This window comes from Macaca fascicularis, chromosome 6, assembly GCF_037993035.2.
Source record: "Macaca fascicularis isolate 582-1 chromosome 6, T2T-MFA8v1.1".
NCBI classification, from domain to species: domain Eukaryota; kingdom Metazoa; phylum Chordata; class Mammalia; order Primates; family Cercopithecidae; genus Macaca; species Macaca fascicularis.
In genome coordinates this window covers 6,709,030-6,853,208 of record NC_088380.1, presented here as the reverse complement: position 1 = coordinate 6,853,208, position 144,179 = coordinate 6,709,030, and the positions used below count along the sequence as shown (strand labels likewise).

Here is a 144,179-nt window from a genome sequence, read left to right as displayed (position 1 = left end):
TTCGTTTATGACCTTCTCTGCATTAATTACTCTAGCTATCAGTTCTTCCACTTTTTTTTCAAGATTTTTAGTTTCTTTGCGCTGGGTACGTAATTCCTCCTTTAGCTCTGAGAAATTTGATGGACTGAAGCCTTCTTCTCTCATCTCGTCAAAGTCATTCTCCGTCCAGCTTCGATCCATTGCTGGCGATGAGCTGCGCTCCTTTGCTGGGGGAGATGCACTCTTATTTTTTGAATTTCCAGCTTTTCTGCCCTGCTTTTTCCCCATCTTTGTGGTTTTATCTGCCTCTGGTCTTTGATGATGGTGATGTACTGATGGGGTTTTGGCGTCGGTGTCCTTCCTGTTTGATAGCTTTCCTTCTAACAGTCAGGACCCTCAGCTGTAGGTCTGTTGGAGATTGCTTGAGGTCCACTCCAGACCCTGTTTGCCTGGGTATCAGCAGCAGAGGCTGCAGAAGATAGAATATTGCTGAACAGCGAGTGTACCTGTCTGATTCTTGCTTTGGAAGCTTCCTCTTAGGGGTGTGCTCCACCCTGTGAGGTGTGGGGTGTCAGACTGCCCCTAGTGGGGGATGTCTCCCAGTTAGGCTACTCAGGGGTCAGGGACCCACTTGAGCAGGCAGTCTGTCCCTTCTCAGATCTCAACCTCCGTGTTGGGAGATCCACTGCTCTCTTCAAAGCTGTCAGGCAGAGTCCTTTGCATCTGCAGAGGTTTCTGCTGCTTTTGTTGTTGTTTAGCTGTGCCCTGTCCCCAGAGGTGGAGTCTACAGAGACAGGCAGGTTCCCTTGAGCTGCTGTGAGCTCCACCCAGTTCGAGCTTCCCAGCAGCTTTGTTTACCTACTTAAGCCTCAGCAATGGGGGGCGCCCCTCCCCCAGCCTCGCTGCTGCCTTGCGGTTAGATTGCAGACTGCTGTGCTAGCAATGAGGGAGGTTCCATGGGTGTGGGACACTCCCGGCCAGGTGTGGGATACAATCCCCTGATGTGCCCGTTTGCCTAAAGCGCAGTATTGGGGTGGGAGTTACCCGATTTTCCAGGTGTTGTGTGTCTCAGTTCCCCTGGCTAGGAAAAGGGACTCCCTTTCTCCCTTGCGCTTCCCAGGTGAGGTGATGCCTCGCCCTGCTGCAGCTCTCGCTGGTCAGGCTGCAGCAGCTGACCAGCACCGATTGTCCGGCACTCCCTAGTGAGATGAACCCAGTACCTCAGTTGAAAATGCAGAAATCACTGGTCTTCTTTGTCGCTGGCGCTGGGAGTTGGAGACTGGAGCTGTTCCTATTTGGCCATCTTGCTCCGCCCCCCTTTGTTTTGCTTCTAAGAAAGCAATTACCTTTATTCCTCTCCCAACATAACAATCGTGGTAACAGAATGTGATTGCTGGTTTACTGATGTATTTAATGTAAGTAAAAAAAGGAAAAAGAGAAAAAACCCAAATATAACTATTTACATTGTATTAGATACTATAAACAATGTAGAGATGATTTAAAATATGAGGGAGGATTGCATAGGTTATGTCAAATACTATGCCATTTTATTTTTGAGTCAGGGTCTTGCTCTGTCACCCAGGCTGGAGTGCAGTGTTGTAATCTTGGCTCACTGCAACATCCGCCTCTGGGTTCAAGCTATCTTCCCACCTCAGCCTCCAGAGTAGCTGGGACCACAGACATGCACCACCATGCCTGACTGATTTTTGTATTGTTTGTAGAGATGAGGTTTTGCCATGTTGCCCAGGCTGGTCTCATACTCCTGAGCTCAAGTGATCCTCCCACCTCGGACTCCCAAAGTGCTGGGATTACAGGTATGAGTCACTGCACTCAGCCTATGCCATTTTATATGACACTTGAGCATTCTTAGATTTTGGAATCTGTAGGGGTTGGGGGTGGTTCTGGAACCAATTCCCCATGGATACCGAGGGATGACGGTACTTCATCTTGGTGCTCATTTGGAGAAAATGCTGTGGTGTGGCCACAAAGGCTGGTTGCTTCCCTATGTCTATTCTCCTCTTCTTCCACAGTAACAGACCCCAGTTTTGTTTGAGGCATAAATAAATGAAAAATGGTTCTACCTCTTTTGGAGTCAGCTTTTGTCCAGTAAGACGTAAGCCGAAATGTTGTGTGAAGTGTCTAGGAACTATCTTCAAAAGACAGAGGCATAACTTTCATCCTCCCGTCCTCTTTCCTGTTGTCTGGAATGTGGATGTGATGGCTGGAGCTTCAGCAGCTGCTTTGGATGATGAGGCAATGTACTGGGAACAGGAAGGAGCTAGAGAGAAGTAGCCTGGGCCCTGGCATCCATGGGGTCACTATACCTGTCTCCCAAATAAACCTCTGGTGTGGAGGCTCCAGACTTTTAATGCTAGAGACTAAGTCAGGACTTCTTTCAGAGACTAACCATCTGAGGTGATTTTATGTGAGATAATAATATATTTTTATGTTTTAATTTCTGTGGGTTGGAGGTTTTTTGTTATAGGTAGCTGAATCAAATCCTAACATACTTAAGGAAGGGAGATTAAGACTATTGGTTGATTCATCCTGGTGGCACAAGACGTGAGTATTGATGAGTAGTTGGTGCAGGAGGTGTGAAGAAAAGAGAGAGGTTCAGATGCTACTCACGTTTTATGCTTGAGTACTGCACTGGCAGAGCTGGAGGTGGGGAGAGAAGTACATCAAAGAATGTAATGATCTTGGTTTGGGTCAGAGAACACTAAGGCTATTGGAAATGGGGACCTGGAATTAAGGAATAGGCCTTGGGTACAGATTACACTGAAGTAGTAGGTAGAGACGTACAATGAGTGAGATCACCCAGGAGTTTAAGTTACAACATAAGATGGTAATCAGTTATAAGTAGCAGGCAAGAAGGAAACCAGGAGGAGCAGGGGAGTGGGCGGTGGGATGGGAGGCACAGGGGAGAGAGGACAGAGAGCAGAGCAGCCTCCCCAGACAGAGAGATGGGGTGGGCACCAGCCAGCAACACCAGCTGCTGCTGTTCATCAGGTAGCCACTGGCCAGGTGTCCACACTTAGTTTTCTAGAAAACTCCCAAGTGGGAAGGAAGTTTTAGGGAAGTAATGGGCACTGGCACAGCAGGGAGGAAGCAAAGGCTTAGAGGTGCTGCCAGGAGCGGAGCTGATGGTTCCTGAGTCCAGGTGGCTGGGGAGCGAGTGTAGCCCGAAGGGGCCTGGAGAGAGGGTACCTGGAAGGGGTGAATGTCAGGGCAGAGATTGCTATGAGGATGGGGACCAGAGTCCATGGGAAGGAAGAGGAGTGAGGAGATAAAGGGTGGTGTTTGGGGTGGGCACTCAGAGCTTAGAGGTGGGCTCAGATGTGGGTGCACAGTGCTTCCTCTGGGTGTTCAATGGGCCAGTGGTAGCCTGCAGCAGGTTCCCGGCCCAGGAAGCTGAGGGTGAGACTCGCCGGCCTCTCTGAGGAGGGAAGGATGCCGAGGTCCTCATTCCCAGGGTGGGGGATGCCCAGCTGACTCCTTTATAGCCCCTCTGATTCTGGCTGTTCACGCCAGGACCTTGAGCCCATTAGCAGGCACTCTCACTGCGTCACTGTTCCAGGCAGGGGTCCCCTTGGTGCTCTGGGGCTTGTGCTTAGCGTCGTTGTGATACCAACTTGGAAGGTGCTGAATGCAAAAGGAGGTCTGTGTGACTCTAGAACACTAGAAAGAGGGGCTGAGTTTTGCGGGCAAACTTATTCGGATGGCCTGACTCAATTTATCTTTCAAGAAAAGGTGTGATATGGGTCCCACTCAAAGCACCCAGACAGCTTCCATGGAGGCCCTGGAGGTTCTGCGCATTTAGAGCCCGCTGCTATCCCTTCCCCACCCAATGGGCGTTGGGGCCAGACCACAGCTGGCTCAGCCACCCTGCCTGCAGGGAGACCCACAGCTGCTGGCTGGCACCTGTTCCCCAAAGGTAAATGCTGGCTCCTTCTCTGATGTTCACTGTTGTCGCTTGAGTTTGGCAAATGCCTCCCACAATATTTACTCCAGCATTCCTGCTCTCCAGGAGATTCTTAGTACACAGTCCCTACCTAATGAGAGGGTCTCAGAGCTCCTGTAATAAACAAACCCGCCTTCCATGGCTCACCCAGCACAGCCCAAGGTGACTGGGCTGAGAGTCTTTTCCTGAAGGTTCCAAGGAACCCGATCCTGTCTGGCTCAGCCACCTGGCCCTGACTGGCCCTTTCTGCCCCTGGTGACCTGATTAACCACAAGTCTATTCCAGGTTCCTTCTTACTCAACCCCCTGTCTACACTGACTCCTCTCGCCACATGAGAGAGGATTATAAAATTCAAAAGGCCTCAAAGATCCAACATGTTCAAGTCTATAAAAACACATCCACCCTAAAATGCAAATCCTGATAGTGCATCAGGATCTAGAGTGTTTTGAGGTCTCACGAATGCATGATTCTTGTCAAAATGAAGCTTTTGGAGAAAGTATATCTCCCTAAGATTTCAGCTATATCCTTTTGTTGTTAGTAATGTAAAAAAACAACTTTTTCTAGTTTTTTAGTTTTCTCTCCTAGCATATGACTACCTGCAGCTAACTCAGTGGATTGTAATATTTTTAAAACCTCTCTTTGACTATTTGGGTCCAGGTAAATGGCTTGGCTGACTTTCCCCCACAGAGTAACCCAACTGATTGGGGATGCTTGTTTGTAGCCAACACACCCATGTCCACACACTCTCCCTACCTGGCTTGCTGGCCTGGGTGGTGACGTCCAATCTTACGTATGGATCCCTGTTGTCTTGAACACATTTCCTTCCTTAAAACCTTCAATTAGAGGAATGCAATGGGGATTTTCATCACACTGAATACCACATCTCAGTGGCAATTACAGAACAATGAAGACATATCAAAACTTGTCAGTAGACAGACATTTAGAAGGAAAAACCTTTTCAGTATTTTGAAAGAAAAATAAACAGAACTCAAGTCAACATACACATACTCATGCATCATTGGAACTTCTCTGTTAAGGGGGATGTGTTTAGATCAAGGTCCACGTGAACCCCAAGTAAATAAATGCTATCGGGGGAAGCAAGGGGCACTAGAGGTGGCAAGGGGTGGGGGTTGATGGTGTAACTGGTGCCAGATGGGGTCCTCTGACCAAAGTCTGGGCTTTCCTGGGAAATCTCCCCACTCTGTCCACATAGAGATGGGGATGTGTTATAGTTGGAGTTCTTCAAAGAAACAGAATCAATAGGCTGGAAATTTGGGAGGAGTTGGGGTTACTGTCTTGGGTCTGAGTCTCACAGGGCAGTGGTCTGGAAACTCAGGCAGGATTTCCAGGTTGCTGTCTTCAGGAGAATCCCTTCTTCTTTGGGAAATCTCGGTCTTTGCTCTTAAGGCCTTCAACTGATTGCATAAGACCCACCCATAGTATGGAGTGTCATCAGTTTTAGTCAAAGTCTTCTGATTTAAAGGTTAATCATATCTCAAAAAAAAAAAAAAAAAAAAAAAGCCTTCATAGCAACATCCAGACTAGTGTTTGGCCAAATGACTGGGACCATAGCCAGACAGGTTGACACATAACATTAGCCACCACAATGGGGGAGCCTTTCTCCCTGGACCTCTGCTGGTTGGATGGGGTTTCTGATGTCACATTCCCTGCTGGCGAGTCCCTTAGCATGTCCTTACCTTACTTTCCTCATTTCTGAAATGGGATCGTAATTGCTCCCTCCCCATGGGGCTGCTGTAAAGGTTGGGTTGTGGTGAGGCTCGGACAGTACCTGCCCCCGGCCAGCTGCTGCAGGGTGCTGGTGAGAGATGCACTTATTCAGGTATGTGATTTGGTGTCTTCTCTCTGGTTTCTCCCTACCCGCTATTTCATGGGGTGACCTGGTTTTCATGTTCCTTGTTTCTTCAGGTGAGGTGAGTGTGAGTCATATTACATGGTCAAAACAGAAGCCATTTGTAAGAAACTTCCCTCCCTGTATTTGAGAAAAGTGGAAACCAAGGGTGGAGGTTTGCTGGATGTTCAGGTGTGGGTCCCAGATGTGGAGGGTACAGGGTGCTCTGGGGTACAGGATGCTCCAGGGTACAGGATGCTCCAGGGTACAGGATGCTCCAGGGTACAGGATGCTCTGGGGTACAGGATGATCTGGGGTTTAGGATGCTCCAGGGTACAGGATGCTCCAGAGTACAGGATGTCCTGGGGTACAGGATGTTCTGGGGTACAGGATGCCACAGGTACAGGAAGCTCTGGGGTACAGGATGCTCCAGGGTAGAGAATGTTCCAGGGTACAGGATGCCCCAGGGTACAGGATGCTCCAGGGTACAGGATGCCCCGGGGTACAGGATGCTCTGGGTACAGGACGTCCCGGGTACAGGATGCTCTGGGTAGAGGATGCCCCGGGGTACAGGATGCCCCAGGTACAGGATGCTCTGGGGTAGAGGATGCTCCAGGGTAGAGGATTCTCCAGGGTACAGGATGCTCCAGGGTACAGGATGCTCTGGGGTACAGGATGCTCCAGGGTACAGGATGCCCCAGGGTACAGGATGCTCCAGGGTACAGGATGCCCCGGGGTACAGGATGCTCCAGGGTACAGGATGCTCCAGGGTAGAGGATTCTCCAGGGTACAGGATGCTCCAGGGTACAGGATGCTCCGGGGTACAGGATGATCTGGGATTTAGGATGCTCCAGGGTACAGGATGCTCTGGGTACAGGACGTCCCGGGTACAGGATGCTCTGGGTAGAGGAAGCTCCGGGTACAGGATGCTCCAGGGTACAGGATGCCCTGGGGTACAGGATGCTCCAGGGTACAGGATGCCCTGGGGTACAGGATGCCCCGGGGTACAGGATGCTCCAGGGTACAGGATGCTCCAGGGTACAGGATGCCCTGGGGTACAGGATGCTCCGGGGTACAGGATGCTCCAGGGTACAGGATGCTCTAGGGTACAGGATTCTCCAGGGTAGAAGATGCTCCAGGGTAGAGGATGCTCCAGGGTACAGGATGCTCCAGGGTACAGGATTCTCCAGGGTAGAAGATGCTCCAGGGTAGAGGATGCTCCAGGGTACAGGATGCTCCAGGGTAGAGGATGCTCCAGGGTACAGGATTCTCCAGGGTAGAGGATTCTCCAGGGTACAGGATGCTCCAGGGTACAGGATGCTCTAGGGTACAGGATGCCCTGGGGTACAGGATGCTTTAGTGTACAGTTGAAGTAGACACAGGATTTGCAGGTACGTTTGATTTTCAGATAAAAACAATCAACATTTTAGTGTAAGTATGTCCCATACCAAAATCACTAGCTGTTTATCTGAAATTCAGCTTCAACTGGGCAGTCTATATTTTTGATAGCTAAATTTGGCAACCTGCCTGAGATAGGAAATGTGACCCTGCAGGGACATGATTCAATAATTCAGGACTCTTTTTTTTTTTTTTTTTCTGGGTTTCCACAGGACCAGCCCTCTCTGACACCTCATCAGAATCCCTGGGGATTTGTTCACACTCCTCCATTTGTTCTTGTAACAGATGCTTATTGAGCACCTGATGACCAGGAAACTGGACTTTGTAACAGTGGGGTGAGGGCTATGACCCAGTCAGGGTGTCAGGAGGAGAGGGGCAGGTGTGGAGAAGCATAGAATGGGCAGGACCAACCCAACCTGGAAGGGGCACGGTGGCCTGTGTGGGGCTGATCTAGCCTTGCCCCAGGCCAGGAACAGAATGAAGTCCACTCTGGTGGGCAGAGAAGAGGTAAAATTGGGGGAGGCAGTGAGAAATGGGGGGTTCCTCTGTGCCAGGTAGTGCCTAGGCAGTTGAGTGCACCCATGCACAGACCCTCGCCCCACATAGAAAGCCATAAATTCCAGTTCAATACACAAGGAGTGCACACTGTGAAAGCTGTCAGATTCAAAATGGAGTCACTTGTGTCAAACTCTGACAAATAGAGCCAGGGAAGCAGCAGGGGTCTCACATACCATTTGCCTGATAACAGGAACTCTCATAAGAAATCATCCCAAACTGCAGCTCACTAATGAGTCACACGAGGGCAGCCAGCAGCACCAGGACAGCCCCCTGCTTACACAGGAACACTCGTGTGGCACACTGTTGCACAAGCCCCATACAAAACGACAAGATTTTGTATATATGACGAACCCTAGCTAACTAACCCTAGCTCTGAGACTGCAAGTCACACCCAGCAACTGCTCACATTTGCCCATTGGCATGCACCAGCTCTGGCAAGTCACTGCCAGCCCCAGTGAACTTTCTTTCAAAACAACTCAGGCAACTCCTCTTTCCCCTATCAACTCTAACTTTTCCTTTGTTCTCTGTACCCACCAGAGGTCACCCCGGTCTGTATGGATGTTCCAGATTGCAATCCTACTTCTTGTATATTATTCCAAACAAAACCTTCTTATTTAGAGATTCATCTCTATTTTTTTTTTTTTATGTTGACATAATCTGGTGTCAGAAGTGGTGTTTGAAGCTGACTTTCCTTGAAGAGATCAGCGCCCCTGGAAGGATTGCATGGGGTGCCCACACTGGGGCTGCTTGAGTGTCCCTGGCCCTGGCTTCCAGGGGTTGCCTCCTCCGCTGGTCCCATGACTCTTTCTTGAGTTGAGCTCTCATTTTTGTTTCAGTTGAGTTCTTTGGTTTTATTTGGGATTTGTTTGCGAGGGGTCTTTTCCCCTTCTGCTGCTGAGGTCTCCTATTAAGAGGGGTGGTATGGTTTGGCTGTGTCCCCACCCAAATCTCATCTTGAATTCCCACGTGTTGTGGGAGGGACCTGGTGGGAGGTAATTGAATCATGGGAGCAAGTCTTTCCCGTGCTGTTCTCTTGATAGTGAATAAGTCTCACGAGATCTGATGGTTTTAAAAAGAGGAGTTCCCCTGCACAAGCTCTCTCTCTCTCTCTCTCTCTCTTTTTTTTTTTTTTTTTGCCTTCTGCCATGCATGTAAGATGCGATTTGCTCCTCTTTCCCTTCTGCCATGATTGTGAGGCCTCCCCAGCCATATGGAACTGTGAGTCCAATTAAACCTCTTTCTTTTGTAAATCGCGCAGTTTAGGGTATGTCTTTATCAGCAGCATAAGAATGGACTAATACAAGGGCCTTTTCTTCCCCTGATTTATGGAGGACTTTCCCTCCTGTTAAGGAAGGCTTTGTTGTCTTTCCCAGTGAGCACATACCTTATTCTTTGGCTTCATTTCGCACACCTGATATTTTGCTTTTATGTGTTTGGCCTTAGTGCTGACTTGCCTCGATACATTAATTTAAAGTATGGGCTCTTAAAGTCCAAAGGCAGGCTAAGATCGTTCCTTTCTTCTGGGACTCTAGCTGATGACACGTTCAAACATTCTGGAGGTCATTCAAACAGTTTGTTTTTCTTAGAACTACACGAAAAGACCCCGACTTAAAATCAGATAGTCCAGATAGGATGGGCATCTCCGTGGGTCACGCAAAGCTTCAAGCTGCACCCAGGACTCAAGGACTGCCTTGCTGCAAAACACTGCCTCGAAGCCAGCTGGGCTCTCTCCCCTTGGGAGCCTTGCCCACCTTCCCACGCCTCCTCCTCAAGCTAAAGTCTATTTTCCAAAACTCCTTGGCTATTCTGGCATACTGACTATATAAGTAACAACACTTGAAAAACAGCAGGTACAAAAAAGAATCATTTGACCTTCATGCTGTTTCTTAAAAGCAAAAGATGCAATTCCCATGTAAAAGACACACTCCCTGAACCAGAAGGGAAGACAACAGTCTTATCTTCAAGGACTAGGAATTAAAGCGAAGGAAATACTGCACAGACCTTGTTAGAGTAACTTTTATCTTTGAAGCCTCCTCACACAATTTGGTTCAGAGCCTTCATAAGATTAGCTATCCGGGCTAGTGAAAAGCCTCCGAGTTTAGCCTTGTTCCATTTTTTCAGACATATATTTAGAATTCAATTCTCTTTTTATAAACTAATGATTTTGTATTACTATGTTTTATTCATGACAAAATGTTTTAAATAAAAACTGTAAGATCTTTGTCTATATGTTTATATAATTTTAAAAATATTTATATGCTATATGATATGATATTTTTCTACCAAAATGTGTAAAATAACTCTATTGGCTTAAAGAAAAAACAAACAAGTAAAATAATTTATCACAAATACAGTAATCATCCTAAATTCCTTTTAGTTCACCTGATTTAATTATCTTTGATAAATAGGCTGACTTTAAATCGGCTGACAAAATGAAAATGAAGATACCTTCAGAACTGTTAGTACATTTTGTTTTTTTTGGAGGCAGGGGCCTGGGTTTCTTGGCCAAAGGTTATGTTTGTCTCTGTTAAATGATTTAAAAATCATAAAAGTATGTGTTTGACCAAAGAACAAAAGTACAGATAAGAGTACAATGCAATGTCCATTGTTTCCTGAATATTAAAGACAATAATTTAAATATTTGGGTTTTTCTTTGACAGGAAAATAATTTGAAATAATAACTAGCTCTGTCTAACATCTCAGTTTGCATAAGTAATCTAGGTACAATTGTTAAAAATAAAGTGAATATAAATGGAATAAATGTCGATAGTTAAACTTTGCATGAAATTTGAAATCTTAGATATGTTATATTGAATTAAATAATAGAGACTCATAAAATAGCTGAGTCATTTCTTTTTTTCTTTTTTTTTTTTAAGCTCCTGGATACATGTACAGGACGTGCAGGTATGTTACATAGGTAAATGTGTGCCATGGTGGTTTGCTGCATCTATCAACCCATCACCTACGTATTAAGCCCAGTGTGCATTAGCTATTTATCCTGATGCTCTCCCTCCTGCCATACATCCTCTACCTTCAGGCCCCAGTGTGTGTCGTTCCCCTCCCTGTGTCCATGTGTTCTATATCTGGGTCATTTCTAAATAAAATACTGAAACATGAATTGCTAAACATAGATTCAAGTTTACTTTTGGTTTCCTAAATTGTATAAAAAGACAAAAGATATTCGGGTCTATTAGTAAATAAATGTGTCTTCCTTCACATTGAGAAGTTGCTCTATAAAAATGTTTATATATATATATATATATATATATATATATATTTTAAGACAGAGTCTCTCTCCTGTCACCCAGGCTGGAGTGCAGTGGCACAATCTCAGTTCACTGCAACCTCCGCCTTTCAGGTTCAAGCGATTCTCCAGCCTCAGTCTCCCTAGAGGCTGGGATTACAGGCACCAACCACCACACCCAGCTAATTTTTGTATTTTTAGTAGAGATGGGGTTTCACCATGTTGGCCAGGCTGGTCTTAAACTCCTGATCTCAGGTGATCCGCCTGCCTTGGCCTCCCAAAGTGCTGGGGTTATAGGTGTGAGCCACCGCACCCAGCCGAGATTATAAAATATATAGTCACGAGCTGTTAATATATACACAATACATAATAGTTTTTGGGTTTTTACTAAAAATTAAGGTTACTAAAAATTAAAACTTCAAATTAATATATGTAATAGATGTATATTCTGTATGCAAAATATACACAAAATAATTTTTTGTATGGGAAAGGATGTTGTGTGATCTCAGGGACAAAGGGAATACAGATGATTTTTGTCCTAAGGTAAAATAACTGAATGTTTCAATATAAAAAGGGGGAAATGTAGGACCAAGACTGGGGGTGTAGGAGAATGCTGAATGGGCTGAGCAGCTCGTGCGGAGTTTGTGAAGAACGGTCCTGGCACAGGGAGCTGGAGTTTCGTGTGTGACCAGGCTGGCTGGGATCGGAAGGGAATCGTTTACAAGTGTTTCTGAGAATTGAGCACTGATTCAGGGCACACTGATAAAGGCCTGGAGACTGTCCTGTATGTTTGGAGCACGGTTTCCTTAAGATGTTGATTTGCTCTTATGAAAAAAACAAAACAAAACAAAGCATTGTAAGGGGTTTTGATTTCAATTTTGAAATTGGTTTCTTTAAATTTCCAGCCATCTTTTGAACTACAGCTTTTCCTGTTTTGCAGTTTCTGTTTAATTTCGAGTCGGACGTACTGTCTTCTTCATTTAAAATGATAATTTTATTTCTCAGTGTAGAGTTTTCCTCTTAAAGTGTTCCTGATTCAGGTTCGTAAGGGTCTGGCTTCTTCCCATGTCACTACATGCAGTCTGTGAGTCATGCATCATTGCCTTCCACTCCTCTTCCTTCTCTCCTTAAAAAGGCACATCTTTTTGCTTAAAGTGGTGACTTTCTCCCTCAATTTTTTTGTCCTTTGCTGTAGCTTTTACCTCTCCAGATCTGACTCTGTTATTGCGGTTTGATGCTGAGAGTGCTTCTCTAAGGCCTAAGAGAACATTTTCTTTTATAGAACTTGATTCTGTACTCTTAGATTTTCTCGTGGTGCCTAAATTGCTCTATGTAACCAGGCCGTCTCACATTCTTTTAGTTTTTCTAAAAGCCATGCATTCCCCTGCTCAGGTATTGGTTCTCTTGATTATATGATTCCTCTATAATATTGGTGTACACGAACAACCTTAGATGCCTACTATTCCGTTACCTGATGGAATTCAAGTGCTTTTTCATCAGGTTTGCCTTCCAGGTTATCTAAACAGGCTTCCTCTAAAAAGAAACAGTCATATTGTAGGAAATGTGTTTTGTTTTGTTTCTACCTTTTAGATGAACAGCCTAAGAAACAGAGATAATGTGTTGTAAGGCAGGTTCATGTGCTTTGTGCCAGCTTTATTAGGTTTTTGATTACTTGGGAAAATGGTCATCTCTAATTCAGGTCTAAGATTTTTTTCCTCTCAACTGTGTAACTTTTTGTGTTTGCTTTTAATATCTTTTAAATATCATTCTGGGTAAATAAGTGACTATTATTTCTCAGTGGCAGGTGATGTTATTTTAATTAAATATTTTAAGCCTTTTAACATCTTTGACAAACTTCCCAAAATCAGATTATAATTAAAGTCTTTTTAACCTAAAATTGACTTTGGGATTTTTCAGTTGGTTTCCTTAAAGGCCTCAAAGGAGGTATTTCTCATTAGGCTTATTTGATCTATTAGATTATGGAAAAAGCACTGCCAAATAATAAAGTGATACTAGATCTTTCAAAACTTATATTTAAGTGGATATGTTATTGATGTGAATATTTAAACATTATATGACATTTATAAAAGTCTTATAGTTCTGATGTGATGCTGTCAATCATGATTCTGGTTGTTATCTTAAAATGCAATAGAAATAACTGAATTTTCTTGTCGATTACTGAACTTCATCGAATTTTAATTATGATCATTGTAAGTTCTTGTCATCTACAGGTAGACTTTTCTCTAAAGGCATCTGCAATCAGATTAATAAAAAAAGACTCTAATGAGTGCTCTTAAATATAGGCTTCTACTAAGTTTTAAGATCAGTGGACTAAATAAAAATTTCTAAAATTCAAATGAAAAACTGATGGATTCATGAAACTTCTAATCAAGATGAAGCAGAACAAAACTTAATTATGTGAGATTGAATAACTGATTAAAAATTATGATTTTGTTGATATTTATTTGAATTATTGTTGGTTCTTTATGTGAAACATTGTTGATTCTTAAATGTTTTGCTTTCCAGATTAAATATAAGTTTCTGTTTTAAGCTACCCATAGTTTGCAGCAATTTGGTGAAGTATAAGTGTTATAAATGAAGGTGAAAACATTTATTTTTTTTTCTTCCAACTTGATCCTTCAAAATTCAAAAACTGTTTGTGAATTTTTAATTTTATGGTGATATAGCTATTTACATAAGTTCAATACAAATCTGTTTTCTTTATAACAGAATGCATCTAGAAATGTTAATTGTATTACCAAGATTTTAGTAACACATCATGTTTAAAATTGTGTATAGGCACTATAGATAAAATCCAAAGCTTGCCTTGAGGCTCTCTAGCCTTAAAAAAAAAAAAAAAAAGTTCAAGCCAAGATTAAATCACGATTCTTGCTACACTTATGTAAATAATCAGGCCAAATCTGATGAAACTAAATTTATTTTACAAGTGAATTATTCTTACTCTGATTATCTTTGGCAAATATCAGAATGACTATCTATCACCTGCCGTTGGACTGCAGCTCTGTGCATTGTTTTGGAGTTCTTGTTATCTACCTGCAGGCTGTACTAGATCCTGAATTCGAGTTCTCCTCAATATCTGGTTGCAACCCTCCCAGGAAGAATGAGAACTGTTGTCTTCCTGAGGCCCTGTAAGCTGAAACTGAATGCATTTCAAGGGACAAATCTTGTGCCTAATGTTTGGACCATACAGAGAGTTCACCAAACTGCCCAGTGCCATAATCAGAGACATTTGCACAACAGTTTGCCAACTTCACGCTATAGACAGCTTTTCCCAAGACATCAGAGCAAGCCTCCATATCATAATGAGACTCCTATACTCTTACCTTTGTTGCTTGTCAGGATTATGCCGAAGGTAAAATTTCACAGTTAGTAACTGCTACGGGTAACTTGACAGAACTTGACATAAAAATTCCTTTAGTCCATCTAGTGGGCAACTTTAACAACAACCTTAACACAGCTCTTTGTTCAAACTGTACCAGTGGTCCCTTTTGTAGAGCTGGTACTCTGCTTTAATTCAGCCAAGTCATGTAATGCTACTCAAAGTCTACAACAGGCCTTGCCCAGCTCCCCCTAGCCTTTTGATTAGTTTAGTTGTTGCCCATAGGCTTGGGCATGTGCTCTTGATCCAAAGCCATTGAATATACTGGATTTTTTTTTTTTTTGAGACAGATTTCCACTCTTGTAGCCTAGGCTGGAGTGCAGTGGTGCAATCTCGGCTCACTGCAACCTCCGCCTCCCAGGTGCAAGCGATTCTCCCACCTCAGCCTCCCAAGTAGCTGGGATTACAGGTGCCCACCACCATGCCTCGCTAATTTTTGTATTTTTAGTAGAGATGGGGTTTTGCCATATTGGCCAGGCTGGTCTTGAACTCCTGGCCTCAGATGATCCATCCACCTTGGCCTCCCAAAGTGCTGGGATTACAGGCGTGAGCCACCACACCTGGTCATAAACTCAATTTTTTATGCTCCTACATAATAAATAATTGTTCTGGAACATAATTGAATTGTGCATAATTCAATTTACTCTGAATTATTTCCTTTAAACGTTGTACCTCTTGTCTGTCCAACCTCTGCAGGAATGACACTCCAAAAATAGTAATGCTGGCACAGCACTTTAAAATGATAGCCAACACTTATGGAACTGACAACATGAAACTTTACAGTGGACTCCAGGTAGACTTAGCCTGAGAGCTGCTTTCTCCAGACCGCCTTGGTTGCTGAAATGTGGCTAAGAGGATTTTGACACTAGCTCCTATTCACCAATCACTTCCACTGAAATAGGACCAGACCAGCAACCAAGGACAGGTGTGCCCTGGCACAGCAGGACAATCAAAACCTAACCACAGAGTAGTTGATCCACAATACTTTCAGAGAAAGATCTTCATCAAAAGGGGGAAATGTAAAAGTTGTAAGACTCACAGTGGAATCACTGGTGTCAAACCCTGGCAAATGGAGCTGGGGAGGGTAAGAATGGGGGTGATATGGTTTGGATTTGTGTCCCCACCAAAGCTCATGTTGAATTGTAATCCCTGGGTTTGGAGGTGGGGACTGATGGGAGGTGATTGGATCATGGGGGCAGTTTCTCATGGTTTAACACCATCCTTCTTGAGATGCTGTCATTGAGCTAGTGAGTTCTTGTGAGAGCTGGTTGTTTAAAGTGTGTAGTACCTCCGCTATCTCTCTCTTGATCCTGCTCCAGCCATGTAAGATGTTCCTGCTTCCTCTTTCTCGTCTGCCATGATTGTAAGCTTCCTGAGGCCTCCCCGGAAGCAGAAGCCACTATGCTTCCTGCATGGCCTGCAGAAATGTGAGCCAAAGAGGTTTAATTAAACCTCTTTTCTTTATAATTCACCCAGTCTCAGGTGTTTCTTTATAGCAGCGTGAGGAAAGACTAATACAGGAGGGGCTTTCATGCATTATTTGCCTGATAATAGGAACTATGACAAGAACTTTTTCCAAACCACAGCTGACTGGATAAGTCACACAGCACAGCTAGTTGCTTATTCATAAACAGTTGCCCAATGCACTGTCTCACAAACCCAGTACAAAACTACAGGGGTCTAACTCTAATTCCAAGATTAGAAGTTGTATCTAGCAGCTACTGACACTTGCCAGTCAGCACTCACCAGCTGTTGTAAAATGCTGCCAGTGCCAATGAACTTTATTTTAAAATAACTTCCATAACCTCCTCTTTCTCCAGGAAGCCTTAAGCTTTCCCTGTATTCTTTGAACATGCCAGAGGCCATTCTGCTCTGCATGTATGTCCTAGAGTACAATCCTACTTCTTGCATATTATTCCAAATAAAACCTTGAATCCAGAGATTTCATCTCTTTATTTTTTTAAAATGTTGAAACATCTCAGGTAAGGGGCAGCAAAGTTCAGGGCAGGGCAAGGGGGTCCGGGAGATGGGATGGGGTGGAGGAGGTCACCATCACGGACAGAGTGGACAGGAATGGGCCTCACTGTGAAGGCGCATGTCAATCCAAGGCTTTTGGGTGAAGGCTGGCTAGTAAGTATTGGGGCAGGAGCACCTCAGGTGGGAGAAGGCAAAATCCCCGAGGCAGAGAGCAATGGCTGGCACACTCCAAGGACTGGGGGAGGAGCAGGAGAGGGGTCCCAGTAGAAACAGAGAATGGGAGGCCTGTCCTTGGGGGTCACCCGGAGGCTGTGCAGTTAGTGAAGGGAGACACTCAAGGGTGTTCTAGAAAGGCCTGGCATGACTCCCCTGTCTCCAGAGCTGAGTATTCTGTGGGGTGTTAGGGTTGGTCAGTGATTTCTAGACCAGACCCAAGTGGCTCTTCACAGGCCTTTCTGGTTTTCACGGGAGAAAAGGCATTCTGGGGCAGAGCAGGACCACAAAGGCCAGCCAGGCCCAGGCAGCAATCCAGCCAGGGAGGTGATGGAGAAGGCGGTGCCCAGCCATGGGTCCTGGTCCAGGATCAAAGGCCAAGACTGGGTGGGTGTTGGCTGTGTGTATGGGAGCGACAAGGACTCCAGGATGGGTAGAGGGTGGGTTGTGGTGACCTTCACAGAGGAAGGCAAAATGAGTACACAAACGTTCAGGTGGTTGGCGAGTCCCTTGGGGACAGTTGAGCCTCAGGTGCTGTGGGTGGACACAAAGACCAGATGCTGTGATGGGAGACGTGGCTGAACACGATTTGGGAGTGTCGTCATGGACATGTCTCAGAGTGAAGCCCCAGCAATCAGCCTGGACTCCTCACACCGCTCACCGCCCCCGGGGAGCACGCTGTCACCAGGTGCTGCCACAAGTCTCCGTGTCTCCCCTTCCCCACACCATGGCCATTGCTGCCCAGATGTATGGTTGGCCTCTCTTTACTGGATGTCTGTAATGAATGGCCTCCCTATCCCAGGCCTTTCTGGTTTGGGCATTGGGGACAATCAAAGACGGCCATTCCTGTGCTATAGCCTCTCATTGTTCTAGAAACACAGCTCAGCCTTCCCTGTGCTTGTCTGGCTCAATGCGCCCATTGCTGGCTGTGCACCCCTCTGTTCCTCCAACCATTCCCACCATTTCTTGCCGCTGTGGCCTTTGATGAAGCTGCTCCGCTGCCAGGGATACTCCCTGACCTGGGCACGGCAACCCAAAGGTCAGAAGCTGCTCCCCAACCGCACTTGCTTCTATAGGAGCCAGGGCCCCCAAGCTGCTCCCCAGCTCACAGCGCTCATGCGAATCTGCCCTTGTCTGTGCGTCTCTTTCCTTCACTGGGATTTCTCTCTCCCAGGAGAGGCAACTTCTACCAGGGCACATAGGGAATTCGTTTATTTTGTCCCCAAAGTTCATCAGGTGCTGGAGCACCTCAAACAGAGGTCACTGACCCCCAAGGTAGCTCTCTGTACCCTTCCAGGGCTGGGGGGCATGCTCTCCCCTTGTTCTTTAGGCCTGGGGTGCTCACAGGTCAGGTGCTTCTAGACCCAGGTGCCGTACTGTCCCTTGGGGATCCTACACCCCCACCCGCCTATGTCAAAGTTTCTTTGTTAAACCCCCGGAATCATTCTCACCTTCAGAGCCCCACTCCCTGTGGCCCTGGCTGGATGACAGTCAGATGTGATAAGCATGGGAACAGCGCGGCCCTGGGACTTCCAATGTCCTGTGAGCGTCGAGGCCCCAAGGTCACCTGCAGGGACCTTGTGTCAGGCTGTTCTCGCATTGCTATAAAAAATACCGGAGACTGGATAATTTATAAGACAAGAGGTTTAATTGGCTCACGATTCTGCAGGCTGTACAGGAAGCATAGTGCTGGCATCTGCTTCTGGGGAGGCCTCTGGAAGCTCCCGATCATGGCGGAAGGGGAAGCTTGCACGTCACATGACAGAGTGGGAGCAAGGGAGAGAGAGTCAGTGCCACACTTCACAACAACCGGCTCTCTTGAGAACTCACTCACTCTCATCAGGACTGCACCAAACCACGAGGGATCTGCCCCTGATGACCCAAACCCCTCCCACCAGGCCCCTCCTCCAACACTGGAGGTTACAATTCTATATGAGATTTGGAGGGGGCATCCAAACTACATTAGACCTGCAGCTCAGGTAGCTCGCCTCCAGGCTCAGGTATGATGGTTTACTGTCATTGCCATCACAAAACACCACAAACATAGTGGCTTAAAGCACACACACCATGCAAGAAGTCAGGAATCCCAAAGTCAAACTGTCAGCAGGGCTGGCTCCATGTGGGGGCCCTGAGGAGAATCTGGCTGCCATATACTGTGACTCCTGGCTTCTTCCTCACATCACTCCGACTCTTCCTTCTGTCGTCACGTCTCCTCTGACTCTGCCCCCTTTCCCTGCTCGGCTGGGACCCCTGTGATGACACTGGGCCCACCCGGACAATGCAGGGCAACGCCTGCAAAGCCTTCACTTCATCACCCTTGCAAAGTCCATTTTGCCCCTCGAGGTGACATAGGCACAGGTCCTGAGGAAGACGTCTGTTAGGATGTCCTCAGAGGCCCTGAGTCTGCCGGTTGCACCGGGCCAGGCCTATGTTTTCGTCACCCCTGCTGGTCTCACCCATGGCAGGTCTTGGGCCTTTTATGTTCTGCTGGGATGGGCTGGGCTGTGCAGTGTCCTCACCACTGAGAAGTCTGCTCTTTGGTCACTGGAGAAGGGCACCCGGCCTGAAAATTACTGTTTGATAAAAGGGGTGCATGACCTGTGGTCCCCAGGCTGGCCCCGAGTCATTGCTAAGGGTCTTTCAGGAGACCTAACTGGGTTAACTTGCACGTCCTTAGAGGCGCATGTGCTGCAGGGCGCACACACGGGGCTGCTGCAGAGGCTGCTGTTGAACTCAGAACAACCCACCTCCTTTCTTCTCTTACCCGCTCCTCTCACCCATGCCAGCACCGGGGTAGAGTCAGGTGATCCCCCATCCCTCCCGCTCTGTGTTCAGCCTGACATTTCTGCAACTCCTTAAATATTAGATGCCCCCCTTCAACTCACACCGTCTCCTGGAGCCTCCTGGCCACAGATTTCCTTTTCATTTCTGCTTTCTTACTGCTCCCTTTACCTTTGATTCCTTTTAAGTAAAAATGTACAGGAAATGTAAAGTGTTTTTCCCTACTAAAATGGGGGAAAAAAAAGAATCCACAGAAATAGAATTTGAGGAAGCTCAAGTGGGCAATTTGGGCCATTCTGTGTGAATTCTGTCACTTGCCGGCCCACGCAGCCCTGCTTCCTCCCAAGGAATCTTTGTTTCAAGGGCACCTCCCTGGCAGGCCTCAGTGGAATCAGTGCAGCCGCAGACCAGGCGACCCCAAGCAGGATGGGAACCTTTTATGGATGCGTCCCGCACTTCCACTCCATGTTCAGAATGATGGGGTAGGAAAAGGGAGCTTTAGAAAGAAAGAAGGAAATGAGAGGGAAAGTAAATTATAGGGCACACTCTGGACTGATATTTTTGCTCAGGTCTTGCTCATGTGGTGGGCTCGTGTTCTGTTTGTGGTTGGGAAATGCCAGTCTTCTGTTGGTGGCTTGGGATGGGAAGGCACATGTCTTCCCGCAGGCAGGTCTTGCCAGCGGGTCTGCCTGGGCATGAACCCTCTGCACCGTAGGGCAGCACCAGAAGCTTTCGCCCCCCCGCCCGGATTCCTGTGCAGGGCTGTCTCCAGGACCATCCATTCCAACAGAAATTACTGGCATCCGGCTATCCTGGAGAGATAATCTGATCTAATGCAGCAGTCTGATTATTTCACACATGACTCTGTGTTTCATGTAGTCCTGGCCTGATGAGCTTTGGGGAGAAAAGTGATGAGCCTGGCCCAGAACCTCCCACGCATTTGCACACGCGGTACAGAGGCTGCTGGACATGGGAAAGCGGTGGCATCTGGCCTCCGTTGCCCTCTTCTCTTGGTCCCTATTTCTAATTTCTCTTTCGTTAAAATGTTCCCTGTTTCTGTTCAACGCTGCACCAAGTCTTACAGAATCCACTCTGCACAAGACAGCTCTACCAGGGCTATGCATGGGACTGAATTCTGGCAGGCGGCTGGGAACAAGCAGGTGCTATTTAGCATTGATGCAGGCCCCACATGTGTGTTGAAGGGGGCAATGAGGGAATTTTGTTTTTCAGAAAGCAGCAATGTTTTCTCGTGGTTATTGGTGATGAAATTATAATGACTAGCCTCTTCCTTTCCTGGAAGGATTGATCTTTTTGTACCCAAATCATTTTTTTTCTGTTCTTTCTCCTCATGCTTGAATTGCCCCTAAAGACGTCTGTTCCCAGCAAGGAGGAGAACAGGCGATGAGGGCCGATGAGTCAGGACTGCAGGGAACATCTGCAGAACCAAATGGCAGGACTGGGGTGGTCAGCTGGTGACTCAGCAAACATTTCACCGCAGGTTTTCATTACTTAAAGCAGAGTCAATAGAGGAAAATCCAATTAAAGCAAAAAGGTACACTTTGGCAGCTGGTGATTCACTGTCCCGAAGGAGCCAGTGTGGGGTTGCCTAATGAAATGAGCTGTTCTGACGCTGTCCTTTGTGGACCCTAAGACCAAAGAGAACCACAAGTTCCTTGCTTCCTCTTTTCTCCCTGAACAAAATCTCCACTGGAGAAGCGGAAGGACCAAGACCGCGTGTCCCTCCTGTCACTGGCGTTGGCCTCAGGTGCACTGACCTGCTCAGTGGGGCCAGGCCCTGCCCCGACCCAGCACAGGAAAGATGGAGCTGAGCGGGCTCTGGTGTGGCAGTGCCATGATCATGGAGCAGTGCGGGTGGCAGGGGTCTGCAGACCACAGAGGAGGGAAGGGCTTCCCCTGAAGCCAGCCGCAGGTGGATGGGAGAGGCAGGTGTTCATGCTGATCTCCATGTTGGCAATGATGCTGGAGTGGGTTGAGAAGTGGCCCTCACGAAGATATGTCCACGTCCTAAACCCTGAAACCCTTTCTTTTCTTTGGGAAATGGGGTTTTGTAGGTGTAGTTAAATAAGAGAGCTTGAGATGAGATCATCCTGGTCTATCTGGACGGGCACTGAATTCAGTTCAGCTGCTGTTGAATCCCATAGAAGTGCCCTTGTAATTGGAAGGCAGAGGGAGATTTGACACAGACAGAAGAGGCTAGAAGAGGAGAAGGTCATGTGAAGATGGAGGCAGAGACTAGAGTGAGGCAGCCACAAGCCAGGGAGCACCCGGGGCCACCAGAAGCTGGAGGAGGCAGGGACGTTCCTCACCTAGAGCTTTTGGAGGGAGCATGGCCCAGCCAACACTGTGATCTTGGTCTTCTGGCCTCTGGAACTGTGAAAGAACAAATTTCTGTTGTTTTAATTGACCCAGTTTGTGGCCATCTGTTATGGTAGCCCAGGACATAAATAAAATGCCCAAAGGCACACGTAACCACGTCTAAATAGCTGGACAAGGACAAGCCCTCTGAATTCTGCCAGAACCACCTTTTCATTGCTAAGCTTGATGTCTCAGGGTAGGGGCAGACCAGGGCAAAAATGTGAGCTTTGCCAGGTACATTAGTGGCTGTGTAATAAATTACTATGAATTTAGCAATTGAAAAAAACATCTATTTATTATCAACCTGGGTGGAGTTGGAGACCATTATTCTAAGTGAAGTAACTCAGGAATGGAAAACCAAACATTCTATGTTCTCACTTATAAGTGGGAGCTAAGCTGTAAGGACCCAAAGGCATAAGAATGACATAATGGACTCTGGGGACATGGGGGAAAGTGTGGGGGAGGGAGTGAGGGATAAAATACTACACATTAGGTACAGTGTACACTGCTCGGGTGATGGGTGCACCAAAATCTCAGAAATCACCACGAAAGAACTTATCCTTGTAAGCAAGCACCCCCTGTTCCCCAAAAACTATTGAAATAATAATAATATTCAAAGACTCCCTCAATTTTTTATTAAAAAAACATCTATTTATTATCTCCCAATTTGCATGGGCTGAGAGTCTAGGCACATGGTCTAGCTGGGTCCCTTATGCAAGACCTCACAAATTTGCAATTGAGGAGTTGGCTGGGCTATGTCTCTTTGTGGGCATCGGGGATCTTCTTCCAAGCTCAGGAGGTGGTTAGCAGAATTTAGACCCTTGCAGCTGAAGGACCGAGGTCCCTATCTACTGTGGGCTGTCTGCAGGGGCCACTTTTAGCTCCAAGAGGCACCTACAGTGCCCTTCCCTGTAGCCTCCTCATAATTTGGCATCTTATTTCAAGACCTTCAGGAGGATCTCTCTTTTTAGAGATAGCCTAGGCATGCCTTTAAGGGCTCAGCTGATTAGGTCAGATTCACCCAAGTTAATCTCCCTTTCGATGAACTGGAACTCAACTTACTGTCCTTAATTACATCTTCAAAAACCTCTTCATCTTCGCCATATAACGTAACATAACCATGGGGTGATATCCCATTCCCTTTGCCGTATTCTATTGGCTTCCCCACTTCAGGGCAGGGGATGATGTGGGTGTGACTCATTGGGGAGGTCACCTCCAAGTGTGGCTGGCTCACCTGCAGGGACTTCTTTCCTTGCTCTTCTTTGCAAGCTTCTGATTTCTTCCTAGCTCCTTTCCTTCCTCACCTGAAGCCCAGCACCCATGCACTGCTGGGATCTTTGCTCTTTCCTCCCAGTGGGACAAAGCATTGATGGCACTAAGGCCTTGGCGCTTGAATTTTCAGAAAGACCGAAACTTAAAGGGATGGCTTTCAGCGAATCCAATAATCTGCCACCCACGAAGGAGGAATCCTGTGGAATTTATTCTATACTCGATTCTGCTCATCAGAGTGTGGCCGAGGGTGGGTCACTTCAGCTCTTTGGCGTCTCTTTTCCCTCAACTGTGAACACTAACGTTCCCTCAAATGTTGACACTAACATGACATCAGATGAACGTAAATGGGACCATGAGTTTCCAGCTGTGAGTCTAGTGTCTGGCAGGGGCTCCCAATGCCCGGCCGCTCCATGACCTGCAGCCCTGTCTGAAGTGGTCCTGTCCCTGCAGGATGCTTTGATGCAGAGGGCAACAGAGGCCAGATGCCACCCATTTCCCATGAAACATGCATGACTCTGTGTTTCATTTAGCCATGGCCTGATGAGGTTTGGGAAGAAATGTAATGAACCTGGCCCACAACCTCCCACACACTTGCACATACGGTCCAGAGCGTCCTGCAGGGACAGGATCACTTCAGACGGCCAAGTGCCAAAGTCCTCCTAAAGGCTTCTCTGAAGGCAGATAGTTTGGAAAAAGCCAGGAAAAACATCGAATTTTAACTTGCTGCCTTCTGTCCAGGATCTTAGGGACTTCGGGAGCAATTACCCGGGACGTAGTACAGGGTATTATTCTTTGTGCTCATGAAGTATGTCTGAAAGGCAGTAGGAGCAGCACAAAAAATAAAAATTCCAAACTCTGTTATAATAGACACTGAGGATGCATTGGAGGTCTTATCAAAAGAACAAGAATAAATATAAATAAAACATGTAGTGAACTACATGGACATAGAAGTATATTATCTAGTAATTTCTGCTTTGCATTTCTTGTTTTGACATGGCAGGAAACCAGGAGCAAACTTTCCATATGCCTGAGGATTTCTTACTTACAGCACTCTTATCTGTGAGGTCCTGGGTGATTAAGATGTGGTGGGTGGGACTTGAACCTAAATTCTGGCCTGGACTACCTGGACACCAGAAGGGGATGTCTGCCTGGAGGACACTCTGGCAGGTACAAGCTGCGTTCCTGGCTTGCGCTTTGCCCCACTAGGCTCAGAGGAACCCTGAGCACTGGTGGGGGTGGGAGGAGGGGCTGTGTCTTCTGTAAAGGAGGAGAACTCTTCGTGTGCCTCTGGCCTTTGGTACTAAGAAGCAGAATGAACTGCTTCTTTAGGCTCCTTTCCTGGGTCCCCATAGCCTAACCTGAGGCCCTATGGGAGAAACAACCTTGCCTAGAAAAAATGTCAAGGGAAAAATGATATTTTCATGGAAGGCCCACAGGGTAGGCCTGAATCATTCACCATCCACTATCTAATCTATTTATTCATTTATCTATCCATCCATGCAACATCCATCCATCCATCCATCCATCCATCCATCCATCCATCCATTTATCCATCCATTTATCTGATCATCTGTCCCTCCATCCATCCAGTCATCCAGTCCATCCATCCATCTATCCATTCATTCATCAGTTCACCCAACCCATCCATCCAATCACTCATCCCACAGCCCTGCCATGGCCTGGGTCCCACATACTTCACTCAGAGACTCCTTGTCCCGTTGCACAAACGTGCCTATTAAATTCCCAGCTCCTGGCCTTGTGTGTTGGCTCTTGCCTGTAATCCCGGCACTTTGGGAAGCTGAGGCAGGCAGATCACAAGATCAGGAGATCGAGACCATCCTGAGACCATCCTGGCCCACATGGTGAAACCCTGTCTTTTCTAAAAATACAAACAAGTTAGCAGGGTGTGGTAGCGTGTGCCTGTAGTACCAGCTACTTGGGAGGCTGAGACAGAAGAATCACTTGAACCCGGGAGGTGGAGTCTGCAGTGAGCTGAGATCGTGCCACTGCACTCCAGCCTTACCACAGAGCAAGACTCCATCTCAAATTAAAAACAAACAAACAAACAAACAAACAAACAAACTCAGAAATTTATTCTCACGGTTCTTGAGGTCAGAAGTCCAAATTAAGGCACTTCCAGGGTTGGTTTCTTCTATTTTCTTTCCTCAGGTTCCAAGGCAGTGCCGCACTCCTGGATTCATCCTACGCATGTGCAGGCAGATATACTTTATATTTCTAAGGCAGCAAGCTGAAGTCACAAGGGCCCCATGTCTGGTCCCAGCATCGTAATACATTAGATGAGGACCCCCCCACCCAGACTCTGAATTTAACTTCCTGTGCTTTAAAACAATCTTCCAGAAAATGGGGTCTCTGGGTTATACTTCCCTTGTCATAAAGAATCCTTTCACTCTTAGAAGTCATTGGACTAGGCTAGTTTTAAACCCCTCTACGTGAAGGCATGGAAGTGTGTTTGAACAGGCTCTGAGCTGAGGACTGAGCCTGGGGCAGACAGAACCCAATTAAATCAGGGAGCTGATCCTAAGAATCTCTGAGGTCCTTTCCATTTATTTATTAAGTAAATAATTGGCATGAAAATTAGAAGTCATAGGCTTTGCTTTAATTTTTGATGCTATCTTTCTAGAGTAAATTTTAACAAGCTCCAAAATACCATTTACCAAAAGCAGCTTCTATTCCCATTTGAATATGAGAAGGCCTGAAGCTTGGATGCCATGAAGTCCATGGCTCTGAGGATATCAGACAGGGACACAAGATCCCTGGCAGGCAAGAAAGGAGGCCCCCCCACCACAACAACCAGGAGCACAGAAAAGGAGGAGAACAAAGGAAGCAGTGTTACAAGAAACTGTATGCTGTTTTGGAAATTGGCATGTTTAATGGAAAAACAACACCATAACATGTAGAAACTAGAGTAAAGTGAGAAGAAAACCCTTGAAACAATGAGAATAGGATTACATAAATCAAGTATGTATGTGTGGGCGTATACACAGCATTTGGTAAAGGCGAGGAACATTATCTAATGCAAAATTATGGGAATCATTTAAAAGAGGTAAACTGCAAAGTTGTAGCTAGAAACATCCTTGAAGTTAGAGACTTAAAAGTTTAGTATTGACTTAATGTAATGTTGTAGTGACGCAGGAAATTAATTGACCATGTTTAAGTAAAATCAGATTAGAAAAATCAATTATACTTAATGCCTGCTTCTGATCTATAAGCTGCACACTATTGCCTACTACATCTGCATCTCATGTTGCCTAGAGATGAAATGAGAAGACAGTTCTAAAAGGTATTTGAGAAATTAAAAACTTTGCAGATGTAGGAAAAGAAAAAAAAAAGGATGTTTTCCTATGTGAAAGTTTATTCATGCTGCTTAGAATTATTCCATTGGATGTTACCTTCAAAATTATTTATTCAGAAACCTTTAATGACTCAAAAAATACTCTGTGATGGGTTTAAAAAAACATTATACTTTCAAAACTCATCATATCCTGACCTTGTTGCTGGTATCCTGGCTCACTGCTGTACGGTTATACATAATCCCGACACTCGAAGGTTGAACAAAGGAAACATGATCTATTTCAACTCCATTTTGTCAAGCAGTTTGTGTGTATATCTACTTTAATATCTCTATCATTTCCCCTTGTTTAAGTAAAAATAACTTGTTTCCAATAACATTTATTCCGGCATGGAAATAGACCTGCAGTAGTCCATTCTCACGCTGCTATGAAGAAATACCCAAGGTTGGGTAATTTATAAAGAAAAGAGGATTAATTGACTCACAGTTCCACATGTCTGGGGAGGCCTCAGGAAACTTACAATCAAGGTGGAAGGTATCTCTTCATAGGGTGGCAGGAGAGAGAATGAGTGCCAAATGAAGGGACAAGCCCCCTTTAAAACCACCAGATCTCAGGAGAACTCACTCATTATCACGAGAACAGCATGGGGGAAATTGCCAGGTCCTGCCCTTGACACGTGGGGATTATTATAATTCAAGGTGAGATTTGGGTGGGGACACAGAGCCAAACCATATCAAGACCTCTCTTAAGACAAACGCCTAAGTGGCGAAGAAGAGCTGGAGAGTGTGAATTTTATACAGCTCTGCCCTGCACCTAGCCTACTGACACAGAACACACCTTGGATTGCCAATGTGAAAGGCCAGGGCTCTGTTCGATCCTGCTGGGTCTCTTACTTTTGCCTTAACAAAAATACGTCCCTGGACACAGATCACCCAGACCACTGCCTGATACTCTCTGACACAGCTGAGGTTGGATGCACTGTGGGGGGGAATTTGTGATTTGGCACACTTCCATCTCCATCACCCCACAAGTTCAGAGTCAATGCCCTATTGATGGTGTATCTTTCATGCTTTCACCCAAAGGAAAGGATGCAAATTCACCTTGATGAAATGAACAGCCTGGAAGTGGATCCTAACTCAAGTGGTCAGCTTGATTGTGCCAAACCAATCTCACTGTTATTTGTAAAATAATGTACTGAGTTCCAGTTACACATCAGGCCCTGGGCCTGCTTCCCACACATTGCCTGTCTTGTCACCACAGCCCTCAACAGTAGATATGCACTTCAGAATTTCAGTTTGGAAAGTGGAAGCCAAGTGTCTGGGTGTAAGGCTGAGTGCCTTATCTACATGTGATAAGAGGCGTGGTTTTCTGATCAACAGCCCAGGCCTGTTCAGTACTAAATTAGCCACATTTTGAGATTTTTAAAAATACGCTCTTGATTAGAAAATGATCTTGAATATTGACTAGGGCTGAGAAATTCCTCGGGTAAATGGCTTAAAACAAAAACTGAATACCAACATACATGTTAGTGTGAAAAGTGAGCTGAAGTGCCTCTTCAATAAATGGTGCTTAGGGCACTTGAAAATTGTCATTTTCCAGAATTGTTACTCTATAAGTTCTCCAAAGAAATATCTCTATAGTTCAGTAGTAGTTTAGGCTACATTTTGTGCTGAGCACACTATTTCACTTACATCGAGACATTTTAATGGAACTCTTTATCAATAATGTTTACGAATCTTTGTAATGCAAATGGCAGCTGAAGGAGAAATCTAAGTCACACTGATTACATTAATTAGATTTGGTTCAGCTACATTTCATTGATTTTTTTGGAGAACACCCATGATATACTTTAAGGTTTTCATTTGGCAAACCACGAAGGAGTCAAAGGACAAAAGATCAGAGGGTGCCAAGTGGGTCTCACTCACCATGGCTGGTGGGGAGAACACACGTGGAGACCCAGATAAATCCTGAGAGTTACTGAACACAGACCATGCAAGGACACAGCAAGCATTCTGTGTAAAGACGTTTATTGGTTTTAAAGATTTGTTTTCCAGAAGCATTGTTTTTTTTCTCATTAGCCTCTAGATTATTTGACTCATGCACTCACCATCTTCCAGTGGTAAACATTTCTTTCCTATTGATTTATGCCACATGCATTTTTTTCTCTGCTTCTGAGGATCACAGAAGAGGATAACTCTGGAAATAGGATACACCAAAGTCTCCCCATGAATTGCAGTGAGGGTCTGAAAGTTCGCAGTCACTCACGGTATACAGATCAGCATCCTAGCATTGTCATGATGGCAACCACATTCATGAAATGAAGTCACATTGTAGAGAAGGCAGGCAGGAATGAAACCAAGCACATCAGGTGACAGCAGTTTCTGTGTTAGCTCAAGTAGTGTCATCACCAGTGATTGCCCAAGATCTAGAGACACAAAATGGTTGCATGTCTACAAAGTAGGACAGTCACTTAATTTACCACCAGTAGAAGAAAAGAGAAAGCCACCTCCTGGTTTTAACTGTGCAAGAGACACAGGGTGAATTGGCAGTGGGGGGCAGTGCAGGGATCTTTTTTTCCTTCTATGCGGCCTTACTGACCTGGGAGGACGGCCTCGCACCTGACCCCCTCATTGCACTCTATTTGTCTGGCCTTATCATGACCTTGAAAGAAAATCTTACTTCCCTCTGTTTTGATTGTTTCTGTTTGGCCAGCACACTTTGCTCCCGTGTTTCTTCTGGAACCAAACTAACATCACTTATTGCTTTCCCGAACGTCAACAGAGTTTGTTTGCCTTTCCAGTTTATTGACCACATTCTGTGGATCAGACAGGCCCTGGGCTTAAAAATGATACTCAATACTATGTGAATTAGAGGCTGCAAAAATTAGAAAGAGAAGTAGAACCTAGCAGAAAACTAAGAACAGAGCTGTACATGACTTCAGTGTCTTACAAAGTTCTGACTACAGTCCCACGGGCTGAGCTCCAAGCCCCTTACAGAAGCTTCCCAAAGCAGTTGGAGGGAATTTCTGCCCTCTGCTCCAATTTGCTTTGGGCACAGAATGGATCATGTGGGTGTTTTCCAGCTGGCTTGGAAGACTCGTGACTGTACTGATTCAATGGTTGGGTGAAGAGTGTGTGTTTGATGAGGGCAACATGAATTGCCTAATGGTCTCATGAAGCAACATAAAGGATCAGAAAGCCACAGTAAGGCAGTGGCCTTGTTGCTCCTGTCCTACTGTGGACAAGCCCCTCAAAGTCTCTGGGCTCGCCTCCTTCACTGCAGAGGGTGTAAAATTAGACTAAGTGGTCTTCCAGATTCAGTGACTCTACCCTCACTACAGTCAGGAAGTAAGCTCTGCCCCTTTAGAAAGCAAATTCCATTAAAATTTCACCTGCTGTTGGATGGGGACATGGAAATAGAATTCCTACGCACAGGGCAAGCTCCACACACCAGGCTAGGTGTGTCAGGTGGGACTGTGTCCTGCTTCCTGAAATCAGCTCCATGAATAGGGTCTCTGCAGGTGACAGGTGGCAAGGAGACTCCAGTTCTCCCATTCAAGGCCAGTAAGGACAGAGTCCACACTCCCTTTCAAGGTGTCCTCAGCCCCTCCTATTTCTACACCTGCCCTTCTTCTTCCCTTTGCCGAACCATGGCTCAAACCTGATTGACTCCATGAAATCTTTCTGGTTTTCAGTCAGAAAATCTCTGGACTTGCACAATGTCTTTAATTTCTGCAATGCAGTTTGGCACTTGCCTTGCTTGGTGCTGGTGCCTGTGTGCTACTCCTATCTTTTGAGTTGCTATCCAGGGAAGGGGCTGTACCTTAATCTTCTGCATGCCCTGCATGTAAGAGGAGAATGCTGAGTGAGTGGAGAGATGGTCAGTTGTTATTGGTTGATTTTTGGGTCAGTTGGTTGACTTAATGTAAGAACTGGGGACGGAAAGCAAGTATATGATTACCAGGTACGTGTATTTTAACCACTGTAATTGATCATTCTGAGTCGATATCTATGTGGGTTCTAATTAAAGCCTGCTGTAATGTAAATTTCCTGATACTATGAAAATGACACTTACATTTTGTTGACAATCTTTAGTCTCCAAAGCACTTCTGCTGCATCATTTTGGCCAATTCTCACACTGACCTGCTAGGAGTACACAGCTGAGGAAACCGAGGCTCAGGCAGGTGGAGTGACTGGCCAGGGTTACACGGATACATGGCTTTTTGTCTTTCAATCCCAGGTCTTTTTCACTCGTCTACATATTTTTCTCTTAAAAAAAGGTCAAATTTTGACAGATGGAGCTGAAAACTTTAAGCCTACATCCTGGTTTTTCTGAGTAGTGGATTTTAGAGACAGCAAGTCTTTGCAGGAGTATTGGCGTGTGTGTGTGTGTGTGTGTGTAAAACTTGGGGGAATAACCTTGCTGCTTACATAGAACTCCCTAAGGCATAAGCAGTTCTCAGTCCACCCAGACCATACGCAGGTCTTACCCAGCAGTGGAGAAGATACCCAATAACAAGGGTGATTGGTTCAGGAAAACTATTGGATGGGAAGGAGTTTTGCATTGAGAAGAGGACAGATGAGTTTGTGATTTTCTGTTTGTTTGGCTCTGTGAGCTCTGGCTTGGTTTGAGTTTCCACAGATGCATGGGTGTGTGGAGCTATCGGGACATGAACATTTGCAGCCACTGTCTGATTATTCCCTCGCTGTCTGTCCAAAGAGGAAGAGGTTCCTTGGCTTATGTGGGACTGTGGCCCCAGGGTCTAGGGCTCTCCTTCTCACCTTGGGCTCCAGAGGCAGGTGTCCACTTCAGCAGGGTGGAAGGAGGCTATGGCCAAGGCATGGGCAGCCAGGCCTGTGCTCACTGTCCTAAGGGTGCCTCCATGGCTGGGCACAGCCATGCTTGCCTATGAAGGGAGTCCACCAAAAAGGGAGTCTGCACTCCTAACAGTCCAAGCAATGGTTGAGTTTTACATTACTTCCTACTGCTTTTAAAGTGAGAAATTCTTACCAATTGAAGTGAAAAACGGTATTTCGTTCACTAAAGAATTGATTTCTTCTATAAGTTTCTAATAAACCCAATGGAAATGCCATGCAAAAAAATCAAACTCTGAGTGTATGGAAGGGGCGACACTGAGCTGAGTGTCTCTCTGCTCTGTCACTGGCTGTCACCCAGCCCAATCCGGGGTCAGACCAGTCTCCTGGCTGCACCCCTTGGTGCAGTTCTCAGAGACCAACGTGAACCTGTTTTTCAATCAGGTAATAAACACTACCGAAATGACCTGCCTGTGGATGTATTTTTCCCCCTAAAGTAAAACTGCTTTTAGTTTTCATTAGAAGGGGAAATTATTTAGAAAGGAATAAACTCAGGTGCTTTCCCTAGCAAGATGTTTCTGTCCTAGGTCTTTAATCTCCACAGTGTAATTCCAGGATGGTCAATAGCTCCAGGGTCCAAAGACTGTCAGCCAAATGTCAGGTTTCCGGGATGGAGAATGCCACCATAGAGGGTTGCATGAATGAACATTGTAAGTTCACTGTCATCAAGTTTCACGACTATTATGACCACAGGGAACCTGAGCAGGCCCTGCATTCTTAATACACTGTCATTCTGGTCTAGCAGAGCTGCTGTGTGCACTTGGGGGCAAATAAGAAAGTGGTAAAGAAAAACAAAAGTAACAATAAATTTGGTGAATGGCCAGCCCTGCTGAAAGGCATCAATCCTTGTTCTTTAAGGCGAGGCCTCTTGGACCTCTGAAAGCCTTGAACCAAATGGGCAGGTTCCCAAGTAGGCAAAACTGCCTGAAGAATTGAATATATTATCCCGGAAGACTTCTCCTCCCTCACAGTGGTAAGATACAATTGGCAACATCTGAACTTGATCCAATCATCCCGTCAGCTCCTTGGCTGTTTCTGGGGACCATTTCAATCTACCTAATTTTTGCAAAGACTATGGGTTCCTGAGACTCATTTCCGGTACCTGACTTAGACTGCTGCTCTAGAATTACATGTTGTAGTATTTGCAATATTTAAAAAATTTAAGAATCTCTGACATATTTTAAATGGAAGGATAGCCCACAATGACTGGATCCTTGAGGCAGTGTATCAGGTATGCATGATTTTATTTAAAATGTGTCCAATAAGACTTTCCACTTGGAATGAACATTTTTACCTCTTTCCTCATATTATTAGAAACAGTATTTCCTCATTTCATGGAGTTTCTTAGAAAGTTCTAAGTAACTTAACAGAAGAGAAAAATGAAATTGTGGGGAGATTAAATAACAGGAAGTTTACACCACAGCAAGGGTGCTCACCCATCCCAATTTCGGGGGACACACAAGTGACTACTGGGTGAAAGAGACCCGGTCATGCAAATCATCATATGATCACTTGGTATCCTTTGGCAGTTCTGACATTCCTTGTCACTAGCACAGATAATAAAATGAGTCAGATGACTGCAGTGAATGGGAAATCGTCTTTTGCTTTTGGTGGTGGAGAGAAGACAGGAACACAAAGGCGTGGCCGTAGGACCGTTTCCTAACATCGGACGAGACTGTTCGCAGCTGACCACCCGTTGCTCTGAGCCCCAGAGGGCGCATCTGGTGTCCACGCCACCGTCTGCCGGGGGTGGCCGCAGCGTCCTCTGCCTTCCATCTAACGGCACTGGTTTATCTGTGGACAGCAGCACACCACAAATCAGCATCGAGGGCACATTTCCACCACGTGGGCAGTTGTGGTTTTAAATCACTAGAACCTGGCAATGTTAAATTTGTGTTTTCATGAGCCAAAGGTCACAGCACAAATGAGGTCTAAATGTCATCACAGCGGACCATGGGCCACAGAAAGACACATCTTCAAGTTATGTTGACTTTCCAGGAAGAAAAACAGAGATACAGAGCACAGCAAACACGTGCTGGGGACGCACGGCGGCGATGCACGGCGTCCCTATGAAATATGAACGGCGCCATTTACATGGAAATGGAGCCAGCAGGGGCACTGAGTTTCCTGCCGGCTCGTCGGAGCTGCTGTCATGGAAAGAAGCTCAGGGCAATGTGACCGGGGTGGGCAGAGGGGCAGGCAGGCTGGGAAATGTCACCATCTCAACATGTGTTCTAAAGTGACTTCGAGGTGATCATTCATTTATAATCGAAACAGAATCCGAATGGCGTTTGCTCCCGCTTCCTCTCTGTAAACACATCTGTTCATAAATAACTTAAACGTCTCCTTGGCATTCAGGATGCAGTTCTGGCTGGAGTAAAAAAGGGTGGAGGATGCACAGCGTTGAGGAGATGTCAGGGTACTGGTGTGTGTGTGGACAGGCGCTCGAGCGTCTACTGCACGTGGCAGACATCAGCCATCGGACACGGGCGGGGTGACCCAGCCATATTTTTCATGTGTCTTCACCAAACTCTTAAAGGTAGCTTCAGCTTCCTTGCGACTGAAGGACTTTTTTGATTTGCCAGCTTTCCTACAGATCCGTCCCTGCGTGAGATGAAAAGAAAAACCAGGTTAGAAGGTCACTGGGAATTCTGTTTCCTACCATCTTTATTAAAAACACACGGAGTCGTGGGGATTTCTGATGTCTGAATCAATGCAATGCACTGTCCACCAGCAGGGTGGGGGCAAGCCTCACTGCCCAGATGCAGAACAATTCAGCTCTGGCACCAAACAGATGGGGCAGCCTGGGGCTGGCAGCCTTCTAGGGGAGGGGGGTGCTGTCTTTACAAACCCACACACAGCATTGGCTGAATCCAAACTTGCTCACTCCACGGTGCCGGAGAGCAATCTCTGGCCCAGTTCCTGAGATACGCAGGAGGGGCCAGCCTTATCGAAAGGGCATCACTTCACAGCCAAGCATGCTCTCCCTGAGGCAATAGACTGTTCGAACTTTCTTTCCCCCCCTCCAAAGAATGCCTTTAATTACCACTTCAGATTCCATCTGTGATAACAGTGAAGATAAATGTATTTATAGAGAGATGTGTATATTTGTATATTTCTACAGATATTTAAAAACTCTATTTTTTAAAATTCAAGTTCCAGAGCCATTAGTGAATTTATTGGAATTTGTGTCACTTCAGCACCATTTTGTGAGGTGACGGTGGACATTTTCATGGAAGAAGAGACCTGTCCTCGAGGTCCAAGAAGGGGTAGAGGTCAGGGCAGGTGCTTTGTCACACAATCCCAGGAGGGGGTGGGGCTGGTGGAGAGAGCCACGTCCCCTCACAGTGACCAGGCGTGTTCTGCTCCCAAGGACAGAGCACTTGTCTCTGCAGTGGTCAAAAGGGACTGACCCATCTTCAGATGGCACAAGAGGGCTCTGGACTATGAGAAAGAAGAAATCAGGCAACACTGCCCATGTGACAGTATCTCGGGAAGCCCTGGAAAATGTGGCATATCTGGCACCAGAGGGGAGGAGCAGATGTAAGACAACCAGGAGTTGGGGTGATGCTCGCCTCAGTTGGACCTGTGGCAGCTCTCACTCTTCCAGTCTCAGTTACTCTTCATTAAGCCTCTTAATGGTGGATCAACTGAGACGTTCCCTTAGCCTCTGAGGCACATTTACTTCCACTGAGCCTCCCCCAGGCTCTCCTGGAAGATCTGCTCCTCTCCTTGGGCATCCCATGTACATGTTTTGCAGATGGGGCAGAAATGCCTGGAAAGACCTGGCTGAGCTTCGTCTACTGGCAGGTGCATGATTACCAACCATCGCCTGCTGTTCAGGAACCTTGGCGAACAGAATTTCTCTCTGAATAGACCCTCTGCACTCCCAATACGGGGCACTGGTGCTACAGCACAACTGTGGGCACATACTGGGATGTGAATAGGGTCCAGGCCTCCCCACCAGCAGCTCCAACACACAGCAGCCAGGCGCCTTGGACAGCCATAGAGGGCAGAAGCCACATGGGTCTGTGTGGCCACCAGCAAGTACGATCCACCCGATCCTGGCTCTCTAATAACCCACTGACAACTCCAGTGGGAAGGCAGCTGCAATGACCTCTAAATCTACTGGGCAGACGGTGCCCAGTCACCTGAAATGTGGAGGGGAAGAGGCCATTTCACATGCCTGTATTCGGAGCCTACCTAGGCTTCCTTTTCAATAATTGTCTTTTCAACAGTGGACACACAGGCCGATCCTTAGTTGAGGAGTCAGGAGTCCAGGGTTACCAAACTCTGCCTGCTCTGGATATCCCTCTGGTTTCACTTGTGCATCTGTCATTGGGGGCAGCAGGACTTTTCCTTTTTTAAAAAAATTTTTCTTTTTATTTTTCTTTCTTTTCTTTTCTTTTTTTTGAGACAGGATCTTGCTCTGTCATCCAGGCTGGAGTGCAGTGGCATGATCATAGCTCAACAGCAACCTCAAACTCCTGTGCTCAAACAATCCTCCTGCCTCAGCCTCCTGAGTACCTAGGACTACAGGTGTGAGCCACCGCACTTATCTAATTTTTTATTTTTTATACAGATGAGGTCTCACTGCCCAGGCTGGTCTTGGACTCTTGGCCTCAAGTGATCTTCCCACCTCAGCCTCCCAAAGTGCTGGGATTACAGGCCACCATGCACACCTTTTCAAAAATGCTGTATAGCTCACATCAGAAGAGTTGCTAAAAGGATGAAGGAAGATCGGAGGAGAAGACGACAGGAAATGGCCATTTATTTACTGCTAGCAACATCCCCATGCCTCACTAGGATTGACTCCTATTTTGAGTTTTATAACTTCAAGCATATTTGCTTATGTGATGTAATTATACTTGATAAAAAGAGACCACTCAGACCTCATATATTCATAATCATCATCATTGTGGGCTGAGATCAAAGTCCAAAGTCATCTTATTAAACATATGAAAACACATCTTTCACATCTTTGCGAGGATGTTAGCATCAATTTCTTCCTTCTTTTTTTTCTCTTGAGACACAGTCTCGCTCTGTCATCCATCCAGGCTGGAGTGCAGTGGTACAATCATAGCTCAGTTCAACCTTGATCTCCTGGGCTCAAGAGATCCTCCTGCATCAGCCTCCCAAATAGTTGGTACTATAGGCATGCACCACCACATACAGCTAGTTAAAATTTATTTTTTATAGAGACAGGGTCTCGCTTTGTTGCCCAGGCTGGTCTCGAACTCCTGGGCTCAAGCAATCCTCCCACCTTCATCTCTCAAAGTGTTAGGATTATAGGCATTAGCCAGTGTGCCCGGCCAGCATCAATTTCTACATCAAGTGACAGCAAATATCAAGGGTTGATTTTTTTTTGGCTAAAATGATTTTTTTAAACCATCTCTATCCTTTTTCTCTATAATACTGAAAATCTATGGTATTATATGAAAATCCTGAGCTAAAGGTAGCTAGACAAATAGAGGCTCACAATCATATTGGAATATTCTGTGGCTTTTGGCATGAATCCACACTTTGCCTACTCTTTGTGAAAGTCTCAATTGTTACAAGAAACAACAAACAAAACCCCAAAGGAACAGACCACTCTTTGTTGCCTTTTCTTCCCTGTTAGAATTATGAACAGAAAGTCCCAGTGCTTAGTCAATTCCACAACCGGGAGACAGAGCCCGTTATGAGTCAGTCAGAGGCTCAGCGCATTTATTGCACTACACTGTTGATAAGGAGCTCTCATCTCATCTCCTGTCTCTTACACCCACGTTTACAATTAACAATTTTTTTTTCATAGGTTCATCTGATTCTGATTGGCTGTTTAAATTTGACACAGTGAAATGCTGGACTTGGAAGCCACTCCCTGCATTCCCCCTTTATTTTCTGGCTCTCCCAGTGTCACAGAGCTGTTTTTCTGACATGCCCTTGCTGTGCCCACTACACCAAGAAGAGGGGAACCCCTCCATCCTGTGTTCCCTGCTTGCTGCAGATGTTTGGGCACTCCCATTCATCCTTCCAGGATACAGTCTCTTGAAAAGTGAACTTTTGGGAATCAAGTGAGACAATGTCACACATCATGACGAACGTCCAATAAGATAATGCATTTGAAAACACTGAGGACTTTGAACTTCATACAATTAATAGCGTTTTTCTTATTCTCATAACACTTACCTTTCTCCCTTGTCCAGTTCTATTTAATAATCAAAGAATCTAGTCTGAGATATTTCCTTTGAATGACTCTCATTTCTTCTAAAATATCTCTACTTGTGCTTAATGTTAAAGGGCGTGGATGTGACTTTTCACTCATCCACTACAACAGCTTTGTGTTATCACTCAGTGTTTACAGCAACACTTTTGATAAGTTACAATTTGTCTCTTTCCTGAGCCACACATGGTAAGTGTGTATTTATGAACAACTACAGGATTTTGCCATCACCACCTTAAAAGTCTCACTGTAATATCGAAGCCGAACAGTGTTAATGAGAATACAATTCTCCAGGGCTGCATCTGTCAAACAAAACCAGTAGGTGGTACTTTGATTTGATTCTTTTTTTCCCTTATGGCCTTTTGAGGGCCAATAGCAACGATTCAGCACGAAAACATTTCAACACAGCTAATAAGATGACAAGTGCCCCCAAACTTAGGTCCCCAGTTCAGTCCCCATGTACTTGAATTTCAGCCTGGCACGTCTGCATCTCCCTCAATTGTCTAATGTTTCTCATTCATTCATTTATGCATTTATTCAATGTGTTGGGTGCCGGGTCTAACAAGACAAAGTGATACCAGGTCCCTGCCTTTAGGGCTTAGAGTCCGTTACGGGCAGATAACCAGGCATGTTGCAGCTGCTGGGACAGAGGGTGTGGAGCAGGCAAGGTCTCTCACTCTTGGTATTGTTGGCATCTTGGGCCAGGTAATTCTTTGCTGTAGGGGCTATACCTGCATGGAAGGAAGTTAGCAGCACCCCTGACCTCTACCAACTAGATGCTAGTAGCACCCCATGAGTAATGACAAGAAATTGTTTCCAGACATTGTTAAATGTCCCCACAGGAGCAAAATCACTCCTGATTGAGAACCACTGGTGTGTAGAACTAAAAGAGCCAGAGGCAGGAAGAGTCAATTCATTCTTTATTCATTCAGCAGTCGATTGCTGCAGGTCTTCCCTCAGTCAGGAACTGTGTTGGTGACCCGGACTGCAGAGCTTTCTAAAAAGAATAATTCTGGTCCTTATGGAACTTACAGCCCAGAGGGTATGATGGATTCTACATTGGGGAAGAGAGAAAGAAAGGAGAGGGGAGAGGGGTGGTGGTAGTGATTTGTGTGTTCAGAAATATTTCTATTGACAATAACGTAAGCTGAGCCTTGAGACACAGGTGGGCAGGTGTCTACCAGGCTATGGTGGGAGAGGACAAGGGGTCCCAAATTGAAGGTGTGAAATGGCTCATTATACTCATGGAACGATGGACAGATGCTTGGGGAAGGGCGAGGCTTGGGCATGGAATTTAAGAGTGTGTGTGTCTGTGTGTGTGTGTGTGTGTGTGCGTGCTTGTGTGTGTATTTGGTGGGGAAGGAGTTGCATAATTCAATAGACCTGGCTTCAAATCCCTGCTCCAATACTTCCTGGCTGTGTGACCTTGGGTGAATCACTTAACCTCTCTGAATTCTGACCTTCTCATATGTAAAATAAGCATTATAATAGTATTATGTGGCACTAGATTCTATAAGAATTTAATATGTTAAAACATAAAAGATGCTTTGCTCCATGCCAGGCACAGGGTGAACACAATAAATGGAGCTTCTTATTTTTTCAACTATCTCAGAAGGTCTTCTCCTTTGGTAAAGATACTTTCATTCTGTCCTCTTGAAAGAACACACAACATTTCTGTCTTTTCATGTAGATTTTATGACTTATTCAGTCACAAAAATGTCCACAGGCAAATAAAGCATATTGCATTTACATGGCTAATTGCTTAGACTTTTGAATTATGTCTGTCTTAACAAGTTGACATTAATACATTAATTCTATACTTCTTACGATTAGAGTTTTCTTCTCATTCCTTTTCATTGCAAACTTACTTTCTTGGTATTTTTGTGTTTCGCTTGCCTATGAATTACAGACTTTTGCCCTCTAAAAATAGTTAAAATGTTCAGACTCCTTACGTAAAGTTTTGAGTTTCCTGAACTCATTTCCTGAGCCAAAATTATAGAGCTGCTACTTGTTTTTAAAGTCTTTGAAGGAGTAATTGTCAGTCTAAAAGCACTCATAACCTTGAGCTCCCTGACATGGGTTGTAAACGTGTGCAGGACTCATTTTAGGCTTCCCCTAAAACTTCTATCTGGGAGCAAAAATTAAAGCTCACTAGACTCTGGGCTTGAGGAAAACCAATGCTTACAAGCATCTTTCAAAGGAGGTCTGCTTTGGAAAGACATTGGGGATTTCACCTTTCTTTTAAGGTTTAATGTTCAAAGCAAATCCTAGAAAAAATTCAACTTGTAAGTTTCTAAAGGACAAATGAGACTGTACAACAGATTAGACTCTTCTAAGAAACACATTCCCAAATCAGATCAATGACATTTAAGCCACTGACAAGCAGGGGACTTCAGCTGGATCTGGTCCGATGAGACAGGAAACAGAAGGATCCGGAGAAGGTGACTATAGCCCTTATTGTGAGTCGGGGCGTATGTGCGTGTATGTACGCACATGTGTGCATATGTGAGCATGTGCACATGAGTAGTGCATGTACATACATGTGCATTTGCATATGTGTGCACGTGTGCTCATTTGTGTGTTTGTGGGTACTTATACACACGTATTATGTCACATGTGAGCATGTGTGTTCATGTGTGCACATGCAGGTGGCTATGGTGGGGACCATATGTGAGCCTCCCTGCTGTGGAATGGCTGCTGACTAGAGTCCACAGTAACCTGCGGGAAGGCTCTCAGCTGAGTGGAGGGAGCCCCAGGCCACATGAGCCAGTTTGATGGCCAGTCCCTTTGCACAGGGAAAGCTTCAGCCTGGTGGGCTCCGAATCTGCCAGAACCCTACCCAGCACCACCCAGAGGGGACAAGCAGAGAGGGCTGGGAGAGCAGAGACAGGGGAGGGGAAAATGACAGGGTGGGAACATGCTGTCGGAAACGATGAGCCGCCAATGAGGTCATGTCGAGGTTCTGTCTGAAGTGCAACCTCAGAGACTACTGAGTCCCCACACCGCCCACAAATGCCGCGGCGACTGCTCCATGCTCAGCCCGACTCTGATGTGGGGCTGCTGCGTGGCTGTTTTCACATCCCATCTCATTAAATGTTGACCTGGGCAACCTTTGCAATGAATAGGAAACTGGGCTTCCATTAACCAACTTGCCAAGGGCTATAGAAGAGCTGGGTTCAAATCAAGGACTCCTGAGACTGAAGGCAGAGGCACCACAGAAGAGTGGCCTGAGGGCACCACGAGGGGCGAGACCAAAGACAGGTAGCCTCAGGGCCAGGGCCTGTGGAGGGCCCCAGAATCATCAGGGAAAGGGCTGGAGGCAGCCATATGGGCTGGTGACTCCCTCCAGGAAACCAGGCCTTGGAGTATGCAGACCAGCCCTCCCCACTCACCGCCCCTCTGACGCCAACATGGGGTGCTCAGGCTTCTGCGATCCCCGTTGGGTTTCACTCAAAGTTTGTGCCCAATGTGGCTTCGGGTTCCTTTCATTGTTCAGACACCAACAGCAGACTCATTCATACACACCCCCCATGACTAGTTGTGATTTAGTTCCTAGATCTGGTAGCTAAAACATTTGTTGGGTGGTTTCTGGAAAGTGTCAACTCAAAATAGTCACCTCGGAAGCCATAAACGTGATCTTTCGGTTACACTTTGAGAACGCACTGTTTGCCTCAGAGACCTGCTGACTCATGCCCAAGCCAAACACATACAGGCGACCAGAGAAGTGGCTTCACAAAGTAGATGACTAGAACATCCCGCCAGATCTGAGGCCACAGAGGACAGTGCATTGGGTGGTGGGGCACGAGGGGCCACATGGCTACGTGGACCAACCACACAGGGACCAGCCACAAGGGGACCAGTCCTTGGCGCGGTTTTAGGTGGAAGAGACCACTCTCCTCCATGGCCCTGCTCCCACCTTGATAGAGATAAGTAGTTTCTGCAGAAAAAAATGCACTGTGAAACCCATTCCCATTATAGTAAAATTCTCTCTCTAGCGAGAATGTTTCCAGGCCTGGGACTGGGGATGGAAGGGCTGTGCATGTCCAGGAGAGGCGAGCAGAGTCCCAGCAGGTGATGCGGTGTTCTCAGGAAGAAGGCTGGCTGCACCCTGCTGACATGCAGAGAACACAATCCTTCACTCCAAACACACCTTCCGAGCATCACATCTGTGGGCCTCTCATTCTTTTTTTTTTTTTTTTTTAGACGGAGTCTCACTCTGTTACCCAGGCTGGAGTGCAGTGGCATGATCTCAGCTCACTGTAACCTCTGCCTCCCAGGTTCAAGTGATTCTCCTGCCTCAGCCTCCCAAGTAGCTGGGATTACAGGCCTGTACTACCACGCCCAGCTAATTGTTTTTGTATTTTTGGTAGAGACAGGGTTTCACCATGTTGGCCAGGTGGGTCTTGAACTCCTGACCTTGAGTGATCCACCCACTGTGGTCTCCCAAAGTGCTGGGATTACAGGCATGAGCCACCGCGCCCGGCCAGGGCTCTCATTTTTAAAGGCGAGTTTGAGCCCATCAAGATGTGGAAGAGAGTGTACAGAACACGGTAAGCACGTCTTTTCTTCTTTGGGTGCTGACAAGAGCATTGGTCTGATCAGAGAGTGTTGGACTCGCAGCAGGGAGGCCCTGCTGGCGTGGTGGGTGGTGCACAACCATGGATGTGCACTTTTCCCACTTGGAGCTGGGAGACAAGATGAAAACATCTGGAATGCCTGCAGGAGCAGGTGTCCTCTAGATGAGAGTGCCTCTGCTTGGGCCTTGCTGACGCTGGAGCTGGATCATTCCCGGCTTGGGGGCTCCTGTGGACTAAGGGTGTTCAGCAGCCTCCCTGGGTTGTTCCCAGCCATGTGCACTGAGGCTGTTCAGGCTGGCCTCCATTCTCTGGATGCCATTAGTACCCCTCTTCCGAGTGGTGGCAACCAAAAACGTATCTGCCTATTGCCAAGCACTCCCTAGGGGGCTGAATAGCCCTGTGGAGAAGCCGTGGTCTAGAGTGGACTGTGGGGGTGCAGGAGGGGGCACCGAAGGGGGCTGGGGGCCCGGACGGGTGGAGGAGACTTCCAGGGGAAGGTGGTTCAGGAGCTGAACGCAAAAGACAAGTGGCAGTGATCCAACCAGAAAGCAGGAGAGGGGGCAGCAGGAGCAGACGCCGTGTGAGGGTGGTCAGTGAGCATCCTGAGGCTTCTGGGAGTCAGGGCTTGCTGTGGGGTGGAGGTGGGGAAGGCAGGGATGGGAGGTGCCCTAGTTTCCTGGGCCTGCTGGAACAGAGCACCCCAACTGGGGGCTTGAAACCACAGAAATGTGCTTTCACAGTTCAGGTGGCCAGAAGTCTGACATGGAGATGTGGGCCTGGGGAAGGGTCTGCTCCAGGACGCCGTTCCAGCACTCAGGGGCTGCCAGCACCCTCGTGTGCCTCAGCTTGCGGGCACAGTGCTCTAATCTCTGCCTCCGTTGCCATACGGCGTTCTTTGTGAATCTGTCTCTGTATCCAAATCTCCCTCTTCCTACAAGGACACCAGTCATTGGATTAGGGACCACCTTAACCCAGCAAGACCTTGTCTCAACTCGATGACTTCTGCAAAGGCCCTATTTTCAAATAAGGTCACACTTACAGCCACAGGGGGTAGGACTTCAACTATTTCGGGGAGGACACAACTCTGCCCACGGCAGACGTAAAGCTGACAGAGTGGCCTTTCACCCGTGCCTCAGCACTCGCGCCCATTCTGCAGGTGGGAGCACATTGGACCAGGTTTTCCTTGTGGGTGGGTCATTTGGGAGGTGGTGTGGCCATCAGTTTTGGGGTCTTGTCCAGTTAGGTTATTGTCATGGTCCAGAGAAGATGGCAAGGGCCTGGCAGAGGCCACTCAGTGAGTCCAACTAAGGCCACGTGGGCAGGGCTGGGGGAAGGATCAGTGGGAGGCCTGAGCCACTCCAGGCTTCTGCAGGACAAGATACTGAGTTCTGTTCGGGTTGGCTGGCTTTGAGGTGTGCACAGAAATCCAGGCAGGAGGCTGCTGGGTATAATGGTGGGAGCTCACACCAGGGAACCTAAATGATGAGGTTCCACAGGGAGAGGTGTGTGGGGAGGGGAGCGGGCCTCCTCTCTGCTCTCCAGCTACAGGCCCATGAGCAGGTCACCCTCCCTGCACCTAGTCGCTGCACCTGTGTCACTACCCGCCCACACTTCCTGCATGGGGATAATGAGCATTGGCATGCAAGGCGAGATGGGATGGAGGTGGTGAGCCACTATGGCAAGTGACCCGGGGCCAGGCCTGCAGAGACACACTGTCTTAGGAGCAGGCTGTGGGGTCCTGGGAGGATGGGTGTGTTTGGCTGGGGACAGTCAAGAAGAGAAGCAAGAAATCTAGGAAAGGGGGATTAGGGCGGGTGCAGCTGCAACGAAGCGTGCACAGGTGAAATGGCCCGAGAAGCATGCTCCGGGCCAACTCTTGGAAAACAGTCATCTGAGATGTGTGATGGTTATTTTATTTAGAATAATATCAAAACTTTAAAAACTCTTTTTGACCTTATTTTTTAGCACTCTTTGCACATTAAGAAAAATCTGGTTCTTTAAAAAAGTGTAGCTTAGCCATGAACAAGTTCAAAGAGAGCAACCTGTAACCCCAGAGGTTTATGAAATACTTGCCACCCCACAGACCTCAAACGGGGTATTAGGTAATGCTGGCACTCAGAAACTGTTTCTTCAAACGGTGAAACCTCTCAGGATGACAAAGCCAGCATCAGTTTTGTGTACACTTTGGTGATATGCATCAGGAATTAAAGCGAAGCCACTCTACTTAATATCATACAAAATCCTCCAGCTCCAGCAGCACCAAAGGCACAGTTCATAGATGCTTACAAAACAGAGGCAGCGCTTGCCTCTACATTTTAAAGAAAGTTCTAGCAATTGCTGAATACTTTCTTGGTGGAAGCAAGCGCAGAAAAAGGAACTTTTTGCTAAAAATGTCATGATACGAGATCATTCTCTTAAGGTTATTTTTTGGAGATCCCACTAATACTTATACTTTTGCATAGGCAGCTGGATCCCAGTGGGTTTCATTAATGTGCACTTTAAGACAGGTAAGTGACAGATATGCTCATTAATGGCATCGTAGTGGCTGTATCAAGGCTTTCTGAGCCAGGCCCTGTTCTCAGGATGGGGCAAACACTCTCACTAAACCATGCCAAGACACTCCACCAGTGGGCTCTGCTGTTATCAGCCCTATTTTACAGAAGAGAAAACGGAGACACACAGATCAATAAGGTGCTTGGAGTCACTCAGCTAGGAAGTGGCCAAGGCCAGGATCCCAGTGCAGGAATTCCTGGCTTTGGAGGCCATACTCTGAACCCCAAGGCCAGGCCAGCTCTCGGACACCTGGGGAAGGGTCACAGATTTAAGAGAAGGCAAATAAGTACTGATCATTCACTCAAAAAACAAAAAAAGTGACCTGCCTGGCTATGCTCCCTGGCATGGGACGCTCCTTGGTCACTGCTTCCCTGTGTCTCTCTCACCATCATCTCAACAGGGAGCTCCTGGCCAGCCATCCTGTCATTTGCCACACGGTTTATGTAAGCCCCGAGATGATCAGGGCCCTGAGTCTACCTTCACTACGTAGATTCTGGTCTGTGCAGCCCATGTGAGGGCCTCGGCACACACTCCCTGCCTGACGTGGTGAACAGGGCGGGTGACCTCCCCGGTGAGTCTCTGTTCCGAGATGAAGGGGGCAGTCTGTGTTTGTCATTTTGGCCAGGCCCAGAATTCAAAAGGAAGGCTGCACCCAGGAGGCTGCACTGCGCTCTCCCGGCTGAAACACTTACTCAGCACAAAGCAGACCCCGGTCTGTGTTTTCTCCTTGTGAGATCATTCCAGCTGTCTTCACAGAGGATTCTGGAAAAGTCTTAACAAGCATAGCCCCTGCCCTTGTTACAATGGACAGACTCACCGGAGGATAGAGACATCAGCACCTCTTCATTTACTTCAACACTTTACTCCTCGGACTTGGCTCCATTAAGGCACATGTTTCCCTGACTAGCCCCAGAGACCCCCGCTTTCTTACTGAAGTTGCCCCTAGTTGAAGTCAGCTCTGTCTGCTCCTATGCTCAATGAGTGACTTGCAAGAAACAGTGGTGTTCTCCTACCCAACCTGACCTCTTAGGTCAGAATCTGGCCAGCTCTTTTCTCTGCACAGTTGGTCTTCCTCAGCGTCCCGTGTTTTTCCCTCTTCTTGGAACACATATTGAACAGCAAGAGAATCCAGGGCCCCATCGCTGTCTCAGCCCACCCATTCTCTGTGGCTTAATTTTTACTTTTGCCCTCCTGTTCCAGCAGTTGGGACTCTGCTCACTCAGCTCTGTGGCCTCCCGTCCTGTGGGTCCCTAGATGCCCACGGCTGCCTCCATCCTGCCACTCCTCCCTGATTTCAGGATGGGGCACTGGGGATCCAGTGCATTCCTGATGCTGCACGACAGAAGGGACGCCCCCAGGGCAGGCAGCTCTGTCATGAGGCCTGGCCTTCCTCATTCCCAGGAAGGATGAAGCCCTTGAGCAGGAGGGAAGCAGAGTGGAGTGGAGGGGTGAAGCCCTTGAGCAGGAGGGAAGCAGAGTGGAGTGGAGGGGTGAAGCCCTTGAGCAGGAGGGAAGCAGAGTGGAGTGGAGGGGTGCCAGGGAGATCAGATGCACCGATGGGCACCCACTCACCACATCTCCTGCCTTTTGCCTGTTTCCCCACAGAATGCATCTGCACTTCCTAGGACCACTCTCCCACGTGCGCAGGAGATCATCCACCTGCCACCCTAAGCCCTTGCCTGTGGTCTGCTGTGGCTTTGATCACCCCTGCCATTGGGTGATCAGGACACTTCATTTCACAACTGCTCTGGCCCACCCTTGCTGCGGAACAGTTCTCTCAGCACAGATAGTAGGTACGGCAATGCTGTTGAAGGGAAAAGTCCAAAAAAATGAAGGAGACCAAGAATGTCACTAGGAAATGTGACAGGAATCAGAGCCTGGGAATGAATTTGTCAAAACAGAGGCAGCCACCATTCACTATCTGCCCCTGCTAGCAGGAACTTCACAACTTGGACCAAAGAGTCCAAACTTAGTTGTTCTAGAAAAATTGCATCAAGAAGGAACGCATGATTTTCACAGGCAACCCAGGTAAATGGCACCTAGTGCTTTCGCTACTGAGATGCCTTCAGGGAGGCTTGACGGTGGTAGTTCACAGCTGCACTCTCTTTCCAAGCCATGTTACTTACAATGACAGAGAAAGCTCACGTCACACAGCATGCTCAGCACTGGAGTTTCACAATGCAGAAGAAAATTCAGCAACGTCAAATAAATAAAGTAAATGAGATTTTGGAACCACTGGAAGTCTTCAGATATATTTTCAGGGAAAATTTCAGTGTGAAAATATTATGATTTGGGCACAAATTCTATAAAAGATAGGTTACTTTTTCAAATAGTCTGTTTTTGCAATAAAACACAGCAATAACAAGACTTCTACATGGATTATTTACTTCACCTACTGTGATACTTTTCTGATTTTTAAAAGAAGGAATTGTGCTTATAAAGATAATGAGATTTAATTTATGCTCCTAGAGATCCCCAATACCTGCCAAGGAGGTATTTGACTTTGTTCCAGGAGGATGGGTTCCGGGGAGACACCAGGTCTGTCTTTTGTCTGGCTTGCCTTCTTGAGGCATTGAGTGAAGCTGCAACTCGTGCGATATGGGATATGGATGAAACCTCCTGGAACAGCCTTGCATATACAGTTTGTTTCCAAAGAACCACCCAGATTTGGTCAACAGTCCACTTGGTCTTTGGCTTACAGGTGCCACACGGGGAAACTCTTGAAATCCCCACCTGCAGCCTCTCTGTGCCACCCAAATGCCAGTTCCACACACCCACGTCCTGCTGGACACTGGCACCAGGCCAGCAGCTGCTGTCTCCATGTGCACGTTGTAAGATCTAGCTCATCAACTTTCTGCCTAAATGGTCTCTCTTTTAACCTCTTTATTTTGAACAAAGCCCCACTGACTTCCAGTCAACCATTTCCTTAAAGTCTGGAATGTCACCAAAAGCCCAGGTAAAGCCTCTTGGGTTTTGGAGGTTGGGGTGGTGGTTGTAGGGACTCCGGGAGCACCTGTCCTCAGCAGATTGACCTCCGGGAGCACCTGTCCTCAGCAGATTGACCTCCGGGAGCACCTGTCCTCAGCAGACTGACCTCCAGGAGCACCTGTCCTCAGCAGACTGACCTCCAGGAGCACCTGTCCTCAGCAGGCTGACCTCCGGGCGCACCTGTCCTCAGCAGGCTGACCTCCAGGAGCACCTGTCCTCAGCAGACTGACCTCCAGGAGCACCTGTCCTCAGCAGGCTGACCTCCGGGCGCACCTGTCCTCAGCAGGCTGACCTCCAGGAGCACCTGTCCTCAGCAGATTGACCTCCAGGAGCACCTGTCCTCAGCAGACTGACCTCCAGGAGCACCTGTCCTCAGCAGATTGACCTCCAGGAGCACCTGTCCTCAGCAGACTGACCTCCAGGAGCACCTGTCCTCAGCAGACTGACCTCCAGGAGCACCTGTCCTCAGCAGGCTGACCTCCGGGCGCACCTGTCCTCAGCAGGCTGACCTCCGGGAGCACCTGTCCTCAGCAGGCTGACCTCCGGGAGCACCTGTCCTCAGCAGGCTGACCTCCGGGCGCACCTGTCCTCAGCAGATTGACCTCCGGGCGCACCTGTCCTCAGCAGGCTGACCTCCGGGAGCACCTGTCCTCAGCAGGCTGACCTCCGGGAGCACCTGTCCTCAGCAGGCTGACCTCCGGGAGCACCTGTCCTCAGCAGGCTGACCTCCGGGAGCACCTGTCCTCAGCAGGCTGACCTCCGGGAGCACCTGTCCTCAGCAGGCTGACCTCCGGGAGCACCTGTCCTCAGCAGGCTGACCTCCGGGAGCACCTGTCCTCAGCAGGCTGACCTCCGGGAGCACCTGTCCTCAGCAGGCTGACCTCCGGGCGCACCTGTCCTCAGCAGGCTGACCTCCGGGCGCACCTGTCCTCAGCAGGCTGACCTCCGGGCGCACCTGTCCTCAGCAGATTGACCTCCGGGCACACCTGTCCTCAGCAGGCTGACCTCCAGGAGCACCTGTCCTCAGCAGATTGACCTCCGGGCGCACCTGTCCTCAGCAGGCTGAACTTCAGTGCAAGGGGTTGTGCTCCAGGCACAATTCACCAAGAATCTTTGTCATGACTAAAATGGTGACTTGGTCTGCAATGGTGGCGGGGTGACTGGGATGAGGTCACGGCCAGGCCCAAGGTCAGTTTGTGAGGCCCAGTGAGGTCTGGGGGGCACGTGGAGGTCAGGATGGAGAAGCACACAAGGTGGGCTGTTTGAGACAGTGTCACGGTGATCACTGGCCCTAAGGGTGGTGGGCACTGGTGTAGGCATGGGGGTGTGTAGAGGGTCCTACTTACTGCCCCCATCCCTCCCCAGGGCACCCTCATGTGACCGTGGGCCTCCAGCACTGATGTGGGCTGGTGGTCTGTGGGCTCCCATGTGAGCCATCCTGGGGAGGATGGGGTGAAGGTAGGAATTTTGGGATCCCTGGAGTTGGGATCTGGTTTCCAAGGGGAAGGGGATGTTTCCACTCTCTCTATGCCAAGAGGGGGCCACTCCTGTCCTTGTGAATGGCAAATCATTATTGGTGGCAGCTAGTGTCCAGTGTCCAGTGAAGACAACGCAGTTTGTTTTTATAAATCTCAACTACATTTTCCTGTGAGGAAACCCATTAATTAGCGAGTGGGCATCTCTCATGTGATATGACCAAAGGTCACTCCAAGCAATGAAAGGAACCAAAAGGTACTGTCCCAAACCTGCCATGTATTCGCAGAGTGTGCTTTGCTTTTTGCAGCAGTTCACAAATATTATATGGTAAGCTTAGGAGCAGGTAAAATAGTGTACCCCTGAGGGGTGCCGCATGTGGCTCTTTAACCGGCCCCCCAGATGTTTCAGTTTTACGAGGTCATTGTCTCATTGAGTCAGGACAGCACAGCCCTAGCAAAGCTGCTTCCTGCAGCAACACTGACCCAGTAGCTCCGTGACCCAGAGGGCAAACCCCAAATACATTCTTAAAATGGGATGTTTTCCCCCGTGGGAAAATTAGACCTTTAAGTACTGAAAAACTTTTCATAACCAAACACCTCATAATAAGCTGGAACCATGCTTGGTGCCTTTGCCCCGAGGGCACCGCTTTGACTGCTTTGTGCCTTGGCTGCTCCTGAGGTGCTACTGAGGTGCAGGCTGCAGAGGCAGCGGAAGAGCGGAGGCGTCTCCTCTGCACAAACATCGGGACCCCCCACCTCCCTGCTCAGGCCCTGCCTGCTGGGAAGAAGGAAGCCCCAGTGCCACTGGCTCCCTGAGCTTTCCAGATACTCATCCATGACTACACAGGCATACCCCACCCTGATTTTGAAGTCCGAAAACTGTTTTGAGCCATTTCAATGGGTGCAATGAACTTAACACAAGTTATCCTGATGTACTTTTAAAAATAAGTGTATTTCATAAAGCATTCTTTCTGACAGGTCTTGGGGTGAAATCCAGCACCTATTAGCAGGGTCCAGTCCCTGGAGAGCCTATGCATTTCTGTGCCAGAGCTGGTTCTCCAGCTTGCTCCACAGGGACGGGGCTTGTCTTGTGGGCGGGGTCCTCTCCACTGCAGGCTGGAGGGCCAGTTCCCTTCCAGCACCTGACAGAGCTTTGACTTCAAGGCCAAAGTCTAATGCTCCCTTTACAATGCCCCGCCTCCTCCAGCATCGCCCCCTACCCACCACGCTCACACTTTCCTGTCATTGGCCCTGCCTTCCTACCCCTGCCCTCGGCTCACACTGGTTTCTTGTTAAACTAAGAGCTCTCAGTGAGACTCCACCCAGCAGTGTCCTACAAATACTGGATAAAAGGAATGGACTGAAGCCATTTCAGGGCTACACAATATCATTCCACCTTTGCAGATTGGCTGGTGTTATACAGGTGATGGTTCCAGTGTAAATGAAACCCAGAACACACTTTATGTTTGCAAGGAAACAGGGGACAAAGACATGACATAAAATGGCTTAGTCAGTGTAGACAAAGCAAGTTGGGGATCTCTGCAGACAATGCTGTGTTCCATTATCATAAAAGAGTCCTAAGAATGTAATCAAGAAAGGAAGTTGATTCTAAATTCAGATTCCTAGTCTCTGGCTGAAAAGCTTAGAAAACTAAGGGACTGCTTTTGATTGACCTAATAAAATTAACAAGAGATTTTCTATAAGCAACTAGGATGGCTATTATTACTTTTAGGTCATGACTTTGGGAGATGTTCTGATTTTAATTCTTTTATTTGTATAAGGGCACTGCAATACAATCTTGGCTTTTTGATTAAGAATCATAATAGCTAAATAAAATAATTCAATCAGTGATTTTTACAAGCGTCACTTGAAATCTTCAAACACTGTTTACTTTATGATAGAATGTGGGGAAAGCTGCGCCAGTCACTGCCTCAAGCACTTCACATGCACACACGCTCAGTCCTCATCGGGGAAAGACTGCTCCAGCCTCTCCTCATGACAGAGGCACGGAGGTTCAGATGTAAATTGCACAGTGCCATGCAGCTGGCAGGCGCTGGAGGTGGGATGTGACCTGGTGGGACTCCAGTTGGGTTCTGGAGACTGCGCTCACAGCCCCTTCTCACCACGTGTGACAATGGAACCTCCAGGTGATGCCCCACCATGCATTATCCCAGTACTCAAGTGCTCATTGCCCCTGTCTGGCGCTCAAGCTTATTTACATTAGGAATGAATGACGAAGCCTGTGGGGTTCTCACGACCAGTCTGAAGGCCCCTGCGTGCCACAGTTAGAATTCTAAAGAAAGGATGGTATGCATGTTGTCATTTTCCAAAATGTGTCCCACGCAGTATTTCACATGTTATGTCATCCAATTCTCACCCAGGAGGGAGATGCACTTGTGATTTTTCAAATGATGGAGTGAAGAATGAAGGAGCAAGTAACTTCTCCGCGGAAGTAGAGGCAGGAAGAGGCAGTGCCTCACGAACCCAAGCCTCATCCTGGAACTGGAGTTGGAGCCCTGTGATGTCTGAGCATTGGCAGGAAATATCAGCACCTTGCTGGCTCTGGGAATTTTTCAGTAACGCCTCCTAAGACAGGACTTCCCAACCTTCTCCGGCTATAGCATGCCCCCCTCCCATGCCATGCATGTACTCCTTGTTGTTAACCTCCTAAGCACAGGTGCTCCATGCTGGATGGAAGATCCACATGCAGGCACAGACTGTGGTGTGCCAGCCCTCAGGCTGTACCACTACACGCCACGTGCACAGGCAACATCATTTTAGCCCTATAGGCTTAAAGCTTCTGCCAGCATTCAAATTCTGATCTCAGCTTCCCAATAAATATTTTTTAGAAGGTAAACTTTTTCAGAAAACTGGACTTTCAAAGTAAAGTCTTTCAATTTTACTGAACAGACCATATGGAATATGTTATGTCTGCAGCCAATAATTTTTTGAGGGCCTATTGTGGAAGGCACTAAGTCAGAAGTCAAAGGGAGCTAAGAAGTAAGTCATTAAAACTGCCCTTTTCCTAGTAATGGAAAAGTTAATCCCAAGTGTATTTTGTGATATTTTAAATGGCATAAGAACAATTTTACAGATTAATTTTCCTGGCTTTGTTATTGTGATATTTACATTGGCTTGTGGAAAGACTCAAAGGTAACAAAAAATCAAGCTTCTTCAATCTCCATATTTGAAGCAGCAAAAATAAGTTTTGTGCTGGCTTTGTTTGCCTGGCTCTCATGGTACTGAGTTTTTCTGCGTCACTGGGATGTGACTTTCTGTTGACCTCATTATTTGTAGATGCTAGAATTGCCTACATAGAAAATCCTAAAGGCTCAGCTATTTTTGAGGAACTGGATTTGGTAGACAGCGTTAATGCTCCACAAATAGCCATGTGGGTCCTTACATTTCTGCCTCCCTTGCAGTCAGATGGGGGCCATGTGGCCAGTTCTGGCCAGTGGGTGGTGCCCAGAAGGAGGTGTGTGTGTTTTGGGTGGAAACAGTCGGGCGCTGATGCCCTCACCCTGCTCTCACCCACTGCTGCTGTAAATTTGGAGGCCGTGTGCTCCAGGTAGAGAGCAGACACTGGCCCGTATTAGACTCTGTGCCAGAACATAGTCTTCCTGTGTTAAACTGCTGAGATTTCAGGCTATGCTCTTGTGTGGAAATGAGAGTTCACTGTGCAGAGTAAAATTCTTGACAAATAATTGAAAAATTACAAGGTCCATAAAAAGCTAAGATGATTTTGAAAAAGAAGAGCAGAGGGGGTCGTACTCTGTTGGCTGTTGGACTAGGAGGCTGCATTCTTAAAGGCAGTGTGGTATTTGTACGGGAGTAGGAAAACTGGGGAACCAAGCAGAAGAGGGAATCGTATTTACATGGGACTGTCATGGGATAACAATGGCAGCAGAAAGCCGCAGGAAAAGACCAGGTGGCTCAGACAATGGGGTCAAGGAAAGTGTTTACTGCAGAGAAAGGAAGCTGGGTGTCTGCCTGGCAGCTCACATGGAGAAGGGCTCTAGATGGATGAAATCCAAAATGCGAAAGGAAAAGCTCTAAAGCCAGTGGGAGGAGGCTCAGGAGGATGCCTCGTGATGGGACGGTAAGGAAATGGTCTTTCCAAACAGCCTCGATCGTAATGTAACTTCTTCAAAATTAGGGAGGGTTTTTTTTTTCCCCAATAAAAGACGAGAAAGAGAAGAAGATAAAGAAAATTTGGGAAGACAATATTTGTGATGTCTAACACTTGCATAAAATATTACTACCTGGAAAAAAGAAAAATTTTCTGAAAATTGAGAAGAAAAAAAATAGATAGCCAGGACACAATGTAGGGAAGGGAAAGAAGATCAACAGATGTCTAAAGAAGAGACCTGGATGGCTGACCAGTGTGCAGTGTGATGTTCAGATCCCAGTCATCAGGGAAGCGCAATGAAAGCAGCAGTTAGATGCCTCTAGGGTCCTGTCAAGGGGCAAAACTGAGAGAGGAGGATGATGCCAGGTGTCTGCAGGGAAGTGTGTCGATCGGCCACTTCCAGAATGTCAAAGACATTCTGGAAGTTTCCGGCAATACCTCGAGACAATCCACATACGGAGGCTCATGCACTTGTGAGCTCACAGCTGGGCATCAAGCCCAGAAGCTCTGCTTGCAGGTGAGTAGCCGTGTTCCTGTGACCACAGGGAGGTGGGAGATTGCTGGCATCCCCAGGGGAGTGGATGAGCAAAATGTGATCAATTCACATCTCGGAAAAATATGCAGGTGTGAAAAGCAGTAGGCCAGACATACAAACAGTGACACAGCTGGCCCACCAGCCCAAGTTCTGGGTGGAATAACTAAGATTCAGAGCAAGGTACAGAAGACAGCACCGGCTGGGCCAGTGAAACACACATATGCATGGAATGACATGACACACCTGACAGGATGAAGTATATTTAATAATATCCGCTAGAAACAGAATGGGCTCCCATGGGTCTTGCATGGATGGACTGGTGGGCTATCATTAACCTCTCCCTACACCTGACACACAAAGTGAAAGTCACAATACAAATGTGGTTGACGTGAACGTGTATGCCAGAATTTATTATGTATGTGTAAAAATGTGATAGCTTCTATACACATCAATAACTGATTTGAACATACAATGAAAACAACATCTTACTGATGGAATCAGCAAATATTATGCTCCTGTATCGGGCAGCCCCTAAGCTGTCCCAAAAGGATCTCCAATTCCTGGTGTTCACTCCCTGTTTGACCTCCTCCCGCTGAGTGTGAGGGACCTGAGCTTCCGTCTATTGCACAGAGGATGGCGGACTGATGGAAAGTCACTTCTAAGAGTAAGCCACAAAAGACTGCAGCTTTGGTCCTGGGTGCCCTCTCTCTCTCCCTAGCTCCCTATGAGGGAGGCCAGCTGCCATACTGTACGCGGCCCCATGGAGAGGCCCACAGGCAAGGAACTGAGGCCTTCAGCCAACACTACCCAGGAAGTGCATCCTGCTGCAGCACATAAGTGCTCATGGGAGCCAATCCTCCCCATTCAGATCTGCAGATGAGACAGCAGCCCTGGCCTTCAATTCCCCTGCAGCTCTATGACAGACCCAGAGCCAGAGGCACCCAGGCAGGCAGCACTCAGATTCCTCAACTCCACAAACTAGGAGAGAAGAGATGTTGGTTTCTTTAAGACACTGAGTTTTAGGATAATGGGTTATGCTGCAAGAGATAACAAATGCTGAGGCCTGGGAATCAACTTGACAAAAAAATTCCTAAAGATAATAAGATAAATAACAATCAAATGAAAAATGGACCAAGGGCAATATGAGAAAGTCAAGTGGCCAAAACCCATCCCCTAAATCCCCCCACAAAAAAATACAAAAACCCAACTGTATGAAAGATGCTACACCTGAATAAGATACAAAATATGTAAGCAAAAAAGAGGAGATATGCTTTGTCAGTGACATTAGGAAGTAGTGAAATCATCAGGGTTGGAGAAGCCTGGGAGATTTCCAGCCTCCTGCTGCTGACAGAACCATAACCTGGGGTAACCTTTCTGAAGGGCAATTTGGCAGCACTGTATCCAATCAATATGGAGGGTGTTCCTGCCCTTTGATCCAGTACCCCACTTCTGGGAATTTCCCTATGGTAATTAGGGTACAAGGAGCAAACATGACATACAGGACAGTCCCCGTGGGTTGTTTAGGGAGGGAAGAACTAGAGTCCTCCTAAACTGTCAGGCTGGCTCAGTCGTCCACAGCACCCTGCACCCTTGGGGGCTTAGCAGCCTTTTGAAGATTTAGTTGACCAGGAAGATGTCCAGGGACCTTATGAGAAAAGATGTGTACACTTCAGACTATCCTGAAGAGCATGGACCCACTGCTGAAAAAATCACGTGTGCCTGTGGAAGTGTGTGTGCGTGCACATGTGTGTGTGCATGTGTGTGGGTTCAGGGGTGCAGAAAAACAGCCAGTATTTCTAACAGGTGGAATCATGAATCTTTTCATTCTCTACCTTAACATGTACTATTTTCTATAATCAGAAAAAAATTCTTAAGAGTTTTACAGGTTCGACAACATAACATATGCCATTACAATTCTGTGCACTACCACACAATCCACGCTTTTCCCGGCCTCTTCATGAAATACCAAAGCACTGTAAGATGATCATAGTAACAGTAAGAGCAATCACAGCGTTATATAATTGGCGAGTTGCAGGCCTGGACACACGTGGATCAGCTGGAGGTGCACAAAGGCACAGGCCCTCTGGGGAGCACCAGGCATTTAGAGGTCAAAGTCATCACACCATGTTCCGCTCTCTAAACAAACATGATCCTTTAGAGGAGCTCTGTGTTCAGTGCTGGTCCACACAACAGAGCGGCCGCTGGGCTGTGAACACCACGGCTCCAGCATCACTGTCGTCTCGGTCTACGATCGCCATAGACCACTGCAGGGTCCTGCCCGGCACTATCACAGAATGTCCTCTGCATTCATTCTCATCGCGGAGGGGCGCCTGATTCCAACGGAGTAACATTTGTTAAAGCAAACCAAATTAGAGCGATCTCCTTCTCTAATAAATTGTTATCATCATGAGGGCAGATCAAAGTTGGCAGCAACAGAGAAAATCTATTTATATTGTTCTCCATTTAATTGGCTTTTTTGGGTTAAGTGCACTTAGAGGAAGAAAAAAATCCCTATAGATCATTTAAATTATGACATTGTGAAAGTCAGGGGTGTCATCCTGAAATTGAAATGTAAACATATAAGTGTATACTATTTGAATAAAAAAAATTATATAACTAGTTTAAACATACATTTTCATTTTACAAAGAGCCTTAGTGTGTATATATGTATATATACACACACACATAATCTAGGATATATACATACATAATTATATATGTTTAAAATATATATAATCTGAACAATATAGCTTAACACCATAGCTTACATCTATAAGCCTTAGATTATATAAATATATAGATATAAAATATGGATTAAAATATTTAGATATAAATGTATAAAATATAGATTATGTTTATATACACATATATAAAGAACCCAACCATATAATATTCTGATGGATTCTGACATCTCTGAAGTTTATGGAAAATCCCTCAACTAGTGAAGCATCTGGAATGGATTGGCCTGGGTCCCTGAGCATGGATATGATGCTTAGTGTTACCTGCCCAGCTGTGCATCTGGACACAGGAAGATAACAATGGTATGGAGAAGACGCAGCCAGAGCTCAGGCAGATTTGCTGCCCTCCATCAATGCTGGTAGAGGAAACCAAGTCGGCCCTGCTCTTGCAGAGTTCAAGATTCCAAGAAGGCAAGAGACAGGAGGCTGGGCAAACAAGAACGTGAAGAGATGTAGAGGCGGTGGGCTGGCTGCACGCACAAGTCTGTCAGCCTTTGTGGGAATCATGACGAAGGCCATCCTACCGTCTTCTCAAGTCTTGTGGCAGACTGGTGGTGTTAACTGAGGATATTTTAATGAATTTGTCTATTTCTGAGTCAAATAGGAATGCATGTAAAGTGCAAATGACAGAACATAACTCTTCTTTCTGATGTGCCTTGTGACTGGTCTGGTGTATCCCTCAAACTCTTGGTAGGTGCTTGTTTCACACAGTTTGATCAATAAAATTAACAACTAATGATCATTTCCATAAGTAACTGTAAGTCAAATGAGTGAAATTCTTATAAGAAGTAGAACTGAAGGCTTTCAGAAAGCATCTTCCATCTAAATTTGGTAAAACGTTTAAAATGATGAAAATGGTGATGAAGAAAAAGCATCAACTTGGTACGTGAGCATCAAAACCAACGGAATGAAAAGATTCCCCAGGATCATTTCAGCCTCAGCTCCTCACTGGAGAGCCACCTTCAAGTCTCACTGATACTCCAGGCAGTTGTTTGAAATAAGGATTCACCAGTCAGCCCCTGTCCATTGTCCCGCCTGAGTGTCTACACTGCCTGCCTGACTCCTCTCCTCCACACTCTCACTTTGCCGGGTGCCCTCTTTCTCCGCCCTCAGGCCAGTGCACACAGCAGGAGTATCCCTTCACCCACCCCGCCCCCCGCTCCAGCTCCAGGGAGGATGACCAGCTTCCCTGAGCGGTTAGCAGTGGTGAGGTGATGTTCTGAACCAGAACGAGGGAACAGGGCAGGGGGTTCGCTCAGCCAGGGCAGGGCATTTTCAAGACGGCAGTGGCTGGAAAGGAAGGAGAGAAAGGAGCACTGTTAACCTTGGACACGTGCAGAGGAGCAGCATGAGAACAGGGATGGGGGAGATTTATACAGACAGTGACAAGGGAAAGTGAGACAAAAAATAGTGTTATCCAGGGATCACAGGGAAATGGGAAAAGTGCCAAGGAAGATGGATCGAGTCCCTGTTTATTGATCTGCACGAGAGCAAGGAGAGATGCCCAGCAGACAAGGCAGGAAGAATCCTGAAGGTGGAGGGAAAAGTCAGGCATAAGAGATAAAGGCGATACAGTGATCTGAGAAAGGAAGAAAGAAAAAATTCTGGGACAGCTAAGAAAAACAGATAAACCTGCAAAATCTAAAGTTTGTGAGGAGGGATGTGTTGATGCTGCAGGAACAAAGGGGGAAGGAACACAGTCTGGGGGGCGCGGGGGCCTGCAGGCAGCGCAGGTGGAGAAGTTGGGGCGGTGGGGCCCGCAGGGCAGAGAACCCAGGCAAAGACAAACGGGAGGACATCTGCGAGGCAAAAGCTGCAGGAAAGAAGACAAATGACATAAACTTCTACGTGCTTGGAAAGCAAGGCTTCCTGTGGGCTGAGCTGTGTCCTCCCAAGTTCCTATGCTGAAGTCCCAACCCTCAGCACCTCAGAACCAGACTGTATTTGGAAATGGAGTCTTTATAGAGATAATTACCTTAAAATGAGGTCATCAGGGTGGGGCCTAATCCAACAGGACTGTTGTCCCTCTAGGAAGAGGAAATTCAGACACAGGTAGAGTAGACAGACCCTGTGAGGACACAGGGAGAAGATGACATCTACAAGCCAAGCAGAGGCCTCGGGGTCCAGCCCTGCCACACCTCGATCTCAGACTTGCCATCTCCAGACCAAGAGAATGCATTTCTGTCGTTTAAGCCCCCAGCCTGTGGGGACTTCGTTTTAGCAGCTCTCAAATAATAATATAGGCTAATGCAGGCTCCAAGAATAAAAGTCACAACTGAATGGAAGGAGGAAAGGGGAGGAGAGGGAGGGAGACAGGGAGAGAGAGCAGGGGGTGAGGCGGGGGGTGGGGGGGGGGTGGGGAAGAGAGAATGAGAGAGATTGTGGGAAGAGAATGAATTTACACAGTAGCATAGAAATCTCTAATCAGGGAAGGACTACAATGAAATAAAAGGTATTTACAGAGAAGTTATTCAAACGACACACTCTTAACATTCAGTTACTTAACAAAATAAACAGCAAAGCCTCATGTGCCGGGTGACAGTCCCAGTCCCAGAACAGTGAGCAGACTCCTCCACTTACTGCCTCTTGACTCAAAATACAAACCTCTCTCAAACGTCCTGCCTGGTGTATTTTCTGGCGAACGGTATGATGACATTTCAAGGGCACGCGATTAAAAACAAAACCCCATAAAGCTTATTCTCACGTACTAAAACACTCTGACCAATCAATTCGGTGTTTAGAGAAAGATAATTCACATGACGTAGGGCACACACGACGCAGGGCTGGAGTGACATGCCGTTGGCAGTCAGCATCACCAGAAAGCCCTTTGATGGCCCTGGCTTTGTGGCTAAAAATGTCCATTTTCCTGACACTGCAATTACGGTGCACTCCATACCCTTCATCTTTCTCTGACGGTTCATGATCTCGCCGTGCCTGAAGGACATCCACTCAACCTCATTCTACAATAGGTGCTGAGCGCTTCCTAGGCGCGGGGCTGGGCTGGTCCGGCAGGCCCCATGTTGCTGCCCGCCAGGGGCCACACTGCCCAGCCCCACCTGGGGGAGCGTCCAGCCCCAGATTGGGAGACAGGACACAGCCCCCTAGGAGGCCCACAGGCCACAGCCAGCTGCAGGTGGCATGTTCTCAGGTGGGGAAGGCGAGAGGCCGTGGGAGGAGGCAGATGGGTCGGGGACAGTCCAACAGGACACCTGGCTTTGGGGTGTGAGGCAGCTCGTGGGCAGCTCACACGTCCTGAGTGCTGAGCAGCACGCTCCTCATGATGGCTGCCTGGCGCTGACAAGGACTGGGAGGTGACCCTGGTTCCAGTTTTTGGAAGAGGAAACAGGGAGAGGAAGAAGTGGCTAGTTCCACTGTGAAGACGCTGGGTGCTGCACCACCCTGGCTGCTGAGTCATTGGGGAGGTCTCAGCCCCTCCACGCCTCCCTGGGAGGGTGGCGGGGGCAGAGGGAAGGAAGAGGGAGGGTCAAGAAGGGAGTATAGAGGGTGCAAGGGGAGTGTGAGGGGAGGGAGGCCACCTGGGGCCCCGGACAGCAGAGGGAGACAGGCTGGTAGTGAGGGGGAACAAAACGAGTAAATACACTGAGAGGAGAAAGTGGAAACGCTTTGCACGGGGGAAAAAGCAAACGTGGAAATGCGGAAATGGCGAGGAGTCCAGGTTCCACCCTCATGGAGGCAGGTTTAAGGTGGGCAAGAGCTCTTCTGCTGCGCCCTGGAGCTGGCCTCGGGAAGCCCAGACTGTCAGGGTCCATTTCCAGCAGCGATTCCCACGCAGGAAGTGAGCGAGGGGTTATCCCGGGGGGGCTCTTTCCTCTCCAGGACACGGAGCAGCTGTGTCTGAATTGCTGGGGGGTGCAGAGAGGGGCACCCTGAAGCATCCCAGAGCCCCCCCGAGAGTTCCTGTTGAAACGAGGTGCACAGCACCCTCCACCCCCAGGCACTGCGGAGTGGAAACTGAGGTTGAGAACCACTGGATCCTGAGATTGGGTCTTGGAGAAAATTACTTTTTGCTCATCTCCCAGTTTTCTGTTATGAAATGAAAATATTCACTCCTATTTAGACTCAGCCTCATTACTGTCTGCCACTTCACTTGGCTCTGCAATCCATTAAGAAAAAGTTTAAGAAAACGAAATGTTTTCCAGCTCTATTTCCCAACTCTGCCTAATTATATAATTCTAAATATTTGTTGTTTTTTTTAAAGGTCTCAGAAAACGAAAATGCTGATGGTGCGTGGTGGCTCATGCTTGTTATCCCAGCACTTTGGGAGGCCAAGAACGGTAGATCACCTGAGGTCAAAAGTTTGAGACCAACCTGGCCAATGTGGTGAAACCCCATCTCTACTAAAAATACAAAAATTAGATCGGCATGGTGGCGCACACCTGTGGTCCCAGAGACTCGGGAAGCTGAGGCTTGAAAATCGCTTGAACCCAGGAGGCGGAGGTTGCAGTGAGCTGAGATCGTGCCACTGCACTCCAGTCTGGTTGGCAGAGTGAGACTGTCTCAAAAAAAAAAAAAAAAGAAAGAACAAGAAAAGAAAAAGAAAACTAAAATGCTAGTTATAGTTAAAAAGTGCCTGAGCCTGGGGACAGTGCCTCTGCAGTCATACATGAGGGTGCTATTGGTAATCCATTGAATTGTAGCTTCTTACCAAGGGACCAGCACAGATGGCCCTGCAGAGCTATGAATGCGGCTGACTGCAAGAGGTTAAAATACCCGGAGCAGAAATTAGCTGCACTCTAAGTCCAAATGAATCTCTATGTTTGAGGCATCATTAAAGCATTTAAAATTCTACTGAGGGACCTGAGGCACTTGGTGTCACCCATCATTGAAGCCCAGAGAAGGCAGACACAGTCCTCCCTGCGGACCCTTTCGGGCCTGCTGGTTGCCAGCATGTTACTGGCTCTGAGCTCCGTAAGTCATCTCCTTGTTCTTTCTTTCCAACCTCCACAAACTGTTCAAGATCCTCTAATGAAGAAGTGCAGCCAGCAGTGGCCAAGAACCCTCAACTACAAGACAGTGAAATCAGCTACTTCTGATAAAGACCTTCAGAACCGAATCAGACACAGGAACAAACAAAACCGCAACGTCTGTGCTCTGATTCTATGGGAACGCACTGGGAGCTATTTCCCGTTCCTTTTCGACTTGCGAGACATCTTGTCATCTTGAATTTGGAATTGTTTTTTGATATGGGATTGTAAATCTTTTGCAGTTTCATTGTTCCTACTGCAGGACCAACAACAGTCATGTATTGGGAAGATAATTTTCTCTGAGTGGTTAGCAGGTGCCAACTGTAGCATAAAACATCACTCAACAGCTCAAAAGCATCACCGAGGTCTGGGTTTACAACTGACCTTGTTTGCTAGGCCTGTTTCCCAATTCTACTTAATTATGTAATTCTCAACATTTGTGTTTGTGTTTTTAAAAAAGCCCTTAGAAGGCAGGAGAATCACTTGAACCCGGGAGGCGGAGGTTGCAGTGAGCTGAGATCGCGCCATTGCTCTCCAGCCTGGGCAAAAAGAGCGAAACTCCATCTCAAAGGGAAAAAAAAAAAGCCCTTAGAATAATCTGGAACAAAAATTTGGTGCAAAATAACAGCACGAATACAAAGCCTACCTGGGTTTTGGAAGACCTTCGGACCAAGGTCTGGCTCCCGGTCCTGCTGCTCTCAGAGTGTGGGGAGGGGGTGGTGGTCACAAAATCAAGGGCGTTTGCAGTCTGCACCACGCAGAAAAGTCAGGGCACCACCCTGTTCCTCAGCGCCTTCCTCACCCAAGGCCCTGCACCAAGGACATGCCAGGCTCCTCTTCACCTGTTCGCGTGGCCCTCTTTTCACTGCTATCCTCCAAACTCAAATTCTTTCCCCAGCCTTTCTTTAGGGTCACTGTATTATACACTTAAAACATGTTTGCAAGCTCTGGGATAAATAAAAGAATTTACTCACCCTATTTCAGGGTGAAACCTTCTAGAACAATTTGAAATATTTTTAAGAATACCTATCAATCTGTAAATACCATGACTTACTGATTTAAAGGAGTAGCAGGTAATAATGAAATAAATGAGACTGAAGGGAGATACAATTAAGATTGGGCGCAATGTACCAATCTTTACTGTAATTATGTCAAGAAAATAACAACATCAGAAGAAAGGAAAAGAGTCAGTAGCAAAGAAATGGATGATTCAGAGATGCACACTTCTGAAAGCTTTTACTTACGGAAAATGCTGCCTTCCATTTATCATTCACTCAAACTGTGCTTTACGCCTAAGACTGGTTAATTGCACAACATTATTTTTGTGAAAACCAAACAAATTACACATCAGCCTTTCATGCTAGGTTCAGAAGCCGGAAATGTCAGATTCCTTTTCCTGCAGCAGACATCTTACATTTCCCTCAACTTAATTTAATGGTGATGTATGGAAGTTTCCACAGAACTCTATGGGGAAAGTCCCACAGGGATTTTAGGCGAGGCTTATTCTGCCCTAAGTGCACGCTGAGTGAGGGTGCCTTCTTCTTCCTCGAGCCCTTCAGTAGGTCATTCTGTCCAGCCCTGCGGTTAGTGGCCTCTCATACTTGGCACTTGACAGCTCCTCCTTGATGATGCTTCCCCATGAGGCAGCACAGGGAAGATGCCCCCGGGCAATTCTCATTAAGCAGAAGCAGGAGGAGCTGGGCCCTGGCAGCTCCTTGAGGAGCACTGGTCTGCTCCAGTCACGCCACCCTCGGGAGCTTGAGAACACAGGAACTGGCCTCACTCCTCAGTCCAGGATCCCTCCCTTGCCTGAGCTTCTGGGAAAGCTCACATGCCCCGTCCACAGGAGAGCTGAATGCAAATTGTGGGGAGGGGGCCCTGCTTTGCCCTTGCCCTTAACCTCAATGCTGGCCCTGCAGCTGCCGGCAGATCCCCCTCCTTTCTTGACGCCAGGTCCCTGACTCTCAGGGTAGCCCGTTGGCTGCTTTCTTCATACGCCTCCTCCCACGTGTGGGTCTTGAGTCCTAGGTTGAGATTGTCTTTCCTGGTCGAGTCCTGACCAAGAATCAGTTCTGAAGTCTTGGAGCATCTTCTGGTCACAGTGACAGCATGGGGTGGTCTGAAAGGCCTGTAGAGGTTACATGACCATCACCCTCGCTTGGGCTTGTCCAGCCTACTGGCCTTCATCAGGGCCTATAAGGTCAAGTGCTGACCAACAGCTGCTGCAGAGTCTGCTATGTTCACCTTTCCAACAAAGCTGGGGATGCCAAGGGCTGGGAGAGCCTGCGGCTTATCCAAATGGGACATTCGGTGGAGCCGGGAAACCAATGGGACCCTGAGACCTCTAAACGGTGTGTGACTTGAGCCAAGGTGGGGATGGAAGACCTTTAAGATTTTTCTGGGGATAGGGTGATTTGAATCATCTCACTGAAAGATTATGTGACAGCTAAATAATGTATTTAACAGAAGCAAAAAGGAGACATAAATAAATATGGACGAAAGGTCTGAGCACTGTAGGGCAGGTCTGTTTCTATTTGCTGATACTACAAACCTAGATCAGTAGTTATGGCAACACTACCCAGGCCCAGGAACTGATTTAGATATCACTGCAGGCTCCATTTCCACGTAAAGGATAATATTCCTTCCTAGAATGATATGCAGGTGGGGCGGGTTGGGGGCTGAAATACACTGGGGACAGGAGGATGCTTTCTGCCTATAATGATCTCAGATGAGGACATTTCAATATTTCTAAACTATGGGAAAATCACTGGGAATATGACAAAAACAGCGTAGAAATCCTGGAGGATCAATTAACTGTATCCCACACCCTGTCCTGTGAGAATGCAGATTCTACCCACTTAAGTCTTCAGATTGGGGGAGAACCCTCGAGATAGCTAGTCAGTCTCTTCCCACATGCAGAAAGCCTCACCCTAGATTTTGGGCCAATGCTCAAGGCTTCAGTTGACTGACCAGTTACGAGAATGTGAAGCAGGCATTGGTATTCCACTGTTGATTAGCCTCCAACTGCCATAAGAGCACATATCACATCACAGGTGTTTCTGAGAAACTCGGCAATTCCTGCAGGCCGAATATTTCAGCTAGGTTTCTCTGAAATTCTACTAAAGAAAGGGTCTTTCCTAAAAGTATTAATATTAGAAAGGATCCATGTAATTGACTACAGTGAAATTCTCTTTCAGTTGTACTGAAACAGTAGATGTTCATTCTGTGTGACTTGTGATAATTAAAAGAGTCCACAACTTTTTACAAATTTTAACATTTGATTTATGAACCGGCTTTTCACCTTGAAGCAAAATGGTAGCCAAGAAGTTTTCAAGTGGGTATTGCATTCTGTAACAAAGAATGAATATCAACAACACTTAATGGCTAACAAGGACATTTGGTGTGCATTTAGAGTACAGAGGTAAATGTTTTAAATAAGAATATTCTTCTATGTAATTTTCTAACTTAACACCAACAAAAGAAATCAAGCCAGTTTAAAGATGTTAGCAAGGTAATGGAATTCTTATGATACCAAGGTTGAAGAGGTGAAAAAACGCAGCTATCAATCCACACTAGAACAATAACATAATCCCATAAATCAGTCCCTGATGGTACAAAGTGATTTGATGATGAGAAGTCAGAAAAGGCAACAACAAGTGTCCACAGCAGTAGATTTAAGAGGGCAAAAAGGAGGCTCTTCTGAGTTTCCTGTGAATATCTGTAACAATACAGTCATGTATGGAAACACCTGAGGCACCTGGAGGTGAATATTGCCATGAAACACTCATCGTTATGAAAGCAGATTGGATGCTGCTGTGTCTTGGTCATACATTTCTGTGCATTTAATTCAATAAATCTCCTTCTTTAGAAGCAGGAACATCTATTGATCACTTTCTCTATGCAAGGAACACGTCTCATCATTTCCTTCGAACCTCATGATTCATGTGAGCAGTTGGGTTTATGCTCCTTGCCTTTAGGGGAGGCCCCTGATGCTCAGGGAGGTGGGTGCCTGCCCCAGAGTGAGCCATGCTCAGGAGGGAGAAGGGGCTGGAGCCTTGCCTCTGCCTGCAGATCCCCGGCTTTATCTCAGCACCACCCAACAATAACATGGGAGAACTGAGACACCTGTTGGGCTACTAAATCTTGATCCCAATTGTTCTGTCCCTGAGCTGCAGAATAAGGTTTAAGATCTTTCCCAAGACAGCCATCACCACCTAGAGCCACACACTGCCTGGAATTCTTAACCCGGGGCCCACGCACCCCTCGGGGTACATACATTTGGACGGGAAAAATGTCTCCATTTTCACTAACTTTGAACTGCAATTCAGCACTTCCTATGATTAGGATTGAAAGTTAAGAAACCACAGCAGCATTAGCAATGCCTTGGCTTTGTCACCAATAGACAAATATTTTAAAATCGCATGACAGTTGTGATATTGTTGTAGATATTTTGAAATGTCATTGGTGTTCATTATTGTCAGATTTGCAGAGTTGTTAGACCTGCCTCTAGATCTTAATATTTAATGTGGTAATAAAGTGCTTTTTAATTCATGTTATGTTTTAAAAACATATTCTGATAACTGTATTTAAGTATAATTGGTTTCCTATGAAATCCTATGCATTGTGTTTTGTGCAACTAAAGACATAATTCTGGGGAGTGTCCCAGGTGTCCGCAGGTGTCCCCAGACACCTCGAGGCCATGCGGTCCTCCAGGTGGCTTCGAGGGGTCTGGGGCAGCAGGAAGGGACTCCTGTGGTTGGCTGCGTGTTTCTCTTTGACTGATCATCAAGAATAAACAAGAGCCCTCCATCTCTCTTATGAAAAGGCAGATGCCAGGATATCCTTTGAAATGAAATTACTAATAAAATAAGCACTTTAATTCAATTCAACTCAAACTCACTTTTTATTAGATCAGTTTTATTTGTGAATTATGATAATGTCCTTTAAGCGTTGTGAAACTTTTATCTTTACAGTTACAGTAGCAGCCTTGTATGAGTTCTCTAAGATAATGATATTTCACAGTGTACATTATAAAAGAGATCAGAGGAAGTCAGCAGGGCTCTGGAGGGATGGGGTTGCAGCCTCCAGTCTCTGCAGCTCTCCTGCATTAGTTTTAGGCATTGTTCACATTGGATGAAGGCACTTCCCCTGGAGGACCCTAACCCGCTACTGTGGACAAGGCTCCTGGCTTTGCTGTGCTCTTGTTTCCCACCCAACCTGGAGGAGGAAGGCTCCCACCCCAGGGGCGCTGCCAGACACAGGCAGCTGTGCGCTGCAGGAGAGGGCTCGGATGAAGAACAGCCTCCTTGCACAAAGCCGGGTTAAATACATTATGATTCATTTAGCATTTTGATGACTCTTAAAAAGTCACCTTTTAAAGGCTTCTAATACTCAACTAGTTACAGTTAATTTAAGCTTGTAACTCACTCAATTCTGGTGAAGTTTCCACTATAATATTTTTATTTTTCCTTGGCTGAGAAGCAGAGTAGTGTATGTCACTAGTCATGTAGGACTCCGGCACAAATTAATCCTTGCAGCAATTGATCTTTACTTGGCACATACATTTGGACGGGAAAAGTGTCTCCATTTTCATTAACTTTGAACTGCAATTCAGCACCTCCTATAATTAGGATTGAAAGTTAAGAAACCGGCCGGGCACGGTGGCTCAAGCCTGTAATCCCAGCACTTTGGGAGGCCGAGACGGGTGGATCACGAGGTCAGGAGATCGAGACCATCCTGGCTAACACGGTGAAACCCCGTCTCTACTAAAAAAATACAAAATAATAGCCGGGCGAGGTGGCGGGCGCCTGTAGTCCCAGCTACTCGGGAGGCTGAGGCAGGAGAATGGCGTCAACCCGGGAGGCGGAGCTTGCAGTGAGCTGAGATCCGGCCACTGCACTCCAGCCTGGGCGACAGAGCGAGACTCTGTCTCAAAAAAAAAAAAAAAAAAAAGAAAGTTAAGAAACCACAGCAGTATTAGCAATGCCTTGGCTTTGTCACCAATAGACGAATGTTTAAAAATCGCCTTACAGTTGTGATATTGTTGCAGATATTTTGAAATGTCATTGATGTTCATTACTGTCAGATTAGGAGAGTTGTTAGAGCTGCCTCTAGATCTTAATATTCCTGACAGACATCTTATGCGAAGCAACACGGGCACCCAGTCTGACACTAGGCAATCACGCTAATACATACGTATCTATCTGTAAGGCAAAAATAATTGGCTTAATAATTTTGTGCACAAAATGTCCAAATTCATAAAATATTAATCACAGATTTTTATTAGAACCAAAACATAGTAAGTTCTGTAACTCCATATTCTGATATTTGGAAATGTCTGATCTTCAAGATCAAAAAAAGAAAAGTACCCTTAAAATATTTTTCTGGAAATTTTCCCTTCAATTCCCAAGTGAGCTGAGGACAATTCAACTTTACGTGTAACTGATCCTTTACCAGGCAGTATTTCCTTAGCTCCTACATCAAAGAACTCAGTGAAACACCTCGAGAATGCCTGCCAAATACTGTGATGAAGCATTAGGATTTATTTTAGAGAAATTATTTTAAGGTAACCATTTCTTCAATCTGAGTGATTTTACTGATGTAACACGTTCAGAAAGCATTTCTTTCTTGAGCTATTTTCAGAATCTCTAAAATGCCTTTCCCTTTCGTATACAGAATAAATAAAGCTGTAATAATTATCTTTCTCCTATGGTTTGAAGCAATCAACACATTCATCCGTTTTGTGCAATCAATACAAGGAGCTTATGATGAATCTGGGCCAATACGTTTGTCCACTGTTGCTGATAATTCCGCACCACGTGTCAGACTTGATGGATGCACCATCCGTCCTCTCGTGGATTGATTCTGAGTATCATAGGAAAACCACACACCACGGAACTGCACAGGCTCTCCTAACATCCATATTGTTCCACAATGAGGAACAATAATACTACACGTGGTACTTGGTTGGGGTGGCTTCTACTTGCCAACTAGACACCTCCTCAGAACCAGGTGGCTCTGGCACTGGACTGGTTGCCTGGCGGCAGCTCAGCTCAGTGCATGATTCAACCTCAGCAAGCCTCAGTTTCTTCCTCTGTAAAATGGGAATAACAATAGCACCCACCTCATAGGCTGCTACAAGGATTTAATCAAGTCGTTCACATAAAGCATTCTGCACAGCAGCTGACTCACAGCAAGCTCTTACGTTGCATCGCAAGAAGGGGCAAAACGAAGAGGATGGGGAGTCTGCTCAGGGAAACGGATCCTGTGGCAAACATTTATTTGGCACATACAAGGTGTTGGACATTTAGCAAAGAGAAGGGGCAATACAGTTGTAATTATGTAAACTGTCAGGATAAGCACAGAAATGAACTTTTTGTAGACAATGTACAGCTTCCTCCTCCGCAGTTCAGAGGAGGAAGTCCGCTTTTATTGAAGAAGTGGTTGAGGAGCTGTTTGCAGAGAAGTTAGGGGCATCTGGGCAGGGTTTTTAAGGATGGCCAGGGACTCACCTGGTGAACATGGGCAAGAGGGCTTCCAGGCAGGAGAGGCTGGTGGAAGAGGAGCCTCAGTGGGGGCTGTGGTGGACGGAGGAATGCCATCAGGGATGTACAGTGCTAGGAAACTTAAGCTCTATTTCGTAAGGTTCATAACAAGATGCAATAAAGCTAGGTCTGCATTTTAGAGGAGCCACGCAGGTGGCATCAGGGAGGATGGACAGGGACAGAGAGACTGGATGTGGGCACTGCAGGAATCCAAGCAGGTGACAGGCACCCATGAGGCAGGAGCACAGGGCTGGAGAGGAGGAGAGCTGGAGAGCAGAGCCTAGCACTGGAGAACAAGAACAGAAGAGGCTTGGTGAGTGCGGCTCCCTGACCACGCCCAGACCTGCTGGCCAGGTAAGGGGCAAGGTCGGGTAGCTTCTTCCAGCTTCTGCAGACCTACCCTCATCTCCCAATCCTTTGCCACCTGATTGGTCCCAAATCTGCTCTCCCAGTGTTGTGTCCTTGGTCCTCCCGCTGAGCTGGTTTCCTCCTAGCTTAGCCGAGTGGGATTAGCAGGCCAGGGAGAGGACCAGGGGAGTGTCGCAGACGTTATGCAGAATGGGGAAGGGCCATTACAGGAATGCCAACGGCAATGTCACTACAGTGCTCAGTGAATGAATGAATGATGTGTGTAACCATGAAAAAATAACTGAACAATTAAACCTTAGCTTAGCTTGCCGACTTACCGAGTAGGAAAGTGTAGACATTACTGGAAACGTTTCTGCCATTACTACAACTTCTTGGTCAGTGTGGGGGCATGCCTGGCCTTTCCATTTATCAGCAATGAAACCATATTCCAAAAAGCATTGAGTAACTAATGCCCCATATTAATGTCGAGTTTTGATCACCCTTAAGTAGAGTGTTCTCTCTAAGAACATCAGTCAGAATTTCTGAAGACCCTGTTGACCCAGGACCCCACTGTGCCCATGTCCCCACTACACACCCAGGCCACTGTCTATTGGCAGATCCATGGACATTTCCTAACTATTAACAAAAAGATATGTGTGAAGCCACTTGGCATGTCAAAAGCAAATGTGAAGGGTTTTGTCTTCTCCCCATTAGAGGCAGGCACTTGATGTGTATCTGATCCACCAGTGACGCCTAGGAAGTTCCTGCATGACGGGAGGCACTCGATTCCTGTGCTGTATTCATTAGTCAGCCACGGCTCTGGAGGGTCCGCGCACACCACCCTCCGCAGCTGCGTCTCATCGAGGGTGGAGTGACTCATCCCTACATTTTCTTTTTCAGGGTTTACACTCCCTCATAGTCTACACAAGCAGTCCAGGGAGGAAGGCTGGCTTTAGGATGGCATCTGTACAGAAGTCGGGCTTTGAAGGCGCTGAGTCAGCATTGACCTAGGACAGGGAGTCTGATCCAGGTGGGGTGGGGTGGTTGGGGGGATTAATTATCACCACTTCTGAAGCTCTGGGCTGTGGTTACTGGTGGGTGAGGCTGTGTCTGCCAGATGGGTGGAGAGGGAGGAGGTGGACCATGGCCAGCATCAGGCAGCTTTTCCAATCCGGGCTGCCCATTAGAATCATGAGGAGCTCTTCAGACCAGCCTCTGCCAGGGCCTGATCCTAGACCACAAAGTCTGAGTCTTTGAGGGGACAGCCTTGGTACTGAAATAATTTGCACCCTCCTCAGGGCATCTAATGTGCTGCCAGGGTTGGGAACCACTGGCGGAGAAGAAAGGACTAACACTTGTGGCCAGCCATCCTCTCCCCTCCTGCCTATCGCATCAACACATCTAGGGCAACAACCTCTGACTCCAGGAGCTCCAAAATGTGGCTCAAAAATCCCGCCACTAGTGTCTGTTTTGTTTCCTTAACTATAAAAGTCATTTCTGCTGGTGCCTTCTCTGCCTCTGACACGGTACTAGTGAGGCTGCCTTCCTTCTAAACCTGGGTGTGGAAGAGTCTCTTCCTGGTGATGAGAAGGGAGACACTGACCAGGTTGCGGGTGTCAGGCTTTCATTCCGACTTCAGCTCAGTGTCCACGTGGGCACATTCCACTAAGAAACAGCCACGAACCTACATGTCCTTACACAGAAAACCAAATCTCCCCCATCGCTTAAGGGAAATCAGAAAAGTACACGAAAATACACTACACCCTCTTCCTGCAAGTTCAGATTCTCAAAGTCTCATTGGTGAAGCAAAAGTGGCTTCTACCAGGAGCTGCCCCACGCGCCCTGGGCTGAGCTGCCGGAGCTCTCCAAATGGGTGTGGGGCTATTTTTAGGATGCAGTCCTGCCTGTGTCCTCCTGCCTGCCCTACTTGATAGAAGAACAAGTAGCTATTTTTTCCTCTGAACAGTCCAGCATATCGATACCTCAAGCTGCAGAGTCATCGGTGGTGGCAATAATCTCCGTCCCCTGTACACAGCGCAGGGCACAACACGGTGACTCATAAGCACGCTACCAAAAATCCACGTCTCCCTGGACAAATCAGATGGCGTTACCCACCCCTGTCGGTCACTATTTTTGCTCTAGGTTGTTCTAGCTTCTCTCTGGGTGTGCAGCCATTTCTCTGCTCAAAGCTGCGGGCAACATTCTCCATCCAGTGCCTCCCTCCGTGTGGCTGCATCTATTGCTCTCAAACTAGCACAGCAGCTGCAGAAACAAGATGAGCAACTGGTTAAGAAATTCCTGTTTGGTTTCGTTATGGGCTGAACTGTTTCTCCTCCAATCTCCAACGTACATGGTGAACCCCTAACCCACAGTACCTCAGAGTGTGACCTTATTTGGAAACAGGGTTTTTAAGAGGTAATTAAGTTAAAGTCAGGTCAGGAGGATGGGCCCTAATCCAATCTGACTGTGTTCTTACACGAAGAGGAGATTAGGACACAGACACACACAGAAGGAAGGTCGTGTGAGGACACAGGGAGGACACAGCATCTACAAGCCAAGCAGGCAGGACCCAGGAGAAACGAGCGGTGCTGACACATTGATCTTGGACTTCCAGGTCCTCTGTTATGGCAGCCCCAGCAACCTAATACAGGGCCTTTAAACATTTTGTGTGTTGTACGGCTGGGCGAGGTGGCTCATGCCTGTAATCCCCATGCTCTGGGAGGCCGAGGTAGGAGGACTGCTTGAGCCCAGGAATTTGAGACCAGCCTGGGCAACATAGTGAGATCCCCATCTCTACAAAAAATAAACAAAATTAACTGGGCATGGTGGCGTGCACCTGCAGTCCCAGCTACTTGGGAGGCTGAGATGGGAGGATTGCTTGAACCCAGGAATTAAAGATTACAGTGAGCTATGATCATGCCACTGCACTCCAGCCTGGGTGATAGAGGGGACCCTGTCTCAAAAAAAAAAAAAAAATCTCTGTTATAGCAAGTTAGAAGCTCACAGATTTCAGGAGCCCAAAGGGCTGTTCATCTTTGTCACTCTTTCTGATGAGACTGCTAGTTTTACAGTCATAAGTGCTATTTCTAGGCCTAGTATTTTGGAAGATGGGCTTTATGTATGTCTCTTTGTGTGTGTGCACGTCTATGTGCACTTGTGCTTCCCAGTCACACCATAGTGTAGCCCCTTTTCAGACCTAAAGTGGATTTTAGTGACATCACTGCATATCATTTCACAAAGCTGAGCTGTAGAGCCCTTTACTCTTTCATTACACTGGGACAAGTTTTCTTTATTAAAATACATGCAGAAACCATCAGGCAAACAGAACTTGCCCTGAAATTGCTTGCCAATTTTAAATTCAAACAGTAAGACTGGAGGATGTTTTAGTCCTGATGTTCTGTGAATCTTCTGCGGATGGCTGGCTGAGCAGCTCTTCTCTGTGGACAGAAAGGATTATCACAATGGTCACGGTTAATAAACGACTGCCTGGAAACAGCAAGGTGCTTGGATGGCGCCTGGCCTGACTGCCATTTCCAACAGCTTTTACTCCTCCTGATGAGATTTCAGAGCCTTGCCACTCATGAGCTGTTGTGAGAGCATGCAACTGTATAAACGCCACCTGACTCTGTGAAACTACAGTTTCCTCACCTGTACAACAACAACCAAAAGAGCAGAACCAGGGAGGTTCAAACATCCTCAAACATCCTCCATTCTCTGCTGGCCCAGAGTATGGCACAAGCAAGTACGAAATGCTTCCTGCTGCTGCTGCTGCTGCTGCAGTTATCATTATCAACACCGTGTCATGCCGAATTGTATGGTTGGCTCTGAGGGGCCAGAAGAGGAGTGAGGAATTGTCACTCAATTGCCATTTGGTTCCCTGCCCCTGGCGATGCCTAATTAACTAAAAAGGGGACACTCAGGAGGTGAGCTGCAGTGAAAGCAGGGCTCTGAGTCAGTGCACCGTCAAGCAGCTTTTGGGGACCCCGCTGCTCACACAACTGCAAGAACAAGGTCCCCGGCCAGTCACGCCATCGTCCCACGCTCCAAGCCTGGAATGGAAGCCAGTAAACTCTGGCACTCTTCATGGCCAGCATCCCCCAATGCTGATGCTACTTTGTCTAGGTTTACAGAGTCCGAAAATGCAGTTTTTGTAGGTTAAGCTATGTCCTAGATGCAAGCACTGTGCTGGGATTACAGGCTACTTTCATTTCAAAACCAACATCTTCCAGTTTTTGAATGCCAAAAATCTTCCAATGGAGCTGTGGGTTGTATTCTTTTGGTTCAGTAATTAATAAAGGATGCAAATAATTATCTAAAAGTATACTTTTAACATTTTCACCAGTTCATTCTAAAAGTACAGAGCTTTAAAATCCAATTATAAAAAATGAAGAGTTACCTAAAAATGCCTCTAGTCAAAAGAGGGTTTAGTAATATACAAAGGGGGAAGATATGTATATCATTATTTCTACATAGAATATATCATATGGGAAATTTATATATTAATTTAAGATAAACACAATTCATATAGCAACATGCAAGAGATTTTGGTAACACAGGCCAGAGAGCCAGTTAAAAGCCTCACAAAATGACTGAATTTATCACATGATGTGATAAACCTAAGCTTTTAATTGTACACAAAATTGTTAAGCAGATATTGTTACACACAAAACTCTTAAAATTGTTTTACGATTTCTCTAAAAGTACAGAAACAGCATCCCTCAATTCAGAAAGTTCAGCTGAGCAGTGAATGTTTTCCTCTATGAAAGAAGCAAACCAGCCTTTTCTAACTCTGTAGCTTACGAAAATGAATCCTAAAAAAGAAATCCCGACAAGTATCAGAACATAACTGGAATATAACGACTCTCCCTTTTAAAGTAATTATCGGTTTGGTAGCTGTCCCAGTTCTCCTTGAATACCTAATCAGGTATTTTGATTGCTTTCCCAAAGCATATTACCTCTAACTGAGGAAATAATTTGGTAACTACCATATGTGCTCTGAACAACCAGTAGGTAGTGAATTTGCAAAAGCACAGAAAGAGACAATCAACCTCAGGTGACCTGAAACACCGTCAGAATCCTTTTGTGGACGGAATCCTAAAACATTAATGACTATTCATTTCTTCCTTTCTTTCATTGCATTTTGAATATTTTATGTATGCCACACATTACTCTCTCTTAGACAGCTGTATGTTGGAAGCAGCATGAAAAAAATGCAAAGAAATTGAACCGGCACTTTAAAAAGTGCTGAGTTTTTGCCTCTATTTTAGATGTGGAATAGACAATATAATACCATATGCTAGGTGGAGGGCAATGGGTTCGATTAGGATTTTATTAAACTAAGAAATGAAAAAGTTGATAATTACTTTCAATAAAGAAATCTCTCACTTGTAAATTGTACATGAGAATCTCAATTTTAAATACAGAGAAAAGAAAATATACTTACAAGGACCCGTGTATTGATATACTGCCAATTGGCATATGGGCACCAAAGGAACTATTACAACTCAGAGCATTAATGTAAAAATGGGAAGCATTTAATTTCCTAAAGTTCCTCTCTCTCTTAAAAAAAATTCCCCATTTCTCATTTCAAACCTTTATTTTCTTTCATCTTTCAAAATATAGGCAGTGGTCCAGTTCATCTCTAAGATCTCTTCCAAGTCTTAAACATTAGGACTCTGTGATCCCAGAAGGGAATACACATTCCTCTTCCCCTGATCCCCAATGTCATCTTCACTGTGGAGAATGAAAAACAATAACAGACTGTTCCAAAGAATTCTGATTAGCAATGATTCAAGAAGCAAATAACCAAGGCATTTCTGCAAAGAATTCTTCCACATCATTTGTATAAATCCTATTTGAAAAATAAAACTGAGATTGCCTACCCCCCATGCTTACATTCTATCACATGAATCTCTCATCAGACTCAACATTTAACTGCAGGATGGAAAACAAACCTCTGATATTAAAGCACTAAGCCTCCCTCAGCTGAAGATGTTTTTCTAGAGTTGTTACATCCACGCGATTTCTAACTCGGGAAATATGTGGAATCTAAACCTTAGAAAAGAGAGCCTGGCAGGATGGGTCAGGAATTACCTGACCTTCTCTGCTGGAGTTAGGATGCTATTTGTTTGGAATCCCAGGGGTTCCAGCTTTAGTGAAATTGGCAGAACAAGCATTATTTGATTAGTATGAAACAGCCTGCAGTGAAAGGGACAGACACACAGGCCAGGCGGGGAAGAAGCGGTGGCTTCTGATAGGCCGCCTGTAGAAAGATCAAGCCGAGGTCATTCGGGGTCTTTTAAAGAAAACAATGATTTTTCATAAATCTAAAAGATGTCCACATAGCAATGTAATGTTCTTAAGTAATGCTTAATATTGATTCAGGAAAACACCAGAGAACTCAACCGCAGTCGACAGCATATAATTCGAGCAGATAACACCATCACGCACTCACCCTGCTCTCAAGTACTTTGGGGTTTCTTTGCGTAAAGCTGCCATCTGATGCAATAGGTGAGAGGGCTCAGAACTGTTTCGCCCTTATATTGGTATTGCGTTAAAATCTTTAGCTCTGATAAAGGGTTTTAACTGCTTGGGGCAGTGGGGTGAGGGGATGAGGAAAAAGAAGCAGGTCTGAAAGAGACCAAGACCTGGAACGTCTACCCCAGAGGTGGTGGTCCTAAGGGGTTCGGGGAAGGAACGGGGTGCTCTGAGGGAAGAACAGGCATTGCCGTGACGGGGTCTGGTCTTGTCCCTTAAGGGAATGCCCAAACCACACCTCCGCCTCTCTAGAGTGAGCTCCCAAGAGCAAAATTTTCACCTTTCCAGGAGAGGCAGCCCAGAAGAAGGGAGGGGGCGGATTTACAAGCAGGCAGCTGTCCCTCCCCAGGGCACCCACCTGCAGACCTCCCACCCGAGCCTTCTGCGGAACTGTGTGTGTGTGTGTGTGTAGGGGGTGTTGGGGGTGGGTGGGAGATCAGCTGGGTTGGACACTTAAATCCTGAGGTCCAGGAAAAGTTCTCACCTTCATAGAGATTATAGGGACAGGAGATTGAGGAGCAGACAAGGGAGGGGCGAGAAAAGGGGAGATGGAGGGGAAAGAAGAGTAGTGGAGCCAGGGAAGGTGGAGAAGGAAAAAATGGAAAAGGAATGGGGGTGGGAATAGATGGGGGGACAGAGAAAGGGGTGAGGGGAGAAAGAGTCCAGGAGGAAAGGGAGAGGACGGCATGGGAGAGGGAGGCTAAGGAAGAGGGGTGGGAGAGAATTATGGAGGGATGAGGAGAGAACGAGCAAGCTAGAGAGACCAGAGAGACCGGCAGAGACCGAGACCAGACCCGGACGGGAGAGACGGGACGGAAAGCAGGGGCAGGAAGAAAACGCTCAGGGAAAAGAGGCGGAGGCGCTCGGAGCATCCCCGTGGGGCGCTGGTGTAGGCAGAGCCGGGAGCTAGACGGCCTAGAGGCCGACGCAGGCCCTCATCTCCGGGCCCGGGCGCCCGGCGGCGCTGAAGACCCGATTGCCGCCCCGCGCCCCCAGCCCCGCCGCTCTGGCGCGCGCGCCTTACCTGGCCCTTGACCAGGCTGGCTGCGAACTGGCGCATGACGGCCTCCACGGTGTAGGCGCTGGACCAGCCGCGCGGCGTGAGCAGCTCCATGCAGATGGCGCCGCCGTCCAACACGTAGCCGTTCTCCAGGCGCGGGCTGAGCACCCGCATGAAGGGCGGCGAGAAGGGGAAGTTGTCGGGGAAGGTGAGATTGAGCAGAATGAACTCGGTGTTGGTTTCCTTCATGTCCTGCCACAGCACCGAGTCCTTGTCCACCTGGTGCAGCTTCACGTTCCAGTCGAACAGGCTCTCGTCAACCAGCTCCACGGAGATGAAGCGGTCGCTAAGGCGCGCGATGTCCTGCAGCTCCTTCATGAGCCGCCGGCTGCGCACCTGCGTGCAGTGCTGCTGGCGCGCCGCAGGGACCAGGCTGCCGCCCGCCGCCGCCGCCACCGCCGGGCCCGGCCCCGCCCTGGCGCCCGCCACCCTCTCGCGGGGGCCCCCGGCCCCCGCCGCCGCCGCTGCTGCCGCAGCCGCCGGCGCCTTGTCGCGCGGGGCCAGCTCCGCCGCGCGCTTGCCCTTGCCCTTGCCGGGCCCCGGGCTGGCGTCGCCCGCGCCCCCTGGGTGCTGCTGCTGCTGGGGCTGCTGCTGCTGCTGTTGCTTGTGCCCGCCGCTCTTAGCGCCGCCCTTGCCGCGCAGAGACGCGCTCTGCTGGCCGCCGCCGCGGTGGTTGTGGTGGTGCTTGGGGTCCTCGGTGTCCCGGTTATGCAGGCGGATAAGCCCGATCTTCCGCAGCAGCGTGGCCATTTTAGGCTCGGCGCCGGCTGGGGGCTCTCGTCGGCTCCTCCCCCGGAGCCGGCGAGCCCGGGCGCGGGGCGGCGGCGGCGGGCGACCGCTCAGCGGGGCGAGGCAAGGGCCACCCCAAGCGCCAGCGGCCGTGGCGCAGCGGAGCAGGCAGCACGCGCGCTCGCCGGTTGCGGCGTCGCCGCTGTCATATGACGGGGCCCGCTCCGGCTCGCTCTCCGGCCACCCGGGGAGGGGAGGCGTGGAGGGGACGCGGCGCGGGCGGGGGTCCCCGGGCCGGTCCCTAGGCACAGCACCCCGAGTCCCGGCGTCTGCTGTCCTTTGTGCGCGGCGGTGGCCGCGCTGGCCCCGAGTCCGAACGCCGCGCCGGGGCGCGCAAAGCCGCCCGCAGTGCCCGGGAGGCAGCGAGTGGCCGCGGGCTCGCGCCTGGCGCTCCTGCGGGCCGTGCCGCGCTGGCGGCTACCGCGGGGCCCTGGCTGCTGCCGCTCGCGTCGCCGCCGCCGCTGCGGCTGCTGACATTGCAGAGGCTGCTGCTCTGTCTGAGCAGAGCGCGGCGCGGAGGGGGCGGCCCTGCTGGCCGGGAGGGGGGGAGCGGGGCGGAGCCGCCGGCTTGCCTGTGCCGAGCCGCCCCCGCCGCCCGCTCCCGCGGCGACACGCGCGCGGCCGCTGGGGGGAGACCGCGGTGCGCGCCGGGCCGGCCGGGCTAGGGGCTGCGGGGGGCGCAGGTCGGGCCGGGGGAGCCGGGCGGGGGCTGGGCGCGGGGTGTGAGCCTGGCGCTCTCGCGGGGGTCTCAGGCACGGGACCCTCCTGCCCGGATCTCGGGTAGCCGCGGCCCCCAGCCCAAGCTTCAGACCCCATTTAACCCCGTTAGCGAGATCTGGGGAAGGGTGGGAGGCAGCCTATAGATGCCTTCGGGTCGGAAGGAGCCTGGGGTTTCCGCACAGCTCGGGGCCGGCTGGGGCCACGTTCTTAAGGACCGATCCAAGAATCGGGGCCGGGGAGTTGGGGGGCCGGGGAGTGTGATGTCCGGAGCGTGCCCGCCGCGATCCCCGAAGAGAAGCACCCTGAGTCACGACTTTGTTTTGCTGGTTGACCCCTCCTCGCCGACCCTGCTCCCCTTCCGCCCGCCGCGCCGAAGGCCTCCGCATTCCCAAGAGGGGTCCCGGGAGGAAGGGCCCGCGGAGCGCTGCCTAGTGACTCGTTTCTGAAGGCTGCGGAGAAGCGCGCCCAGAGCGGGCAGTCGGGGCTCAGGGGCAGGGCACCCCCTCTGCGGATCCCGGAGTGCCGGCGGCACGGGATCAGTCCGCCTTCCACTGGGATGCTGGCATCCCCGCCGCCCTTCCCTTCTTGAACCCATTAAACTCTCTCTGCCTCTGGCGACATTTCAAGCAAAAACCAAGTTTAGATCCCCAGGAACTGGAGGACTGGGAACCCCGAAGCTTCCACGTTTGCAGGAAGATCTTGCTCTGCACTGTGTGGTGTGTGTGTGCGAGTGTGGTGTGTGTGCTTGTCGTGTGGGGTGTGTGTAAGTGTGGTGTGTGTGTATGTGGTATGTATGAGTGTGGTGTGATGTGTGTGAGTGGTGTGTGGGTGTGTGTGGTGTGTGTGAGGGTGGTGTGTGAGAGTAGTGTGTGGTGTATGTGTGAGTGTATTGTGTGTAATTGTGGTGTATAGTGTGTGTGGTGTGTGTGGTCGTGTGAGCATGGTGTGTGGTATGTGTGAATGGTGTGTGGTGTCTGAGTGTGGTGTGTGGTGTGTGTGGTATTTGCATGGTGTGTGTGAGCATGGTGTATGAGTGTATCGTGTGTGAATGTTTCATATGTGTGTGATGTGTGTGGGGTGTGTGAGCATGGTATATGAGTATGTGGTGTGTGTGTGGTATGTGTATGTGCATGTGTGTGCTTGTGTGTGGTGTCTGATATGTGTGTGTGGTGCGTGTGACTGATGTGTGTGGTGTGTGAGTGTGGTGTGAGTGTGTAATATGTGTGTGGTGTGTGTCTGTGATGTGTGTGGTGTGCGTGTGTGGTGTGTGTAGTGTGAGTGTGTGGTGTGTGTAGTGTGTGTGTTGTGTGTGTGGTGTGTGTAGTGTGTGTGTGGTGTGTATGTGTGATGTGTGTGTGGTGTGTGTGTGATGTGTGTGTGTGATGTGTGTGGTGTGTGTGGTGTGAGGTATGTGGTGTGTGTGTGGGATGTGTGTGTGGTGTGTGTGTGATGTGTGTGTGTGATGTGTGTGGTGTGTGTGGTGTGAGGTATGTGGTGTGTATGTGTGATGTGTGTGTGGTGTGTGTGTGATGTGTGTGTGTGATGTGTGTGGTGTGTGTGGTGTGAGGTATGTGGTGTGTGTGTGGGATGTGTGTGTGGTGTGTGTGTGTGGTATGTGTAGTGTGTGTGGTGTGTGTGACTGGTGTGTGTGAGGTGTGTCTGGTGTGTGTGGGATGTGTGTGTGTTGTGTGAGTGTGTGGTATGTGTAGTGTGTGTGGTGTGTGTGGTGTGAGGTATGTGGTGTGTGTGTGGGATGTGTGTGTGGTGTGTGTGTGTGGTATGTGTAGTGTGTGTGGTGTGTGTGACTGGTGTGTGTGAGGTGTGTCTGGTGTGTGTGGGATGTGTGTGTGTTGTGTGAGTGTGTGGTATGTGTAGTGTGTGTGGTGTGTGTGGTGTGAGGTATGTGGTGTGTGTGTGGGATGTGTGTGTGGTGTGTGTGTGGTATGTGTGATGTGTGTGTGGTGTGTGTAGTGTGTGTGTGGTGTGTGTGTGATGTGTGTGTGTGATGTGTGTGAGTGTGTGGTGTGAGGTATGTGGTGTGTGTGTGGGATGTGTGTGTAGTGTGTGTGGTGTGTATGTGTGATGTGTGTGTGGTGTGTGTAGTGTGTGTGTTGTGTGTGTGGTGTGTGTAGTGTGTGTGTGGTGTGTGTGTGATGTGTGTGTGTGATGTGTGTGAGTGTGTGGTGTGAGGTATGTGGTGTGTGTGTGGGATGTGTGTGTGGTGTGTGTGTGGTATGTGTAGTGTGTGTGGTGTGTGTGACTGGTGTGTGTGAGGTGTGTCTGGTGTGTGTGGGATGTGTGTGTGTTGTGTGAGTGTGTGAGTGTGTGGTGTGTGTAGTGTGTGGGGGTGTGTGAGTGTGTGTGTGGGATGTGTGTGTGTTGTGTGAGTGTGTGGTGTGTGTAGTGTGTGTGTTGTGTGTGTGGTGTGTATGTGTGATGTGTGTGTGGTGTGTATGTGTGATGTGTGTGTGGTGTGTGTGTGATGTGTGTGGTGTGTGTGACTGGTGTGTGTGAGGTGTGTCTGGTGTGTGTGGGATGTGTGTGTGTTGTGTGAGTGTGTGGTGTGTGTAGTGTGAGTGTGTGGTGTGTGTAGTGTGTGTGAGTGTGTGGGGTGTGTGTGAGTGTGTGTGTGGTGTGTGTGACTGGTGTGTGTGAGGTGTGTCTGGTGTGTGTGGGATGTGTGTGTGTTGTGTGAGTGTGTGGTGTGTGTAGTGTGTGTGAGTGTGTGGTGTGTGTAGTGTGTGTGAGTGTGTGGGGTGTGTGTGAGTGTGTGTGTGACTGGTGTGTGTGAGGTGTGTCTGGTGTGTGTGTTGTGTGAGTGTGTGTTGTGTGAGTGTGTGGTGTGTGTAGTGTGTGTGAGTGTGTGGGGGGTGTGTGAGTGTGTGTGTGGTATGTGTAGTGTGTGTGGTGTGTGTGAGGTGTGTCTGGTGTGTGTGGGATGTGTGTGTGTTGTGTGAGTGTGTGGTGTGTGTAGTGTGTGTGAGTGTGTGTGGGATGTGTGTGTGTTGTGTGAGTGTGTGGTGTGTGTAGTGTGTGTGAGTGTGTGGTGTGTGTAGTGTGTGTGAGTGTGTGGGGGTGTGTGTGAGTGTGTGGTGTGTGTAGTGTGTGTGAGTGTGTGGGGGGTGTGTGAGTGTGTGTGTAGTGTGTGTGAGTGTGTGGGATGTGTGTGTGTTGTGTGAGTGTGTGGTGTGTGTAGTGTGTGTGGTGTGTGTAGTGTGTGTGAGTGTGTGTGTGGTGTGTGTGTGCGGCTGAGCTGCCCAGTGGTGAGGCTACAGTGATGGTGAGGTACAGAAGAGATGACCCTGGAAGCTTACAGGGTTTAGGATTGTAAACCTCGCTGCTGCTGCTGCTGCTGCTGCTGGTTTGACTTTGAACTTGAGGAGCGTCCGCGTTCTCCAGGAAAGCCTTTCATTCTGGGCGCCGTCATGGTGACTTCTTGTTTTTAACTTCTTTCAACATTTTTACCTTTTCTAAATTATTAGAAATTTTCACTGAAAAATAATTCTTCTGGCCACTGTGGAGACAGTTTCAGGCCTGAAGGATCTGGGGTGGGGCGATTTGGGGTTGTCTGCAGTTGACAGCGTGAGCTAAAAGAGCAGGGGTGCCTGCACGCCTGGGTCCCCGACAGGCGAGTGGCAGACGTGTGCGTCTGTGGAGGCCTGGGGGCCTGTGCTCTCAGGTGGGTGCCGTGGCCGTGGGAATCACAGCTGCGACGGGAGGGCCTATTTGCCCTGGTTTTATGGTTGTTGTTTTTTTGTTTTGTTTTGAGACCCTGCTCTATCCAGCCCTGTTTTTGTTTGTTTGTGTGTGTGTGTGTGTGTTTATTTATTTGTTTTTGAGATAAGGCGAGAAGGAGGATGACAGTGTCTCTCGGTAAAGTTTTGTGAGCTCATCTGACATGAGGGACGGGGCAGGGCGCCAGGCCCTACATGTTTTATTTAACTTCCACAGAGGCCCTCTCAGGTTTCATCTGACCCCTTTCACTGGTGTAGAAACGGAGTCTCACGGAGGCCCAGCCACTTCCCCAGCACAGCCACGTGCTGGGAGGCCCAGCTGGGGTCCACACCCAGCGGGGACCCCCTGCGCCAGCTCCGTGCTTCTCTACCTGATGCCCCACGCCGGCTGCATTGCTGGGTCTCAGATGCAGGTGCGGTCTCCGTCCTGCCCCAGGAGGTGAGAAAGCGTCTCCTGGGCGTGATTGTACGGAAACCCGCTGACCTTTTTTTTTTTTTTTGAGACGGAGTCTTGCTCTGTCACCCAGGCTGGAGTGCTGTGGCCGGATCTCAGCTCACTGCAAGCTCCGCCTCCCGGGTTCCCGCCATTCTCCTGCCTCAGCCTCCCGAGTAGCTGGGACTACAGGCGCCCGCCACCTCACCCGGCTAGTTTTTTTTTTGTATTTTTTAGTAGAGACGGGGTTTCACCGTGTTCTGCAGGATGGTCTCGATCTCCTGACCTCGTGATCCGCCCGTCTCGGCCTCCCAAAGTGCTGGGATTACAGGCTTGAGCCACCGCGCCCGGCCCCTCAGCAACTCTTTGTAGCAGTGACAGCAACAGATCCCACTTGAAGCAGAGACGTCATCAGATGTGGTTTGGGAATAGTTTAGCTGAAATTGCGGGTGGCTCTATGTGAGGCCTCTGTTTCTAGATGGAGTTATTGCTAGGGAGATCAAATACCTTACTGTCAGGTTGTAGATATTTTTTTGAAAGTGGAAGGATCACAATTAATACTGATGCTGGGTCTGGGATCACGCCTGTAATCCTAGCACTTTGGGAGGCCAAGGTGGACAGATGGCTTGAAGTCAGGAGTTTGAGACCAGCCTGGCCAACATGGTGAAACCCCATCTCTACCAAAAATTACAAAAATTACCCAAGTGTGGCGGTACACACCTGTAATCCCAGCTACTTGGGGGGCTGAGGCAGGAGAATCACTTGAACCCAGGAGGTGGAGGCTGCAGTGAGCTGAGATTGGGCCACTGCACTCCAGCCTGGGTGACAGAGCAAGATCCTGTCTCAAAAAAAAAGAGAAACTTTTGCTGAGACAAGAGGCCAAGCCAGAACAGAATGGCATGGAGATGGTCATCACCTCCCTTGTTCCTGTCCCTCACACTTAGGGCACCTTGGATCAACTCTTAAAAAGGCTGAAGCCAAACGTTAAAGATTGGAAACAACCTAAATTTACAAAAGAGGGGAAGTGTTAAGTAAATCACACTGAATCAACTTAGAATATATTTTGCAGCAAGAACGTTATAGTTATCAAGATTATATCGCAAAATGGAAATATTCATGATCTACATAATAATTTGAAGTGAGAAAGTAGAGTGTAAAATTATATCCACACGGCAGCTACAACTACATAGAACTATGCATGGAAAAAAAGACTAGAAGGAGAAATTTTGAATGGTGTTATCACTATTATCTCATTAGTACAGGTAGAACATCTCAGTTTAGTCCTTCCTCAGTTCTCCAGCCCATGGATCCAAACATTGCCTTCAGTGGCAGGATGGTCAGGTCAGGGGTGGGCAGAAGGGCCTGTGTGGTTTGTAAACCCCCCTCCTTCTCCCATCCCAGAAGATTCTAGAAAGTTCTGCTTTACCCCGGCATGAACGAATATTTACCTAGCCCAGCAGTGTGTAGAGCTTACATTGTGTTGTAGTTACTCCATTTTGATTTTCACATATCCTAAAATGGAATGTATACCAGTAAAAATGAAAAAAAAATTGTTACCGAATGTTGTCATTTTATTGAAGATTAGACTTATAATATTGAGACAGTTGAATTAAGTGCATTTATCATAGTTAAATAAAATAATTTATAAGGACAACTGTAGGTATCTAGCTCCTGCTATGTTCTCGAGTATTGAGGGGTGGGGAAAGGGAGTGGTTAGGGAATCTGCAGACAGCCTATACCAGTCTAGCATGAAGGGAAGAAAGGAAGGGAGAGAGGGATGCTGGTCATCACAAGAGGCCCATCATCAGGGAATGAGTCCTATCTGCCAATGACTCCTCCATGAGCATTCACCCAGTGGTCCCAGGTGCCGCTGTCTCCAGTTGCAGCTTTTCTGAAGACATGAAGAGCTGCGGTTTGCCCATTTATTATCTGTCTCAAAAACTGCCTCCCAGTTTTTCAGTTGGTCCGATTTCCTCATGAGCCCCAATCTCCTAAAGTCACCAAGACATTGCCTCAAAATACCTTCCCTAAATGTGTACAGGTTATTTACTCTCCTAAACTAAGGTGTTAAGATCACTGCCAAAATTTAAAAAAAAAAAAAAACACTTTCTGCTAAAATAATTCACTGCAAGGGAGCGTAGTGTAAGTCTGTGATATTACAGCTCATGTGTCCTTTTATGCCCTTCACTTCCCATCACCAAGCCTGGCACTTAAATGGCACTTACATATCTTGAGCGCCATCCCGAGCACTTTACATATGTGGACCCATTAAATCTTTGTGACAGCCCTATTAAGTAGGTACTGTGCTTATCCTTACTTTATAGATGAGTAAACTGAAGCAGGGAGAAATTAAGCAACTTGCTCAAAATAATGCAGTGAACAGTCAGTGGAACCCGGATTCAGACCCAACTTTGGCTCCAGACAGAGCTGGTAGCCACTGCTCCAAGAGCACTCACTGCATGCAGTCGCTGTAGAGACAGCAATGAAGAGATCCTAGCCTCCTGCAGCTGGGGTGCTAGGGAGGATGCCTTTCTCATCTTCTAATCACTCTGCAGCAAATGGCTCCAGATGCTGAAGGAAAGAGCTTGGGAATGTCAAGGAATGCCTCAGGCTTACCTCTGCATTTGCTCAAGACACACGATGGGCACACACACATTTTTGCTGTTGAATTGAAAACCCAACCCAATCTTTATTTCACAGCACAGACATCTGAGGTCCCAGCAGTGAGTCTTGCCCAGAGTCACACAGGAGGTTGTGAGAGAGGAAGCTGGGTCCCTGGTCCTGATACCTTCTCCAAGGTTATTCTCATGGCCACAGTGCACAGGCTGCTGGGCCTCTATGGGGGGAAGGGCAGAAGGGAAGGAAGAGAGGAAGGTGAGGCGGGCCTGAAAAGGGGAAAGGGTGGCAGGGCAGGAGGTCAGGCAAGTGCTACAACCTGCCATGGGTGGTGAGGACTTCTGTCATGCTTGTCATCCTCTGGCACCGTTGGCACACCCTTCCTGTGCTTGCAGAATTTCTCTCCTGAGACAGATTGTATTTTCCAAAGATGGCCACGCTGACTTTGATTGCACTCTTCTAATGGAAGGTTGGGCTCTACGTTCTGTGGCATTGAATCTGAGTAGTGGCTCAGACTGCTCTGACCAGTGTGGGGACACACAGAAGCCATGTGACTTCCAAGACTAGGTCATCATAGGATACTGCTTTCCTCAGCTTTTTCTCAGGATGTTTCCGGGGAGACCCAGATACCATGTTGAGAGGAAGCCCAAACCACATAGGGTGGCTGTTTGTGTGAGTTTTCCAGTCAGCAGCCCAGTTGAGGTCTTTGCAGACAGCCAGCAGCACCCACCAGACATGTGAGTGAGTGGGTCTTCTGATGATTCTGGACCCCAGTCTTTGAGTCTCACATCTGAGGTCCCAGTCATTATAGAGCCGAAACTATTCGTTCTCACTGTGCCCTGACTGAATTCCTCACCTACAGATACTGTGAGAGATCAAAAAGAATATTGTAGATTTAGATCAGGCAAGAGAAAGAAATAAAGAGCACACAAATAGGAAGAGAGGAAGTCAAACTATCCCTGTTTTCAGATGACATGATTCTATATCTAGAAAACCCCATAATCTTGGCCAAAAATCTCCTTCAACTGATTAAACAACTTCAGCAAAGTTTCAGGATCAAAATCAATGTACAAAAATCACTAGCATTCCTATACACCAACCACCATCAAGCCAAGTGCCAAATCAGGAATGCAATCCCATTCACAATTACCACAAAAAGAATGAAATGCCTAGGAATATAGCTAACCAAGAAGTGAAAGATCTCTACAATGAGAATTACAAAACGCTGCTCAAAGAAATCAGAGATAACACAAACAAATGAAAAAAATCCCATGTTCATGGATAGGAAGAACCAATATCATTAAAATGGTCATACTGCTCAAAGCAATTTACAGATTCAATGCTATTCGTATCAAACTACCAATGACGTTCTTTACAGAACTAGAAAAAACTATTTTAATATTCATATGGAACCAAAAAAGAGCCTGAATAGCCAAGGCAATCCTAAGCAAAACGAACAAAGGTGGAAGTATCACATTACCTGACTTCAAACTATACTACAGGGCTACAGTATGGTACTGGTACAAAAAACGGACACAGAGACCAATGGAACAGAATTGAGAGTCCAGACATATGGCTGTACACCTATGGCCGTAGGATCTTCAACAAAGCTGACAAAAACAAGCCATGGGGAAATGACTCCCTATTTAATAAATGGTGCTGGGATAACAGGCTAGCCACATTCAGAAGATTGCAACTGTACCCTTTTCTTACAGCATATACAAAAGTTAACTCAAGATGGCTTAAAGACTTAAATGTAAAACCAAAACTATAAAATCCTTGGAACTTAACCTAGGCAATGCCATTCTGGACATACGAAAATTAAGAACTTCTGCAGAACAAAAGAAAGTATCAACAGAGTAAATAGACAACCTACAGAATGGGAGAAAATATATGCAAACTGTTTCTCTGACAAAGGTCTGATATTCAGCATCAATAAGGAACTTAAACAAATCCACAAGAGATAAACAACCTCATTAAAAAGTGGGCAAAATATATGAACGAACACTTTTCAAAAGAAAACATAGATGCAGCCAACAGGCACATGAGAAGCTCAACATCACTGATCATTACCGAACTGCAAATCAAAACCACAATCAGATACCATCTCACACCAGTCAGAATGGCTATTATTAAAAAGTCAAAAAATAACAGATGTTGGCTAGGTTGTGAGAAAAAGGAACACTTATACACTACTGGTGGGAGTGTAAATTAGTTCAACCATTGTGGAAAGCAGTATGGTGATTCCTCAAAGAGCTAAAAACAGAACTACCATTCGACCCAGCAATCCCATTCCTGGATATATATCCAGAGGAATAGAAATAATTCTACCATAAAGACATGCATACAAATGTTCATTGCAGCACTATTCACAATAGCGAAGACATAGAAGCAACCTAAGATGCCCATCTATGACAGATTGGATGAAGAAAATGTACATATACACCAAGGAATACTATGCAGCCGTAACAAAGAACGAGATCATGTCTTTTGCAGGAACATGGATGGAGCTGGAGGCCATTATCCTGAGTAAACTAAAACAGGAACAGAAAACCAAATACCACATGTTCTCACTTTTAAGTGGGAGCTAAAGGGTGAGAACAGATGGACACAAAGAAGGGAACAACAGTCACTGGGGCCTATTGGAGGGTGGAGGGTGGGAGGAGGGAGAGGATCAGAAAAAATAACTATGGGGTACTAGGCTTATGTTATGGTTTGGCTGTTTCCCCACCCAAATCTCAACTTAAATTGTACCTCTCAGAATTCCCGCGTGTTGTGGAGGAACCCAGGGGGAGATAATTGAATCATGGGGGTCGGTCTTTTCTGTGCTATTCTTGTGATAGTGATTAAGTCTCACCAGATCTGATGGGATTATCAGGGCTTTCTGCTTTTGCTTCTTCCTAATTTTTCTCTTGCTGGCACCACGTAAGAAGTGCCTTTCACCTCCCACAGTGATTCTGAGACCTCCCCAGTCATGTGGAACTATAAGTCCAATTAAACCTGTTTTTCTCCCCAGTCTCGGGTATGTCTTTATCAGCAGCGTGTAAATGGACTAATACAGCTTAGTACCTGGATGATGAAATAATCTGTACAACAAATCCCTGTGACACAAGTTTACCTATATAACAAACCTGAACATGTTCCCCTGAACCAGAAATAAAAGTTAAAAAAATTTAAAAAATATACTGCTGATTTAGGCCGTTATATTTTGGAGTAATCTGCAATACAGCAATAGGTAACCAACACAGCTTATCATAATCCTTGCTTCCTTGAAGCCAGAAACTTGCTTTCTCAGACTCACTTGCAGCCAGGCACAGGCGTGTGACCTGGTCTCAGTCCATCAGACACCCCTGAACAGAACTGTAGGCTGGAAAAGGGAAGCCCAAGGAGAGATCCTTCTTGTGAGTAGGTGGGGAGCCAGCCAGCTTCCGGAGACAGCAGCAGCTAAGGTTCCCATGGGACTTTCGAGCCCAGTGTCACTGGTTCTGTCTAGAGTGCTTGTACCTGGCTAAAGCTGGTGTCTTCCCTGGGGTGGTTCAGTGTTATAATCTTAATTATACCACTCAGATTTTAGGAGTGTCGTTCTAGGCTGTGTAACAGAGCTAGGCTCTGTTCCTAGCTAAATTCTTGACTCTCCTAGAGGTTCCTCAAGTGACATCTCTACATTCCTTTTGGTCTTGCTGGGTTGAACTCTGCTGTTTGTAAGCAAGGACTCTGACTTACACACCTGCAAGCCAGTTTAGACTGACCTTGCTGGAAATAGTGCCTGACACAGAGTTCACACTCCAGATGTTTTTTTGTTGTTGTTGTTGCTATTTACTATTCAGTGTGCCCTAACTCATGGACCTTCCTGCTCCTCTTACTGTCTCAAAGTCTTCACTTCAGTGACCATCCCGGTTTGCTGTTTTCCACACAGACCTAACTCAGGATGGCAAGTAGATTTTATCTCTTCACCAAATTGGATCAATTAGTGGAAGCTGCCAGTAGAGAAACACTGTGTTAAGAATTGGTGTTGGCTTAGAGGAGAGTGTGGTCATCGATGAAGAATGTCTGCTCTAAGTGCAGGGGGCGGGATTTGGCGTTTGGAACACCTTGCTGTCTTTGACTTAACTTCAAGGAGTCTGGGACAAAATAATTTGGTGAAACTAATTCACATAAAAATTTAAATAACATGTAGTTCCCTAGGAGCATTTATATTTTAAAACAATACGCCTTGTATGAGTTAGAACACTGGTTCTTTAACAGAAAGCCATCCGGAGGATCAAGTCAGAAGTTTCTCTTCTATGGAATATGCCATGCAGTTAACTCATGGCTTCCATGGTGGCTCCAGCTGCTGCCTTTTCCAGATTCTGGAAGTGACTGTAACTGAATGACCTGGAAGTTACGCACACCACCTTTACTCATATCCTATTCCACAGTAGTTCCAAGGGGCCCGGGAAATGTGGTCTTCAGCTAGATAGTGTGTGTCCAGATTAGATCCACTAGAAATAAACAGGGACATATGGACACTGGGGACCAGTTAGGAGTCTTTACTACATACACTTTCCTAAGTGGATCATAACAGCTCACTTCTGGAGAGTGAAACTATAAAGTCAAGGATTTCAGATACTGCATGGATGCATGTGATCTTTATTAGGCTTTTCCTCTAGCCTGAACCTGGGTAATCTTCCACTCTGCCCTTCTGATTGGGACGCAGGTTCCCACCCATATAAATTAACACCATCTTGCAATTCTTTGGGGGTATAAGCTATTTTCTCTTGGGTTAGACATGGCGTTTGTCCCCTTAGGGTGTGCTGGGCTCTGGTCTGGTGGGCATGAGAGGTACTGGGTGAGTGCTGAGGAGAAACAGTGTTCCCTTGCAAGGCAGCTTCCAGGTAAGAGTAGCATGAGGGCTTCAGCAAAGGGAGGCCAGTCTCCCAGCCAGGTCAAGAGAAATGACTTCTGTGGGTGAGGGAGGCAAAGCGTGTGAGGGGTGTAGGTTCCCAAAGGTTTCTGAGTCAACTCAAATGGACTCATTTCGGTTTTTAGGGTCAGATTTATTTCCAGTCCGTGCTCTGATTCTCACATGGGAGGTTTGGCACAACTGTGAATTCAACACATCTTGTAATTCTGCAACCTCATCAGCCAAATTTTTGGACTGATTTTCAGCAGTATCAGTCCTTCAGCTAGAAGAGCTCTGGTAATCTTTTAGGGCTTTCATGGAGTGTTTCACCTGTTCTGACTCTTTTTAATTATTTATTGGCTCTCTTATGGTTGCAAGATGGCTTCCATACATCAACAATTACAGCTATTCTTCCCGTGTACCTTTTAAAAAATAAATAATTTAAAAAAAATTGGCAAATAAAAATAGTTTCTCTGACTCTTGTTGAGGTTTTCAACCTCGGAGCTTGTCCTTTCCATGGCAGTCAGAAGCAGCCTAATCCCCGCCCATCCTTGCTACCATAATGGTCAAGTTCAGCAGCGACTTACTCCCCCCGAGCTTTCCTTTCCCTGTGTCCTTTGCCTCAGGCAACCACAGCCGGTAATAATTGTGGAATTGTCATGCTATGACTTTACACTAACTACTGGTTTTCCCATTTTCCACTGACTCCAACCCCATTACTGAGGTCAGGGTCAAAGTTGATTAATAACCTCGATCTTTAAACCCACTTCTGGCACAGAGCCCTAAGTCAATATGCTAAGTGTTTCAATGGAAGGGTTGTTGTTGTTGTTGTTGTTGTTGCTGTTAAGAGGCAGGGTTGGCTGGGCACAGTGGCTCATGCCCATAATCTCATCACTTTGGGAGGCTGAGGCGGGTGGATCATTTGAGGTCAGGAGTTTGAGACCAGCATGGCCAACATGGTGAAACCTCATTTCTACTAAAAGAAAAAGTAAAAAACTTAGCCAGGCGTGGTGGCGCATGCCTGTAATCTCAGCTACTAGGGAGGCTGAGGCAGCAGAATTGCTTGAACCTGGGAGGCGGAGGTTGCAGTGAGCCGAGATCGCACCATTGCATTCCAGCCTGAGCGACAGAGTGAGTTTCACCTGTTCTCACTCTTTTTAATTTCAAAACAAATGTTTTTTTTAAAAAAAAGAGAGACAAGGTCTTGCTTTCTTGCCCAGACTGGAGTGCAGTAGTGCCATCATAGCTCATTACCGCCTGGGCTCAAGCAATCCTACTGCCTCAGCCTCCTGAATAGCTGGAACTACAGCCTCAAGCCACCATGCTCAGCTAATAGAAAACATTTAATTCAGATAATTGGTTATAAAGATGTGGAAATGTTCAAGGAACAGAAGGAGAAATGAGTCATTAGTCTAAGGCTTCGGAGCATGAGCCTACCCCTGGAGTTGTGCTGCTTTGGTACTAGCATGGCTGCAGAGGTGTTGTCAACATGGACTGCTCAAATCCACAGTGGCTTCACCTCCACGGTCATGGCAGCAGCTGCTAGGAGCTGGCGTAACATCATAACTCGTTTGTGAATTTATGACCTCCAAATGTCCACTGTTCAAATGCAACACACTGGGTTTGTAGACTGCCTGGAACCGTCTTCGTGAAAATCTCTGAACAATTCCTCTTGGCCTATAGTGTACTTAGCTTTTGCAGCAGAGAAGGAACCTGAGATGGCTTTTGTAATTATGGAGTATAGATTTTCTCTGGCAGTTGAAGGAATTCTTGAGTGGTGAAATGAGTCATGCATTCCTTTCTGAAGAAGAAACTGCTTGGTCCTAAAGAGATTTCCAGAGATAATAATCTAATTTTTCCTGTCCCTTTCATCTTTGCTCGAGGCAAAGGCAGTTACTTTCTGGTTGTGTGGAAGTATAAAATGACAGCTGATATTGCATGTCAAGGTAGCGTCTCTATTCAATGCTACCTTAAATATTAGGTCTAAATATAGGTCCAAATATAGTATTCTGAGAAAGAAAAAGTCAATTCTGCTTCCTGACATGGCTGTGGGGTGGTGAGTGAAATAGTATAATTAGTCGAAATTGAGAACATGTATTATATTTATAGGAAGCATTTTTAAAGCATTAGAATGTAATGAAATCTTTTGAATCTTTTTGCCAGCAGTTTATGACAGTAAAAGCCTTCTTGCACCCATGTCAACCTAGAAAAATACAATTAGGCTGGGTGCAGTGGCTCACGCCTGCAATCCCAGCACTTTGGGAGGCCAAGGCAGGCAGATCACTTGAGGCCAGTTCAAGACCAGCCTGGCCAACATGGTGAAACCCCATCTCTACTAAAAATACAAAAAATTAACCACGCATGGTGGCATACACCCATAGTCTCAGTTACTTGGGAGGCTGAGGCAAGAGAATTGCTTGAACATGGTAGGTGGAGGTTGCAGTAAATTGAGATTGCATCACTGCACTCCAGCATGGGCAACAGAGTGAGACTCCATCTCAAAAAGAAAAAAAGATAGTATCTGATTTTAAAAACTATTTTAAATAGAGAGTTAATTTACATACAGTGAAGTGCACACATGTAGTTGTACAACTCAGTGGGATTTGAAAAATGGTTCTCACCTGTGTAATTTACCCCAATTAAGGCATGGGGTATTTCCATCACTCTAGAAAGTTCCCCCATGTTCCTTTCTGGTCACGCTCACCCCACCCCTCCACCAGAGGCACCCTCTGTTTTGATTTCTCTCATCAAAAACTAGTTTTGCTTATTTCTGAACTTTGCATGAATGGAATGATACAGTACGTACTCTTATATCTGGCTTCCATTAATCCATATATAATCTCATGGGGAGACTGGCCCATGCTGTTGCATAGGTCAGTAGTTTGTTTTTATTGGCCAGTAGTATTTATTATATGGATATTCCACCATCTGTTTATCCATCCTCCTTTTGGAAAGCATTTGGGTTGCTTTGCTTCTGACCATTGTGTAAATAGATGAACAATGAACACTTGTGTGCAAGTCTTTGTAGACACTTATTTTCATCTGTCTTGGGTAAATGCCAAGGAGTGGACTTACTGCATCAAAGGCTAGGTATATGTTTAAATCTGTAAGAAACTCCCCAACTCTTTCCTAAGCTGGCTGCACCATTTTACGTTCCCACCTGTAAAACTTAGAAAATGAGGAAAAGAACCACCAGTGGACCTGGAATTGGGAGAAATCCCTGAAAGACAACGGTAGATAGAAGCAGATGGGCAGACAGGGTAGCCCGGAATATCCACAGCAGGTGTGTCCTGCCACAGAACTTGGAGCTATTCCAGAGGAAGCAGGAATGAAGAGCAGGGCACGGAACACAGATCCTCATCATAGTTAACCTGGCTGTGCCAGCAGGAGGCGGCACTGGGAGTAGCATCCAGGCTCAGAGCAAAAGCTGCATGCATCCAAGGGACCCCACAGGATGAGCTGGGAGCTGGTCTCCTTGATGACAAGTACCAGTTCCTTCCTTCTGGAAGTGTGCACCTCATTCTCAATCAAACATCTGATGAAAAGCAACCTTAAGCAAAGAATTAACACCCGAGGAAACAAAGTTAAAAGAATGAGAGAGAGAGAGAGAAATATATACAATGACTATCTTCAAGAGAGATATGAGATAAATGTAGTCTCTCGCAGTGCATAGATTTCTGAATTCATTCTTACTGAATGATAGAATATGTGCATAAATAAATTAGTCCAGGAATGGATATTTAGATGGAAAAGCTTGTGCCCTAATCAAAGCAATCCCCACTGGTGATACCGCCTTTCCAGAAACATATTTGTGCAGCTTTTCTCCTGCGGATCCAGGTGCTACAGATAGGGAGGAAGAACATTTCAGGCAGCTGGCTCTGGCAAAGTCCCACATTGCTTTGAGAGATATGACTGCACAGACAGTCAGGCAATACGTGGAAGAGAAACCACCACTGATTGGTCCCCACGGTGGAATGAGTCGTGACTGCAGCAAAGACCATGATGACGACGCATCTGCCCTGAGCTCAGAATCCCTGACATGGGGCTCAGGGAAGGGTTTTATCATTAGCGTGTGAGATACATTCATCCACAGGAGCGCCCCGGCACAGACTTCTTTCAAATGCAAGGAACAGGCTGAGGTTAGAAAAGAATAAATGATATTTTAGCTTAATTTATGTTGTTTACTGGGGGAAAAAAAAAAGATAGGAAAAACTTAATGTGTCAAACATGATGGTGATTTCAATGGAATGCAGAGTAATAACTAAGGTGTGTGCTCTCCCCACACCATCATGGCTTTAGGATCTGATACCATTCTGAAGTGCAAGAGTATTAATTTAGCTGAAAGAAAGCTAGGTATAGGGGATGGGAGACACCGCTGATTAGGGACTCCAGATATTTATTTTAGGGTCGGTGATACTTTGGTCTGTGTTATCTCTATACCTCTATACCCATATTTGTGTTTCACTTTGTCTTTTGTTTAAAACGTACATTTTGATTATAACTATTTCTGCAAAAAGTGATGTGTTTTGGAGGCATGAGATATGTGGGTGGGCTTTCACACACAGAGACACGATCACAACAAAAATCTATAGTACTTTACTAGAAGTAAATCAACTGTATTTGAAAATGTCTAAAACGTCCGATTTTCACATTGGAAAAGGTGGTGCTTCAGTGCACATCGATACTGTCACGTTCCTTTCCTCTTTGTCTCCAGTTGCATCTTTATTGAGATCAGCTCATGATACAACAAGCAACTAGATTGGTCTGCTTATTGCTGTCTGGGCACCCAAGCAGAGATACTGCGGTTTTACCATCTGATCATGGTCCTGCCATCCCATAGAGCTTCCCAGTCCTCCCTGGGATGTCATACTTGCTCACGTGAGTCACTCTCCAGATCTTCCCTGTGTGTTCTCTCTTAGCATAAAACGCCACCAGGGCAGCATTAACCCTTTCTGTCAAGAGGGTGGGTGATGGGTGAGCGAACAACAGAGTAACTGCTCTTTGACCTTGAAAGAGTTCAAGGTTTACACGATATTTACCCTTCCTATGTGCATAGCATTGGAATATTTTATCATTTTTCCTATCTAATTCAGTCTAGGGTATTCTAGTATTTCATTTTTTAGAAAATGCTAGGCCGGGCGCGGTGGCTCAAGCCTGTAATCCCAGCACTTTGGGAGGCCGAGGCGGGCGGATCACAAGGTCAGGAGATCGAGACCACAGTGAAACCCCGTCTCTACTAAAAATACAAAAAATTAGCCGGGCGCGGTGGCGGGCGCCTGTAGTCCTAGCTACTCAGGAGGCTGAGGCAGGAGAATGGCATGAACCCAGGAGGCGGAGCTTGCAGTGAGCCGAGATCGCGCCACTGCACTCCAGCCTGGGCAACAGCGTGAGACTCCGTCTCAAAAAAAAAAAAAAAAAAAAAAAAAAAAAAAAAAAAAAAAAAAAAAAGAAAATGCTAAATTGGGCCGGGCGCAGTGGCTCATGCCTGTAATCCCAGCATTTTGGGAGGCCAAGGCAGGTGGATCACTTGAGGTCAGGAGTTTGTGACCAGCCTGGCCAACATGGTGAAACCTCGTCTCTACTAAAAATACAAAAATTAGCCAGGCATGGTGATGCATGCCTGTAATCCCAGCTACTTGGGAGACTGAGGCAGGAGAATCTCTGGAACCCTGGAGGCAGAGGTTGCAGTGAGCCAAGATGGTACCACTGCACTCCAGCCTGGGCGACAGAGCTAGACTCCATCTGAAAAAAAAAATAAAAATAAAAATAAAAAAAGCTACACTGATATCACTTCTTTCTAATAGGCTTTGGTTCGCAGTGTTAAAATTCTACTCTATATCATCTTCTACTGATAAAATAGAACCTTCTCTCCTTCCACACACCACAAAATTTTTGTTTCACCGAAAGCTTTGATAGGTAGGAAAGCGGTATTCTGGGCTATGACAGGAACACTCAAGATGAAGCCATCTTTTAAAGAAAGGGAGTGGACCTAGTACGACTTCAGGAGTCATCACCCTCAGTTATTCCTAAACCGTTTGGAGCCTGCCGCTCCTTGCCCACTGGGGTGTGAGTCGGCTGGAGCTCACCCAGTCCTAACCCGCCCTGTGTGCCTGTGTGGGCAGAACAGCCCGAAAAGTTTATTTTGTGCTTTGCATTCACAAGTAGCTGCAGAAAAGCTTATAATACATCTCTCTGAGTCTTATCACTTTGCAATCTCATCTTTTCTGAGAAAATATTCTATCTTTTTAGTGCTGCCTTTTTGCCTAGGCTGGCAATTTTTTTGAAGATAGATTTATTCAGAGTTAGCCTCTGCAGAATAAAAAATTAGGCAATTTAAAAAGATAGATATTACTTTCTCAAAACAGATAAGACACAAGTTGTACATATATATATATATATATTTTAAAAGCAATTACCATCTGCCCGATAGAGAAGAATAACTGTTGGAATTGAGGTTTATTGTGTAGTTTTATAATTAGGATGCCTCCGAACAGAATAATATCCTTATCAGAATTCATGAGGAATGCCTTCTAATATTTTCCTTTTATTTTCAAACTCATTATGTAAACAGTCCTTTGGTTTTCAGCAAGAGGAATTTAGAATGTAGAAGGTTGTCTGGCAGGGCAGAGCATTTGCAAAGATATATATATTTTCTAAAGGGTTTCAAGAGGTGGAGGGGCTACTTCAGTAAGCTGAGAGTCAGGTCCTTTGTGATTGATATCTCTCACGTCACTCTTGTCAAGGGTGCGTGCTGAACTAGCTGCTGACTCTCAACCCCGAGGCCAGCTCCTGGCTGCATGAGATGTGGGTGGGACCCACTGACAAGGCTGCCCTGTGGTCCCCAATGTCCCTGCCTCCTGCAGGGCTCCTCCACATTCGGTTCTGCCTGTCCCTGGACCACTTATATACTCTGATCTGGGACATGGTCACTCTCGTGCTACCAGTCAAGAGCCTCTCTTATCCCTGAGATGCCCTTGCCTCCCCTTCCTTAGTTACCTGTGGTCTCCCCAGAGTGTGGACTATTTGGATCATTCAACTGGGTTTAAATGAGCATGGGCTGGGGGTGAGGAAAATGCTGTGTCCCCCCAAGACACACACACAGAATGTCCCCTGTTCAGGACTGAATTGTGCCTCCTCTAAATTCATATGTTGACGCCCTAACCTCCAGTGCTTCAGAAGGTGACTGCACTTGGAAATAAGGCCTTTAAAGAAGTGATTAAGGTTAAACAAGGTCATTGGGGTGGACCCTAACCCAGTGTGACTGGTGTCCTTATCGTAAGAGGTAATTAGGAGGACATAGCAGGACGCTAAGGAGAGAGGCCTCAGAAAAAGCCAACCCTGCCAACGCCTTGATCTTGGACTTTCAGCTTTCAGAATGGTGAGACAATCCATTTCTGTAGTTGAAGCCCCCAGTCTTTGGTACTTTGTTATGGCAGCCCTAGCAGATGAACACACCCCCGCGCCAGGAATCTGTTAACCCAAGTGGCATTTCACACAACACAGAGGGGAGATGTCTTTGAGCAAAGCTTCCTTGCCAAGTCTAGATGGCAGTTGCTTCTATTTTCAACCTCCCTCCGTAAGCTAGTTGTAGTTGATGGTGTAAAACACAGGCAGACCCTGACTTTGGGAAGGGCTGTGTCCCCAAGGCTCACTTTTAAGTCTGTTAGAAAACAAACCATATTTGTCCTAAAAACACTGTTATGCACGGTGATTAGGTCCCCAAACCACTACACAGTGGCTTTTAAAATCCTAATATATAGAATTATTTCCTGGCTGGTCTATGTCCTCTCTTACAAGCCATCAGACAGACAGACTTAGTTCCCACCCACAGAAGGCTACATTGCTTTCTGTTTTGCTGGTACCACTGGGGTTTTTCCTGGGCTCATCCAGCACAAGGTGCTGGGATCTGGGATGGTGTGGGAGGGGGATCCTTAAAGTCTTTCTCCATTCCTGTATTTGAAGACTTTCATGTAATAGCTGGCTTTGCTTACTCTTTCCTGCCAAGTAGGTTATGAACAGCCTGTAAGTAGGGTTCTCACCTTCTCCTCTTCTGCACCCCTCAATGGCCAGCAAAGCCTGGCACCTGTAGGTGATTGAAAATGACCTCTGAGATTGTGCGGATGGAGAAGGCTGTGGTCTCAGTGGAGGATGTCGGGACCCGATGGGAGGGGGCTGGCTTCCCCTTCCCTTCCCTGTCCTTCCCCTCCCAGATGGGCCTTGGCGAATTGCACTTGGGGAGATAGAAAGGTCTTCTCTTCCCTCTCCTCCCCTCTGTCTTATTGATGGTGGAAGGGTCAGGCCCCAAGGGCTCTGGGAGAGGAGAGCAAGAAAGGAGGGCAAACTCAGGAAGGGAGCGGCCCTGGGCTGTGGCCGGCCGCCTGCCAGCATGGAGAGTCAGCTTTCCTTCCCAATCTCCTAGCTGGAAGAGCCTCAGAACGCATCTAGTCCATCCCTGGATTCAGGGACAGGCTCCTAAGTGGCAACACTGTCACAGAAAGACTTCACAGGCGGCAGCAAAAGCAGATCCAAAGACTTCTGGGTCCCGGCAGGCTCCGAAGCCTGGGGCCCTTCTGTTTGGGTGGTTCTCCAGCTCCTCTGTGTCCCCACCGGCCCCAGGCCCGGGAACTTCTCCAAAGGAAGACAGAGCAGTGATGAACTAGCTCAGGCTGGGAACCAGAAAGGGCTATTTTTACAAGTCATACACAGAAGCCGAGTCTGTGACATAGAACGAGTCTGTGTACAAACAGGAAATGTGACCCATCTTGTGACGACTTTCAAACGTCACAGAGTCTGAGGTCATGATGACATATGAAAGGAATGTTTCCTCAAGGTCTAGGATCTGCTGAGTTTTACGCAATAATAAAATTTGGAAATATTCAAATATGAGAATAGTTTATTAAAATGTCCACATTTGAAAATAGTGTCAAATTAGAAATACAAGTATATGACAAATTGCCTAATATCACTAAGGATGAGAAATGCAAATCAAAGCCACAGTGAGGTCTCATCTCATGCCAGTTAGAACAGTTACTATCAAAAAGGCAAAAGTGAACGAACGCTGACAAGGCTGCCAAGGAGAGGGAATTCCCACACGGGGTGTGGGAATGTAAACTAGCACAGCCACTTTGGGGAACAGTATGGAGGCTCCTCAAAACACTGCAAATAGGAATATCACATGATCCAGCAACCCCACTAGTGGGCATTTGCCCAAAGGAAAGGACATTAGTATATCCAAGAGACATTACACCCTCATGTTTACTGCAGCACTTTTCACACTTGCCAAGATATGGAATCTACCTAGATGTCCAACAACAAATGCATGGATAAAGAAAATGTGGTATATATACACCATGGACTACGATTCAGCTCTAAAAAAGAATGAAATTGGGAGGTTGAGGTGGGTGGATCACCTGAGGCCAGGAGTTTGAGACCAGCCTGGGAAACATGGTGAAACCCCATCTCTACTAAAAATACAAAACATTAGCCAGGTGTGGTGGTGGGTGCCTGTAATCCTAGCTACTAGGGAGGCTGAGGCAGGAGAATCGCTTGAACCTTGGAGGTGGAGGTTGCAGTGAGCCGAGAGCACCCCAGTGCACTTCAGCCTGAGGGACAGAGCAGGATTTTGTCTAAATAAAAAAGAATGAAATTCTGTCATTTGTGGCAACATGGATAGGACCGGAGGATGTTATGTTAAGTGAAATAAACCAGGAACACAAAGTTAAACATCCCCTGTTCTCCCTCATATGTGGAAGCTTAAAAAAGCTGATCTCATAGAATTGAAAAGTAGAACAGAGGATACTAGAGGTTGGGAGGGGAGGGCAGCTAGGGAGAGATTTGTTAAAGGATGCAAAGTTACAGGTAGATAGACAGGAGGAATAAGTCCTAGTGTTCTAGACCAGCAGTCCCCAAACTTTTTGGCAGCAGGAACTGGTTTTGTGTAAGACAATATTTTTCATGGGCCAAGGTAGGGGATGATCCATCTCAGATCATAAGGCATTAGATTCTCATAAGGAGTGTTCAACCTAGATCCCTGGCATGCGCAGTTCACAATAGGGTTTGCACTCCTTTGAGAATCTAATGCTGCTGCAGATCTGATAGCAGGTGGAGCCCAGGCAGCAATGCTCGCTGGCTTGCCACTCACCTCCTGCTGTGCAGCCGGTTCCTAACAAGCCAGGGTGCTGATCCATGGCCCGGGGGCTGGGCACCCTGTTCTATGCCACTGTGGGATGACTGTGGTTAACAATAATATATAGTTTCAAACAGCTAGAAGGAGAATATGGAATGTTCCCAACACAAAAACGTGCTAAATATTTGTGAGACTGGGTCCGCTGATCACCCTGGTGTGATTACTGTACATTATATATACTGAAACACAATTTTATGAAATTCAGCAAGCCCTAGGACCCATAAACACGTACAATTGTTATGTGTCAATTAAAAATGCATAAATAAGGAAAGTCTTGAAAACAAGCCTGAAAGTATTACCCTGTCTTAAGGAAAGCTCCCTGAAATGGTGGGTGAGACTCGATTTATTCTGAAGTGCAACTCCCCAACGTCATACTGTCTCCTAAACTGAACTCGTCTGATATTAGTTTAATCTTCCTCCCTCTCTCCCTCTCTTCTCCTCCCTTTCTTTCTCTGTCTTTCTCTCTTTCTTCTCAGACAAGAACATCTGAATGCGGAAATGGTCAAGCCTGGGAAAATCCATGACCTGCTCAATCAACTTTTGTCTTTGACCACTGCACCAAGATCTTTCAGACTACATGGACAAGCAATTGTCGATTGATGATTGAAGATGAGGCACAATATTAGGCCTAGTCTCAAGAGGGTTTCCAGAAAGATGTGATTGTCCTTTCAGGTGGCAGTTGCATAAATGTGCTCCAGACAGCCTACTTTCCCATGAGAATGGCATGGAAGCATTGTTCATGAACTCACGCAGCATCTTGTGGCTGAAATGTATTCTTAGCTTGCATTGACTTTTGTTGAGTATGGAGTTCCGCAGGTTTGCTCACAGTGGCGGGGCTGCTCTTCCTTTTGCCTTAGGCTTGCATCTCTCATGCTCTGGCGAAGCTGTTTTGTTGCAGTGGAGATTTTGTTGAGTGGTCTCTGTTGGGTTGATTTTCTGGGCACCACCAACAGAATTACTTAATTGGGAGTAAGTTATTTAACTTCTGTGAAATTTGTGTTCTCATCAATAAAATGAGGATAGTCCTTTCTCATACTGATTGCTAGATTAGATGTAACGTTTCCAGAATTCCTAGCTCATAGGAGTCACTCAGATATCTGTGATCTGAAAGACATCAGTAACGGTTCCCTTCAGCTTTATTTTCATCTCAGGTGTCTACAGCATCATGATTCAATCAGGGGATTTTCGACTTTGGCACTACCAATATTTTGGGCCGAGTGAGTCTTGGTGGTGGGGGTTGCCCTGCACATCCTAGGATGTTGAGCAACATCCCTGGCTTCTACCATCTGGATACCAGGAGAAACCCCTATGCCGGGTGTCTCCAGACATTGCCTAGCATTCCTGTGGGGGCAAAACCCCCCTGGCTGAGAATCACTGATTTAACCTAAAAGGATAGAGTTTTTAGTTATGAACTTCAGACTCATAGTGAGTTTGGGGGATTCTCCAAATGCCACCCTACAGCTTTCTGACATGTCTCCAAGGCATGTTAGCCCACCTCAGCTTCCCTAGTAGCTGGGATTATAGGCATGTACCACCAGGCCTGGCTCTTTTTTGTATTTTTTGCAGAGACCAGGCTGATCTTTAACTCCTTGGCTCCAGCGATCTGTCCATCTCAGCCTCCCAAAGTGCTGGAATGCACCCAGGCTGTCTGTGCGAAGGGAGGAATAGGTGCTTGAACAGAAGAGAGATGCTGCTCAGAACTACTTAGGGACTGAATAGTGTTGTTAGAATCTGAGTAAAAGGATGTGGTTTTGAGGCTATGGCTACCCCCAAAGAAGATAATTGGTACTAGGAATTTGCCGTGTCCTTAATTACTGTGACCATCTCTAATTTTCTGTCTGCTTCCAGAGAAATGTTGGAATAGTTTTATGAACAGGGTTGTACCAAGCATGATAAACTTTATTTCCTTTTTTTGAGATGGAATTTCGCTTTGTCACCCAGGCTGGAGTGCAATGGTGCGATCTCAGCTCACTGCAGCCTCTGCCTCCCGGGTCAAGCGATTCTCCTGTCTCAACCTCCGGAGTAGCTGGGATTACAGGTGTGTACCACCATGCCTGGTTAACTTTTGTATTTTTAGTAGAGATGAGGTTTCACCATGTTGGCAAGGCTGATCTTGAACTCCTGACCTCAGGTGATCCACCTGCCTTGGCCTCCCAAAGTACTGGGATTACAGGGATGAGCCACCGCATCAGGTCATAAACTTTACAGTGCTTCTACATGACAAATGTCATTTGATTCAAGATCTATGTCTATACATCAATAGATGCATTCATGCTTCCACCTATTCATTCATTCTTCCATCCATTCATCTATTCGTCTGTCAAAGTCCCTTAGAGGTAACCTATCTCAAAAGGCAAAAGGCTAAATGTTTTAGTCAAGTGCAGAGAGAATCAGGATCTCCAGTATGATCTGCTTTTAAAGATGATATATGTGCATATATATACACGCCTATAGGTATATATGTTTAAGTATGCATAGATATATGTAACATATATTTTTAATATATGATATGCATATCTATTAACACATATGTTATCATAAATGATATAATTAGAATCAGATACTCTAGGTATATGTTCTCCAGTAAAAATGGCATCAGGCATAGAACTTGCATATGTTAGTGAGAGGGAAGACAATTTCTGTTCTCAAGGACATTTTAATCCAGTGAAGCATAGCATATGAATTAACAGTATATTTTTAAGAAAAAAGTAGCAGGAAATAAGAACATTGTTATTATTATCATTGCTATTATCTGAGACAGAGTCTCGCTCTGTCACCCAGGCTGGAGTGTAGTGGCACCATCACAGCTCGCTGCAGCCTCGACCTCTCAGGCTCAAGTGATCCTCCCACCTCAGCCTGCTTAGTAGCTGGGATTATAGGCGTGCACCACCACGACTGGCTAATTTTTGTATTTTTTGCACAGACAAGGTTTCACTATGTTACCCAGGCTGGTCTTGAACTCGTTAGTTCAAGCAATCTGTCCACCTCAGCCTCTCAAACTGCTGAGATTACAGACATGAGCAAGTGCACCCCACCAATATCACATTATTAAATATGTAATTTCTTGTGAAGGAGAAAGATGGCTTGGTAATTGGGAGACTGTTATTTTCCTTATGAAAACTTACTTTTCTGTGCTCTTTGAGTCAGTGATTTCCTTTTGCTGAGTCTCAGTTTACTCACTTTTAAGATGTTTTCATTTGTATCTACTGGAAGTTCTTGCTAGAGCTTATTCCACGAGAAATCTGGGACTCCTGCAATGACTGATACCACCTAGTCAATTCCTATTTTCCTCCTTTACTTACACATTTTCAAAACTATTTCTTAATCTCTTGCTTGTCTGAAGGAGGTTTTTTTCTACTGTGTAAATGTTTGAGTCTAGCTGGTTGATTTTTATGAGCTGTTTGCCTGAAGCTTAATAAATAAGACATCATTTTAAAAGGGCTTTTACTTTATGAAGAATGAGAAAAGTTAAGCTGCAGTATTCCCAGATTTGATCCACAGCACGCTCGATGTCACATGTACACTTACAGATGTTTTTATTGGAAACCCCCTTTTATTTGTCAGTTTTCATCTGCTTCCCGTCTTTACAAGTTGTGGCTTATGTCTGCAACTCTCCAGATTTCATCTATTTCCAAAGTCAAATGATTTTTCATTTATTTGAATCAAATGAGGTCTGCTGTTAGTCAATTTTGCAGGTGTGAAAAAGATATTGTTCATTTTTTCTACAACATTTCCCTTTCCTGTAAAATGACAAATTCTAGCAAATCAAAATTTGACGGGAAAGCAGTTCTCATATTTACATGCTTAGAATAAGCAATAAGCAGGTAACTTTTAAAACTCTTCCTTTTAACCTAAGAATTTAACTCTTCCTTTTAAGCTGAGTAATAAATAAAAGTTTCGTTCATTCACTCTTCATTCATTTAATTAACATTTGGTGAATGTGATAGATTTTGCTGGGCTTTGATAGAAAAAGAAAGCAAAGAAGGAAGGAAGGAGAAGGAAGGGAGGAAAGAAGAAAGAGAAGGAAGGAAGGAAGAAAGGAAGAAAGAAAGAGAGGAAGGAAAGAAAGAAAGAGAGAAAGAAAAAGAAAGAAAGAAAGAAAGAAAAAGAAAGAAAGAAAGAAAGAAAGAAAGAAAGAAAGAAAGAAAGAAAGAAAGAAAGAAAGAAAGAAAGAAAGAAAAAAAGAAAGGAAGAAACAGAGAAAGAGAAGGAAGGGAGGAAAGGAGGGAAGGAGTAAAACACACCACCAGGGGTTTCCAGGCCTATCTTCTGGTTCCGCCATTCTCTCCCTGGGCACACACAGACTCAACTGCACAGGGGTGTGGGGCTGTCTGGGAAAAAACTGGCGCTTGGCTCCCTGAGGGCCAATGAGCTAGAACCTCTTGGGTGAGACTCAGACATGGGTAATTTGAAAATCTCCCAGGTGTGAAGTATGCAAGGTTGGAATTGCTGGCCTCGTTAGACAGGCAGGTAAACAGATCTCCCATGTGGTGCACTGAGTGCCCTAACAGAAGCTAGTGCCAGTGCCAGGATGGAGGATGCCTTGGTTCTCTGCCTGGTAGACAGCACGCCCCAGGAGAGACTGGGCTGGACGGGGAGGAGTAGCCCCTCATAGCTGTGCATGAATGCCTGGTTCTTGGGAGCACAGCAGCCTTCCAAACGCACTCCTGCTGGGTGAGGCCCACGCTGTCGTGCTGTGGAGTGCCCTACATGGTCAGTGTGGCCAATGTGAGGTGGACGGTGCTCCCCTCCAGGGCCACACACTGACTCTGGATCCCCCAAGGTAACTGGCTGGGCACCAGGACAGACTCAGACTCTGAGAGGGGGACGACCTTGGTACAATCATCCCATAAGATGAGGGCGCTGGCCTGTCACCCGAGGGCCACTCCCTGGTCTGCATACTCCACTGTGGTGAGTAAGAGACACATCCTCCTGGATGGGGACAGAGGGCACGCCACCAGATGGATTTGCCCAGCTGGGACAGCACAGCACGATGGCCCCCTCTGCCCCAGCGATCCCAGACTGGAGGCAGAGATTCCATCAGGAAAAAGGGACTGCAGGGATGGCACCCCTGGTGACTCGTAGAGTTAAAGTTAATCAGACTTCCTTCCTTCCTGTGTTTTTCCTCTAGATGGAAACCTTTTAAAGTTTCAATTCATTATTAAAGAATGCTGACAGATCTGCCCCTGCTCCATAGAACCAGTGCTTCCTAGCACACCGCAGGGTCCCAAGTATTCCAAAGGGCGTCTGGTGGGACTGAGAAGCGTGACTGCAAGGGACTGTTTACAGCTAGCTTTAGTTTTTGCTTGTGTTCTCTGTGGCCCTCTCTAAGTTCCTCCTTGGCCCTTAGAGTGTGGTACATATTCGCTTTCATGCCCACATCACCTCTCTCTGGTGAGTGCTTTTCTTTGAACAGAGGAAGTTGGGCCAGGCAGAAACTCAGCACCATTCAGGTCAGCAGTGACTCAAGAGGAGCCCTGAGGGACAATGAGGCTGGGCACGGAGTCCAAGTGCGCGAGGCTGGGCTCTGGCCTTCACCCGTGCGTCCCACAGCCCTGCCATGGCCTGGGTCTCATATCCGTCCCTCAGAGACTCCTTGTCCCCTTGTGCAAATGTGCCTATTAAATTTCCAGCTCCTGGCCAGGTGTGGTGGCTCTCACCTGTAATCTCAGCACTTTGGGAGGCCGAGGTGGGCAGATCATGAGGTCAGGAGATCGAGACCATCCTGAGACCATCCTGCTAACATGGTGAAACCCTGTCTGTACTAAAAATGCAAAAAGTTTGCCGGGTGTGGAGGCGGGTGCTTGTAGTCCCAGCTACCTGGGAGGCTGAGGCAGGAGAATCGCTTGAACCCGGGAGGCGGATGTTGCAGTGAGCTGAGATCGCGCCACTGCACTCCAGCCTGGGTGACAGAGCGAGACTCTGTCTCAAAATAAATAAATAAATAAATAAATAAATAAATAAATAAATAAATAAATAAAATTCCCAGCTCCTGAACAAAAGAGATGGTCAACAGGGAGTGCTGGGAAAACCGAGGTGATCATCCATTTTCAAATACTTGTTTTTGCTTTTGTTTTTGACAGAGTCTCACTCTGTCGCCAGGCTGGAGTGCAGTGGTACGATCTAGGCTTACTGCCACCTCCATCTCCGGGTTCAAGCGATTCTCCTGCCTCAGCCTCCTGCGTAGCTGGGACTACAGGTGCCCGCCACCACGCCCGGCTAATTTTTGTATTTTTAGTAGAGATGGGGTTTCATCATGTTGGCCAGGATGGTCTTGATCTATTGACCTCGTGATCCACCCACTTGGCCTCCCAAAGTGCTGGGATTACAGGCATGAGCCACCACCCCCTGGTCAGTTCCTCCCCTTCTCCTTCCCTCCTCTCCTCCTCCCCTCCTCCCTTCCTCCCCTCCTCCTCTCTTTTCTTTCTTTCTCCTTCCTTCCTTCCTTCCTTCCTTCCTTCCTTCCTTCCTTCCTTCCTTCCTTCCTTCCTTCCTTCCTCCCTCCCTCCCTCCCTCCCTCTCTCTCTCTCTTTCTCTCTTTCTCTCTTTCTTTCCTTTCTTTCTTTCTTTCTTTCTTTCTTTCTTTCTTTCTTTCTTTCTTTCTTTCTTTCTTTCTTTCTTTCTTTCTTTCTTTCTCTTTCTCTCTTTCTTTCTTTCTTTCTTTCCCTCTTTCTTTCTTTCTTTCTTTCTTTCTTTCTTTCTTTCTTTCTTTCTTTCTTTCTTTCTTTCTTTCTTTCTTTCTTTCTTTCTTTCTTTCTTTCTTTCTTTCTTTCTTTCTTTCTTTCTTTCTTTCTTTCTTTCTTTCTTTCTTTCTTCAGCTTTTTACCACTAGCAAAATTTCTCACATTGACTTTTAATGAAGTGGTCTGTGCCTCACTGTGGGAGCCCAGCAGAACCATAACAGGGAACATGAGTAACTGACGGAAAGTGGGCTGGCTTCCTGGAGCAGCCGTAAGGAAGCACTGCACACTGTGGGGCTTAAAACAACTCAGATTCTTTCTCTCGCCATTCTGGAGGCCGGAAGCCCAGGATCAAGCTGTTGGTGGAGCCACGCTCCCTCCAAAGCTTCAGCAGGATCCCTCTTCACCTCCTCTGGTATCCAGGGGCTCCCTGCCATCCTGGCATTCCTAGGTTTGCAGCTGCCTCACTCTGATCTCTGCCTCCCTTGTCATGCAGCCCTCTTCCCTGTGTGTCTCTGACCTTACATGGCATTTTCCTCTTGTTTTCTTTCTTTCCTTCTTTCCTTTCTTCCTTTCTTTCTTTCTTTCTTTCTTTCTTTCTTTCTTTCTTTCTTTCTTTCTTTCTTTCTTTCTTTCTTTCTTTCTCTCTCTCTCTCTCTTTCTTTCAAGATGGAGTCTCGCTCTGTCACTCCATCTGTCAGGCTGGAGTGCAGTGGTACCATCTCGGCTCACTGCAACCTCTACCTCCTGGATTCAAGTGATTCTCCTGCGTCAGCCTCCGAGTAGCTGGGACTACAGGTGCGCATGACCAAGCCCAGGTAATTTTTGTATTTTTAGTAGGGACGGGGTTTCACCATGTTGACCAGGATGGTCTCAATCTCCTGACCTCGTGATCTGCCTGCCTCGGCCTCCCGAAGTGCTGGGATTACAGGTGTGAGCCACCGCGTCTGGCCTTTCTTCTTCTTATAAGGACACCACTCATGGGATTAGGGCCCATGCTAATGATGTCATCTTAATGATATCTGGTAAAAAGCCTATTTCCAAATAAGGTCACATTCACAGGTTATCGGGTTAGGACTTCAACATGTCTTTTTAGGGGGCACAATCCAACCAGCTGCAGAAGATGACAGGAAATAAGAGTCATGCTCTTCTGAAAGATGGCAAACATGAGCTAGCAAGAAGGTGTTGGTGAAGGTGGGGAGCACGATCTTGGGGGGTCTCCAGAGACATGAAGATGGGGCAATGGCAAGTCCTCTGCCATGTACCATTGCCCCCAAAACACCTTCCAGTTCCCGTGGCAGTGGTTTTTCACTTGTGAATACGGTGTTATGTCATTGACAGAATGTAAATGAACAGAATTTAACCATCTTGATTTGTGGGGCAAAGTCCACAGTCTGTCTTCCAAGCCGAGTTTTCGCTGGACTGGAAGGGGGAACTGGGTCAAGGTGAGCAGACACAATGAAGAAGGCGGACGATGACTTCATCTGCGGTTCTGACCTCAGGCACATGCTTTACAGCATGGCCTGGGCACCAAGTGGCACCTCTGCGATCCCCTTCATGTCCTCCTTCTGGTTATGCCTGCCGCCCTGGGAGCTGTCCTGGCAGTGTGCGTGCACCCGTGGAGCTGTGCAGCCCTGCCTCTGACTCCAGAGGCAGGGACTTCTTCAGTTTAAAAAGCAGAACACAAATCATCAGATCCAAATGCTCCAACACCATAATCACCATACTTAGAAAAATAACCATAAAGCTGAAGGGTTATACTTGTCCTCTAACTTAAAAATGTAAAATCGTAGAAGTGAGTTTTCTAGTGACACATTTGTGACACACAAGGGGTTTCTGGTTTTCTCTAGGGGACCTGTAGGGCTCTTAGATGCCATAAGGCTAAATTAAGACTGATTTGCTTTAATTACCAGGATGAAGAGAAGCACTAGAAAGTGGCAGGTTGGGCTGGTAAGTGCATGAGCTTTAGAATTGGTCAGACCCGGCCGGGCATGGTGGCTCACACCTGTAATCCCAACACTTTGGGAGGCCAAGGTGGGTGGATCACGAGGTCAGGAGATCGAGACCATCCTGACTAACACAGTGAAACTCTGTCTCTACTAAAAATACAAAAAAATTAGCCAGGCATGGTGGTAGGCACCTGTAGTCCCAGCTACTCGGGAGGCTGAGGCAGGAGAATGGTGTGAACCCGGGAGGAGGAGTTTGCACTGAGCCAAGATCGCGCCACTGCACTCCAGCCTGGGTGACAAAGCAAGACTCCGTCCCCCCCCCAAAAAAAGAATTGGTCAGACCCAGTTTTTAGTCCTGATTCTATAAGTGCTAACTGTGTCAACAGGTCAAATCATTTCGGACAAATGGAAGTACATTGAACCTCTGCCTTGGGCTTGTGGTGGGTTGTGCCTGAGACTGCGTACAAAGGACTTGGTGCGATGCCTGGGACTTGGTGGGTCCTTGGCAAGTGTGTCTCTGCACAGCGCACTGATCAAGGATCAAACCCATGAATGCGGTGTGCTATGGAGGGAACTGTGGTCCCCCCAAAAAGATATGTTGAAGCCCTGACCCCTCATACTTCAGAGTGTGACTTTATTTGGAGGTAGGGTCCTTACAGAGGTAATTAAAGTTAAAGCAAGGTTATTAGGGTGGTTCCTAACCCTATCTGAGCTGTGTCCTTGTAAAAGGAACGTGGGGACACAGAGATAGCCATGCACAGAAGGAAGGTATGCAGTGGAGTGGGTGGGACACAGGGGGAAGATGGCCACCTAGGAGCCAAGGAGGGAGGACAGGAATGGAGCCTTTCCTGGCAACTTCAGAGGGAGCATGGCCCTGCCAACACCTTGATCTTGGATGTGTGGACTCTCCAAACTGTGAGCAATAAATGTCTGCTGTTTAAGCTCCCAGTCCGTGATACTTTGCTGCGTGCGCCAGGACATTAATACACAAGGGTTGAAGCATCACCAACGCAGGAGATTGGGGGCACAAATTCAATGGATGCTATAAAAGTTGGGGGCTGTTTGCACCGTAGGGTCCAACCATATTCAGTACAAGATCTGCATCAGCTCCAGTAAATGCCACAGCCGCCAAACACCAGCGAAAGCACAAATATTCAATATAAAGGTGCCCTTTTTAGCAGCCGCCTTGCAATTTCTTTCTCTATTTTTATTAGTTAGGTCTATAAAAAGACCAGAACATCTTGAAGATTGGGAAAGCATTTGGATGCAGCATAGCCACTGAAAAACCCCCACCAGAGAGAAGAGTTCGAGTGCATCTCTGACATCATGCTGTAACAATGTATAATTATAGGAGATATTATTAAATTGTAAAATGTGAAGCTGGGAAAACATGTAATTTGGTAAGCTCGGTCTCCTGCCTGGTATAATTACACGCCTCTCCTTCCGTTGACATTGTATTTACAGGGCGAATATTTTCTGGGCTCTTGCCACAGTGGTTAATGTGAGACACGTCAGAGAATATGCCAAGGTGACAAGTCAGGGTCGAAAAGAACACTCATCTTATTTAGCACCTAATTTTTTATTTACACTATGACGTGATAAGATTGATCATTCAGTTTTAATGAATGCCGACTGGAAAGTTAATGGTGACTTCCTTCCTTACATTCTACTTTCTTCTGTGGGCTTTGTTTTGTGTGACCCGCTTTGGTATTTATGATGTGATCATTTAAATATGTAAATTAGTAATGATTGAATTAGATGAATGACTTGAGTTTTAAAACATTGTAACAACTTAGAGCCTGAATCTTTGGGGATTAGAGCAGATTTTTCAGCCTCAGCACTGTTGATGGGGTGGGGTGGGATGGGATGCCTGTCCTGCACATTGCAGGTGTTTACAACACCCCTGCTGTGACAAGCAAAGTGTCTCTAGACACTGCCAAGTGACCCTTGTGGGACGGGGGATGCAAAATTGCCCCAGCGGAGAATCACTGGGCTATGGGAAGAGGGTAAAGGATTATGCAAGGATTAGTCAAGGTCAAATCTGGCGTGAAATCGTAGCAGCTCATGCACCATGCCTGATGCTGGAGTAGTAGAAAATCAATGTGGATTTTTATCTTTGGACAATTAAAAGTCCACTTTCCCAAGTCAATTGTCTTGTTTGTTTACCCAGTTTTGCATGACGAAATCAAATACATAGTTATTGATAAAGCTGAAGTGAATGCTAAGATTGTAATTCTGTCCAGATGTACTCCCAATATATAATCAATCACAGAGAATGGGGAGAAATGAACCCCTATCCTCTTTAAGCAAGGTCTTTCCTTTCTAGCACTCCTTGTCCCCGCTGGTGGCATCATCTTGTTTGGGGCTCTCTGGCTGGTCTTAGAGCTCCCAGGAAAGTTGATTTGGAGGGTGTGTAAATTAGCTGATCATTAAAATGAGCCCCCATGGCCTTGGAAGTAAGTGATGTTGGAAACTCATTGCAGATTATTAGTGGACTGGGGTGCCTCACGTATGAGGGGCATGAGGTTGGGTGGGAGATCAGGGCCACAGCTGACTCAGGCCTTCTCAGGCTGCCAGCATGGATGCCACTCATTGTTTTACCATCTGACACCTGCTTTTCCTCTTGCCCTCCAAGATATTCAAAGAGATGATTGGGGCCCTTCATGAATCTTAAAATATCCTGTGGTTTCTGGTATCCAGGGTCCCCTTCATTTCTCTTCCTGTGAAATGGGTGGTGAGGTCAAGGGCATTCCATTTTCTTCCACTCTTAAAACCCAGGGCCTGTCCAGGTCTTCAGGCTTCAGCTCCTCCTTCTAGGCCCCCACTGTCCATGCACACCCTCACCAGGGGGGCACATGACCCTATAGCACCGCAGTCTCCCTCATGGCCAGCAATCCACCAGAGTGCCTCCTCACTTCATCGTCAGTGGTCTGTGGTCCCCAACCTCTTTGGCACGAAGGACCAGTCTTGTGGAAGACAATTTTTCCATGTACAGGGTGGTGGGGGAAACGGTTTTGGGATGAAACTCTTCCACCCTAGATCATCAGGCATTAGATTCTCATTAGGAACTGGCAACCTAGATCCCTGGCATGCGCAGTTCACAATAGGGTTCCTGCTCCTATGAGAATCTAAATGCCAACACTGGTCTGGCAGGAGGAGGAGCTCAGGCGGTGATGCTCACTCACCTGCTGCTCACTTCTTGCTGTACGACCTGGGCTCAGTTCCTAACAGGCCATGGACCAGTACCAGAGTTGGGGACCCTGGCTCTTAGTAACACAAGAATGCACCTGCTGCATCCTCACAGGACCTTCCACAGGGCTCTCTGGTCAGAACTGTATTTTTGAGAAATTTCCCTCCCTTCTTTTTTTTTTGAAACGCAGTCTCACTCTGTGGCCCAGGCTGGAGTGCAGTGGCGCCATCTCGGCTCACTGCAAGCTCCGCCTCCCAGGTTCTTGCCATTCTCCTGCGTCAGCCTCCCGCGTAGCTGGGACTACAGGCGCCCACCACTACGCCCAGCTAATTTTTTGTATTTTTAGTAGGGATGGGGTTTCACTGTGTTAGCCAGGATGGTCTCGATCTCCTGACCTCGTGATCTGCCCGCCTCGGCCTCCCAAAGTGCTGGGATTACAAGTGTGAGCCACCATGCCTGGTCTTCTGTCCCTTCTTGATCCAATGTCCCTTTTAGAGATGGTCTCTATGGACAGGCTCCTTCCTGTGGTCCCCAGGAAAGACCACGCCTTCTGGGCACCACCATACTACCCTGCCTCGTCTCCCAGGCCAGCACAGTCCCACGTTGTACGGATGCCCTTCGTTCTCCTGGATTCTCATCCCTTTGAACGAGGTCTGGGTTAGCAGCTCCTTTTCTTCCTTTCTCCTCCCAGAGTGACTTTATCATCAAGTCGAAGCCAAGGAGCTTCATTTGTGCTTTTACAGTTATTTGCAATTGCTGAAGTAAGATACTTGTTAAATATACTAAAACCTCACCACATCGGCAAGCAGCAGACGTCGCTTCCCCGCCTGTCCCCTGAGGAGTCGTTCCTGCGCCTTTGGACGGTGTCTTGCCTCTGATTTTTAAACAAAAGAAACTGTCTGCCTGTGTGTTGTGGGTGAACTGGGGCTTCTGCAGCCCTCTGTGACACCCCGCACCCACCGAGGTCATCACTAACACTGCAGGCCAGATCCCTTGCTAAGGGCCTGCGTGGATTCTCTCACTCAAGCTGTATTTTTGTCCATAGGAACTAAGGCCTGGAATGATGGAATCACTGGCCCCAGGTCACTCTGGCAGCTGTGAGCTTCAACCATAGTCTGAAATCAAGGTGCCAGGAGGGCTGCTGTCCTTCAGGGAGCTCTCAAAGAGAATCCTTCCTGTCCTCTTCCTGCTGTTGGCTCCAGGTATTCCTTGGCTTGTGGCTGCGTCTCTTCAATCTCTGCGTGTCTCTTCACCTGGTCTTCTCCTCTGCAGCTCTGCATCTTCTTCCATCATAAAGACAGTCTCATTGGATTTGAGGCCCACCCGAATCCAGTGTTTCATCTTGACCTTGACCTTAATTACATCTGCAAAAACCCTGTTTCTGAATAAGCTCATGTGCCGAGGTTCTGGGAGGGCATGAATTTGGGGGAGACACTACCCAATCCACTACCATCACATCAACAGAATACCTCCACGGCAACACCCACATCAGTGTTTGGTTGAATAACAGTGCAGTAGCCTAGCCAAATAGACACGTCAAACTAACGATCCTGGGGGCAACAAAGCTACAGGACAGTGGTATTCGTGCTTGGCCATGATTTCCGTCTTTTAAGTTAATAGTGTTGTGCTTCCTTCATGGTCTCCAAATGCACGGTCACCAACAGAAGATATGCCACAAATGACAGAATTTCATTCTTTTTTATTTCAGACTATTGGTCTCTTGAACAGCGAGGGAATACATTTCTGTTCTTTTTCAGCCTGCAGTTTTGAAATGTGCTAAGATAGCCTTAGAAATTAGTATAACACCCCACAGCCAGCTCCAGGCTTAGTCCGGATCCTGGGGGCTGCAGATGGTTAACAGAGTTCTGGATTCAGAGACAGAGAATTTGGTTTACATCCCAGTGACTTCTCTCAGAGCTGCACGGACTTGACCATATTTCTTCATTTCACTGAGCCTTAGGAGAGGACTAATACTCATTCACCTGTGTTTTGAGATGTATCGTAGATAATGCCTGTAACGAGAGCCTGTAAATGGTCATGGAATGAAAAGGTTCTGCTCTGATGTATATACACCCACACGCAATGTTCCCTAAATGACCTGTGAAACTCTCCCCATGCTGGAAAACGGACTCTGGAGGTTTTATTCTATAATGTATTTTTGGTTGTTCAAGGGTTGACTTTTTAGTTCTAGGATTTCCAAAAAAAAATCAGTTTGCTGCTATTTTGGCTTTTTGCCCTTTTCCCGATTCCTCGTCTTTCTAGCACGTCAAGAGACCAAAAAAAAAAAAAAAAAAAAAAAAAAAAAAAAAAAAAAAAGGGTGGCGATTGCGGATCTTTCCTTTATCCGGGCTGCAGCTGGGAAACACTCGGTGGGGTCGGGGGCAGATCGAACAACTGTTTACTTTTTTATGCAAACTCTGACTCTACCTTTTGAAATGATCACTGGTTTTGTTTTCTAAGATGGGGCTTTAAGAATCTTCATTTAAGCCCTCACGGTGGCTCATGCTTGTAATCCCAGCAGTTTGGGAGGTGGAGGTGGGCGGATTGCCTGAGGTCAGGCGTTCAAGGCCAGTCTGACCAACATGGTGAAACCCTGTCTCTACTAAAAATACAAAATAAATAAATAAATAAATAAATAAGAAAAAAATTTGCTGGGCGTGGTGCTGTGCACCTGTAATCCCAGCTACCCGGCAGGCTGAGGCAGGGGAATTGCTTGAATCAGGGAGGTGGAGGTTGCAGTGAGCCGAGATTGTGCCACTGCATTCTAACCTGGGTGACAGAGCGAGACTCTGTCTCAAAAAAAACAAAGCAAAAAAAAAAAAAAAAAAAAAAAAGAAACTTCATTTAAACTAATAATAAACTAGTTGATTATGAGGCTCATGGTCCTAATCTTTCTTTCAGGACATCATTGGTACAATGAATACCATTTGAATATGAATTATGAATTAAATAAATGGTGTCAATGTTAAATTTTGATACTAAAGTGTGGTTATAAAAGGGAAGTCTTTGCTTTTGGGAAATATACAGAGAGAAGTATTGAGTGATAAAGGGATATGATATTTCTAGCTAACTCAAATGATTCAAATGATAATAATATATACATAAACAGAGAGAATAATAAAGCAAATAGGGAAAAATGGAAGTAACTGTGAATATGAGTAAAAGATATACTGAAGTTCCTCATTCTATTCTTGCCCTATTCTTGTAAGCTGGAGATTATATCAAAATAAAAAGTCACCAAAAACAGTTAAAAAAAATAAAATTGTCACTGAAAATGGATTAATCTTGTTTATCTGAAGAGTTTTTATCAGTTCATGTTTGGACTTCATGATTGTCAGAGCATGATCTGACACAGAGAGCACCCGGCAGACAGGAAGGAGAGGAGTGGACCTGATCTAACGTTCCATCCTGCATTCTCACGTCGGGACTCGGAGAAAAATCAAAAGCTCAACAGTGCACTCTCTGCAGTGAGGAGCAGCTCTGAGCGGGTGACCTCAGGAGGGGCAGGAGAGGCTGGGCAGCTACGTCCACACCTAGCCCAGCCTCTCTCTGGTGGACCCAACCATGGGACCCAACCCCTGCAATGTTCCCTCCTTTGTGCTTAACTGTCTTGAGCAAAAGCATCCCTAAACCTAGCAAACTCAAACCAAACAGCCCCACAGCTGTGTGCAGCCAGCCACCCTCCAGTACTGACCACATTCCTTCTGTTTCTGACTCTAAACTTCCATGTGGAATGTTGCATTTCTCAAGGACACTTTTGATTTCATGAGCAGCCTATTCTGCCTTTCCTGCGAAAGCTGCCAAGATGGGGGAAAGGATTCCTGCTCTTTGGAGGAGGAGGAACAGGCTTCCATTTATTTGACAGCTGTGCCGGCCACTGAGCCAAGCCTTGGGGATACAAGAGGAGCCACAGAGCTTGGCCCTGCCCTCACTGCACAGAGAGGAATTACATCTCACAAATCAGTGGCTTCCGACTCTGTCCACAAAAAGGAGGAGAGGTTGACAGAACTAGGAGGCCTTTGACCATGAGTTTTATCTCGGGGGAAATCAGAGAGGGCTTTCTGGAGGAAGTCAGAGCTGAGCCGAGATGCTTTTAGAGAAGAATGTGCATGCTTGTTTTAGAAATGAAGGTCTTGATTTTCTCTATGTGATTGACACCCACCAGGACACTAGAGTTACAGTGAAACTGGCTATGCTAAAATGCAATTTGGGATTATTTATTTTAAGGAATTTCATAAAGTTTTTCTAATTAGGGATACTCCCCTGAATACAAACAGAGAGCCCCAGACAGTATTAAAGGAGAAAACTGAAATCTTTTCTGCTTTGCTGTATAGAAGCAAAGGTGCCATGAGCAGAAGGGCTTGGCCCAGGAGGTGCGGAGGATGATGTGGTGGAAGTGTTTCTCACAGAGATCTCTGGTTTGCTGTGATGCAAGGACCTAGAACAAGTGCAGAACCCCGCAGGTCATTGGAAACGTCAATCAGGAGTGGTGGTCTGGGAACAACTAGGGCCCAGAGTATTTGAAACAACTGAGAGGAGGCACTTTTAACCCTGGGGCATTTTGGGAGGAGTTCCCTCCATCCCCCACCCACCCCCACCATCTGATTTTGGAGATAATTTCAGATGTTGTTCGGAGAGGAGAAACTCTACCCAGAAGAGAATGGGGCGAGAGTTAGTCTCTGATTCTCAACCAAGGTTGCACATTAGGATTAACTGAGAAAAGACAATGCGAAAAGTCTAAAACAATTAAATGAGAACTTTTAGAAATCTCCCTGGTTTATTTTCAGGTGCAGTCAGAGCAGTGAATCCTGTGCTAGAACTACTCTCAGAGAGAAAGGAACTTTCAGGGCCTGGAAGACAGAGCAACGCCAGGTTTGGGAGGAGCCTAGACTCAGAGCTCTGGGATTGTTCTGGGCCAGGAGTTCTCGAACTTTACTGCCCGTCAGAATCCCTGGGGCATTCCGAAAAGTCCAATGTCCACACATCGATCCTCATAGAAACCAAACCATAATCTGTGGTGATCAAGATGTTAGCATTTTTTAAATCTATTTTTTAAAAAATTCCCAGTGAGAGATCAAGCATTTTGAAAACACATACAGACCAGTTGGAGAACCAGGCTCCTAGATCAGGGGTTCTCGCCCGTGAGGCTGGGTCGGTAAGACCCCGCGAGAGTTCATTCACAGATGGCTGGGCCCCACCTCCAGAGTTTAGGATTCAGCCTGGAGGAGGGGTGAGGATTGGCATTTCTGACAAGTTCCCAGGTGGTGCTTCTGCTGCGGGTCCTGGCACACCCTTTGAGAACCATGGTCAAGGTCCAGCTGACCCTCCTGGTCTCATTAGCCTGGCTATGTGCTGGTTCCTGCTGGCTCCGAACGAGGCACCCAGCGCAGACCAGGCCCATTACGCCGCAGTCCTGGGTTGCTGCTCTGAGGACTGAGGGTCATGGTCTTCCTGTGGCTTCAAGGAAAACACACCTGACCCTTAGTTAGGTGCTTCTCGGGGGTTCCCATTTGTCATCTGTCTTCATGGACCCTGGCTTGGACTGTGACTGAAGAGCGAGCAGAGCCAAGCGGAAGCAGGCCGGCGGAAGGACAGCCGCCTTCCAGCCACAGGGAGCCCACACCACCCTCGGGAAAGGAGACAGCCAAAGCCTGTAACAGACAGAAGGATTTATTCTGGGCGCTCATGTCTGAGAACCCCTTTCCCCCAACCCTTTAGAAAATAAAGCAAGGGTTGAGTTATTCAGGATAAGAAGTAGAGATAAATTATTCAACCAGTTAGGTTGACATTTAAAAGGCTATTTATAAAAATGATCATTTCTCAAGAAAATAAAAATAGTGAGAAACTCAAAATTGGCAGTTCTAGCAGAGGGAGATATAATGTTATGCAGAAAGCATTTTCGAGGTTTCCTGAAAACATATTTTGGGTTTATTCAGTGTTATTTCTCCTCACTGACATTCGATTAATCCTCAGGCAAGGTTCCCTAATCCTAAACCTTCTTTTTCACCTTGCCAATTAAAAGAAAAAAACTTACTTGTTCATTATTACGTCCATGCCAACCCTGGCATCAGATAATTCTGGAGGGGGCTGGCTCCCCTCAGCTCCCTGGAGCTGCACGGTGGAGGAGGAAGAACTGGCAACTGTGTTTTCCACGCGTGGGTGTTTCGTGGCATTACACCGGAAGTTACGTGGCACTGCACACATGGGAGAACTCTTTTTAGCTCTCGATTCCAGTAGGAGGTGACTCTTCCCCCCAGAAAAAGAATTTAAGTCTCTTCCCTCCCTCCACATTGCCCCATGCCTGGTTGCAGTTTATTGAGGACACAGCTGACAAAAGCATCCACCCTCCAGAGTGATGTCAGGTGGGGAATGCCCGGATGGGAGCTAGAGACCTGGAGCCCCATGGCGTTCACTATTTCAGTTAACACGTGAAGGCTGAAAGTCCCATGGCCAACAGGCATGGGGCCACCAGGCAATAGCATCCTCCCAGCCAGTCCAGATCACGGGAGTCCACATCGGGATGGGCCACCATTCAAGACCCGGCTGGATGCTGTCCATCCTGATTTAGGACTATGGTCAGTCCTTGAGGGAGAAGAAAATGGCAATTCTCATCAGAACCCATAGTATATTATCCATGGTGCCTATGAGAATTACACAGAGTCCATTAATACATCAATGGCCTATGGGCCAAACATCCTCAACTTAACTTAATGGGTTTATAAAGCCTCAAGTTAAAGAATCCCTTTAGGTATCGTATATATGGATACTTTACCTGGGGAGCTCCTACGTAACTATCATGCCCAATATTTGGTTGCTGGGACCATCAAATGCCAGTATCTCCTGTACTGCACTTTTACCCCATAGGTCCGTGTGCACCTGGGTGGCAGCTACAACTGGATGACCCTTCTCTCCCAGACCTGAAGTGGGCTGGACCCTCCTGGACATTGTGTGTCAGATTCTCCCTTTCTCTTGCTGAGCATGTAGCTGTTTTGTACCCTAAATAAGATATTGCAAGATTCTAGCCAGGGCCTTATTCTTTAATAAAGTTTTTGCTTTGGAATAATTTTAGATTTGTAGAGAAGTTGCAAAGATAGCACAGGGTCACGCAGGGATGGTTCCCAAAGTGAGCACCTTCCTAAATTCACACTCCGGGCACCTCGCTTACCTACACCTAATCCTAGCTACATTCCCGCATGTCCTTCACCCAGCTTCCTCTGATGCTCCCATCTAACGTGACCATTGTGCTTTTGTTACAGCTAAGAGATGAAGGTTGGTGCGTTCCTATGATCCAAACACTAGACTTCATTTGGATTTCACTTGTTTTTCTACTTATGTCCTCTTTCTGATCCAGGATCCCACACTGCTTAATCTTAGTTTGTTTGTGCTGCTGTAACAGAATACCTAAGTCTCAGCAGCTTATAAATAACAGAAATGTATCTCTCACTGTTCTGGAGGTTGGAAAGTCCAAGATCGCAGCGCCGGCAGGTTCTGTTGTCCAGTGAGGGCTGCTCTTGGCTTCCAAGGCGGCACTTTGTAGCTGTATCCTTCAGAGGGGAGGGACATTGTGTCCACCTGTGGTGACACGGCAGAAAAGCAAGTCAGCCAAATGCTGCACGAAGCCTCTGTATCGGGGCCTTAATCCTATTGACAAGGGAGAAACCCTCACAGCCTAATCAACCCTTAAGGCCTCACCTTTTGATACTATCACATTGGCCATGAAGTCTCAACACCTCAGTTTTGGAAGGGACACAGTCAGACCACAGCATTGGTATGCCTCTTTAGTCTCGTGTGGTCTGTGACAGTTTCTCAGCCTTTCCTCGTTGTTTTTCCTGACCTTGACAGTTTTGAGGAGTGCTGGCAAGGCATTTTGTAAAACGTCCTTCCATTTAGCGTCTCTGTTGTTTTCCTCCTTTTTACACTGGGTTTCTGGGGAATTTTTGGAAAAAGTACCACGAAGGGGAAGACTCCTTTGTATTGCATCATGTCAAGCGTCCATGGCATGGACGTGACATCACTGGGGAGGATACCCTTGACCTGTTTGGTTCCGGTGGTGTCTGCCAGCTTCCTCCACTGTCATCATGTTACTACTTTTCCCTTCCTCTGCTCTTCGGAAGTGAGTCACTAAGTGGAGCCCACACTCGAGGGGGTAGGGGTGGTGTTAAGCTCCATGGATGGAGGGGAATGTTTGCATACATTATTTGGCTTTTTTTGAGAAGTGGGTCCACATGTACCTAAACTGACAACAGTTAACAAAAACATCAGTAAGGCAGACAGCTCTTGCTCAGTGATGACATGACAGATGTCAGTGTCTGGCGTCTGGATGGCCAGTGCTACAGGAGTGGCCATTGTACCCGGGATGATGGGGCACCTGACCAAAGGCAAGAGGTGGAGCGACGTGAGCCTGATCAGATGGCCTGCTGACCTCAGTCCTGTTTTGGAGAGCTGCACTGACCACTGACCAGGAAATGAGACTCTGCCCCAGCCTGAGACCCGCTGCCAGGCCTTGGTGGTGTCGGGGAATTGGAAAGCTTCCTGGCAATATATAGACAGTCATAATTAATGGAGACATCACAAGACAGTTTCCTGAATGAAGGTAGAACTGACAACCTCCTCTTCCAAGGCTATAATTAAAGAAGCAGTTGAGAAATGTTATCTTTCCAATCCTGCATATTCAAACTTATCTGTCACAAACATATTGTTAAACTCCCCCTTAGGTCTCAGTTGTCACTTTCAAATGCCTGCTTGCAGCAACGGTTTATTATGCCTTTACTCTTGAGTACTTTTATAGAGCACTTATGCCTTTCAAAGGGCTATCTAGGTCTTCGTAGGAGGGTGAGGGTTCAAAGCAAAGCAAATCCACTTTATGTCTTTATCAATTGTTCCAGTTACCTGTGCTGGGAACAAGCTCATAAAAAGCCCAGCTTTTTTAGATGCATTTTCTCCCTATTAGGTTTTCACATGGGAAGATCAACCGTGTTATCAAAAACGGACTGGAGTCTGTAAGTCATTAATTGAGCTCTGTCCAGGGTGCCCAGGATATTGTTTCTCTCATTTAAAATCTTTTAATGCAGTAGCTTTTACTTGTGATATTTATTTATTGTTGAATCTCTTCAGAAGAGGAGAAGCACTTTTCACCCCTATGGCAAGATCTGTGCCTATAATCTCTGGAGGGAGCAGAGGTAAGGAGACTCGTATTGCATTTGCAGGGTCAGCACAGGACTGAGCCATCGTTTCCTTTTGTTGCAAGTTCGTGACGTTCAGATGACACGAGGCAGGATTTGTGCCTTGTTGCTGCTCAGGGCTGGCAACACTGTGGGTATTCCATGATCGTATTGTAATCACAAAGAAAGCAACGTGGTGGCTCCGAATTCGTGCCTGCTGGATCAATACGGCTCGTCTGGTCTGATTTGTTTGTTGTTGTCAAGTCAGGCTGCTCTGAAATTGGAATATTGAAGGGAATGCATTTTAGACATAATCGTGGGAAATCCTCAAAGGAACCACCCTAATGAGAGAGCAGAAAAACTTCTGGATAAGATCTGCCAAATACCTGAAGTTACAGTGTCTGAGGAGCTTATTTATTTCATCCCCAGGATCTGTTGATTACTCCCTCTCCCCATTTTATTAGAGGCACTTCCCCCACCATTATTGCTTTGTTCTTGGAGCTCGTTGGGCAGAATGGCCAGGCTAGGCTCTGCTATGCATTTTGTTCATTTCTTCACCTGGAGACACACATCCCTCTGCCCTATGACGACTGACTCATTCCCAGGGTTTCCAGGCTGATGGTAAGGTAAACGCTCTCTTCTGTACAGATCCCATACCTTCTTTGAAACAGAATCCTATGAACGCTGAAAGCAATGCTGGTTCAGAGAGAGTTATAAGGGGTAGAGGGCGTGGAGGCTGGCACAAGGCTCGCAGCTCCCTGAGGTCTTTGTTCTTCTCATCAGCAGCTCCTGCCTGGCCCTGCCCTGTTCGTTACGATGTTGAATCAGGTCACCACCCAAATAACAGCTGGCTTTGGTTTAACCTGTGTTTTTCCAGAGAATCCTTTGGCGTGGAATGGGCATTCCTGGAGCCACTGGAATTGTGTGGTGGCAGGAGGCCAGAAGCTGGAATGCCTCTGTGGGAGTGTCCTTGCTGAGGAGTGGGGGTTGCCACAGCTATTTGACCTCTAGGGCGCCTAACCCCCGTAGGAGCAGGGTATGGCCTGTGCAAGCAAAGATACCTGATCGAGCTGTGCATTTCTGCAGCCATTTGTCCCGTGGTCAACTCTGAGGGCTCCTGAGAAGGGCCATGCTACGAAATTGGAGCCGTCGAGGGGGAATGTTTCATTACAGAGATCCCTGCTCACCAGTGCTTCTGCCACAACGAGTCATGCCATCAATTTTCAAAGTGCTGATGCAAATGCCCATGGATCATGCTCGAGATTTTATGAAACTTAATTAAACAAGATTATTCACCTGTGTTATGTAACTGTACATGCATATTTGCACTTACAGTATTTCTAATTCAATGTCAACATCACAATTCACAACGAAATATGACCCTGAAATTGAAAGAGAGGAGTTGATGTGAACACTTTTAAAAGATTTTTAATATGCTTCTCACTGGGATAGGTAGCATTTTCAGCTTCTGTGCAATCTGAAATGCATTCAGCAGGTTGGTAAAGAGCTCTGCAGGTTTCAGTTAAAACAAACAAACAAACAAACAAAAAACCCAAACAGTTGCTAAAGCCAGAAGGGACATTTTAAATGGCTTGTTTTTGAACTACATTCCATGGAAAAATTTTATTTCACTTGTGACATAGAAATGTAGGCTGCTCGGCCAGGCGCTGTGGCTCACACCTGTAATCCCAGCACTTTGGGAGGCCGAGGCGGATGGATCACCAGGTCAGGAGACGGAGACCATCCTGGCTAACATGGTGAAACCCCATCTCTACTAAAAATACAAAAAAAAAAAAAATTAGCCGGGTGTGGTGGCGGCTGCCTGTAGTCCCAGCTACTCAGGAGGCTGAGGCAGGAGAGTGGCGTGAACCTGGGAGGCAGAGCTGGCAGTGAGCCAAGATCACGCCATTGCACTACAGCCTGGGCGACAGAGCAAGACTCCGTCAAAAAAAAACAAAAAAAAGAAAGAAAGAAACATGGGCTGCTGGCGCTGGGACAAACGCTGCGGGTCATTGGTCACAGAGCCCCATTTTGCAAGTGAGTGACCAGAAGCCCAGAGGAGGAAAGTGGTCCACCAAGGCTGCCACTAATGAGGGGAGAACCATGCACTGGAGTCGGGACTGATGGCAGTTCTGGGCATGCCCACTGTTCGCTCAGGGAGATGCAGGCCTTGCTGGCTTCAGAAGTAACATCTGCGGATTTGACATCCCTGCCCCCATAGCCCCTATTATTCTCAAAGCTCCTTTTCTTATATTTTGAAATTTTCCTCCAATACTTTGCTAATATTAAGTTACTTGCTAAGAATTCTGGGCAGAAATAATCAGATGGAATAGCCAAAAGATTGGTTATCACATTCAACTAGTACAATCCTGCTACAAAACCACCTGTATTAAAACAGGGACAATGGCAGGTGCCAGATGGTTGAAAAGGGAACTTTGTGTGTGCCAGGTGGAATTGAGAAATTTTTGGTCAACAAATATTTCTCGGACTGGGCATGGTGGCTCACGCCTATAATCTTAGCACTTTGGGAGGCCAAGGCAGGTGGATCATTTGAGGTCAGGAGTTTGAGACCAGCCTGGCCAACATGGTGAAACGCCATCTCTACTAAAATTACAAAATCAGCCAGGTGTGGTGGGGGCTCCTGTAATCCCAGCTACTCAGGAGGCTGAGGCAGGAGAATCGCTTGAACCCAGGAGGTGGAGGTTGCAGTGAGCCAAGATCGTACCACTGCACTCCAATCTGGGCGACAGATTGAGGATCCATTTCAAAAAAACCCCAGCAAATATTTCTCATTGAGATTCTGTATCCTGACGTGCATTCATTTCAAAATTAATAAGTTTTTTATTTTTGAGACGGGGTCTTGCTGTGTCACCCAGGCTGCAGTGCGGTGGTGTGATCATAGCTCACTGTAGCCACGAACTCTTGAGCTCATGGAATCCTCCTGGCTCCCTCCTGAGTAGCTGGGACTATAGGCACAGGCCACCATGTCTAGCTAAAATTAATAAAATTTGAAAGTTGTTATTGGAACAAATGTACCATGTAAATGTATACTACACAGTCCTATTAAAACACTCCACAGAAAAGATGAGCTTCCCAAGTAAACTCTAGACACATCATCTTTTGTTGTTTCACTGAATTTCACTGCAAATCAAATAAAGGAAAGTTAATAAGGGAATAGAAATACATTCTTTAAAGTATTAAGCATACGTAAAGATTTGGAATCCAAAGTAGATTTCTGAGGAAATGGTATGAAAATAATGTCTCACAGCAGCTGGTTTGAGAAAATTCCCATCTTGAAGATCCCAGGAAATGTTTGGAGGAGCTTATCATTACCAGAATAATTTTAAAAATCATTAATTAGGATACAGCCTTATGTCTTCCTTGTAAGCACGTTAGTCACACAGAGATATAGCCATATGTGATTCCACTTTTTAAAAGAAAAATGGTCTGTGTGTATCTAGAATGAGTAGTCTTGGGGAATGTGTCAGCTGCTATTTAACCACATATCTGGATGCTCATGATCTGAGGTCCATGCACCTGGCTGGGGAACAGTGTCCTGTGGGTGACATGGCATAGTGAGTAGAAAAGCCCCAGATGGGAAAGCCCCTGTCAACCATCCAGCGCTGGCTGTTCTGTTCTCTGTCATTTATTCACTGTGCAAATCTGTTCGAGTTACTTATGCATTTTGTTCTTCACCTATAAAATGAAGACATCAGAATGGCTCACCTCTAAGGCCTGTTAGAATTCCTAACACATTACAATTCGTCAAATCTCTGACTCTTCTTAGGAGCCATCTAAATCAGCTCTGACAGCTTCATAAGGAGGACTGAAGAACCATTTGGCTTACAAAAATTCACCTGCCCATTCAGACAATAATGGTTGGAATGGATTTATGCAAATGTGTCCAGAGGTGTCTTCCTTGTCCTTTAAAAGGCCACCTGAAATGCTCAGCTTATATTTTTCAGGTAATTTTGATATTTTGCAAGATCTGTCGGGAGTTAGAACACCCAAAATTTCTGCTACCGGGACTTACATCTATATATTAACACACCAGAAACGCATCCCAGCCAGTACCTCAGCTAGAATACATCAACCCAAACCAGCAAAACTAGGGACAGACCTGTTATGGTTTGATTGTTTGCATCCCTCCAAAATTTGCATGTTGGAACCTAACACCCACTGTGATAGTGTTGAGAGGTAGGGCCTTGTAGGAAGTGAGTAAGTCATGAGGGCTTTGCCTTTTTGCCACGCTACCCTTCCATCTCTTCTGCTATGAGGATTCAGCATTCATCCCCTTTTGCCCCTTTTGGCCATGGGAGGACACAGCAAAAGGGTGCCATCTTGGAGGCAGAGAGCAGCCTCCACCAGATACTGAACTGTTGGTACCTGGGTTTTGGCCCTCCCAGCCTCCAGAACTATAAGAAACACATTTCTGTTCTTTATCAGTCACCCAGTCCCAGGTATTTTGTTATGGCAGCACAAAGACAAGACCGAAGTGTTTTCACTCCAATCCCATCTCCCTTCTTTTGTCTCCCACTTGTGCTTATGTGACTTTGACATTTCACTTAAAAAAAATTCCTTGGGCTTCAGTTTCCTCATCTCTAAAATTAGAACTTAAACCAGGTGACTACTAAGGCATTTTCCACCTCTAAGACTGTGGCTAGTAAAGCTATCTAGTTTCATACATAATTTGAGGAAGGCTGATACACTTAAGTAAGAGGCAGCTATAAATAGTAGGAGCATGCATTTCAGGACAGACCACAAACCCATGCTGATGCACAGTAATTGAAGAGTTCTGTTTCATTTCAGCTCCAGTCTTTACATGCAGGAAAGCCCTGTGGTTTTTGTACTCATCAGGGATGTTGTAAAAGTTTAGTCTTTATCATGATCTAAAAAGGTCAGACCGGTTTTTTGTCTGGGTTTGAATTCTGCTAGTTTTACTGGCTTCACAGAAATCTCTGATTAAATTTCCTTGCTCCTTACTGTAAGTTTTTGACATGATGGCAGCATATGCTATAGTTTTTAAGGATTAAACACTCCTCCAGTTCCCAGGAAAAATATCAAATTACTAGGAATTTGTTTCTAGTACAAGCAACAACAATAACAACAACAAACACAAATAATCCCCATGCCCTCATCTACCCTCTTGCCCGAAAGTAGAATGATTTTCTTAAGGAATTCAGTGAGATGTTGGGGGAGAACTTAGGTAGTTCTGGAAACTGGTTTCCCAAGCAACGCACTCCACCGTCTTGCATTTAGGGACCCTGAAGCATAGGGGTCGCCTCCCACCGTCCCCAGCCAAGCGAACGGAAGGGAAGCTGGCCAGTTAATGAGCTCTACCCACACAGACTGAGCTCCTGGGCAGCTTTGCTCTGCTTTGTAGTTAACTGAGAAGGGTGAGAATCAATGGATGAGGAAAACCGATATTAGGAGCTAGAAAGACCAAGCTAGATAAACAGGAAACGAAATATGCCAAAGCAAACACAGCTAAACATGGAACACAATAATACTTTTTTGGTAAATAAGAAATAAACCCCACTATTTTGTATTGTCAGAGATTCAAGATATATTGCTTCTGCTAAGCAAAAATACGGTTTTATAAGAAAAGGGAGCCATCGGAGAAAAAGAACGGCTGAAATAAAAGGCAATTGCTGAAATTAAAAAACAATCAATGAAGTTTGGAATATAAATAGAGAAAATCTCCCAGAGGAGAGAATAATAGCAAAAGAGACTGAATACATAAGTAAAAAGGAAAGGACCCGAGGGAACAACGTAGGAGGTCCAATACAAGACTAATAGCCAATAAAAATAAAATCAAGCAGAAGGCATCGCATACACAGACATTATGAATTTCCCAGAATTAAAGAACAAAAGTGTTCAGACTGAAAAATTCCACTGAGTTCCCAATGTTATGAATGAGAAAATGTAGCCCCAGACATGTTCCTGAGGGATTTTGGAAAAGCAAGTAGGCAGGAAATCTCTTTCGGAAAACCAGCATCAGCTTGGAATAAGATCTCTTGCTCTCCACCATGGATCTAAAAAACTACAGTGTGGCATTATCCAAATTCTGAAGGAAAATGGCATCAAACCAAGATTTCTCTACCCAGCCAAACTATCAATAAAACACGGAGGCAGGAATAAAAACATTTCAATGTGTATGCATTCCAATATTTTATGTATCAATGTCCTTTCACAGTTACTTGCTCAACTTTGGTGCAAGTAAAGCAAGAAACAGGAAGACAGGGGCTCCATATGCCAGGTCCCACCCAGCAGGAGGGCATCTCCCAGGGTGAGGTAGTGTTGCCTGGACAGCAGCCAGAGTTGGGCATGGCACCTGGGGAACCCCTAGACAGGTTTCTGGGGGGAAGAAGAACTTGGTTGAATAGAACAGACGCTGGAGAGGTGGAAGAAAATAATAAAAGGATGTAAAGAAGGCAAATTTTTAAAAAGTAAAAGGGATTAGAAACTTCAGGAAAAATAACACCAGTACGATAAAAGAAACTCAATCCAAGCACACTATTTGGTTGTAGGTAAGTATATTCTCATAGTCTTAGCAAGGTAAGCCCTGTTGGTTGGTTTATAACAACCTCCTAGATAAAGCACTGAAGAGTCATTGAGTAGGGGCTAGTATCTTACATATTTGAGGGTCATAATATGTGCATTATACTTGATGGAATAATAAATGAATGTGTATTCCTTCATATTACAAAGGAACCAACAGGAAAACAAAAAATAGTGATGCACTTCATTGGGTATAGTGATAGAATATAATTAAGTTAAACTCTCAATATCTCAGAGCATGCCATCAATAGCCAATGCTTAAATCGACAAGTTAAGTAATGCCCATATGAGCACATTAGTTAGAGAGATGGCAGAGACCACCAGAAGAGGTCACAGCAGGGACCGTTCACAGGACTCCTCAGAGGGGGGGACCGGGAAGCTTGGGGTGGAGGATACTTGCTCTTATAAGTCCTCCTGCACTACTGGAGCCTTGTATTCCTGTACTGTGTTATTAGGGAAATTTATAAAACTGTACACAACAAATGAAAAACAAACAGACAAAAGGTCTTTTGCCAGGATGGCCTGGGCAGGATAAAGGGTGGATGTGGGGTCCACCTGGACAAGTGCTGTGATGCTGGTCCTGGTTCTGGGCTCTGAATTCCATGCCCTTGGTGCTCCTGACACTCCTCACTTTCCTGGCTGCTACCCCAAGGATGCAGGCTGCCCTCAATGCCCCAGGTGTCAGGATCCGGTCCCATCAGAGTTTCTCCTGGGGACACACACAGGCCCTTTGTCCTGCTTTGATTCTTAGATGTCCCAGGGGACCTGCAAGTTAGGTTCATTCACGTTCACTGAAGAATAAATAAAAAATTTCAATAATAAAGTCAAAGATGATTCCTCAAGCAAGTGCTGTGGCTCTCTCCATTCTGAAAGTCCCCATCCACCCACCACCCCCCTACACACACATATTCACAGATACAGGCACATGGTAACATACATGCATACACATGCAGATTCACAGACACCCACATGTGCATGGTCACACACACGCAGTCTCACATGCACACACATATGCTGGGGAAGAAGCACGTCAAGCTTCCGCAGGCTCCCACTGGACACAACCTGAGGGGATTCTTCTGAGTCGTGTCTGACTCACCCGACAGAGTGAGCTGTGGACTGCGGTAATTAATCAGCTGTGAGTTTCCCAACCTAGCATTTCGGGAACAGTTCTGGCAAGTCCGTGTGCGGAGAAACCACTGGCTGTCATCCCGTTTCCACCCGGAGGCATCCTGTGAAGAGGAACCTGTCACAGAGAGACGAGAAGAATGAGGCCAATGCACCAAGTAATAACAAAAGGAAAAATGGATTTCTAAAATTAATGATGGTAACAGATGTAACAATGCCTGCCATAGAACGGTTCTTTAATACCTGTTAGCTAAAAAGAAAAACAGAAGATTCAAGTCCCCAATTTAGCATCTATAAATGTGCCAAGTTTTGAGAAACGTGAATTCTCTCTCTTAAGAAATGAGAATTAATATGCTTTTTGCAAAATATGGAATTCTAAAAGCCAATAATTCTTACAGAAGCTGGGATAAAATATATACCTTAGAACAGATGATTGATCAGAAGTTTCTGGGTTAAGTGTAAAAGTCCTTTGAGAATTTTGTGGCCAAGCAATTCTTAGGTCAATGTAGAGTCACGATAGTCACACATGTGTTATTTACACCTTTACTCAGAAACAAAGCTGGATAATTTCTATGATGATGATGCTTGTAAAATGTGTTACCCTCGTATCCACCGCCTGGAGATCAGCATGAGAAGAGGAAAGGTTAAGAAAATACAGTTCTGGGATGAAGATGACGTTATTGTGAACATATATACACACTATATGTGTGTGTGTGTATACATATATATGTATATATAGTGTGTGTGTATGTGTGTGTGTGTGTATATATACATATATATACAACTCAGCAAAGCAGATACCAAGCATAGGCCCATGACCCTATTTTTTGTGATAGTTTCTGAGCAATGGGCAAAAAGTATACCCAGGAAAAAGAAAAACTGACAAGCCATGAAAAAACAAGAAGACTTTCAAAAAAAATTGTATTTGTCAGCTTTTGCTGTGACCACAAACAGCCTGAACATGTCAATGGCTTGCATCAAGATCTCTTCTGTCTTGCTTGTGAGACATGAAGTGCAGACAGGGGTGGGGCCGGCCGTGGCTCAACTGGACCTGCTCAGTTTGACTCAGGTTGGCATAACTCATGTCTTCTCACCCAGAACCCAGGCTGGAGGGACAGCCACCTTCTGGGACGTAGTGATTCTGTGGTGAGACAAGTGAGAAAGCCTGGACCAGGCCACAGGGTCACATGCAAAGGCTCTGCTGTGCTAACAAATTATGACACCTCTCTCCAAGATCTGGGAAAAAAGCATGGTATTGAAAGGAGCCAGCACCTAACCCTCGTAACAACTGGAGCTGACTAGTGCCGCGTGGTCAAAAGACACTGAGGGAACTGCATTGTCATGGGTGGGAGGGGAGGCTATCACTCCATGTTATTGCTTTGCACGCCTTTTGAGTACCACTGGGAGGGGGGCAGGCAGTTGAGGGCAGCAGAAAGGCTTGGACGAGTGGCCTGGTTGAAGGGCAACTTGCTTCTCGTTCCTTCTGCTGTATGATGAAGAATCATTTCAGATGGTGAGAATGGGTTTGAGTGAGGGCAGAAAAAGTTGTACCATACAAAATAAAATTGAAATATATTGAACCTGAGCAAATCTTGGACTCAGTCACCAACTTCTTATTCTTGCTGACAGGTAAGCTGCTGTCAGACCCCACCTCACCCAGGCTCATGAAAATCTGAATTCTGCTGGTATGACATCAGATGCTCACACACTGAAGACTCCTCAAAGTACATTCCAGGTCGACAATCCATTGCTCGTAGAGTCTTCAAACACTCTCTGGGGACCTCACTTTCTAGGACCCAGATGTGGTAACAGGAACAGTGATATTCGGGACTTGAGGTGAGCAGAGAATGAGCTCAGGGTAGGCTCTGGGAGATCCTACATGGTTTTCATATCAGAGCATGTTAGTTTCCCAGGGCTGCCGTAACCAATCACCACCAACTGGGTGCCTTAAAACTACAGAAGTGTATTCTCTTGCCATTCTGGAAGTCACTAGTCTGAAATTGAGGCCCTTTCTCAGGGCTCTAGGGGAGACTCCTTTCTTGCCTCTTCCAACTCCTGGGAGCTGCAGGCACTCCTTGGCTTGTGGCCGCATCACTCCAGTCTCTGCCTCCCCATCATGTGGCCTTTTCCCCTGTGTGTGTTTTTCTTGTTTTCTTGTCTTTTGTAAGAACTCTTTTCACTGGATCTAGGACCCACCATAGATGATATCCTCATTTCCAAATCGTAATTACAGCTGCAAAACCCTCCCCACTCCCAGCAAGATATGGTCACATCCAAAGGTTCCAGGGCCCAGGACAATGGACACGTATCTTCTGGGAGCTACCATTGGACTTGGAGCAGAGATCATCCAGGAGAAGCAGGACACCTGAGGGAGGATGTGCTGGTGGCATCTCAGTGAGCCTCATCGCTGGCGGCAGCACTGTGTGTCCTAGGAATTAGACTCGGGGCCGATGGCCACACTCAATCCTGACACAGGTCTCCACAGGCTACTCAGACTCCCTGTGCGCCTGCTCCTTATCTGAGAAAAGGAGATAGCAGTAATCCTTTAATAGCTGTTGAGAGCATTAAAGGAGTAACATGCACGAAGTGATTTTAAGGGAACCTGCCCATGCCAGCTCTGTGGAGTGTTAGCTTCAATTTTAACAGCCTTGCTGGGGATAAGGGTGTTGCCATCTATGACATGAACACTCCCAAGCCGCAGAGACACTGTTCAAGACCCCAAACCTGCATCTTCCTAAGGCCCTGTTCACTGCCCAGGTGCCCTATGATAGTAGAGCAGTCCCAGCCCCATGTGTCCCCACAAGGCCGTAGTTTCTACCTCCTCTAGGTGCCTCACATGGGCCTCGTCAGCCCGTGCTGCCCTATAACCTGCCTGGGATGGCCTGCCTGTGGCCTGCCTGGTGGCTTTCCCTGTCACCTGGCCTGTGGCCTGCCCTGTGGCCAGCACTGTGACCTGCCCTGTGGCCAGTGCTGTGACCTGCCCAGTGACTTGCCCTGTGACCTGCCCAATGGCCAGCCTGGTGGCCTACCCTGTGACCTGCCACCTGCTTGCCTGCTGCTGATGTGCCCGACTCCTGCCTATGACCTCGTCCTCTCTCAGCCCTCGGCCTCCCCGTTCTCCTACCTCTCTCCAGCACCTCGTGGTGCCCTCCCTCCTCCCATTGCTGGTGGCTGTCCTGCCCTGTTTTGTTGCTCTGCAGACTTCCCTGGCTCCCACCCTCAGCCCTCATGTCTCACTCCATGCTCTCTTTCAGCCATCCCACCTCTGACACGATATGGAGATTGACAGCCCGTGATTCTGAAATCTCCTAAACCTCTCTCTTCACATCTGTCACAGCCTTGCCCCCCCTACACAGGGCCACACACTCAGCTGCCTCCAGACGTCCCATGAGGACCTCAGCCTCACATCACTCCCTTGATTTCTCCTCTGGAATCTTCCATCATGTTTTGCTCTCACTCTCTCCACCAGGCATTTGAGCTGGAACCACAAATCATGGGCGACTCTTCCGTTCCTCTCTTGTCCCACCAACCCCTGCACCCTCCCGTCTCCAGCCAACTCCTCTCATTTCTCATGTGAATCTGTGCACCAGCCGGGGACCACTCTGTGCTGCGGATGAGGTCACACTCACCTCGGTCACCCTGGGAGAGACTCTCTGCTGGGGTAGGCAAAAGCCCTGTGAATTGTCCCTTCACAGGACTCCCCCGAAAGCCTGTGCTCCAGCTGGATGGGACCCACAGTTCTTGCCTAAACGCTGGGGTGGCCCCAGATCTGCATCAGCATTTGGGGTGTCTAGTTTCATTCATCATATGGTCGTGATGGTTAATTTTACGTGTCAACTTGGCTAGGCCATGATATCCAGCTATCTGGTCAAACACAATTCTAGATTTCTGTGAGGGCATCTTATTTTAAATGAGGTTAACATTTAAGTCAGGAGAATTTGAGGAAAGATTAGTCCCCATAATGTGGGTGGGCCTTGTCCCACCAGTGGGAGGCCTTCAGAGAAAAAGACTGACCTCCCACAAGGAAGAGGGAATTCTGCCTTCAGACCTGACCTGCTGCCTCAGCTTCTTCATGGGTCTCCAGCTGGCAAATTGTATACTCGCCAGTACCCTCAACTGTGTGAGCTGATTCCTTAAAATCAGCCTCTCTCTCTCTCTATCTACCTCCTATTGGCTCTGTTTCTCTGGAGAACTCTGACTGAGATGATAGTGCCTAAATAGGATAGTATACACGTGTCTGGGTCAGTACCCTGTCATCAAATGCATTATTATTTTTGAAGAGAAATGTATAAATGCACGTGCTCAGTTGTATATAAGAAGATTATCACTAGCCTTCTATTCAGTCCAGATCTTATCCTGCTGTGGAATGAATGGCCACACCCCTAGGGTTTGAGGCCTGCTAGGATTTGGGACTGAGCAAGAGGAATGTGGATTCAGACTCCCTGCTCATCTGCGATCCTCAGGGCACCTTGCTACGTGGCCTTGAGCCAGTTTTCAGAGGAGAACACGGAGGATCGGAGAAGCCGAGCTTCCTGCCACAGCTGTCCTCACTGCGGGTGACAGACAGAGGCTCCAGTACCCCCAGCCTCCCCTGACTTGTGCTGCCTCGGGGCCGTGCAAGAATGTCCTCTGTAGATTGGATGTGATCTCATAAATTACCCACTCCCATCCCTGCTGACCAGAAGAATTTATGAGCTACGAGGCAGACATACCTCTGTTGTGTTATGTGTTACGTCTGCCAGCAGACATCAGAATCTGCGTTTCCTGTGCCACTGCAGGGGTCTTAGGGCGGGAAGACTGCACTGTGTGATATAGAACTGGGGCTGCTTCCATCTGGGTTGAATGTTCCACACGATGAGACCTGCGCAGGACCAGGGCGCGTGGGACTCTCCCAGGTGAACTGGGGGTGGGTCCTTCCAGCTTAGGGGGAATTAACCAGAGCAGAGGGTCTGGGGGAAGGGGTGGATGGAATCCCAGGGCTGATCTTGCAGCAATGAGCAATCCATTGGGTTATCGCTCCCAACCCTCGCTCCTCCATGCACAGGATGCTGGGTGACTCTTCGCGCTGTGTTTCCCACTGGTTCAGCTCCTGGGAAAAGCATCCTTCCACCACACAGGCTTGTGCTGGACCATGTGAAATGCGCTGTTCATCCATCAAGTGTGAGTGGCCAGACATTGGCCATGGCTGAGCAGAGCCTTTGCATGTGACCTTGGGGCCTGGCCCAGGCTTCCTCATTTGTCCCACCAGAGAATCAGTGAATTTCAGAAGTGGCTGTCCCTCCAGTCTGGGTTCTGGATGAGAAGACATGAGTTACGCCAACCCAAGCTAAACCGAGCAGGTCCAGCCGACCCTGCCCCTGTCTCCACTTCATGTCTCACAAGCAAGACAGAAGAGATCTTGGTAGAAGCCACTGACATGTTCAGGCTGTTTGTGGTCACAGCAAAAGCTGACAAATACAAACAATTTTTTGGAAAGTCTTCTTATTTTTTCACGGCTTATCAGTTTTTCTTTTTCCTGGGTATACTTTTTATCCATTTTCTTATATGTGTAATGAGGGGTTGACTGATGTCATTTATCATAGCCTCCGGTTCTCCAGTTCTCCATTCTATGTTTGTTACACATGCCAGTGGGTACAGGTGCAGAAGTAGGTGCCATCCTGTCGATGTCTTCTGGGCGGACCTTGTATCTTTCAGCATTCATTATGAATGTCTAACAACTGGGGTCGCAGAGAGCAATTGAGTGCAAACAACTAGGTGCTTGGAAACCTCTGGACGTCTTGGACACAGCTCTAGTTACCTGCAGCCCCTTTTATGCCTTGCTGGGGAAGCCTGGACCTCTGCAGAAGACATGGGTGAACATGTGGAAGCCACCTGTGACTCTCAGGCTCTGTTTCCCGACTCCGGTCTGCATCACCAGTATGGAGGCCACAGGCACCCACCTTTCCCCCACTGGGCTCAGTTTCAAGTCAATGTCCTACAGGAGTGCTTCTGACAGGTGGGGCCTCCTCAGCTGCACACTCAGGCAGGCAGGCTGGTAATTGTAAGCTGAGCTTCTGGTCTCTGCGTGGGAGAAGGGCTGCACTGGTCTCTGAGTACCTGCACAGGTGTCTGTCTCATTTCTCTCTTTCTCTGTATCTCTTCCTCTTACAAGAAGCAAGATAAGGTGGTTTCCCTTTATTTATTTACTTTTTTGGAGGCTACAATTACAGATTTAGAGGGAAACTTGAGATGAAAAGCAAAGCTCTCCTGTCCTTTTATCCCTCACCACACACAAAGCAACTTAGAGTAGTGGGACTCCAGCTGCATTTCTCAAGAGGGCACTATTGGCATTTGAGGGGAACACTTCATTGTATAGGAGTGTCTCATGGTGTGTGGTGTCCCCAGGCTCCAACCTACACTGGGCCCACAGAGTTACTGTGGTGGGCAGAAGAATCCCTCCCTACCAGCCAGCAAAGATGTCCTTCTCTTCAGAGCCTGTGAGTGTGTTGGGTTCCATGGCCAAGGCAGTTAAGGCACTGAGTGGGATTAAGGTTGTAATCAGTTGACTTTACAGTAAGGAGGTGTAGTAGTCTGTTTTCACACCACTGTAAAGAACTGCCTGAGACTAGGTAATTTATGAAGAAAAGAGGTTTAACGGACTCACAGTTCTGCAGGCTTAAGACGAAACATGACTTGGAGGCCTTAGGAAACTTACACTCGTAGTAGAAGGTGAAGGGGATGCAAGGACCTTCTTCACATGGTGGCAGGAGAGAGAGAGAGAGCGAGGGGGAAATGCTACACACTTTTATTTATTTATTTATTTATTTATTTATTTATTTATTTATTTATTTTTGAGACGGAGTCTCGCTCTGTCGCCCAGGCTGGAGTGCAGTGGCCGGATCTCAGCTCACTGCAAGCTCTGCCTCCCGGGTTTACGCCATTCTCCTGCCTCAGCCTCCCGAGTAGCTGGGACTACAGGCGCCCGCCACCTCGCCCAGCTAGTTTTTTTTTGTATTTTTAGTAGAGACGGGGTTTCACCATGTTAGCCAGGATGGTCTCGATCTCCTGACCTTGTGATCTGCCCGTCTCGGCCTCCCAAAGTGCTGGGATTACAGGCTTGAGCCACTGCGCCTGGCCCAATGCTACACACTTTTAAACCATCAGATCTTGTGAGAACTCACTCACTACCAATGAGACCAGCAAGGGGAAAATCTGCCCCCTTGATCCAATCACCTCATACCAGATTCTTCCCTTAACACGTGGGGGTTAAAATTTGACATGAGATTTGGGTGGGGCCACAGCCAAACCATATCAGGAGGTTATGTTGTATTATGCAGGTGGGCATGATGTAACACAACATGCCAAGGGCACTCAGAAAGCAAGGGGGAGGCAGGAGAGGCAAAGTCAGAGAGAGAGAGAGACGTGATGACAGAAGGAGAGGCTGCAGTGGTGGGATTTCTAGCTTTGTGGATGGAGGAGGGGCCGGGAGCCAAGAAATGCAGCAGCCCCCGGAAGCTGGGAAAGTCAGGAAGCCAATTCTCCCTGCAGCCCCCAGAAGGAGTGCAGCTTTGCAAAGAGCTTGATTTTAGTCCCATGACACTTACTTCAGACTTCTGACCTTCAGAACTTGTGTATTGAGTGTTTGTTGTTTTAACCAGTGCATTTGCAGTAATTTGCTACAGCAGCAAGAGGAAGCTGGAGAACACAGTTATCCAGGTGTTGTAACACCAAAAAAACACCCCCTCACCTTTCCTAATGATGCCTGGGTGAGTGGCGATGCCCATGAAGAGACGTTTTGCTCAATGTTGTGAAGGTAAAGGGTGAGGGAAGGATCTGGGCAGCAGGGATAGAACGCCTTTGTTTGGCCATGCTGTTAGAGTACTATAGGGATTTGATGGCCAGGGGACACCTCAGAAGCAGCAACAGGTACAGTATTGAGTTTTCAGGTAAACTAACACTAGAGGAGTTATTTATCCAATCAGCTAGTCAATCGTATTGAGTACCTTCATTGTACTAATCAATGAAGAACAAAAAGAGAAATGACAGTCCCTATCCTAGTGACACCCCTGAGGGAGACACCCAAACAGATATGGATACGACAACATGGGACTTTATATAAGGGTGACTACCAACATTGAGTGCTTGATGGGGGCCAGACACAGCACTCAGTACTTCACTTGCATCACCCCCAAGAACCCAAGGAAACAAATGGCACCCAAGTGGTAGATGTGGGAGCCATGAGGCAAAGCCAGGTGCATTCATGCAAAGCTAAGATGCTGTAACAGAAACCTCAAATGTCATCACAGTAGCTAACAAATGGGGATGCTGTATTCTAAGTGTTTTACATTTATTATTTCATTTGATTCTCACAACAAGCCCAGGTGATATGTGGACTCGGTGTCCCCAGTGCAGCGAGGAGAATTCTGGGGCGCACGGAGATGAAGTCACTTGCCCAAGGCCATAGAGTTATTAAGTGGCAGGGCTGGAATTTGAACTCAAAAGGTGAGCCCCAGGTCGCTGATATACCCACTATGTCACACTATTGATATTATCTTCCTAACTGTCCTAAAGCATTGCCTTGTTTTTCTGTCACTCAGTAGTTCTGAGATAAGTAATCCATTTAGGTGGAGAATCTCTGCTCCACCGGGCATTCTAAGATCCATATTCCTTCTAAACCATTGCTCCTTCACCCTCAGGGGCTCTACTGGCTGATACAGTTGCCGCTGGTGACACGTAACTATTTTAATTTTAATTAATTTAAAGACATTTAAAGACAATTGAAATTTCAGTTCCTAGTTGCACTAGCCATAGCTCAAGTGTCTAGTGGCTCGCACGTTGGACAGCAGACATCTCAGAACACTTCCATTATCTCAGAGTGTTCCACTGCTCTGGGGTACTGTCACCTGCCTGGGGGGACCAGTCACCAGCACATCAGGGGCAGCCTGAAGAAGATGTACCTGATGCCTCATGTTCCCACCCCTGAGCAGGTACCCATCATTCCTGCTCCCATCCCTTAGTCCAAGGGCCACAACTCACTTCAGGGAAGCCTAGGTGTATTAGTGTGTTCTCACACTGCTATAAGGACATACCTGAGACTGAGCAATTTATAAGGGAAAAAGGTTTAATTGACTCACAGTTCCACAGGTCTGGGGAGGTCTTGGGAAACTTATAATCATGACAGAAGGAGAAGCGAACACATCCTTCTTCACAAGACAGCAGGAGAGAGAAGAATGAGAATTGAGTGATGAGGGAAGCCCCTTATAAAACCATCAGATCTCGTGAGAACTTACCATCATGAGAATAGCATGGGGGAAACTGCCCGCATGATTCAGTTACCTCCCACTGAGTCCCTCTCGCGACATGTGGGGATTATGGGAACTACAATTCAAGATGAGATTGGCAGGGGGACACAACCAAACCATACCACTGGGAAACACGGACAGTGGGCAGCCACGGATCTGGTTTCAATTCCATTTCTATGGCAGAAGGACAGAGCAGGTTTCATTGGGATGCAGGCAGTAACACTAAACGCACTCTGTCTAAAGGTGGAGACTGCTCTCAGCCTCTAGCAGATCCTCTGCCTCTCAGGAGGGAACAGGGCCCAGATTTGTCAGAGCTGACCAGGAAGCTATTAATTCTGCCTGAGGCAGTAAGCAAAAGCTTCACCAACATGCTGACTTTTATTTCAGGTTTCCCCAAGTAAAGGAGAAGGTATGGAAGAGGACTTTTAAGCAGAGAAAATAAACCAGCAAAGGCAAAGAGGCAGGATTGGCGAGGGCCCCGTGAGGCTCTAGGGCACTGGTCAGTGGGAAGGTGGTATCAGGTCAGGTGGTAAGGATTTAGAACTTGTTCTGAGGACCAGCAATTCTCAAAGGAGAAATGAGGGCTGCAGAGCAGCTTCCTGGAGGCCGACTCTTTTCACACTACCTGTCCCACCCCTCCTAGAATCCTTTCCCTCCGCCAGGGGCACACGCACCCGCTCCTCTCCTCCTGCCCCACCAAGAGAATTGGGGTAACAGAGTGAGTACATGGCCATGTGGATGGGGCTATGCAGAGAGGGGATTTTAACATCCCTGGTGTGGACAGCTGGGTGATGTCAGGAGGTTTTAGATTGAGGAATGATATCATCAAATACATTTTTGGAAGAAAGAGTCAGTTTCCAGCACAAAAAGGAGAGCTCGGCTTTGTGCGTGTGGGGTAGAAACTGATAGAAGGAAGCCACATTTACCAAATGCCATCTACATTCCAGGTCCCATGCGAGATGCTCCACACGTCAATAGGCACATTTCTTCTATTTCCAGGGGGAGAAATCTTATGTAAGGGAATCCAGCTGGGATCTGCTCACTGGGCGCAGCGAAGTGAAAACTGATGTTGGGATAGTAGAGAGAGAAAGCGAGGTGTTTACGTAGGGCCCCAAGCAAGGAAAATCAGGCATCTCATGTGTAAGACCCAAACTCCCACATGGCTCATAGGCAAGGGTTTTTAACAAGGTGGAAGCAGAGGTTACAGGTAAAGTCATGAATTCACACATGGAGACTATATGTTGGTTTGACCTAAAAAGGTAGGACAACTCGAAGTTGGGGGCCCACAGGTTACAGATGGATTTAAAGATTTCTGATTTGCGATTGGCTAAGGAGGCAAAGCTTTGTCTAAAAATGTGGGATCAGCAGAAAACAATGTTATTTGATTGGTGCAAAATTGCAGGTTTTGCCATTGAAAGTAACAGCAACAAAACAACAAAACTGTAAGTACTTTTGCACCAAACCGATAGCTCTAGCTTCTGGGTATGACATCCCCCAGGCCCCTTAGGAAGAAATTTAGAACAAAGAACAGTAGCCAGAGTTTAGTTTTTAGTTTCCCTTAATTTGAGGTCTATGTGTTAGCAAATCTGTTTGGTGGGGGTTCAGGTTTTTGAAAAATAACTCAGGGACATATGTTAAGGTGTTCTTTTTAGTTTTTATAGGGAATAACATATCTCCTGACTAACTTTTTTGGCTACTGTTTTAAGCTACTATTATCTTTTTGTTTATTCAGTTGTTTATTTTTCAGGGCGAGGTGCCTGGAATTTTTCAGGAAGGAATTTGTGAGTTTTCTTTATTTCTGTGTTGGGCGGGGGGTGACCTGCAGGCCCCTAGGAGGAGTCCCTGCTCCATCTCACTGAAGACCAAGGCAATTCTAGAAATGGCCCAAAGTCATATACCAAAGAAGTACTGGGGCTGTGTCCCTTCCTGGCCATACCTGAGCTCCATTTTAGACAGCCGGGAAGACATAAGAAATGCCATTTGGGGTCACTGAGGGCTCGATGTGGTCATGATTTCCTTGGTGGGAAAGTACAATGGCTCTAGTTTCAAACATTGTCACTTATGAATTAAGTAGAATGAATGCTGCAATTATTTATATTGTAAAAAAAAATTAAATTGTAAAAACAAACCCCCCTGCCCAAACCCACCAAACACTCAACTTTTTGACTTAATAAGTTCAGTGAACTCATTATTTCTTACTGCATAAGCAAAAATGGTCTCATTTGTTTGCTGTGGTAAGAATATGAAGCCTGAAGGATCAGATAGTCACCTCTACACCCTTTCTTGGCAAAATATTTACCCAAGTTTCAATTTATTCATGAGAAAATGGGGAGCAATCATACCCAGCCTGCGGGGGATTGTTCTCGATAATTATGTTTAATATATGTAAAATACCTAGTACAATCCTTGGCTTTGGATAGGTTGTCAATAAATGGCATCATCATCATCATCATCATCATCATCATCATCATCATCATTGCTGCTTATCCTAATGTGGCACCCACTAGAATGCATCTTTCAGATCTCTGACGATAAGGGCAGAGTTAACCAAGGGCCCTAGTGCTCTCCTTTGAAATCTATTGTACTTTTTGCCCCCATGGGTTGCTCAGCCAATGACTGAGTGAGTGATGCAGGAAGGCTAAGGTTTGTCCATTCCTGGGGACTCTGCTGGTGAGGGATTTTGGTTTAAGGGCTTCTCAGTGGTCTTACCAAACTCTCCTTAAAACTGTACCATGGTCTAAGATGCTTCTAGACTCCCTTTGTTTCCTCCCTCCCTCCCTCTCTCCTTCCTTCCCTCCCTCTCTCCCTCCCTTCTTTTGGGATCAGACCTGCATTTTGTTCTGATGGTTCTTCCAGCCGTGCTGGTTTCCTTTTTCTCTCACATGTATTTATTCTAAGAAAGTTCTTGTTTAATCCCATCTTGGGATCTGCTCCTCAGAGGATGTGGACTAACAAAACTACAGCCACCTTCTATAAAGTGAAGGAGGTGAGCCAGTTCTCTTGTCTTGGGTGTTAATAGCCAGGTCTTTGTTCAAAGCTGTGCAGATGTCAGTCATGTCCCCTCTGAGCTTCCATCTTCCACAATGAAGAATTTTCCTATATTTTTACTTAGTTTTCTGAAAAAGCTGCTTTATTTTTGCTTATTTCAGATGCTTTCTGCCGGACAGCCTCCTGGTTATCTGTCTTTCTTGATCAGAACCGGAGCAGGTGTTCCAGGCCTGCGTGCACCAGGATTTTCTGCAAGGTAAGACTTTGTTTTCTGGGTCATCCACAATGAGAAGAGCATATTTGAGAAGACAAATTGAGCATAGCTCATTTCTCTTTGGAGTGTTTAAGACAAACTTAGACTTCAGCCGAATGTCATTAATTTTTACAAAACGCTATGAGATAACAGGGCTTACGCTGTGTGCCGAAAGACCCAGGAGGGTGAAGTTGCTATGCAGCCTAGAAAAGTTTGTATTTCTATGCTTGTATGTACAATTTGCTAAGGAGTTAGATGTCTTACCTTATCCCTGTTTCTGTAAGGCTGTCCTGCCCTCTCTTTTGAGCTTGTGACAATTTGTAAACAAACAAACAAACAAACAAAACACCCGACAGTGAAAGTCAACCACATACTTCCATTTGCTGATTAGGTCACACGCTAATCTCTATTAGTGTAATCGCATCTTTTTGCTTTTTAAAATTTGATCACATACATCACACAGAATTCCAGGTAGAGCTGCAAATATTCCATAGAAAGGAAAACAGAAAAGAAGAGAAATCTTACTGCTTCTCAATGCTCGTTAGCATTAAAAAAAAGATACAATTTCTATTTTTTTATTGCACACGTCAGGCACTCTCATTGGTATGTGAATCTAATAGAATGAATGGGAAACCTAATTTATTTGAACATTCATGTGTCAATGTGGCTCTTGAGGAAAAACAACGTCAGCATTTTCTATCAGATGAAATTATTCTGTCTCCCAATTCTGTATTTAGGGAAACTTTTTTGGCTTACATTTCACCATGTATGGTTCAAATTATAGTAGCTTCCTTTAGGGTTATGAAGAATAAATGAGACAGTCTATAATCTATAAAATATGTTCCAAAATGGCAGATATTGTCATCAGTATGATCATGACCATCATCATCATCATCACCATCATCATCAAACAACAGAGTTGCAAATCTTCCCTCTGCTAGAACTACTAATGTGCTGAAAATCTTCAAATTGAGAAGCAGAAACCAGCTGTTTCTTCCTCTGGGTGGGAGAGCTGCATTTTTTTTTTTTAAACTTAAGCTGAATCTGGCTCTTAGAATAAATTAGAACGAATGGCAAAACATGTTCCAAATTGACACCACTAAGGGCTTTGGGTGCTGATGGAGCAGGAATAGTGTGAATTGAAAAACAAAAGGTAAAGAAGAAGGGAAAAAACAGCCTTCAGATTTCAAGGTCACGAAGTATCAGAAGTAAGGAAATTTCCTAGTGGCAGCTCATGTCGACCTTGGAGGGAAAACAAGGTGACAAAATCTATAGTCAGCAATGCTCTGTAGGCTTTCTGCACACAGCTTCCTGGCCGACCTTCTGACTTACTGGAATTTTCCAACCTAATTTCATTTACATTTGGAGCCTGGAGTGTTAAATGTTAAAACATTTCTTATAAACAAGCCAACAGTATTTACGTTGCTAAATAAAGGGAAAGCAACCATTACTTAGCTGTTTGAGTAAAAGGGAGAATTTCAATGTCGGTTTTTTTTTTTTTTTTCTTTTGTGAGATAGAGTCTTGCTCTGTCTCCAGGCTGGAGTGCAATGGCGAAATCTCGGCTCACTGCAACCTCCGCCTCTTGGGTTCAAGTGATTCTCTTGCTTCAGCCTCCTAAGTAGCTGGAATTACAGGCACCTACCACCACACCCGGCTAATTTTTGTATTTTTAGTAGAGACAGGGTTTCACCATGTTGGCCAGAATGGTCTTGATCTCTTGACCTTGTGATTTGTCTGCCTCAGACTCCCAAAGTGCTGGGATTACAGGCGTGAGCCACTGCACCTGGCCTCAAGTAGGTTTAAGTGGGCTTGGGATGCTTTCGGTTTTAGCAGAGAACAATCGTCACTGGAGTAGTCATTGTGGACAACTGGGAGATGAGTGCTTTAGAAACTGGAGCTGATGGTTAATCACAGGGACCAACACCATCATTATGCTCATTATGACCTGGTCCTGAATTAACCATCCCACGATCACAATACAGACAACAAGTGCTGCTGGTCTTGAGCAGAGAAGGAGGGGTGTTACAGTTGAGTTCTGTCCCCTCAAAAAAAGATATGTTGGAGTCCTGACCCCCGGTGCCTCCGAACGCAACCTGATTTGGAGATGGCATCTTCACAGAGGTAATTCAGTGAAAAAGTTCAGTCATTGGGGTGGTATTTAAGCCAAACCAATTGGCGTTCTCGTGAAAAGGGGAAATTTGGCCACAGAGATGCACACAGGGAGAACACCGCGTGATGCTGGACATGCAGAGGAGGAGGGATGCTTCTGCCAGCCGAGGAACACCAACCACTGCCAGCAACCACCAGCAGCCGGGAGAGAGGCCTGAAACAGGTTCTCCCGCACGGCCTCGGAAGAAACCAACGTGGCCAACACCTTGCTCTCAGGCTGATTAATTCCTGTTGTGTAAGTCATGGGTTTGTGGTATTTTGTTACCACCCCTACGGAACTAATAATACAAAGGGCTTGATGATCATGGACACAAAGAGAGGTAGCCAGGCAGGGCGGAGGAGGGTGAGGGCAGTGGCATCGGAGACCAACCCGGGGTGGCCTTGCCGTGGACTCCATCCACCTGTGCAGGAGGCAGCAGAAACAACTCTCCCAGACCCAGAAAAACAGAAGCACCTGTTTTTCTATGTGATTTGGCAAGGACAGGGCTGCTAGGCTCCAGCTCACAGAAAAGGAGTACTTCCCAGGTAGTTACATCACAGAAGGAAACAGGCAGCCTTGGGTTTCCTTCTGCCCCTCCCTCTGTCTCCTTTCTCCTC

The 144,179-nt window shown here is 46.8% G+C and overlaps 1 protein-coding gene and 2 long non-coding RNA genes across 4 annotated transcripts; 2 read left to right on the top strand and 1 right to left on the bottom strand.

The window, feature by feature from the left end:
• Positions 1-32,420: 32,420 nt before the first annotated feature.
• UBE2QL1 (ubiquitin conjugating enzyme E2 QL1) lies at positions 32,421-78,152 on the bottom strand. 2 transcript variants are annotated; one of them, XM_045393526.2, is made up of 2 exons: positions 76,829-78,152; positions 32,421-33,797 (listed from the first exon to the last, which is right to left on the bottom strand). In XM_045393526.2, the coding sequence occupies exons 1-2, from the start codon at positions 77,612-77,614 to the stop codon at positions 33,666-33,668; spliced, it is 918 nt and encodes a 305-aa protein (XP_045249461.2). In that variant the 5' UTR covers positions 77,615-78,152; the 3' UTR covers positions 32,421-33,665. The 2 variants fall into 2 exon arrangements, with proteins under 2 accessions (XP_045249461.2, XP_065402153.1); XM_065546081.2 differs by lacking the exon at positions 32,421-33,797 and adding an exon at positions 68,817-72,704.
• An 11,433-nt stretch (positions 78,153-89,585) lies between these two features.
• Positions 89,586-104,132, top strand: LOC102125251 (uncharacterized). The gene is made up of 3 exons (XR_006698633.2): positions 89,586-94,177; positions 94,753-94,916; positions 100,701-104,132. It is a non-coding gene; the product is annotated as an uncharacterized lncRNA (long non-coding RNA).
• A 3,099-nt stretch (positions 104,133-107,231) lies between these two features.
• Positions 107,232-111,002, top strand: LOC135971081 (uncharacterized). Its single transcript, XR_010587155.2, has 2 exons — positions 107,232-107,702; positions 110,068-111,002. It is a non-coding gene; the product is annotated as an uncharacterized lncRNA (long non-coding RNA).
• Positions 111,003-144,179: the final 33,177 nt, after the last annotated feature.

What these genes read in the sequence shown, in the direction of transcription:
- UBE2QL1 (XM_045393526.2), bottom strand. Translation starts at nt 77,614, where the DNA reads ATGGCCACGCTGCTGCGGAAGATCGGGCTTATCCGCCTGCATAACCGG. An exon ending in CCAGCCTGGTCAAGGGCCAG is followed by an intron (nt 33,798 to 76,828) that starts GTAAGGCGCGCG and finishes CATCTCACGCAG; the next exon opens with GGACGGATCTGTAGGAAAGC.